The 144179-nt window shown below is 40.0% G+C and overlaps 1 long non-coding RNA gene across 1 annotated transcript; it reads left to right on the top strand.

Moving 5' to 3' along the window:
* The first annotated feature begins 78276 nt into the window (after positions 1 to 78276).
* Positions 78277 to 142003, top strand: LOC140493146 (uncharacterized). The gene is made up of 3 exons (XR_011963636.1): positions 78277 to 78367; positions 111974 to 112050; positions 141833 to 142003. It is a non-coding gene; the product is annotated as an uncharacterized lncRNA (long non-coding RNA).
* Positions 142004 to 144179: the final 2176 nt, after the last annotated feature.

Here is a 144179-nt window from a genome sequence, read left to right as displayed (position 1 = left end):
AATGGATTTGTCAAGTTTCAGTCTCATTAATTTCACTGGCACATTGCCTTTACTGATCTTAATTGCTTTATTTCATCATTCTCATTAGATCCTTGGTTCGTTGTTAAGTTCTTAGTGTCTTCTACTATGAAGACAGACAGAAAATATTTATTTAACATCTCTGCCATTTCCTTACTCCCGATTCTAATTTCTCTTGTTTAACCTTCTGAGGACTTAATTTTTATTATTGCTGAAATCTTCTTTGATACTTTTAAAAGTCCTTCAAAATTTTTAACATTTCCTGTTAGTTTGCTGTCATATTCTACATAATTCCTTCTTGTCAATTTCTTGATAAACCAGTGCAGATATTTAAAACCCTTCCAAATCCTCAAAATTATATATATAGTTTTAGCAACTTTGCAAGCCTGTTCTTTTAATGTAACACTATTTTAATTTCTTTAGAGAGACTGATCTGTGTCACACATATAGTGGAAATTGTATTTCTCAAGAGAACGTAGATTGTTGAGAAATATGAATTATTTTGTTAAATGTGTACCATTGCTTCTCTTCTATATTATCTCTTAACCTAACCTCTTAACTTATCTGAACCAATATGCTATTCATTCTTCTGTGGTTGACATGGTTTAAATTTAAGACCTTAGTTTTGCACTCAACCACATCACTGTCAATGGAATCAAGGGAACAAGGGATATCTCTTGTTGACAAGATAATTTCAGAAAAGATATAAGGGAATTTAGTTACAAAGAGGGAGAGAAATGTGGCATCAAATTTTAGGCTTGAGGATCTGGGGAAATTGGTAACTTTGACTTGAACTGGAGCAGGGGAGGTGAGGGGGAAAGGCAGTCATTGCTGAATAAACAAAAAGAATTTTAATGACAAAAAATATTGATGACTTCCTTGCACTTGTTGGTCAGCATTTAATGGAAATAATGCAGACCTACCAACTGTAGAAGGCAATCAGATCCAAGTGTTTTTTTCAAGGAAGGCTCCAGCACAAAGTGACAATCAAACATTTAAGTCAACAGTAGTGATCCTTCCCATGGTTCAAAGATCCCAGGGGTGAATATCTCACCTCAGAAAACTATTGGGCAATCAGAGTTTGGCAGCTGGAGATCACAACAATGGAGGATCATTGGATCCTGCTGACATTGAACTCAGGGAATAGTTGAGGACTGCGGAGGGACCTTGCCCACAAGTGAGTGAGGATGGAAGGTGAGTTGTAGTGTTGCAGTATTGGTAGTGATGATGGGATCATTGGCAGAAGGATGACTTAGATCTCCCTTACTCAAAGCCCACAAGTAGGCTTTCCAAATGGCAACTGCTCCATCCGTAGCTGCTTAAATATAAGTGGTAGTGGTTAAGTCCCTTAACATTGCATTAATTAGCGAGTTTTGAGAAGATTTGTAGCTCAGGTTGAGGTTCTGGATGTAACTTTGCTCGCTGAGCTGGAAGGTTCATTTTCAGATGTTTCGTCACCTTACTAAGTAACATCATCAGTGAGCCTCCAGTGAAGGGATGGTGTTAGTGACTTCCTTTCTATTTACATGTTTAGGATTCCTTGGGTTCATGACATCATTTCCTGACATCAATTCAGCTCAGTATAAATCTTTATTTGGTTTGCTTTTCTGTATTTAACCTTGCAGTCTTTATAAATGGTATTGATCCAATTATAACACGTGGAAGTGATTTACATAACCTTTGATGATCTGTGCCTGATATTTTTAGGTCCCAGATAATTTCCTACTCTGACTGTTGCACTTCTTACTTATGCAGTCTTGGAGAGTTCTGTTTGAACTGTAGATTTCTAAGGCTTTTATTTGGTGAGACATTTATCTATCGGTAAAATTAAAATATTATATTTTGTCCTTCAGTTAGTTGAGTGATACATTTCTTCAGTAAAGTTACTATATTACAAAAAGGAGAAACTTCAAAGACACTTAGGTTTCAATGAAATGGTCAGACGTTCCAATCCACATGCAATTTGATTGGTCTAACTACTTAACTTTAATCAAAACACTGTTTAATTTTATACTACAGTTAAAATACAATCAAATCAAAGCTAAAATAATAGAATTGACTTAACTGTAACTCTGGATTGGTGGTGCTGGAAGAGCACAGCAGTTCAGGCAGCATCCAACAAGCAGCGAAATCGACGTTTCGGGCAAAAGCCCTTCATCAGGAATATGGGCTTTTGCCCGAAACGTCGCTTTTGCTGCTCGTTGGATGCTGCCTGAACTGCTGTGCTCTTCCAGCACCACTAATCCAGTATTTGCTTTCCAGCATCTGCAGTCATTGTTTTTACCTACTTAACTGTAACTCTATTAAATTGATGAATAAAAAAATAAAACTACTACTACTAGATGGTTCCAACATAGTAACATCCCATAAACACACTCTTGGCAAAGGCAAACTCAGTAAAATAGATTGTCTCACATCTGATTCTAGCAGCAGGAAGAGAACCCAGACTTTAGCTGTAACAGAGAGAGGAATAAGAGCTTAAAAATCCAGCTTCATGACCGTAGCAACTGGTGAAATCTGAAACTGAACAGTTTGGTTGTGTGGGAGCTTGATGTCACCCATTCAAGCTGCTTCTATTGTTCCAAATTAAAGAAAAACCCAAGGACTCACAAGTTGTTCACTTTATTGGCCGTGAACAGATCGCTCTTCACCATATCTCAACCTTTCTTCATTAAAAAAAGGACAAAATATACCTCCTCAAGCCATAGTATTATCACACACACCCCTAAAAAAATGAAACCATATTGTACAGAGATGGCTTCATTTAAAAAAAAAGTCTGTAGTCTTACACTATTAGCACTTTGTAATACATATACATTCCATTGACTCTAAGCATGTAAACATATACTGCTACAGTCCATTTAAGTCCATTTTTCCCCATCACGGAATGCCTCTGTCTTCATTCATCAAAGTCATGACAACATGTTGGCAATTAAATTCTCTCATTCTGCCATATGTATAATTTTAAAATTAAATGCCTGTAATGATAAGCTCCATCTAAACAGTCTGGAAATGTTATCCGTAAATTTTTAAGGATCCGTCTATTCAATTGTCTCAGACACATTACTGGCGATATACATTTTGAAATGTTACAACACCAACACTAAACTCAAGACTTTCTTCTCAAGTGTGGAATATTTCTGTTGATGATTATTCAATTTTCTGGAAAAATACCCCATAGGTCTTTCTATCCTCTCATCTTCTTGCAAGAGTACAGCACTGACACCCACATCACTTGCATTGACAGCTAATTTGAATGGTTTTGCATAATTGGGTGTGGATAACACTGGGGCAGTAGTTAACACTGTTTTCAGGCTGTCTTTTGATGTTGCTCCATTCACTGTGATTTTCTGCCTTCTTCAACAGATCAGTCAGTGGAGCAACCACACTACTAAAATTTGGTATGAACTTACAAAAAAAAACAACTTAATACCAGAAATCATAGTACTTCCCTTGGCATTATTCCTTTATGGGAAACTCCTCAATAATCTTTGTTTTCACATCCTGTGGGGCCATCTGTCCATGTCCTATAATATAGAATGGAACAGGATTGAGCTTTAACGAATTCTTAGCCAGATGTACCACTAAGTCCATCTTCTGAAGTTGATGGAACAACTCCTTTAGATGCTCCAAATGTTCCTCCCATGTGTGATTAAAAATCACCAGATTGTCACTGTACACCATGCACATGGTAATCCCAAAATGACTTTATTGGTTAGTCTTTGAAATGTGGCTGGTGCATTTTTCATACTGAATGATATGACATTAAACTGGTACAGTCCATTCAGTATCAAGAAAGCCAAAATTTCCTTCATTCTTTTGGATAAAGGAACCTTCCAGTATCCTCTATGTAATTCCAACTTAGAAATATCAGTTGCTTGTCCCACCTACTCAATACAATCTTCCAACTGTGGAACAGGATATGAATTGAACTTTGTAACTGAATTGATTTTGCAATAGCCCACACATAACCATTGAGTGCCATCTGGTTTTGGCATTATGAGTGAGCTCCATTCACTGCAACTTACTTCCATTATATTGTCTTTGGACATGCATTTAATATCTTTTTGAACCTATGCCAACTTTAGAGGGTTAAGTCTTAATTGAAACAACATTCTCCATTTCTATATCATACATAATCAGGTTATGCTTCCCAGCTTATTCCCACATATCTTCCCATGTGGTTGTAATAACTCTTGCAGGACATTTCAATTTTCCTCTGGAAGATAACATTCATTTATCTCAATTTTTTGAGAATTTCCTCATTGTCCAATTTAATTTGAGGAATGTCTAATTCATACTCATTTGAACTTGGTTCTTCATGCTGTGTTGTAAACAGTAACATATTTCCCTTTTGCTTTCCTTCCTGATCAAATGATGTTGAACATATTCACATGACGGTCTCCAACTGAACCAATCTGGAACCAGTGTTCCAGCAAAAAGGATAAATAGGGTGATCAGTAGGACTTCAAACTTCTAAGTCGGGAGGAAGGGAAAGTGAAAACGACTGGGAGCATGGAGTTAAATGGAAAGATAAACATCAGGATAGCATGTGTGCAGGTGGGTTTAAGGTCAAGGCAGACTAGGAATGTAGCAAAAACAAAGGATATTTAGGATATCTTATGACTTCCAATATCTGTAATAATGATAAGAAAGTTAGCATTAAGGCACTTTACCTGAATACTTTTAGTATTCGTAGCAAAGTAGATGAATTAACAAAACAAACATCGTGAATGACTATGATGTAGTAGGCATCACAGAGATGTGGTTGTAGGGGGTTCAGGACTGGCAGTTAAACATTCAAGGATTTACAACTTATTAAAAAGACAGGAAGGTGGGCAGAGGGGGCAGGGTTGTCTTGTTAGTTAAGAATGAAATTAAATCTATGGCACTGAATGACATAGGGTCAGATGGTGTGGTGTATGTGTGGGTAGAGTTGAGGAACCACAAATGCAAAAGAGCCTTAATGGAGGTTATATACAGTGGTCAGGATCAGGGGCACAAGATGTATCAGGAAATAGATAAGGCATGTCAGAAAGGCAAGATCATGGTGATCATGGGGGACTTCAATATGCAAGTGGACTGGGTGAATAATGTTGCCAGTGGATCCAAAGAAAAAGGAATTCATGGAATGCTTACAGGATGGCTTTTTGGAACAGCTTGTGATGGAGCCCACAAGGGAGCAGTCTACTCTGGACTTCGTGCTATGTAATGAGCCAGACTTTCTAAAAGATCTTAAATTAAGGAAACACTTAGGAGGTAGCAATCATAATATGGTAGAGTTCAGTCTGCAGTTTGAAAGAGAGAAGGCAAAGTCAGATGAATTGGCGTTACAGTTAAATAAAGGTAATTACAAGGGCATGACAGAGGAACTGATGAAAATTGACTGGAAGCAGAGCCTTCCAGGGAAGACAGTGAAGTAACAATGGCAGGAGTTTCTGGGTGTAATTGAGGTTCATCCCAAATAAAAGAAAGATTATTCGAGGGTGGGGGGGGTGGATTAGACAGCCATAGCTGACAAATTAAGTCAGGAAATGTATCAAAGAAGAAGAGAGAGCCTATAAAGTGGCCGAGAGCATTGGGAAAGATTGGAAGGCTACAAAAACAAACAGAAGATGACAAAGAGAGAAATAAGGAAGAAGAGGATCAAATATGAAGGTAAGCTAAACTAACCAGTAATATTAGAAATGATAGTAAAAGTTTCTTTCAATACGTAAGAAATGAACAAGAGGCAAAAGTAGACAGTGGGCCATTCCAAATTGATGCTGGAAGGCTAGTGATGGGAGATAAGGAAATAGCTGAAGAACTTAATAAGTACTTTGCGTCAATCTACACAGTGGAAGACATGAGTAATATCCCAACAATTGAGGAGAGTCAGGGGGCAGAGTTGTGTATGGTAACCATTACAAAAGAGAAAGTGCTAGAAAAGCTAAAAGCTCTAAAAATTGATTAATCTTCTGGCCCCAATGGGCTACATCCTCGAGTTCTGAGGGAGGTGGCTGAGGAAATAGCAGAGGCGTTGGTTGTGATCTTTCAAAAATCACTAGAGTCAGGGAAAGTCCCAGATGATTGGAACATGACTGTTGTAACCCTCTTGTTCAAGAAAGGATCAAGACAAAAGATGGAAAATTATAGGCTGCTTAGCCTAAACTCGATTGTTGGTAAAATTCTAGAATCCAACGTTAAGGATGAGATTTCTAAATTCTTGGACGTTTAGGGTCAGATTAGAACAAGTCAGCATGGATTTAGTAAGAAGAGGTTGTGCCTGACAAACCTGTTAGAATTCTTTGAATAAGTAACAAGTCAGTTAGACCAGGGAAACCCAGTGGATGTTATCCATCTCAACTTGCAAAAGGCCTTTGACAAGGTGCCTCATGGGAGGCTGCTAAGTAAGATGAGGGCCCATGGTGTTTGAGGTGAGCTACTGGCACGGATTGAGGATTGGGTATCTGACAGAAGACAGAAAGTTGGGATAAAAGGTTCTGTTTTGAATTGTCAGCCAGTGACAAGTGGTGTCCTGCAGGGTTCAGTGTTGGGGCCGCAGCTGTTCACTTAATATATTAATGATCTGGATGAGGGGACTGGGGGCATTCTAGTGAAGTTTGCCGATGATACGAAGTTAGGTGGGCAGGCGGGTAGTACTGAGGAGGTGGGGAGGCTGCAGAAAGATTAAGACAGTTTAAGAAAGTGGTCCAGGAAATGGCTGATGAAATTCGATGTGAGCAAATGCGAGCTCTTGCACTTTTGAAAAAAGAATACAGGCATGGCCTATTTTCTAAATGGTGAAAAAATTCATAAAGCCAAAGTACAAAGGGATCAGGATAGTGCTAGTCCAGGATTCTCTAAAGATTAACTTGCAAGTTGTGTCCATGATTAAGAGAGCGAAAGTAATGTTGTCATTTATCTCAAGAGGGTTGGAATATAAAAGCAGTGATGTGCTCCTGCGATTTATAAAGCCCTAGTTAGGCCCCATTTGGAATACTGTGTCCAAATTTTGGCCCTACACCTCAGGAAGGATATACTGGCACTGGAGTGTGTCAAGCGGAGATTCACACGGATAATCCCTGGAATGGTAGGCCTAATGTACAATGAATGGCTGAGGATCTTGGGATTGTATTCATTAGCGTTTGGAAAGTTGAGTGGAGATCTAATCCAAACTTACAAGATAATGCATGGTTTAGAAAGGGTGGATGCTGGGAGTTGTTTCCATTAGGCGGGAGACTTGGACCCATGGGCACAGCCTTAGAATTAGAGAGGATCAATTTAGAATGGAAATGAGGAGGCAGTGAAGGCTGGGATATTAAATGTCTTCAAGGCAGAGATTGATAAATTCTGGATCTGGCAAATAATTAAGGGAAATGGGGAGAGTGCGGGTAAGTGGAGTTGAAGTGCCCATCAGCCATGATTAAATGGTGGAGTGGACTAAATGGGCCAAATGGCCTTACTTCCACTCCTATGTCTTATGATTTTATGGTCTTATGACACACTGTGTGAGATGTCCTCCTATCTGGCATTATTATTAAATAATTCACCTCAGTAAATTTCCGTTAGATTTGATAAGGCCCACTAAACATTCGCTTTAAAAGGAAAAATTTTTCCCATTAGGAAAAATATTTCTTTAACAAAATTCTGAAGTTTTGATTTCTTGTCTGTTTCCTGTTTCATCACATGCTGTGCAATGTTTAAAAGCTGTCTAGCCAACTCACCCACTCTATTTAATGTTTCCTGCAAATTTGATGCATAGTCCAAATATATGGTTTTAAAACTGTGACTCACCAATTTCTCCTTAATTAATTTCAGTGATCCTCTCATCTCACACCTACACTATGACTAACCAATTTCTCCTTAATTAATGTCAGTGATTCTTTCATCTTACACCTAGAGTTTAATTCAATTGGACTGAATTTAGTTGATTCATTAAGTGCATCCCTAATTGCAAAAAGTACAAATAAAATTTCTTTATCCCAATCCTCTGGATAGTCTTGACTATAATCCCTCAGCAGGACTTCCAAGTTTGATATTCTAATATTCTCTATGATTCTGGATGGCATACAGTGGATTTGAATGTTTTAATATGCTATGCCATCCATAACCTCCTTGAATAACTTAGACGTATAATTTGACCCTTGATCTGGTTGTATTTCTATGGGTTGTCTATATCTTAAAGAATTGAATAACTCTTCTACAATATTTTTTGCCATGATATTGCATAATGGAATGGCTTCTGGAAATCTAGTAGACACATTCATTATGGTCAACAAATACTGAGTCCCACTTTTTGTATTAGTTTGGGGTCCTATGCAAACAATTAAGAATCTTGTAAAAGGCTCTTTAAATGGGTATTAATGGTACTGAATTTATCACTGCCTGAGGTTTTCCAATTACCTGACATGTCCAACAAAATTCAACCACATCCATATACAGTCTAGCAAAATAAAAAAAGTTTTTTTTTATTTTGGCTTGAAGTTTTTATCACTCCCAAATGATTTCATAATGTAATCCATGTGAAATCTTGGCAAAGGCAAATTCAGTAAAATAGTTTGTTTCAAATCCAATTCCAGCAGCAGGAAGAGAACCATAGCTCTTGCTGTAACAGAGAGAGGCATAAGAGCTCTTACATCCAGCAACTGTTGAAAGCTAAAACTAAAACTCCTGGTTATGTGGGAGCTTGACCCCACCCATTCAGGCTGCTTTTTTTGTTCCAACTTCTAAAAAAAGGCTTCACAATTTGTTTACTTTATTGGCTTTGAGCAGCCCACTTGTCATCTCTATCTTAACCTTTCTTCATGAAAATAAACAGGACAAAATACGCCTCTTAAAACCATTGTGTCTTCACATACTTCAAGCGATGGCAGTGGGAAGGCAATGGCAAACATTCAAATAGACCATGGGTGAAGTGCAACAAATTGTTTGGCACAAAAGTGGGAAAGGTGGCCAAATCATAGTTTACAAGGGAAAAATGAGATAGATTTAGGTTCAAGAAGAGGCATATGAATTGGCTAGAAAAAACCCAACTGACCTAAGAAGTGAGAGCAGTTTAGTATTCAACAAAGGAAGACTAAGGGATTAATTAAGAAAAGGAGAATAGAGTATGAAACGGGACTTACAGGAAACATAAAACCTGACTGTAGAAGATTGGTAATGTCAAGTATAGTCACTTGCATTCAGAAATATGAGAATTTATAATGGAGAACAAAGAAGAGTCTGACAAGTAGATACTTTGGTTTTGTGTTCACAAATGAGGGCATAAATAGCATAAATAGCATTGGTTTACTGAGAGGGAAATATTGTAGGAAACCAGCATTAGTAAGGAAATGATGTTGGGGAATTGATGAGATTGAAGGTTAATAGATCCAACGCTTGATAATCTACATTGCAGACAACTTAATAAAAGGCCCAGCAAATTTTGGTCATCTACTAAGATTCCACAGATTCTGGAACAATTTCTACAGATTGGAAGGTAACTAATTAGACTTGCTAACTTTAAGGGTATTTGAATCGTCATTGGATAAACATATGGATGATAATGGAATAGTGCAGGTTAAGTGGGCTTCAGATAGATTTCATAGGCTGGCGCAACATCGAGAGCCAAGGGCCTGCACTGCACTGTAATGTTCTATGTTCTAATGTAACCCTCTATTTAAGAAGGGAGGCAGAGAGAAAACCAAGAATTATAGTCCAGCTAGCCGTTCGTTGGTAATGGGGAAAATGTAGAGTTAATTGTAAAAAGATTAATACCAGAGCACTTGGAATACAGTCAGTATGGATTTATGAAAGCTAATTGCATTCTTTGAGGTATAATTCTGAGAGTTGATGAGGGGGAGCCAGTGAATGTGACTTATTTAGACCTTCAGTAGGCTTCTGACAAAGTCCCATATCAGAGATTAATGTATAAAATTAAATTGGAGATGATATACAGAAATGGATAGAAAACTGGTTGGCAGACTGTAAATAAAGAGCAGATATAAATGGATCTTTTTTTCCGAAAGGCAGGCAGAAGGCAGTAGATCCACGATGGGGCACCAGCTATTTATACTATGTATTAATGCTTTGGATGTGAGAACTAAATGTAATATCTCTGAATTTGTATTTGACATAAAGCTTGTGGAAGAGTTAACTTTGAGGATAATGCTCCAGTGTGCTTTGAACAGGCTGAGTAGGTAATTGCATGCCAGATGTAGTGTAACATTGAAGTTATCCACTGGTAGCAAAAACAGGAAGGCAGATTATTATCTGAATGACTTCAAATTGAGAGTGGGGAATGCACAATGAACTGTGGGGTGTCCTTGTCCATCAGCCACTGAAGGTAAGCATATCGGCATAGCAGGTAATGAAGAAGGTAAATGGTACATTAGCCTTCATAGTGAGAGGATTTGAGTATAGGATCACAGATGTCTTGCTGCAATTATACCTTGTTGAGACCAAACCTGGAGAAAAGTTTGCAATTTTAGTCTCCTTATCTGAGGAAGGATATTTTTACTATTGAGGGAGTGCAGTCGATGTTTACCAGACTGATTCCTGGGATGGTGGAACTGATGTATGAAGGGAGGTTCAATCAGTTAGAATTATATTTGTGGAATTCAGAAGAATTAGGTGGATCTCACAGAAACCTATAAAATTCTAACAGGGCTAGGCAGATGAGATACAAGAAGGATGTTCCAGATTGCCATGGAGTCCAGAATCAAGTGTCACAGTTAAATGATATGGGGTAAACCGATTAGGACTAAGATGAGGATAAATTTCTTCACCCACAGAGTGGAATTCAGAAAGCAGTTGAGGCCAAAACATTATATGATTTGAAGAATGAATTGGATCTAAAGGGATCAAAGGATATGGGGAAAAGGAGAAACAGGCTCTTTAGCTGGATGGCAAAAGTGAGAATTGCAGATGCTGGAAATCAGAGTCTAGATTAGAGTGGTGCTGGAAAAGTACAGCAGGTCAGGCAGCATCCGAAGAGCAGGAAAATCGAAGTTTCGGGCAAAAGGCCTTCATCAGGACTTTTGCAGGGCTTTTGCCCGAAATATAGAACATAGAACATAGAACATAGAAAAGTACAGCACAGAACAGGCCCCTTGGCCCATGATGTTGTGCCGAGGTTTAATCCTAATGTAAAATATAATAACTTAACCTATGCACCCCTCAACTCACTGCTATCGATGTGGTTGTTCAGCAGTCGCTTAAATGTCCCCAGTGACTCTGCTTCCACTACCATGCTGGCAATGCACTCCATGCATTCACAACTCTCTGCGTAAAGAACCTACCTCTGACATCACTTTTATACCTTTTCCCTAATTTCTTAAAACTATGACCCCTCGTACCAGTCAATCCTGCCCTGGGGAAAAGTCTCTGGCTATTGACTCTGTCTATTCCTCTCATTCTCTTGTACACCTCAATCAGGTCTCCTCTCTTCCTCCTTCTCTCCAGAGGGAAAAGTCCAAGCTTTTTCAATCTTTCTTCATAAGGCAAGCCCTCCAGTCCAGGCAGCATCCTGGTAAACCTTCTTTGTACCCTCTCCAAAGCCTCTGTATCTTTCCTATAGTAGGGCAATCTGAACTGGACACAATATTCCAAGTGTGGTCTCACCAGGGACTTGTAGAGCTGCAGCAAAACCTCCCGGCTCTTAAACTCGATCCCCCTATTAATGAAAGCCAAAACACCATATGCTTTCTTAACAACCCTATTCATTTGGGTGGCAACTTTGAGGGATCTATGTACTTGCACACCCAGATCCCTCTTTTCCTCCACACTACCAAGAAACCTGTCTTTAATCCGATATTCAGCATTCGAGTTCAACCTTCCAAAATGCATCACTTTGCATTTATCCAGGTTGAACTCCATCTGCCATTTCTCAGCCCAGATATGCATCCTGTCTATGTCACACTGCAGCCTGCAATAGCCCTCGAAACTATCGATGACGCCTTCAACTTTTGTGTCATCTGCTAACCCACCCCTCAACCTCCTCGTCCAAGTCATTTATAAAAACTACAAAGAGCAGAGGCCCAAGAACAGAGCCCTGTGGAGCCCCACTCAACACTGACCTCCAGGCAGAATACTTTCCATCTACAACCACTCTCTGCCTTCTGTCAGCCAACCAATTCTGAATCCAGATAGTCAAATCTCCCTGCATCCCATACTTCCTGACTTTTTGAATGAGCCTACCATGGTGAACCTTATCAAATGCCTTGCTGAAGTCCATATACACCACATCCACTGCTTGACCTTCGTCGACCTGTCTTGTCACCTCCTCAAAGAACTCAATAAGATTTGTGAGGCATGACCTGCCCCTCACAAAGCCATGCTGGGGCCTTTAATCATGCTATGCTTTGCCAAATAGTAATAGATCCTATCCCTCAGAATTCATTCCAAATCCTTGCTGACCACAGATGTAAGACTAACTCTTTTGTAATTGCCAGGGATCTCCCTATTATCCTTCTTGAAAAGAGAAACAACATTTGCCTCCTTCCAATCCTCTGGTACGATTCCCGTGGAGAGTGAGGAGGCAAAAATCTTCACCAATGGCTTAGCAACCTCCTTTCTCACTTCCCAGAGCAGCCTAGGATAAATCTAGTCTGGCTGTGGGGACTTACAAATCTTAATGTTTTCCAAAATTTCCAGCACATCAACTTCATCAATCTTGATCTGGTCAAGCCTGTATCCCAGCTCCTCAAAGTTCTCATTCACAATAAGGTCCCTTTCCTTAGAGAAAACTGAAGCAAAATACTCACTTAGGGTTTCCCCTATCTGCTCAGACTCCAGGCACAAGTTCCCTATGCTATCCCTGATTGGCCCTACCTTCTCCCTGATCATTCTCTTATTCGTCATGTATGAGTAAAATACCTTTGGGTTCTCCCTAATCCTATTTGTCAAGCCTTTCTCGTGCCCCCTCCTGGCTCTTCCCAATCCATTTCTGAGCTCCTTTCTAGCAAGCCTGTAATCCTCTAAAGCTGTGCTAGATCCTTGCTTCTTCCACCTTACATAAGCAGCCTTCTTCCTTTTGACGAGAAGCTCCTCTGTTCTCGTCATCCAAGGTTCCTTAATCTTACCTCTTCTTACCTGTCTTAGAGGAATAAATTCATGCATCACTCACAACAACTGCTCCTTAAGATGTCTCCACATGTCTGCTGTGCCCTTTCTGTGGAATAATTGCTCCCAGTCTGTACTTCCCAACTCCTGTCTGATAGCTTCTTAATTTGCTTTTCCCCAGTTAAATATCTTCCCTCGGTACCTGCTCCTTTCCCTTTCTAAGGCTATATTAAATGTTAGGCAATTGTGATGACTGTCACCAAATTGTTCTCCCACCGTAAGATCTGACACCCATTCTGGCTCATTGTTGAGCAATAAATCCAAAATGGCCTCTCCTCTCATCGGCCTGTTGACATACTGAGTAAAGAAATCCTCCTGAACGCACCTGACAAAAATGGCTCCATCCAAGCCATCTGCGGTTAGGAGGTTCCAGTCGATATTGGGAAAGTTGAAATCACCCATAACTACAACCCTGCTACCTCTACCTTTTTCCAGAATCTGCCCACCTGTGCGTTCTTCAATCTCTCTACTGCTATTAGGTGGTCTGTAGAAAACCCCAATAAGGTGACTGCTCCCTTGCTGTTCCTGACTTCCACCCAGACTGATTCAGTCTTATCTCCCATGTATTGTTGAATGGAATTTCAGTCAGTCTAACAATATATGAATCCGTTATGAAAGTATTTCCAAATTTTAAGGAGGTTGCACTTTTTGAAGTTGAGCCTGTACCTACCTTCTTGCCAGTCCTCTAATTTTGACAACCGACAAGTACAATTAATTCCTTCCACCTTTAGTGATTGCAAAAAAGCTCCATTTCTTGTTTTGCTCCTATAAATATTTACATCTAAGATAATGGCATATCTCCTACATGCTAATCTTTGGTAGAACTAAACTTGGAATGTGATTTCTGATGTCAGAGAAACATGGAACATTGGAGCAGGAGTAGGCCATTCAGCCTTTCGAGTCTGCTTCGCAATTCATTGCGGTCAAAGCTGATCATCCAGCTCAAGAGTAGGTCAGGCAGCATCCGAGGAGTAGGAAAATCGACTTCAGACATCGGGGCCTCCATTTGCCGAGAGGTGCGAGGGAGGAACGAAGGACTGCTAGGAAGGTTTTAAGTGGGTGAGACCTAAACCTGAGACCCTACAGCATACAGCCTCCCTCCTACCCACCTCCTCTAATCTTAAAGAGTCTGTAAACTCCATCAGTTTTCAGGTTTCTTTTTTTCTTCTCTTCCTTTGTTTGGTCCTGTGCGGGCTTTCAGAGTAGTGGGATATGGATGTTAGGGCAGTTGCATGTTCGTCCTGCAGAATGTGGCAGGTGAGAGACACTTCACATGTCTCTGCTGACTACATCTGCGGGAAGTGCACCCAACTCCAACTCCTCGAAAACTGAGTTAAGGAACTGGAACTGGAGTTGGGTGCACTTCGGATCACCCGGGAAGCTGAGGGAGAAATTGAGAGGAAGTACAGGGAGGTGGTCACTCCCCAGACTCAGGATAAGGACAGCTGGGTTATAGTCAGGGGGAGGAAAGGGAACTGACGATTAGAGCAGGAATCCCCTGTAGCCATTCCCCTCAGCAATAAGTATACCATTTTGGATACTGCTGGTGGGGACAGCCAACCAGGTGAAAGCCATAGTTGTCAGCTCTCTGGCACTGAGCCTGGCAATGAGGCTCAGAAGGGAAGGGGGGAGAATAGAAGAGTGCTAGTGGTAGGGGTCTCAATAGTTAGACGGATTGACAGGAGATTTTGTGGTCAGGAATGGGACTCCCGGAAGGTATGTTGCCTCCCTGGTGCCAGGATCCAGGATGTCGTTGATCGGGTTTACAGGATTCTGAAGGGGGAGGGTGAGCAGCCAGAAATCGTGGTACATATTGGCACCAATGATATAGCCAGGAAAGAGATTGAGGATCTGAAAAGTGCTGACAGAGAGTTAGGTTGGAAGCTGAAGAGCAGGGCGAGTAGAATATTGATCTCAGGTTTGCTTCCAGTGCCATGAGGTAGTGAGATGAGGAACAGTCAGTGAATGCAGCTTAACGCGTGGCTGCGAGGCTGGTGCGGGAGGGAGGGCTTCAGATACCTACACAATTGGGATACCTTCTGGGGAAGGTGGGACCTGGTACATGAAGGACGGGTTGCACCTGAACTGGAGATGCACAAAAGTCCTGGGTGGGAGATTTGCTCGTGTATTTCGGGAGGGTTTAAACTAGATTGGCAGGGGGGTGGGAATCAGAGCCACATATCTGAGAGGGGGACATTTGCAAATGGGGCAGTAACAGGATGTAGTGAATCTATTGGGAAGGTTTCTCAATGTGATGAAGTCCATTCAACAATACATGAGTTTCCTTCTCAAGAGCATTACTGATATAATTCTCAATTCACCTATTATTGTACTTCTATTCTACTGGAATTTGGCCATACCATATTTTGATTAACCATTATCCTACATGTAGCACTGCACAAAACAAATGCACTGAAATCCAACAAAATGAAATGGCTCTGATACCGTGTGGAAATGCATAGCTAACCAAATGAGAATAAAGTATTACCACAAAGTGAATATGGTGCCATATTATCCTCCTTTGCCCATCCTTCACTCCCAGTATTCTATTCCCAATGTTCTCTGCTATGTTGAGGATTCTATACTTGAGAGTTTTCTGGAATGAAAGTGTGAATTTTGGCAACAATGCAATAGGTATACATTTAGTTTCATAATACATCCAAAACGTATCTAATTATTGAAAACACATGCATGCAAAATTAAACCATCAAATGAATCATTGTATACACTTGACGCCAGTTAATGGGAATGTGGTTAATGAGGGCATTCTTTTATAGAGGAAAGTTTTTCAGGCACCAGTGGATTGTTATTATGCAAAGTCTTTTGTCTAACAGGGACAATCTGATTAGCGGGACAATCTGATTTCCATTTGGGTACATCAAGCTCTTTTTTAACAAGATCCAATAATAATGTGTGAAAATTTAATACATAATAAGCAGACTTTGTAATAAGTGAAGTTACAGTTTTGTAGGCCAATTCAAGTTCTTGCTTTTAAGTTCGTCAGATCATAATTCAATATAATACAAGTCAAAGATACACTGACTAATACATAATGACTGCAGTGTCCAAACAGAAAGTCCATGTGAACAGAAAATTCCTAATTTGAATTGAAACTGAATTAACAGCTGAGTTGAATCAAAACACTTCATATAAGCTGTGCAAAGTAGCATAGATTGGCATAAATCCAAATGTAAAATGAATGTTTCCAGATTTTGATTTTAAATTAATTAGAAACAAAAGTTTTCCACAGTGGAACTCGTTTACATAACCCTTGATGCTCTGTGCTTGATGCTTTGTGTAATAACATCCAGCTCCATGATGCAGCAGCTGTGTAAACTACGACGCAGACTGCACATGCAAAGTTTCCTCCTTTGAAATTAATCCCGTATAAATGGCACTGCTCTATTTCTAACATCAGTTTAACTGTGCAACTGCTGATCAGCTAAGGATGAGCTATTTTTAACCCAACGGTATTCCATAATTGTTTCTCCTCAGTTTTCAATATTTTAGCTGGTGTTTGAATTTTGTGCTGATCTGTCTGACCACATTTCTCTTTTTTCCACTAAAAACAAAATCATGAGGGGCATGAGTAGGGTGAATAGTTAAGGTATTTTCCTAAGGGTGGGGAAATCCAAAACTAGAGACAGTAGGTTTAGGGTGGTAGGGGAAAGATTTAAAAGGGACTTAAGGGGCAACTTTTCACGCAGATGGTGGTGTGTGCAAGGAATGAGCTACCAGAGGAAGTGGTGGAGACTGGTACAATTACAATGTTTAAAAGACATCTGGATGGGTACATGAAAAGGAAGTGTTTAGAGGGACATGGGCCAAAAACTGGCTGATAAGACTACGTTGATTTAGGATATCTGGTTGGCATGGACAAGTTGGACCGAAGGGTCTGTTTCCATGCTGTACAACTCTGAGTCTATGACTTCAAATGCAGATAATTTTAACTTGGTTTTAACAATTGTAAACAGCCCCAAAATGGAGTGACCAGCTTTACTACTTTATTTAATTTGATTTTATTGTCATATATACTCAAGTACGGAAGTACTGTGAAAAGTGTATAATGACGCCATAAAGGCAACATCTTAGGTACAAGTACCTAGGAACAGAATCTTAAGAACAAGGTGGAAGGAAAGACTAAACTTAAAAATTAAAGATTGCAGTAATTATAGTATAGCACAAAACACAGAAAGTAAGGGTAAAAGTTACATATTTCACACCATCTTAGGTTTAAACATAAAATAAAGAAATAAAGCTAAAAGCTTGTCATGGTGGGACCGCACTTGGAGGAAAAGCCTTGAGACTGGAAGTGCTTGCTGAGGCCATACTAGGCCAAGAGACCACCAAGCTGGGCTGACTGTCTGCCACACTGGGCGTAGAGATCGCTATGCCAGTCCGAAAGTTCGCCATGCTGCGCCAGAAGGCCACCATGCCAGACAGGAAGGTTGCCGCGCAGGGCTGACAGACTGCTGGGCTCAAACTCTACCTTGCCAGGCCAGGAACCACCACATAAGGTCAAGTCTATGCTGATTCCGGGGGCTGGGAGTCAATGGCTAGGAGAAGAAAAAAGAGAGGAGATGGAAGAAACAACACAAAAGAGAAGGATAAAGAGAGAAAAAAAGAAAAGGTCTGAAGTGTCCTACTCCGCCACTACATTGGATCCAAAAAAACCCCAATATGGCACCATTTTGATAGGAGTGTTGCCTGTTGTGCCACCTTGAATTGGTAAACCTCTAATTGAGAGTTGAAACTCCTTAAAGCGTTCTTCAACCAGCCCGAGGCTGGACAAGTGGAATTGGCACTGTAGAGGCAAGTTTGAAATTATCTTTGATGGCCAGAGCAACAGGAGTGCTGAGCTGCTCTCCCAAATACATAATCTGAGTGGTTTACAGAATGAGGCTTACCTGTACAGTCATGAGCACCACACCTTACCCTTCATCTAACCTCCACCACACTACTCTGTATTTTGGGACTGTCGATCAATGTGGTCTGCTGAAATTTTATATATTTCAATAAGATCCCCTCTCATTCTTTTAAACTCTAGTGAATGCAGGCCCAGTCAAATCTCGTGCTGCTCTTATGACAGTCCCGCTATCCCCAACATCAGAGTAGAGAACCTTTGCTCAACTCTCTCTATGGCAAGGACAAACTGCACGCAATATTCCAAGTGTGGTCTCATTGAGGTACTGTATAACAGCAGTAAGATATCCCTACTCCTGAACTTGAAACCTCTTGCATAAAGGCCAATGTACCATTTGTCTTTCTGATTGGTAACTGTCTATTTTAATTGACTGGTGTATAAGGACATCCAAATCTCTTTGTGAACCTACTCTTGTCATTTAAATGGTTCTGTTCCTTCATACTTTTCACACCTAAGTGCATAACTTTACATTTAGCCACATTATATTGTATCTGCCATGTGTTGCCCTCTCACTCAATTTGTCTAACTCGTCTGGAAGTCTCCTTGTTTCTTTCTCACAACACACAATTCTGTCCAGTTTTTGTATTCAGTAACTTGAAAATGCTGCATTTGGTTCCCTCATTCAGGTCCCCTCACATATGTACAGGAATACCTGGGAGCCAAGCACTGCTCTTTGCAGTACCCTACATGTCACTGCCTGTCACTCAGAAAAAAAGACTGATTTATTTCCACTTTTCTTGTCTGTAAACCAATTCTCAGTCCATGCCAAAATATTAACCTCTATACCATGTGCTTTAACTTTTTCTACTTATCTCTTTGAAGAAACCTTGTCAATAGCCTTCCTGAAATCCAAATACATCACATTTACTGGTTCTTCCTCATTTATTCTATATCCTCAAAAAGCTCCAGGAGATTAGTTTAGCACAATTTCACTTTCATAAGCCATCCTGACTTTGTCTTATCCCATTAATGCTTTCCATGTGTTCTCTGTTCATCCTGTAGTCTAAAGCTTTCCTCCTCACATTTTATCACACCATTTTCTTGTCATTTGCTGACTAACTGATGATATCTCCTACATTCATACCTAGATAATTAATGTGCAGTAAAATCAGCAAGGGACCCAGCACTGAATCCTTTAGTGCATCACTAGACATGAAAACAACCTTTAACTATCATCTTCTGCTCCCTGCCACAAAACTAATTTTAGGTCCAATTTGTCAAATTGCTCTTGATCTCATGCGAGCACCTTACTGAAGTTCATGTAGACTAAATCAGCTCCCCTACCTTTATCTGCACACTTCACCACCTACTCAAAAAAAAACTTTCCGTCACTATGCAGTAAAATAGGTGGCCACTCACACTCTGATTGAAGGGGCAACATTTTGATTGAGTTAAAACAAAGCAGGAGGAGTTATCTTGCATGGCTAGAGGGAGAGTTTGCGTGAAAAAATATCAAAAATGTTTCATATCAAAAATGACATTATTTATTGAAAGGGCCAAAACTCAAAGATAAGTCTAAAAATATTTCCAAAAGCATTTTAAATGATCCTGACCAGTAGCTTTTGAGACTGAATATTTACATAGTATTTATACATGGTGTTTAATCCAGGCTATGCAACCAATTTTTAAACAGAGATTTAGATTAGATTAGATTACTTACAGTATGGAAACAGGCCTTTCAGCCCAACAAGTCCACACCGACTCTCTGAAGAGCAACCCACCCAGACCCATTCCCCTACATTTACCCCTTCAGCTAACACTGTGTGCAATTTTGCATAACCAATTCACCTAACCTGCACACCTTTGGATTGTGGGAGGAAACTGGAGCACCCAGAGGAACCCACGCAGACACGGGGAGAATGTGCAAATTCCACACAGACAGCTCATGGAATAAAATGGATATTTGTTACGACAAGACCTTGGGTGATGTTGACCAATTCGTAATGGTTCCAGATGGGATATCCTAAACTTGACCAGCTTGCTTAGAGCTGAACTGGTGCCCTTCTTTATTTTTCTACATCCTTGCTTCGTTGCGACAAGATTAATTTTAAAATGATCCCTTCCCTTGTGGATACCTTTCTCCCAGAACTGAAAGAGTTTACAGTTTAAAAGGAGATGAACTAACAAGGTTTTCTTTAATTAATTAATTTTTAAAAGTGAGTTTATGAAGTACTAAAAGCTAGAAGATTTGGTAACACAAATACATACACTCAGGGTAGTATTAAGAAGTGAATCCAAATGACAAAAGTCCAGTAAAAGTAGATTGATATGGATTAATCTCTGAATGTTTGTTAAGAGTGAATAGTTGAACATTGAGGCTGTTGCAGTAAATAGTCGTAGTATTAACATTGATATTTGAACAGTTTTTTTTGAGATTCTTAGGCTGACTGAAGTTCCAGCATTCAGGGTGAGAGACTGTCCCTTGTTATTTTGTTTCTTGCAGCACTCAGAGTTAAATCACATGTTTAACTACAACATAGGAAACTCAGATGTATCAAATAATTAAACATATGATCTATCAAGCTAGGCTTTTTTGCCAATCACAGAAATATTCCCAGACTAATCTCTGACTGGGAGAAATGAGTGGAAACGAGTTCAACTGGTTATTGTCTCTTACTGTTGCTACCTTTCTCATGCAGTTTTGCTCTCAAATTCTGCTTAATGGTGATGACGATTTGCTGCACACTCATCCTAGTTTAATTCACAATGATGCTGTCTAGTCCTACATTTCTCACAGTCTGCTTCACAGTGCTGTGGATCTATCACTCACTCCTCCCAGTTTACTTCACAATGTTGCTGACCTGCTTCCAGTTTTGCATTCCAAAATGTCTCAGCCAGCTTTCAAAGGCAATTGACTAGATTGTATTATCTCATGTGTGATGTACCCAGTCTATTATCTTAGTGTACTACAACAGTTAGAGCACCTTCTTGAAAATATAATGGCTTGGAAAGGGTGGACACTAGGAAATTGTTTCCATTAGGTGAGGAGACTAGGACCCATGGACACAGCCTTAGAATTAGAGGGGGTAAATTCAGAACAGAAATGTGGAGACATTTCTTCAGCCAGAGAGTGGTGACCCTGTGGAATTCATTGCCGCAGAGTGCAGTGGAGGCCGGGACGCTAAATGTCTTTAAGGCAGAGATTGATAAATTCTTGATGCCACAAGGAATTAAAGGCTACGGGGAGAATGCGGGTAAGTGGAGTTGAAATGCCCATCAGCCATGATTGAATGGCGGAGTGGACTCGATGGGCTGAATGGCCTTACTTCCACTCCTATGTCTTATGGTCTTATAATCAGATGACCTTGTGGTCAATGTCACAAACAGTGAATTCACTCAGGCCCAAGTAAACTACCTATGTCAAGGATAACTACTGTCCAGGAATGCAAATGTCCACATTCCCACAACAAAATGGGAAATCGCGAGCTCCTTAGGAAAATGTGGTTTCATCTGAACTTCAGACTTCAGTAAAGTAGCTGTATTGTGACAGACCTACCACAGAAAATGTTTTAGGTCTGAAATAACTTTTCTTCTCATTCTGAAGAATCACATCAGACCCAAAATGTTGAATCTGCTTTCTCTCTAATGCTGCTAGACCTGCTCAGTTCCTTCAGCACATTTTGTTTTCATTTCAGAACTTAAGAATTGCAAAAGATAATATCAACCTAGGATAAGAGAATAAATTTGTGCAAAATAGTATTTGTTGCTTTATATATTCAATGTTTTTTCACCTTTTGCAATGAAACGAGAGAGGATCTCATTTCATTCATCTTACAGGGGAAGTATTAAGATGATGGAGCAGAATCTTAAAGTATTGATAGATTTTTTTTACTTTAATTTCCAAATGTGTTGCTTTTAAACAAAAGGCTGCTACAGAAAAAAAAACGCAGATTTAAATTTTGTGGGCTGCACGGTGGCACAGTGGTTAGCACTGCTGCCTCACAGTGCCAGAGACCCGGGTTCAATTCCCGCCTTAGGCGACTGACTGTGTGGAGTTTGCACGTTCTCCCCGTGTCTGCGTGGGTTTCCTCCGGGTGCTCTGGTTTCCTCCTGCAGTCCAAAAATGTGCAAGTCAGGTGAATTGGCCATCCTAAATTGTCCGTAGTGTAGGTAAGGTGTAGACGTAGGGGTATGGGTGGGTTGCGCTTCGGCGGGGCAGTGTGGACTTGTTGGGCCCGAAGGGCCAGTTTCCACACTGTAAGTAATCTAATCTAATTCTGACTGGCAAAAGACTGTATAAAGGATATATTGCACATGTCACACAATTATCAGGGAAACTTCAAACTGGGAGAGACTTATCATGGGGTGATAACTAGAGGGAGATTGACTAATTCTCCCCTCTCTGCAGAAAGCCATCTCTTACAGACATTCCTGTATTATATCTAGGAATACACAAGAATAAAGGTTAAAACGTTGTTTCAATGCGACTGGAGTGGACTAGTGAGCTTGAATGCACTTATGTGAGCTCGCCTGGCTTTGAATATTGTCATTGTCATGAAGGTCACAGTTGAATAATCACCAGTTACCCCTGTGATGCAGGTAAAGACCTTCTCTAACTCTGCTGAAAAAGAAAACAGTTAAGAAGGAAACAGAGCAACAATGAATTATTTTTAACCCCGAATAATGATATTCAATTATAGTCAAGAGGCATTAGAACTGCAACCAGTCTAGAAACTAAGAATCTCAAAAGAATGTGTCCATCTACTAATATCAGATCTACTGTTAATCTCCATCGTTAGAGCCTCTACATTCAACTGTCGACTCTTAGTGAACAATTTAGAGGCTGATCTGTATGTATGTCTCTTTATTTTAACTTGTATTTTTTCAAACTCATCTCTTAGTTCTAATACGCGAGTTGTATTACTAATTCTTACTGTGTTACGTAATTAACAAACTCACACTGTTTATTAATTCAAGAAAGCCTAGTTAAAGTTTGTCTTTTTAAAGCATGATTACATTTTATGGGAGAAAAGTAGCCACAGGCGATTCTTGTACAAATCCTTTTAAAATTAACCTAGTTGTAACCAATTGAGGAGGTGGGTGAATTACGAAAGGTAGCTAGTTCATTCCTCCTCACGGACAGTTTGGGGTATCCTGTCTGGGACCAGAACAAATTTTCTGGGGCCTGGTTCTAACACACTTTTCAAAAGCTTTCCATTGGTTGCAATATAGTCACTGGTACTGTGAAACATGGGTTATTTGTGATTTGAGAACTCCCAGAAACTTAATTGAAACAAATGATCATCTAATTTATTTGACATGTTGATTGAGCAACAAGTGATGGTGCAAATCAAAATGTCATGGGAGCTTTTATGTCCATCTAGAAGCAGACTGGGACTTGGTTTAATGTTCCATTCAAAGTGTGACATCTTAATACTGAACTGAAGTTCAATTTAGATTATATATTTTAGTCTCTGGAATGGAACACAAAGCCACGATCTTCTGATTCAGAAGGGCGAGTTCCACCACTAAACATTTGTAGAAAATACACAGGCTTGAACTTTGGCACAATGGTTAGCACTGCTGCCTCATAGCGCCAGAGACCCGGGTTCAATTCCCGCCTCAGGCGACTGACTGTGTGGAGTTTGCACGTTCTCCCCGTGTCTGCGTGGGTTTCCTCCGGGTGCTCCGGTTTCCTCCCACAGTCCAAAGATGTGTAGGTCAGGTGAATTGGCCATGCTAAATTGCCCGTAGTGTTAGGTAAGGGGTAGATGCAGGGGTAGGGGTATGGGTGGGTTACGCTTCGGCGGGGCGGTGTGGACTTGTTGGGCCGAAGGGCCTGTTTCCACACTGTAAGTAATCTAATCTAAAAAGTAATCTAATCTAATCTAAAAACAATTAGCATCATTTGTCAGAGTATAGATCTATAGAATTGAATCTTGACATGAGCGGTAAGTAAGATGTTCCTATTCGGAAACCTGAAGCTTTGGATTTCTCCACAATCTGTGGATTTATTTTTAATGCGTGGAGTTTTGACTTAACAGGTCCTTCTCTTAGAATTCAGTCTGCTACTGCTAGTCAGAATGCTTAAGAGTTGGAGGGCATGTGGCACCGGGATTGAATAAGGAAAGAACTTAGGAGACTTACCTTAACCTTGAAACTAATATCACTCTTTAGCTTTTGGCCTTCTTAAGGTGTCAGATATTTGATTAATAAGAGATAGATCTGCAAAGCCTGTTAGATCATTGGCTGCCAGTCTCATTGAAATGCTCAGAAGGTCAACCTGTGTTCTGAAAATAGATTGGCTTTCTACCTTTAAAAAACAGAAGTGACTGAGTTGGATGTGCATGGGGTCAGGATTGAAATTTTGAAAGCTTTAGCATCTGCCCTTTCATTTTTCATTTACAGAGTATGGACATCGCTGGCTAGGCCAGCATTTCTTGCCCATCCCTAATTTCTCAGAGGGCAGTTGACAGTCAATCTGAATCACTGAATTGCTGAGTGTCTGAATAACATGGAGGCCAGACCAGATAAGGACAGCAGATTTCCTTCCCAAAAGAAAGTGAATCAGATAGGATTTTACTGCAATAGTATATGGTTTTGTATTGGGTTACCATTAGGCTAGCATTTTATTGAATTCAAGTTTCACCATCTGCCATGCTGGAATTTGAACCCATGTCCCCAAAATATTGACTTACTACTCAAGCGACAGCACCATGACACCATGACCTCCTGTAACTTGACCTCAGCTACCTCATTTTTGACAGTTAATTTTAGCCAACTATGGCAGATGAATGTATAGAGAAAGTGTATGAAGGTGACATTGTGCAAACACTTTAGCTCTGCAACTAACCACTGATAATTGTATAAGGGAAGCCTCAGATGACTCAATTTACAATGAATCTTTGACAAACGAGGGAAACATCTGGCCTCAGGGCAGTCAACCTTTCAAGTTTAAAGTTCAAAACGAGTGATTTGTGCAGAGAGATAAAGATCTATAAGATTTAGACATCATTAGCTGATCTCCTGCCCCAGTTGTCTAGAGTCTAGTGGTCAGTTGGAATGGTCAGCTGAAAACCTGTCTTATTCTTTTAAAAAAATTGGATATGCTTTCCCTGCGGGGACGTGGCCTAAACCAGCCCTGAGATTAATTAAATGCTAATTATTACTTCTGTTGTTGAAAGCTTATCTAGACTGGCAGCAATTTGCTTTTTATTGTTTTCTCAAATGTTCCTTCAGATCATCTCAAGGTCAGAGAATGCAGCAAGAATTAATTAAGTTTATTTTGGCTTGTCTGAATTGTTTCAAAGGTGCTTCAACTGTGATTTGGAGTTTCACATAAAGAATTAAATTTGAATTAAGTTTGATGCTCTCTCAATTTTCATGTTAAATTGATATCAGGTAACTTTTAAAATTTACTCATGGGGTACTGGCATCGCTCACTGGCCAGCATTTATTATTCATTCCTAGTTACATAGAAATGTAGAAGTATTGAAGACAGGAGCAGGAGGAGGCCATTCGGCCCTTCAAGCCTGCTCCGTGACTCATCATGATCATGGCTGATCATCCAAATCAATAACTGGATTAGTGCTGCTGGAAGAGCACAGCAGTTCAGGCAGCTTCCAAGGAGCTTCGAAATCAACGTTTCGGGCAAAAGCCCTTCATCAGGAATAAAGGCAGTGAGCCTGAAGCATGGATAGATAAGCTGGAGGAGGGTGGGGGTGGGGAGATTACCTCATTGATTTTAACCCTACTGCGAATCCTCTTGCAAGGATGCCTGCCTTGAAGAAGTTTTCCTCCTCTCTCTACAAGAATCTCAGGGAGTCCCTCTCCCACTGCAACTCCCAGGTTATTTCCTCTGCCCTGAAGCTCTTCAACCATATCGTGAAACAAACTCGCTACCACAGCCACATTTGCTTCCTCAGTGCCTGCCTCCGTAACCAACTCATCCCACACGGACTCCGGACCACCTTTAGACCAGCAGAGTTTGGACCCGAACAGGACAGACAGTACAGACTACAGATTCAAAATCACCAGCAACAGTTCTCCTTCAAGATCCTCCGCTCCACGCTTGCAGCAATGTGCCGGCACCTAACCTCTCTACAATCAGCCCTGCCCCAGCTGAGGGCCACACCCTCTCAGAATTGCAAAGGACCCACTCTGTACTACATCCTCAGGAGAATTCATACTCTCAACAAACAGTATTTCAATTCCATCTCAAACATCAAAAGCTGTAAGTACAACAAACTTTTATCCACTCACCTCCATAACCAGCGCTCCTCAAACATTCCAGAAGATTCCCCTGGCCTCGGAATCTATTCCGTCATTAGCCATGTGGCTGATGTAGCTGCCACCCCCACGCTGATTGATTATGTCACTTCTGCCCCCATCATGGCCACTCCCACAACCACTTCCACCCCTCACAATTTCTCATGCATCACACATGACATCACTTCCGCCCTTCACATCATCGCTGATGCCACATGCTCAGTGACTTCCGCCACCCATACTGCCATGGTCACCACCACTTCTACCCCCACCAGCGCCACTCACCTGCATTCTGCTGACATGCCCCCCACAGACCCCACTGTCACTATCCCCACCCCCCCAGAACCCCAAGGGGAACACTACCCCTGCTCATGACTCCACCCCCATTTCCCCCACCATCACACCCACTCCAATTGCAGGTTCCGCCCCCACTCCCAGCTCTACACCCACACCAGATCCCAGCTCCCAGCCCTGCCGAGTTTTCACCATCCCCCCAGACCTCTACCTCACTGAGGACAAACGATCAGTCCTCAGCAAAGGACTCACCTTCATTCCCCCTCTGTCCACGCATCAATGAATTTAATACACACCGTGACGTCGAACAATTCTTCCGTCGCCTCCGCCTCTGAGCTTACTTTCACAATCAGGACTCCCGCCCACCTTCCGAGGACCCCTTCGCCCACCTCCAACACACTGCATCCACCTGGACACCCCGCACTGGCATATTACCTGCCCTCGACCTCTTCATTTCCAACTGCCGCCGGGACATTAACCGCCTCAACCTGTCGTCCTCCCTCCCCCACTACAACCTCTCACCCTCACAACGCGCAGCCCTCCAATCCCTCTGCTCCAATCCCAACCTCACCATCAAGCTAGCGGATAAAGGGGGCACAGTGGTAGTCTGGCGCACTGATCTCTACACCGCTGAAGCCAAATGTCAATTCGAGGACACCTCTTCCTACTGCCCCCTCGACCATGACCCCACCTCCCCATCACCAAACCATCATCTCCCAGACCATACAGAACCTCATCACCTCAGGAGATCTCCCACCCACAGCTTCCAACCTCATAGTCCGGCAATCCCGCACTGCCCGGTTCTCCCTCCTTCCCAAGATCCACAAGCCTGACCACCCTGGCCAACCCATTGTCTCAGCATGCTCCTGCCCCACTGAACTCATCTCTACGTCCCTCGACACTGTCCTATCCCCCCAGTCCAGGAACTCCCCACCCACACCCTCCACCTCCTCCAAGACTTCCATTTCCCCGGCCCCCAACGCTTCATCTTCACCATGAATATCCAGACCAAAGGGGTAGCCATGGGCACACGTATGGGCCCCAGCTATGCCTGTCTCTTTGTTGGCGACATAGAGCAGTTGATCTTCCGTAATTACACCGGCACCACTCCCCACTTCTTCCTCCGCTACATCGATGACTGCATTGGCGCCACCTCATGCTCCCGTGAGGAGGTTGAGCAATTCATCAACTTCACCAACACATTCCACCCTGACCTTAAATTTACCTGGACCATCTCTGACACCTCCCTCCCCTTCCTGGATCTCTCCATCTCCATTAATGACGACCGACTTGACACTGACATTTTTTCCAAACCCACCGACTCCCACAGCTACCTGGATTACACCTCTTCCCACCCTACCTCTTGCAAAAATGCCATCCCGTATTCCCAATTCCTCCGCCTCCGCCGGATCTGCTCCCAGGAGGACCAGTTCCACCACAGAACACACCAGATGGCCTCCTTCTTTAGAGACCGCAATTTCCCTTCCCACATGGTTAAAAATTCCCTCCAACGCATCTCGTCCACATCCTGCACCTCCGCCCTCAGACCCCACCCCTCCAACCGTAACAAGGACAGAACGCCCCTGGTGCTCACCTTCCACCCTACCAACCTTCGCATAAACCAAATCAACCGCCGACATTTCTGCCACCTCCAAACAGACCCCACCACCAGGGATATATTTCCCTCCCCACCCCTTTCCACCTTCTGCAAAGACCGTTCCCTCCGTGACTACCTGGCCAGGTCCACGCCCCCCCCCCTACAACCCACTCTCCCATCCTGGCACTTTCCCCTGCCACCGCAGGAACTGTAAAACCTGTGCCCACACCTCCTCCCTCACCTCTATCCAAGGCCCTAAAGTAGCCTTCCACATCCATCAAAGTTTTACTTGCACATCCACTAATATCATTTATTGTATCTGTTGCTCCCGATGTGGTCTCCTCTACATTGGGGAAACTGGGCGCCTCCTAGCAGAATGCTTTAGGGAACGTCTCTGGGACACCTGCACCAATCAACCACACCACCCCGTGGCCCAACATTTCAACTCCCCCTTCCACTCTGCTGAGGACATGGAGGTCCTGGGCCTCCTTCACCGCCTCTCCCTCACCACCAGACGCCTGGAGGAAGAACGCCTCATCTTCCGCCTCGGAACACTTCAACCCCAGGGCATCAATGTGGACTTCAACAGTTTCCTCATTTCCCCTTCCCCCACCTCACCCTAGTTCTAAACTTCCAGCTCAGCACTGTCCCCATGACTTGTCCGGACTTGTCCTATCTGCCTATCTCCTTTTCCACCTATCCACTCCACCCTCTCCTCCCTGACCTATCACCTTCATCCCCTCCCCCACTCACCCATTGTATTCTATGCTACTTTCTCCCTACCCTCACCCTCCTCTAGCTTATCTCTCCACTGTGAGAGCTTCAGGCTCACTGCTTTTATTCCTGATGAAGGGCTTTTGCCCGAAACATCGATTTCGAAGCTCCTTGGATGCTGCCTCAACTGCTGTGCTCTTCCAACATCACTAATCCAGAATCCATCCAAATCAATAGTCTAACTCTGCTTTCTCTCCAAAACCTTTGATCCCATTTTTACCAAGTGCTAAATCTAGTCATCTCTTAAATACATTCAATGTTTTGGCATCAACTACTTACTGTGGTAATGAATTCCACAGCATCACCACTCTTTGGGTGAAGGAATGTTTCCTCATTTTTGTCCTAAATGGTCTACCCTGAACCTTCAGTTTTTTTTAGATTAGATTAGATTAGATTAGATTATTTACAGTGTGGAAACAGGCCCTTCAGCCCAACAAGTCCACACCGCCCCGCCGAAGCGCAACCCACCCATACCCCTACATTTACCCCTTACCTAACACTACGGGCAATTTAGCATGGTCAATTCACCTGACCTGCACATCTTTGGACTGTGGGAGGAAACCGGAGCACCCGGAGGAAACCCACGCAGACAGGGGAAGAGCGTGCAAACTCCACACAATCAGTCGCCTGAGGCGGGAATTGAACCCAGGTCTCTGGCGCTGTGAGGCAGCAGTGCTAACACACTCACCACCGAGACCATCCGCCCTCTATCTACCCTGTCTAGTCTTGTTAGAACTTTATAAGTCTCTATGAGATTCCCGCTCATCTGTCTGAACTCCACCGAAGATAATCCTAACCTAGTCAATCTCTCCTCGTATATCTGTTGCCCTTGATAGGGTGTCATTGAGCTGCCTTCTTGAACAGCTACAGACCACCTGCTATGGGTTGACCTACATTGCCGGTAGGGAGTGAATTCCAGAATTTTGACCGAGTGACACTGAAGGAATGACGATGTATTTCCAAGTCAGGCTGGTGAGTGGCTTGGAGGAGAACTTGAAGGTGATAGTGTTCCTATGGAACATTCTAGTGTTCCTTGCTGCCCTTGTCCTTCTAAATGAAAATGGTCTTATGCTTGCAAAATGCTGTATCGTGATCATTGATGAATTTCTGTGATCTGATTGTCATGTATATTATTGCAAGACACCTCAGTCATCAATGACCTTTGGCAAACTTCTATTATAATGACAATAATAACATTTATATATTAATGTTATTTTATTGAAAGATTCCAAAGTGCCTCATATGAGCATTATATAACAAAATGTTGTGATCATTTAGCTGAAGCATGGAATTGGTCACACACCACCTAATCTCTTTCTCTGTGCCATGCATATTATTTGCTATCTCTTATTCTGTCTTCTTCATCTCTCCCTTTGTCTCATTTGGCATGGCAGTAATATCACTGAACCATTAATCTAGTACTCCAGCCTAATGTTCTGAAGGCATGGATTCAAGTCTTATCATAGCAAATGGTGAACTTTGAATTCCATGAACATCTAGCATCATATCACAACTGTTTTAGATTAGATTACATTTTAGGTTACTTACAGTGTGGAAACAGGCCCTTTGGCCCAACAAGTCCACACTGACCCTCCGAAGAGTAACCTAGCCAGACCCATTTCCCTCTGACTAATGCACCTAACACTATGAGCAATTTAGCATGGCCAATTCACCTGACCTGCACATGTTTTGGACTGTGGGAGGAAACCGGAGCACCCGGAGGAATCCCACGCAGACACGGGGAGAATGTGCAAACTCCACACAGTCACCCGAGGCTGGAAAAGAACCTGGGACCCTGGTGCTGTGAGGCAGCAGTGCTAACCACTGAGTTACCTTTCTGCCCACTGTGCTGTTGATGGTTGTGAACATAAATCTGGTTCACTAATTCCTGTCGAGGGAGGAAGATCTTCCATCCTAACCTGGTCTGGCCTACAGGTGACTCCAAACCCACAGCAATGTGATTCACTCTTAACTGTCTTCTGAAATGGCCAAGCAAGCCACCCATATCCAGGCCAGTTAGAGACTGACAATGAATACTAACTTAGCCAGTGATGCCCATGTTCCATGAATGATTTTTTTAAAAATCGTTTTACCTCATACATTCATGCTTTCTTCATCTGTCTCCTTTTCCCAGTTTCCCACTCTTGGATTATTGGCTCCTGCTCTCTGCATCTCCTTAATTCCATTAACTCCCTTTGTAATTTCATTCTTTTTCCTCCCTGCTTTTTCTAACTTCTCCACCTCCTATTCCTTCTTTCTGATCTCACTCATAATTCCTTTTTGTTCCCTTTTTTATCATTGCCTCTATCTTTTTCTCTTAACTTCTATCTTTCTATCCTTTCTCACACTGTCTCTCACAGACACTCATAACCTGCGCCCCCTTCTCCCCCCCACACCCCCCCCCACACACAAACACATGCACACATACACATATAAGTTTGTGGGGTGAATTAGTACTTGCAGAATTACATTTTACTTTGCTCAAAAACTGCATGATTCCATGTAAGATTCTGTGAATGCATTTTTTAGATTAGAATCAGTCTGACCATTGTGGCACAGACAGCCTCATACAGGGCAGCTCACACCTTCAATGCATTACCTGGGTCGACATGGTACCTATTGTTAAAGTTCCCTTGAGAATATAACTTTTAAATGTTCTGTGATTTACATATGAAAGAACTGAAACTAACACGTTCATTCTAAATGATGAGACTTAATAAACAATCCATGTCTTTTTCAGTATATAATTTCAGTTACATCACACTGTAAACTTCTGCTATAAATTCTGTGTCTTACAATCTTATATTCCACACCCACCTGATGTAGGAGCAGCGCTCTGAAAGCTAATGCTTCTAAGCAAACCTGTTGAACTATAACCTGGTGTTGTGTGATTTTTAGTGCTGAAAATGTGTTGCTGGAAAAGCGCAGCAGGTCAGGCAGCATCCAAGCAGCAGGAGAATCGATGTTTCGGGCATGAGCCCTTCTTCAGGAATTCCTGAAGAAGGGCTCATGCCCGAAACGTTGATTCTCCTGCTCCTTGAATGCTGCCTGACCTGCTGCGCTTTTCCAGCAGCACATTTTCTGCTCTGATCTCCAGCATCTGCAGTCCTCATTTTCTTCTTGTGTGATTTTTAACTTTCTACACCCCAGTCCAACACTGGCATCTCCAAGTCATTTTTCCCCTTTGCATTCCCTCTTTTTTTTTAATCTAATTCCTTGTATCTCACCAATGTCTCACAAATTATATAGGTGGATCCAGAAACCTAAATTGTACCTTTACTTCAGAAACATAATTAAACTTTCTTTCTGCTGCAGTGACCAGTGTTTTTATCTCTTTCTGTGCAACAGTCGAATTTCTAGTTTGCTTTTCTGCTCAAATGAGTGCATGAATGGTTGATATTGAGCAAAGAAGTCATTTTGACCACAAAAATGTTTCATGAGTTTCTGGTTGGCCACTGTTGTATTAACCTCTATACTGCTTCCCTCCCCTGCTCTCACCTCCATAGTATGATGAGAATATGAATTTATCACAAAGAAATCAAAGAAATCACATAAGTAAAACTGCCTTAAATCACTGTATAATAGAATATGGTCAATAATACAGTTGTAGTGCTTGTGCTAATGGGGCCACTGCTCCCTTGTCCCTTGTGCATGTGCTTTGAAATGACTTGACTATAGATGACAATACAGGGTCAGTAGATTTGAACATTTTAGTTGCACCTTGCTGTGAAACACAGACATCACAAATATTTCAGACCATGAATACTGTTACAATTGAAGAATTGGTTAGTGCTAGTCAGGGAAATGGCTGGACAAGGGAAGGGTGGTCCAATAATAAAGTAATGGCCACCCTGAATGAAAATTCTCCCTATGGCCCTCCCTGCAGCACAACGTCTATCAATACTGTGGGTCTGGAACTTTGCTCCATGAAATCTGAATAGGAAACTGGTTGCATTATTTTCAATAGTTTCTGTAGAGGGCTCAATGAGTCTTTAACCCATCCCTTCCACTTGCTGTTTATGCAGCAGTCACTAGCTGACCGTATTGAGGTTTATTTTTGTAAAACATGTCTCCACAGCCATTATATAGAGAACCCTTCATTTAATTGTTTCAACAACTTTTGGTGTTGCCTCACTATGCTAGCTGAATTAAATATCCTGGATTTCCATATTCTATTCTTGATACATTTATCTGATATTATTATTCAAAACAAGTCATAATTCAAATCTTTATTTGTTTTTTTCAAGAAATGTGTGATTCGTTGGTAAAGTCAGTATTTGTTGCCCATTCCTAATTGTCCTTAGGAGTCAACCACATTGCTGTGGGTCTGCAGCCATATGTAAGCCAGACCAAGTAGGAATGACAGATTTTATCCCTAAAGGACATTAGTAAACCAGATGGGTTTTTAATAACAATCAACAAAGGTTACATAGCCACAATTGCTGAGTTTCAGTTTTCCACTTTCAGACTTGTTGACTGAATTTAAATTCAGAGTTGAGAGTGTGTGGTTGGAAAAGCACAGCAGGTCAGGCAGCATCCGAGGAGGAGGAAAATCGATGTTTCAGGCTGGAGCCCTTCATCAGGATTTTCCAGCTCTTCAGATGCTGCCTGACCTGCTGTGGCTTTCCAGCAACACACTCTCAACTCTGATCTCCATACCTCACTGTCTCCTAACTGAATTTAAATTCAGCCTGATGCTCGGGTGAGTTTTGAAACCACATTGTCAGCCTCAGGTTGTGGATCACACTCCCATTGACGTAACCACTATGACACCATCTTCTGGAGTGATCTGCTGTTATTGTGGATGTTATGCAAAAGGTATGTTGTATATTGGAAGCTGAACCTTTCACTAGTGAAAAGCATTCCACAACTGATACAAAATTAGCACTGTTGATAACATTTTGCTGTGCTTTTACATTTGGAGGTTATTCCCCCACCAAAGATGTTCTTGCTTTGCATCATATGAAAATTAACAGTTTTATTATTAAATTGGGACTGTCTCACTTGACTGCAGCTTTCATCATACCATCCACTGCTGTATTAAAAAAAAAGGTCCTGAAAGAGATGCCAGTTACTTGGATTTAAGTTAATTGAGAAACACTGAGGGAAACCATTGTGATTGGCTGCTGAACTTTCATTAAGGCAGTAAAATTACTTTTTCAGCAATTGCAGCTTGTGCTTTGTAAATGGTTGTTACTTATGCTGAAAAGCAGGAATTTTCATATATGATGGTAAAAGAGGAATGTCTGGACAATATGGGAATGGGAGTGTATATGAACTCAATATTTCAACAATCATGTTTAATCTCATCAATAGTGATTTATCATGGACAAAGAATGATTAATGGGCAATAAGATAAGATTAGGGACAAATAAGACTTTTCAAGTTGGAAGAATGTGATTAGTGACTTAGCTTTTTATAATCCATAGCAATGACTTTGATGAGGACACCAAGAGTGACATATCTAAGTCTTCTAATATGGTATTTTCCCAGGTGAACATTGCTAGAAAATTGTGATATTAGCCACCAGTACTAGAATATAGTCTTTCTGCTTCTTCATTCTTAATAATTGGAATGATAAGACTGTGCCCTGATCCCAGCTGATGTTATTACTGGGCAATTCTGATTCCAGTCTGAAATCTAGTTTGATAGGTCATATTTTGTTCTTCTTTCTCCAATGAATTTTAATTTTAAGGCTCAATATTCACAGCTTTTCACTAATTTTTAAAGTGTATAACAAAAATTGTCTTGTGATTCTCTTGGAATCACCTATTAAATCTTCCTCATTCAAAAATGTTATTTGTTCTCAAATTGAATAATTATTAAAAGCTTTTCAAACAAATTCAAAGATGATAGTACTTTTTGATGTTTTGCCTGCTGATAACATCATCTACAATTGAATCATCTGAAGGTGATAGCATGTTCATTTGCTCAATTTCAGTTTCAGTGTTTCAATTTGAGACAATGCTGTGTTTAAGAATTATTGCCTCCATCAAGATCGATCTAGTTCTATGTGGTCCATTGCTGACTTTGAATCTGTTGATAAGTATTATGCCTTGTTCTATGTCTTTTTATTTTGCTTACTAATATGTGAGGGCCCTTTAAATCTATATGATTACAATGCTGTGAGAAATTTGCTTTTCTAATTAAGACTGTATTTTTGCATTCAGCAATGCTGTATAAACTTGAATGACTGTAGATCATGCTTGACTCTGTACCTCAACAAAGTTGCAGCTTTCCATTATTTATCAGTCCTTTATCTCTGTATTTCTGTAAAAATACATTGAATTCTTCCATAAAGCTTTAAATTCTATTTCTGGCTGATGTAAAAGTTTTAGAACATCTTCAACAATGCTTGCTAACAACATAATTGACAATTGCATTCACTGAATGCGATAGCAAGTTCTTTGCTCAGTTTCAGTGTTTCATTTTGCGACAATGCTGTTAAACTTTTTTTTGTCCTCTTTCTGGATTTTCCTGCTTTTATTTTATGATTTAAGTGGTAGCTACCTGCCTCTTCCAGGGGTTTCCAGCTCCCTGAAGCCCAGATGGAGATTTCCCACTTCTTCTCAGGTATGATGGACAGTTTCTCACTGTTCATGATCTAAAATATAGGCATTTTATTCTTCACAATTTTTAAAATGAGATTCTCTTGTGGTTTTTAAAAATCGTTCTGATGAAATCGTGGTTCAATCCTGGTTCCTTTTTTCAAACTTATCTTTTTCTGCTGAACTCTTTCATAGATTTCTTTAAATTTGCTTGCCATTAACTGAAAGAAATTCTGAAGCTTTCAAATCCTTCTTGGTTCTATAACCGGAGTCTAAATTTCATTTCTGACCCTTTCACTGTTCTTTATTGCTCTGCCCCATGGAACCTAATACTAATCGTGATGATGCTCATTGTGAAAAGTGAAAACTCTTTTTTGCACTGCCTTGGTTTCTGTTTCTGGTCTTTGAATGATGTGAAACTATCCATCATACTTGAGAAGAAGTGGAAAATCTCCACAAGGGCTTCAGAAAGTTGGAAAACTCTTGAAGAGGCAGGCAGTCACCATTTGCTATATATTTTCCTGACAAATTTCTAACCTTACCTCCTGCTGCCTTCACTTGTTCCTTACCAGCCTCCTTCACCAAGGCCTTTGTATTTTCTAAGTGTGGCCAATCTTTTTCTCTTTTCCCAGCCTGCACTCCAGCCCAAGTGCTTCTGACCCGCTTTTAGATTAACTTTTGCCTTTTTAGTGCTGAGCTGACCTTATTGCTGTATTCAGGGCTGTGGGTCCCTCTCTGTGTCTATATTTGTATGAAAGCTGCTGCTTGATTATCTGTGCCTTTTTTTGTAAATATTTCTACTGAGAAAAAGATTTTGAATTTTTTACAAAATTATAAAATTACCACAAAATAGCATAACAATCTTATAACAACAATAACAGTAAACAAACTACTACTCTACTCCACAAACAATTTAAAAAGAAAAATAGAAATCCCTACGAACTACAGTTCAATAAATAAATTAAACAAAATAAAATCTAAATTAAATTTAATTGAACCAAGGCAAATTAAACTAAATTAAATTACAACATTCAGCACAACCCCACCAAAGCTCCCCATCACCGGGAGCTCCAGTTGGCATGCCCGTATTTATTCAGAATTCTTCCTCCCCAGGACCCCCAGACCACCAGACACAGCCCTCACCAATATAGCTGACAAATCTGCATCTATGCAGTTCAAAAAGGGCTACCATGTCCTATACAAAAGTTTGGTTTCCTGGTGCATCATACTTGTAAGCAAGTCCAGGAGGATGTGCTCCATAACTAATGTACACCACCCCGAGAGTCCTGGGGGATTCTGCGATACCCAGCTCATTAGAATGTGCTTCCTTGCCTAGGATGAAAGAATATAAAACCGTTCCTTCCCATGCGCGTCCAAAGATGGGAGATTTGGCAAACCGAAGAGGAGGGACACTGGATCTACCTTGACCTCGATTTCCAAGATCCCTTCCAACATACTCGCTATAACGCCCCAATACCTACGAAGCTTGTAGCATGACCACAAGCAATGAGTAAGAGTGCCAACATCTGTTTTACAGTTGGGGCACACTGGAGACACTCCTGTCTTAAATTTCGCAAGCCGCTCTGGTGATAAATAAGCCCTGTAGAGTACCTTCAGTTGCATAGCCTGCATCCTATTACAAATCAAAATCTTCCTTACATTCTCCTAAATATCCTCCCATGCCTCTGATGAGATCTCCGCCCCCAATAGGATAATGGGAGGAGAGAAAGAAGGGAGAAGAGAGAGAAAGAGAAAAAAGTCTCCCACATATAAAAATAACAAAACCAGGTAAACTTGGCAAACCACAGAGAAAGGCGAAAGTGAGGACTGCAGATGCTGGAGATTAGAGTCGAGATTAGAGCGGTGCTGGAAAAGTACAGCAGGTCAGGCAGCATCCGAAGAGCAGGAAAATTGAGGTTTCGAATAGGAGCCCTTCATCAGGAACAGAAAAAAACAAAGTAAACACTATGGTCCATATTATTTGAGCCAGCCAATCTATTTTAAGGTGTCCTTTGCCTTTTCTGAAGAGTCAAAATTAAACACAGACCTCTGTGGCTGAAACCTAATATTGCCACAGTTTTGGAAGCCATGATCTACTGCTCCACCTCCACAATGTGCCACCTGAGATGCTGGATCTCCTGGTCATGCTTCTGCAGCATGGCTGAGATCGGCTCAAGCCTGGCCCGGGTCTCCTCCATCACTGAATCGATTTTCTCTTGGAGTTTCACAAACTCCGAGACCAGGCTCTGCTCCACAGGTAAGTCTCCTGAGACATTCTCAGAGGCCTACCCTATGCCTGTGCGCGTGTCCATAGCCACAGGGGAATGCCCTGTATGTTGCAATCCTCACTGTCCTTTTCCCTTGGTCATCTTCCTTACTCAATTAAACTATCACACAGCAATTCCAGGGATCTAAAACTACCACTGTTTATCACAATTGTTAAGAAAGGAAGGGTGAATGTACTACTTTGCCTGGGTTCTACTAGGGTAGACCTACTGGATTGCCATCATTTTGGATCTCTATCTGGGTCTTCTTAAAGCGGTCATGCTTTTAAAGGGAGAGATGCTTTTCTAGATTTCTTTTCCTCATGCAGAGGGTCAGAACTGCACCATTTTAACCACATTGTATTTTCCCAGATGGTACAGGTACCTTGTGGAGTGCAATGGTTCAAGAAGGAAACTCATTGCCACATTCTCCAGGACAATTAGGAATAGCTAGCAATACTCACACCTCATGAATGAATGAATGAGGTTGCAGTAAGTTGCTGCCACAAATTTTCCTTTCTCTTTGCTTTGTCTTGGATCTGTCTAGGGATTAGAAGAGGCTGCAACATTGGTGAGTATCTTAGAAGGGGATAATTTTCTTGGATAATGTAAAGGTTTATTTCATGATTGTGATACTTACAACCAAATTAGGTGAGGCATAATTACTAGGACATCAGGGCGTTGTTACATATGTATCGTTCCCTCAGAAAGCAAGAGTAGACCTGTTGTGGGTAACTTAATTTGGCTACTTATTAAGATATCTGTTTCTTCCTCTCCCACCACCCCAATCAGTACTCCTCCACTGAAACACTCATTCGATTGGCGGAACTGGTCCTCACCTTCAATAACTTCTCCTGCAAATCCTCGCACTTCCTTCAGACCAAAGGTTAGCTATGGCCACCTACATGGGCACCAGCTATGTTTACCTCTTTGTAGAATACATGGAACAGTCCACCTTTCGCAGTTACACTGGCAGTGCCTCCCACCTTTTCCTCCACCTCATTGATGAAGTATTGGCGCCACTTCGTGCTCCCATGTGGAGGTTGAACAGTCCATCAACTTCACAAATGCCTTCCACCCTGACCTCAGGTTCACCTGGACCATATTGGACACCTCCATCACTTTCTTGGACCTCTCTGTCTCCATCTCTGGCGACCGTTTCAACATGGACATCCATTTCAAACCGACTGACTCCCACAGTTACTGGACTACACCTCCCTCCACCTCCTCCACTCCTGTAAAAACAGAATCCCTTACTCCCAGTTTCTCTGCATCTGCTGTATCTTCTCCCAGGAGCAGCAATTCCACTCCAGGACATCCCAGATGGCCTCCTATTTCAAGGACCGCAATTTCCCCTCCCATGTGATCAACAATGGCCTCCACTGCATCTCCTCCACATCCTGCACCTCTGCCTCTGAACCCCACCCCTCTAACTGCAACAAGGATAGAATCCCTGGTCCTCACCTTTCACCCCTCTAATCTCTGAATACAGTGCATTATCCTCTGCTATTTCTGCCACCTACAATCAAACCTTACTACCAAAGATATATTTCTCTCCACACCCCTATCTGCATTCTACAGAAAAACATTCCCTCTGTGATTCCCTTGTTAGGTCCATGCCCCACCACCAACCCACCCTCCACACCTGACACCTTTCCTTGCCTCTGTAATTGGCGTAAAACCTGCGCCCACACCTCCTCCCTCACCTCCGTCTAAGGTCTCTAAGGATCTTTTCACATCCATCAGAGATTTTTCTGCACATCCAAACACCTCACCTACTGTGCCCGTTGCTCTCGATGTGGTCTCGTTTACATCAGGAAGACAGGATGGTAACTCATGGACTAGTTCAGGGAACATCTCTGAGGCACACATACCAAACAACCCTATTGCCCTGTGGCCAACCGCTTCAACTCCCCCTCCCACTCCATCAAGGACATGCAAATCCTGGCCTCCTCCATCTCCAATTCCTAGCCACCCCCCACCTGGAGGAAGAGCACCTCACCTTCTATCTTGGGACCCTCCAACTACACAGCATCAACATTGATTTCACCAGTTTTCAAACCTCCCCTCTCACACCTCATCTCAGATCCAATCCTCCAACTTGGCACCACCCTCTTGAACTGTCCTACCTGTCCATCTTCCTTCCTACCTATCTGCTCCACGCTCCTCACCGACCTATCACAATCACTCCCCACCAGCATCTACCTATCGCCTTCCCAGTTACCATCCTTCCAGCACTACCCTCACCCTTCTATTTATCTCTCAGCCCCCATCACCCCCTCCACATTCCTGATGAAGGACTTATGCCCGAAACATCGATTCTCCTGCTCCTCAGGTGCTACCTGACCTGCTGTGCTTTTCCAGTGCCCCACTTTTCAACTCTGACTCTCTAGCATCTGCAGTCCTCACTTTCTCCATGATATCTCTCTGACAATCAAATACTGAAACAATGCTTTAAACTTTATTGTGTGACGCAACAAAAGTAAAACCCCTCAAGTAAGCAAGTTAAGATTTACAACCCAACTTGGCTATAACCCGATTAATGATGGAATTTGGAGTATCACAGAACTCCTTATCTCTACTCACAGACTGTGGCATTATTGGAGTAGATGCAACTCAGTAACCCAGCTCTCAGAGTTTAAAGGTCCATAAATCACAGCCTGCACCTTTTTACATTCCCTCCCCCTTACACATCTCATGACATCCAATGTCCCCCAGATAGCCCATTTCACCCTAATGAACCTATAGATCCTCCATACCAACTCAGATTTCCCCACACCAGCTTTGTATGTCCCCCTTGTATCATCGATGTCTCCTCAGGTCACCCATGCCAGCATTTTGCAACTTCCATAACTACTCATTTTGAATGCACTCAGATTCCATGCAATAACAATGGACAATACCTTAAAAAATGAACTGCTCACTATCCAATATTATTAATACCAAATACATCTTCCAGTGAAAGGTTATCGATTATGTACTATTTTGCTTGTGTCCAAATGGGTCCTTCCAAAATGACACTTATGACAACATAGCCCACACCCAGTGGAGTGTTGATCTACATTGGACCCACAAACTTTTGCCCAAGATGTATGACTGTTACCAACAATTTGAAATTGGCAACCACAAATAGACAGTGTAAACATACTGTATTTTCTTGCTTTGGGACTTCTAGATAAAACTTCACCACCTCAAAAACATCAATCTTCATTTACTAGTTAATAAATCAAATCTTTTAGATATAAGGTCATGTTGAACTGGAAAATGCCTTTAGAGGCAATATAGTTTGCCCTTATGAACTGAGCATAACCCCATTCAATTGCATAAACAAGGTGACAAGAATGTATAATCTCCAGAAAAATACCATTCTGTGAAATTATCCTAGTCATCCAAAGATAATGAATGTAATCTTTACAAAACATCTTTATTAAATGCTGACTAGCTTGGTTCAATAAATAGCACCATCACAGATAATCGCAACAGAAATCAAATGTCGACCTCTAACGATCTAATCCCATGATTAACTTCAGAAGTCATTGTATATTGGGGCCTATTCTGTAAATACTCCTTATGAAAGAAAAAAAGTCTCTTATCTAAACGCGCTAATTTTATGTACTTGTTGAATACTTTTGCAAGTGTGACTTTACTTGAGAAATCAGGGATTTTATTTTCTTTTCTCTAATCAAACAGAGGGTGCTGGATTCTCCCTACAATTCTCCCAGAATATTTTTGATTGTGTTGATTTTGAGTTCTAATAAGTGTGCAATGTTATAAACATATCCTAACCATTTGTTGATCTAGCATCAAAACATTGATTTATTATGAAGTGTCTTTGAGCTGCTTGTCAGTGCTTGATCAGCTTTGCTGTTGATGTCTTCATACTGATTAGATACTAAGTGAATTGTCAATAATGCATACAAATGTTTTCCTTCCCTGCTTTAATAACAAGTGTTGTATGCCAATGTTTCCTGCTTTCTGTATCTGAGTACATTATGGTTATGTAGATTTTTGACTCAGTTGCTAACATTGTTCCAGTTGGTTTAGTTCATTAAAATCTCTTTAATCTCTCTTTCACAGTCTACTTTGCTCAATGGAATCACAATGATCTTGGTTTATTGAAACAATATGAAAATAAAACAATATCATGATGGTTAGAGTTTATACACATTGTGTTTTGAGAGGTAAGCAAGTACAAACAGTTAGACCTTTTTTTTATTACCAAAGAAAATTCATGAGTGTTTAGTCTTAAATTAGGCAATTTTAAAATATTATTCAACTGTAGCAACTACATAACAATGAGGACTTTAATGTTTATATATCCTCACTGGAGTTTTCAAGAACAAATCTTCTGAAGTCATCCGAGATGGAGAAGTGTAATGCATTCAGCTCGATATGAATTAGAAAGAAGTGCTTTGTCTTGTTTTTATTCTGGCATACTCAGTCTTTTTCCTCATTTCTATGTTTATGCTAATATGACGACTCTAGAGAAAAGTACATCAAGATGATTAATGTAAGTGTTTTTAAAGTAAAGCACATTGAATGATTACAGTATTGGTGCTCCAACTGAGGTTGGCTTACCTAGTATTTGTTTCTGCCTCATGGGATTGATTGTAATGTAAAGAACCTGGAAATAAACACATTCTAACTTAGAGATCCCATAGGTTCCACCCTCAGAGGCCTGTATCAACATTCTTCACATTGCCATTGCAATAGCCAGCCATTTTTATTTCATTTGTAATGCAACAAATATGTAGTTGGCTCTCAATGTGCTATTAAACTCACAACATTATTTGTGTATACAGCAGTGCTATTCTAGGCAATGTGGCAAACATTCATGTTATATTTCCCTTAGAGAACTTAGAAAATGTCATTGAACTAGATGATCATCCAACATATGAAAATACAATTCAGCTGCATGCCGAAAGTGTGACTTTGAGCAGATGATGTACATTACTTTGAATTATAACATAGTACGGCGATGGTAAAATAATAACAATGTAATTTACCCCAGTATTCTGGTGGTAGCGAATGGTCAGAGGTTTCATCTCTGGCTCATGCCATGCTGAGTGAGTCTCAGCTGAAGAGGCAGGTGTGATGTAATAATTGGCCAGAGTCCAGTGATCCCTGGTGGGAAGCTTATGTATTTTGAAGCTTTGTGAGGAGCCTAGTACCATTTATTGCCTAGTACCAAGTTTAAATAGACCGAGAGCATGTTCTTGGGTGATAATGAGGTGAATATTGTGCTTTTCTTTGTTGTGTGTTTACTTAGCAGATAATCATCATGGTGCCAACCTGAACATGATGAATTAGTCAACATGCAAGTACATTTATGAAGAATTTGAGCAGTTAATTATGTTATTGCACAATTGGAGAATTTGTATATATGTCAGAATTGGTCACTTACTCACAACAAAACTCAGATTAAATTTTAATCGCATGATTTATTGCATCATTTCTCCTTAGTGATGTGGACAGAAAGCATACCTATTTAAAGTGAATCACAACAGTGGCAGTACCTGTGGAAATCTATCCCACTATGAAACAGAGCATTCAGAAAAGGGAGTCAAATGAACATGCTGCCAAAAGAGTTACATACATATGAACATATGAATAGGATCAGAAATAAACCATTTGGTCCTTTAAGCCTTCTCCCTCATTTGATAAGGTTATGGCTGATCTGTTTGTGTTTTAAATTCCACAATCCCATTTATCTCTTATAACCCTTAATTCCCTGCTAAACAAGATTCTACTCACCTCTGCCCAAAAATATTGAATGATTCTACTTCCACTGCCTTCTCTATGCAGTATTTGAGATGTGATCTCAGTAATGCCCTGTGTAACTGATGTATCATATCCTTATTTTATGTTCAATTCCTCTAACAATAAAGGCTAGCATCCCATTAGTCCTTATGAGTAAATGCCTGCATCTTAACCTTTTGTGACTCATAAAACAGGACACCGAAAACCCATGGAAGCTCAGAATTCAGTAGTTGTTCTCCATTTAAGCAATATTCTGCATTTATATTCTTACTGTTTAAGTGAACAAATTTGCATTTTCCCACATTATACCTGTCTGCCAAGTTTGAGCCAACTTAGTCAACATATCTATATCAATCTACAATATCCTTCTTCTTCTTCGCAATATACTTTTCTACTCTGTCCTTCTTCAATTGCCTGTGAAGTTCGCCATCATGCCTCCACTTCCTTCATCTTAGTCATTGATGTAAATTTTAAAATATTGAAGCCCAAGCACAGCATTTACGGAACCCCATTTGTTACATTCTGCCAATCAGACAAAGGACCACTTATGCACATCCTAATTTTTCTGCCACCTAGCCAAATTTCTATCCCTGCAAATATGATTCCCTCTACAATATGAGTTTTTGATTTCTGCAATGGCCATAGATGTGAAATATTATCAAATGTGTAAATACCAGATCATTTTATTTTCTGTACCTTTGATTGTTGACTAAAATTGAAAATGGATTGCTATTAAACCAAGGATTATGGGAGGAATTGCTGCACTTTTAAAAACTAGTCACTGAAACACATTGTATGTGGTGTTTACACTGTTGCTTTGTTCGTGCACTGGGGGAAGCAGTTTGTAAATGGATAGGCACCAGATGGTATATGTGGAGTGAGGTTGGACCAGCAACAATTAGTTGACTGATTTGTTCAATTGTACCACTCATGAATGGCAGAACTCATAAGTCTTGTGACAGCTCTTAATTAGTTCCTGGGTAGTTGGACATCTTGTGGCTGTGAACAATATAAGTGAAAGCCTTCAAATCTAAAAGGACAGGGGGTTTGTTTCTCTCCCTTCCATAAAAAGACCTAAAATCTGAGGGAAGCCAGTTATTTAATTGTTGTAAGCTGTTGCCCTTGTGAGTAACTGATAGAATATTCAGAGAACGGCAATCACTCTGCCTCCTATGAAGAAATGAAGGAACCTGCAGCAAAGAGATTGAAGAATAGAAAGTTCTGGCCAGCTGAAAGGATCATCTCAGTGAACTATGGACTGGTGCTACTTAACTGTGGTTCCCAGTTTAATTTTCCCTCCACCCATAATACCACTTTCTTTTCATTTTTCTTTGTGTTTAGGAGATTTAAAAGAGGTTGGAGTTTTAATGGAGTCATAATTGATAGTCCATAGCTGTTTATTTGTGATTAAAAATAGCTAAGTTGTAACAGATAAAAACTTTTTTAAGTACGGGAACATTATATATATTTTCTGTTCATTTAGTTCTATCAGACAAGCATATCAAGGATTGTTCATACTTTGATTAACTCTTTAACATTATGGTGATGCTGCGAATAATGGGACTTGGGAATCTGCACATGTTCCAAAGTGGGTTATAACATATGCCTTTCGAAATGCTAGTACTGCTGCAGCTCCTCTTTATTCACAGAACATGTTACTGTTTGAAAGAGTTTCAATAAAGTGGTTAAACATGATTTCTCTTTGATAAAACCGTACTGTCTCTTCCCAATTATCTTGTATTTTTCTAAGTGTGTAGTTATAATCTCTTTAGTGATTGATTCTAACACTTGCTTTGTGAAGCTAATGGGCCTATAGTTCCCTGTTTGTTGTGTCCTTCTCTTATTGAGTGGTTTTCGGAAATTTTGGAAAATTAGCATAATTAGCCGCCTCTAAGGATGAAATCCATCTTGATCTGATGACTAGTCAATTCACTAGTTACCTCTCTTCCTTCCACCTCCTAATTTTCAACTGTTGCTGGAGTGTTTTTTGTATCCTTTACCATGAAACCAGAAGAAATTATTTGTTGATTTTATTTCACCATTTCCTAATTATTTATGATTAACTCCCAATTCTCACTCTCCAGAGGACCAACACTCACTTAATCTTTCTCCCTTTAAATACTTGTAGAATTTCTTACTATCCATTATCACAACTCTACTTTAATTTCTTTCTTCTGATTATTTGTTTTGGCATTTCCTGCTGTTCATTATATTCTGACTAACCATCTGACTTGTAAGTTATCTTTGCACAGTTACATGCCATTTCCTTAAGTTTGATGCTGGCCCTAACTAGTTAGTTCACCATGGTCCTCTTTTTAGAACATTTTATTATAGTAGGAATATATTCATTCTGCACATTCTGAAATATCCCTGAAATATCTGACCACTGTGTCTCTACTGACCTATCCCCTAGCCCAGTATGTCAACTCACAGCTCAGCTTTCAAGCCCATGTAGGTTCCCATATTTGGGGTTAAAATTTACTAGCATCAGTTCCAATCTTCTCCCTTTCAAACTAGATAGAAAATTCAATCATACTATGGTCATTGTTACCTAGTGGTTCTTGGCCACTAACTTATCCTGTCACTTTACACAATACCAATTCTAATATAACCTGCTGTCGAGTTGTTTCTAAAATGTGTTCAGGAGGTTCTCAATATAGATTGGACTTTGTACCAGAAGAGTGCAGCTTATATCAAAATTCCTTATAATGAGAATTTTTTCCTTATAATAATGTGAATTAAGGAAGATAGGGACCATAAAATTATAAAGATCAGCTATGTAACTCATATCAGTGCAATTTATCCCATAGGAATTACATGTTAATCTTTCCTACTATGATTTATTATTTTTAATTTAAGAATTAGTGTAATACTATTGCATTTTTTGTTATGCTCACCACTTCCATTAGCATCATAATCACTGCTTATTGTTGAAGGGTTGCAATGATAACTTCTGATAAAGTTCATGTCAATTGTGGTGAGCATGCACTATAAACAACATGCGAGAACATAAGGTGGCTCACAGGCATCAGATAGGATGGTGGGAGTACACGTTAGTGGCCTGAATACAAAAAAAACATACACAAGGTGACATATCATGGACTCCCTGTATTTTATGAAGCTATCTTGAAAACATTCCATGCAGTCCTCGCCCGTCTATTACTGCCAATCTTATTTTTCTAGTTTATATGGCGATGAAAGTCGTCCATGTTTATTGCCATCCCTTATCACAACACCCAATATTTCTTCTCGTATATTTTGTTCCACATTGTGGTTAGGATTCGGAGGCCTGTATGTCACTTTCACTTGTGAACTATTTCCTCTATTATTCCTTGTCTCCAGACAAACTGATTCTCCTTCCTGATCTTTTGAACCAGCTATTGCAGTAATGGCATCCTTGATTAACCGGCTATACTCCTATCTTTCTCTAACTTCCTGTTTTCCTGCAAATCTCATTATTCAGGACCCAATCCTTGTCGTCCTGATGTCATGTCTTTCATATTGTACTTGCTTAATTCTATGTGCATTATCAATTCATTTTGTTGCTATGAGTCGTATGTACATTCAGATTCAAAGCCTTTAGTTTTGTTACCTTTATAGCATCAAGTCTTGATCGTTGGTATATTCCTAGTTTTTTTTTCTCTGCCATTTCCTGCCATTCTATGACCCTCATTTTCCATACTCCCATTTTTCTCTCCTTCCTTACCCCACCGCACCTTTCCATATTTGATCCCGTGCCCCCCTCTATTTGATTTAAAATTTTCTCTAATTCCACAGTTATACAGTTTGCAAGAACACTGAACCCACCACAGTTCAGGTGTAGCCTGGATCAGTACTGGTGCCAGGTGCTCACTAATCAGAACCCATGTCTCTCAGACAGCGTTTAACTCATGTAATCATTTCTCTAATTTTACACACCTACTCTGTTTTGTGTGTTGTATTCCAGTTAGGACTTCTGAGAGGAGTCGAGATGTCTCTTCCTGAAGCGCATTCAAATATTTCTGCGAAGCATGATTGAATTTAACAAAAAAAGCTATCTATTCATTTGATGTTTTGCATTTGAATAAAATGCCTCAGCAATCACTTAATTCTGTAAAATCAAATGTATTGGATTTTACTCTATTTAATTGATATAATGATATAATCTATTCACTTCTTACCCCATGAAAGGAAAACGTACAATCATAAAAGATGCACCAAACTAAGGTATTTTGAGAAAATGGTTCAATTGAAGTCATTGCTGAAATCACACTGTAAGTGCCTATTTGGCTTCATCACCAACAATGAATATTTTAATACATTTTCATGAAGAAAATGCAACAAACCTTATTTTCTATGTTGAAGCTGAAATTGTTGCATTCCCTTGTGTAAGGCAAACAATGTCTCATTATCATATATTATAACTGGTAGTTCTTGGAAATGTTCAAAAAAGCTTCTCGAATTTGCTTAGTGTTTTTACTCTAGTTGTAATGGGTGAGTTATGCAATACAATATGTTTAGTCAAATAATTGTGAAGTAAAGATTAGCCCGATGTTACGTTCTAATTAGCTGAATAGGTCTCCAGTTGATTGTTAGAAGCTGCAACACATAATAAGACTACAAATAATTCATATTCCTAGAAAGACCAATAATAAGCATATGAATTAGACCTATGTAGTATGTTTATTTGAATTAGGATGTGCTGGTTGATGTGTTATTTCATTCTAAAAATACTGTGACTCTTATTTTGTTGATATGTAGCACGGACTATTTTTTCTGAAGAAATATATTTTGATGCTTCATTTTCATGGAGAATTCTACCAAAAGTGCTTCATTTGCATTAGGACTGACATTGATATGCGAAAGTATTGCAACTATGTGTCTCAGATTCATAAATCTGAATCTACCATCAATAAGCAGTCTTGCTCAATTATCCCTAATTGCAAAGTTACTTCAAATTTCCAGCATCACAGTATTTTGTGTTTGTCATCTTATTCATCTATTTGTCCAAGAGTACAGTGGCATTGTGGTTATGTTATAATACTAGTAATCCAAGAGAATGGACTAATGACACTCTGGGGAATTTAAATTCCGTTAATATAATAAGTCTGGAATTAAAAAAAAACTACCATCTGGATCACTTTATGCAAGGAAATCTGACAGATTTATCTGGCATGGCTTGTGTGTGAACCAGACCGACAAGATTCTTGACTCTTAACTGAATCGGAAATAATTTAATAAACCATACAGTTATATCAAAAGTGCTACATGATCACAGCAAATCCAGCCTTGTCAGTCCGACATAGTGCTCCTCAGTAATATTTGAAGATGCTGCTTATAATTTAGAGCACTGTTCCACAGACTAGTTAAGCAGCAGCCTTTTCCAGTTATATGCAGGAAATCACATCTTTCAATGAGTATTCCAGACTCCTTCATTGCCATCTGTTAGTATGCCCTGTCAAAATGGACAAGGCAGACCAGCAGAGTTTATATAGCACAGTCAGAAAATTGTTGACCTGTAAGCCATCAACAGATTCTCATGATGTCCTTTGTCATCAGGTCAAACATGGATGAGGGAACCCTTTGCAGATTGTAATTTGAATCCCTACAGTGTGGAAACAGGCCCTTTGGCCCAACAAGTCCACACCTACTCTCTGAAGAGTAACCCACCCAAACCCATTCCCCTATCTGATATTTGCCCCTGACTAATGCACTTAACCTACATGTCCCTAAGGGCAATTTAGCATGGCCAATTGAACTAATCTTCACATCTTTGGACTGTGGGAGGAAAACGGAGCACCCAAAGGAAACCCACACAGACAAGGGGAGAACGTGCAAACTCCACACAGGTGGTCACTCGAGGTTGGAATCAAACCCAGGTCCCTGGCGTGCGAGGCAGCAGTGCTAACCATTGAGCCACCGTGCTGCCCCATAATGTGCTGCTCTCTCTTAACTAATGCATCAGCAATGTTCCAATTTGGACAATACTGAAAAAAGCAATTGCAGTAGCAAAGGTAAAGTTTGCATGCCAGTTTGGATTCAATATCTATTGCCAAGAGTGGCTTTAGATTTAGACAGAGGAAACTAGGAAAGCATGAAAGTCAAAATGGTTTTCGAAGATTGGGAAGCAATATCAAGATGTAGGATAATAGACAGGCAATCATCAGTGGTTAAAGAATTAGTACAACGAATGTGCATTGCTTTAAAACACAAAAACCCAACTGGAAAAATTATTCAATTATGACCACAAAATTGTAATTAATTAAAGGGTGAAGCTTATAAAGTTGTCAAGAAAGCATTGTAAATGCAAGTATTGAGGGTTACTGAATTCAGCAAGAAGACTGAGAACTTCATAGAGGGAAAATAGAGTATGAAGATAAACTAGGGAAAATGCAAAAATGGACTCTAAAAGCTTCTATAGATATTAAAAAGGAACCAATAAGCAAAGATAAATGTGGTTTCATAATAAGAAAAGATAATTTATTAGGAGGAATAAGGAAATGGCAGGTAAATAACAAATATGTTGAGTCTGACTTCGCAGAGAAACACATAAAAATCTTTCAGGAATGATAGAAAATCAAGGAACCAGCAAGAAGGAGGACAGGTAATATTTGTAGAAGTAGCACTGGAGAAAGTAATGGGAATTAACAGTGATAAGTCACTAAGATCTAATGATTTATATCATGGAGTACTGAGAGAGAGAACTGTATAGATAATGGATGGTTGGCTTCCAAAATTTCATAAACTCTGGACTGGGTAATGTTGATTAGAAAGTAAGAAAAGTAATGCAGTTATTTAAGAAATGGGAGACAAAACAAGGAAATACAGACTGTTGGCCTGACATTATTCATAGATAAAATGCTAGAATATAATCTGAAGGATTTGCTAAAAGGATGCTAAGAAAGTAATGATAGGATTGAGGAGAGTCAACATGGATATATGACAAGAGAAATCACATTTGACAGAATTTTAATTTTTTTGAGGATATAACTAGCATAATAAGTACAGTAGGACAAGTGGATGCAGTGTATTTGTATTTTAGGAAAGGTTTTAATAATGTCTCAAATAGGAGTTTAGTAAACTAAATTAGACCCCATGGGATTGGGTGTATTATATTGGCATGGAAAATTAATTACTTGATAAAACGCATTATGAATAGCAGGTCATTCTCAAGCTGGCAAGCTGTGACTAATTGGTTCGATGAAGATTGGTGTTTGGATCCAACTGTCTATAATCTATGGATTTAGATTATGGAACCAAGTTTGCTGAGGACTCAGCACTAGCTGGGAGTATGTGTTGTGAAGAGGGTAAATAGATATTTCAATCGAATTTAGACAGGCTAAGTGATATAATGCACATGACAGATGGAATGTAACATGGAAAATGTGAAGTTATTCTCTTAAGTAGGAAAAATAGAGATGCAGAGTATTTCTTAAATGATGAGAGATTGGAAGTGTTGGTGTCCAAAGCGACCTGCACATTCATGTTCCTAAGTCTCCAAAGGTTATCATGCAGGTTCAGCAGTAATGAGAAAGGCAAATGATATATTGAGTTTTAGTGAGAAGATACAACCTTAATGAGAACATACCTGGAGTATTACGTATGGATTGGACTTCTTACATAAGGAAGGATAACCTTATCTAAGAGGATGTTGAATGAAGATTCACCAGGCTGATCCTTGGGATGAAGGATTGTCCAATGAAGTCAGTCTGAGGAGACTCAGCCTATATTTCAAGACTTTAGATGAATAAAAGGTGATCTTTTCAAAAAGTACACAACTCTTATAGGACTCAATAGATTCAGAAAGGATGATTCCCCTGGCTAGGTAGGGTGTGTTCAAGAGAAAAGGGGCACAATCTCAGAATAAGTGGTAGGCCATTTAGGACTGCGATAAGGAAAAACTTCTTCATTAATGTGGTGAATATTTTGAGTTCTGTATATCTGAGGTCTGTGGAAGCTTAGTCATTAAGTATATTCTAACAAGGATTGGTAGTTTTCTATCCATTAAAAATATCAAAAGGAGATGGAGATGGTGCAGGCAAATGGTGTTGAGGTAGATCAGCTATGATCTGGTTAAATGGTGTTTAATTGGCCAAATGGCCTATGGTTGTCCTGCTGTTTATGGTGCACTGTGTAGTACCGCCACCATATTAAAGGTGATAGATTCTTCTGCTCGATGTGAACAAACTGAAGCTTCCACTTTGTTCAATCAACTCTTCAAATTCTTTCTGTCAGCATGTTATGTGTCATGGACAGGGGTAGAGGTGAATTGATTTGTTTTTTACTGTTTTCTTTTCCTGTCTTCAACAGAGGTGCTTGAAACAAAGTAGGCGGTGCTGACTTGGGGCCTCCATGTTCAATTACGCCTGTATCATTAGGGTCCACATGCCTTGTGCTCATTGTAACTCTCCTATACTTGTTTAAAAGTAAATGTAGAAATGGTCATAGTGTATGTAAAAACCTTGGTGCTTGGTTTTGGGATAAGGAGATTGAGCCTGCTAATGGATAGAGAGGAATCATTTACAGTTTCCATTTATCTAAGCCTTCAACATCATTTCCAATGTCTAGAGCTGGAAATCTCTTTGCTTTTCTCCCTTTGTTTCTCACCTTTTCCCCTATTTAACTCTCTTATTTTCTTCTTCCCCTAAGTTATAGCTACATCCTGAGTTTCACAAATTCCATTTTGGCCGATGGGGATGGGTCAGCTTCAGGAGTTAATTCCTCATCTACCTGCTCCAGATTGGGATGGTGTTCCATTACTCAGCCAGAACTTTTAATATTTAATTTAATTTAATTTTACCTTGCTGGACAGTTTAACTTGTACTTCCATCCTCACATCTTTAATATATTTGTGCTTGGGCTGTCTAAAGTTTCAATGAATTGACAATATTGTTTTCTGAACATCTTTGATTCAGAGTGTGCCATTTTCTGATTTTAGATTAAGAGAATTTGTCTTGAAGCTAACTTCAATCATTGAATATTTGCCTCCTCAAGCTCATTTATTAAATTTAGTCAGCTTTTATGTGCACTTTGATCAAATTTGACTTATTTGCAATGTTCAATTGTGGATGTCACGCCCCGAGTACTGTCACTGACAAGATAGAGAGGTTAATTGAATTATTTTTACTGTCCTCATCTCCTGTCCATTGCAGAGGTAATTTTTAATTTTCTAAACATATTTCTCCTACTCTTTCAAGAACATAGATGGTTGTGTGCATCCCAAAACCCAGTTTATAAATTCTAATTTAAAATGATTCTCACCACTTTTGTTAGTGTTAAAATAAAGTAAGGGTTACTATTGCATTTAAACAGCAGGAGAATGGCTCATGGTATACATTCGAGCATACAATTCATAAAGTCCCTACAGTATGGAAGCAGACCACTTGGCCTATCAAGTCCATACTGACTCTCTGAAGAACATCTTCCAGACCCACATCTCTACCCTATCCTATCCCTGCAATCCTACATTTACGATGACTTAGCAACCTAACCTACGGATCCCTTGACGCATGGGCAATTTAGCATTGCCAATCCACCTAACCTGCACATCTTCACACTGTGGGAGAAATCTGGAGCACTTGACAGAAATCCATGCAGACAGTGGGGGGGGGGGGGGGGAGAATGTGCCACCCAACATCGCAAAAAGAAAGAAAAGGCAAAGAAAGATATTACAAATTACAAATTATGTTAAAATCAAATATGTCAGAATTCATTCATGTGAATTGGAGAGTCCAATAAGTCAACGTCAATTTGAGATTCTTTCTGTAACTCTGCAAAGGAGTCACTGGGAGGAACTTGGAACTCTCAATGTTTTGCTAAAGGTGTAGTAGTTGTGAGCTGTGAATTGATTTCTTTGCAAGAGAGACACAGCTTTCTTTTCAGGAATAGATCTTTGAGAGGTGTTGAGAACAAAGGTAGTAACTTTGTTAAGTCTGAAGCTGCTTACAGTTCAGCCGTTATAAATAGACTTATGGACAACAGAAAGTTGTAGAGTAAAATATGATTGAAACCAACCAATAGTTTCATCTTATAACTGGAACATACAGTGACAGACTCAGCAACAGGTGATTTTTGATATCATTTTGATATCATTGGGCGGCACGGTGGCACAGTGGTTAGCACTGCTGCCTCACAGCGCCAGAGACCCGGGTTCAATTCCCGCCTCAGGCGACTGACTGTGTGGAGTTTGCACATTCTCCCCGTGTCTGCGTGGGTTTCCTCCGGGTGCTCCGGTTTCCTCCCACAGTCCAAAAGATGTGCAGGTCTGGTGAATTGGCCATGCTAAATTGCCCGTAGTGTTAGGTAAGGGGTAGATGTAGATGTTGGGGTATGGGTGGGTTACGCTTCGGCGGGGCGGTGTGGACTTGTTGGGCCGAAGGGCCTGTTTCCACACTGTAAGTAATCTAATCTAATCTAATCTTGTCAGAAATCATTGTGTTTTAGTTTGTGGAGAATAACTGTGGAGTCATTTGCACCAAGGCCAGTAACAATGGGTGTTCATTGCCTCCTTTCTTCAGAAATAGTTGATAAGCCTACACTCTTCATAAGTCATGAGGGATCCCATTTCCTCAATTTCTTTTTAGTTTGTGACCATTAGAATGTGATCATGCATGTCTGTATTAGATATCCAGGTAGTCGCAATGATTCATTCTATCCAAACAAGCACATCTCTCAAAGGTTCCTCCACCTAGCCAGTAAAGCCCACATGGTATGGATAAATAAAATAAAGATCTCACAGCCTCAGCATTCAGCTCCTGCTTGTCAAAGATTAACCTTTGATGCTCTGGTTGATGACTAGCAATTCACTCTGATAAAACAGGACACAAATGAATGCAAGTGCAATAATAGAACTTTGGTTATCCAGCTGCATTTCAGATGCTTTGGTAGGTGTGAAAGTTCTCTTCTGAATACTCCAACAAGGGTCTCCAGCATGGTTGTGGTATTCTGGCCCTACACAACAACATGTTGTATGGACAAGTGGAGCTATAGGAAGAAGAGAGTGCAGAGGGACATTTTTGCAGACAGAATGTCAGTGTTCTGCGAAGTGATCACCCAGTCTGTGCTTCATTTCCCTATTGTAGAAGAGACCACATTGTGAGCAGCGAATGGAGTCGACTAGCTTGTGTGAAGAGTGGGTAAAGCACTGTTTCACCTGGAAGCGGCCTTGGATACTGAAGAGGGAAGACATAAATAGGCAAAGGTTACACCTTCCGTGGTTGCACTAGAAGGTGCTGTGGGGCTGTGGAGACATGTTGGAGTGAAGGAGGAGTAGAACAGGTTGTCCTGGAGGGAATGGTCCTTGTGGAAGACTGACAGTGGAGGGGACTATGTGTCTAGTGGTGGTATCCCACTGGAGATGGTAGAAATGGCGACTAATGATCCTCTGGATGTGGATGCTAGAGGGATGAGAGGTGAAGATAAGGGGCGTCCTGTCACAGCTGTGGGAGGGAATAGAGGGGGTGAGGGCCAAAGTGGGGGAGCTGAGGACCCTGCCAATTACAGTGCTGAGGAATCCTCAATTCAGGAAGAAAATGGATATTTCACAGACCCCATTATCAAAGTTGGTGTCATCAGAACAGAGATGATGGAGAACGAAGAACTGGTAGATTTTACATAAGGCAGTGTGTGTATGTATAGTCAAGGTAACTGTGGGAGTCAGGGGCTTGTAGTGGATATTGGTGGCCAGCCTATCCTAGGAATGACAACAGAGATGTTGAGGAAGAGAAGGGATGAATCAGAGATGGATCAGGTGAGGATGAGAGTGGAATGGAAATTGGAAGTGAAATTGATAAACGTTTGCAATGCCAGATAGGAAAGGAAGCAGCAATATTGATGCTATCAATGCACCACAGAAAGAGTTGTGGATGGAGGCTGGAGTAGGACTGGAACAAGGAATGTTCCACATAGCCCACAACGAAACAGGCATCATGGGGGCCCGTATGAGTACCCATGGCCACCCCTCTGACCTGAAGAAAGTGAGAGTAGTTAAAGAAGAAGTTGCTCAAAGTGAGGACAAGCTCGACCAGGGAAGCAAAATGCTGGTGGAAGGGAGTACAGGCCTTTTATTCAGGAAGAATCAGGGAGCCCTGAGACCGTTCTGACTGGGGATAGATGTGTAAAAGGATGTCCATGGTAAAGAGGAGGAGGCTGGATCCTGTGAACTGGAAATTCTGAAAATTACTTTAAATGTCAGAGGAATCATGGAGAGAAGTGGGAAGGGGCTGGACAAGGGGAGAAACAAATCAAGTTGAGGTATGAAGAGATGAGTTCTGTGGGGCAGGAACAGGCAGGAACAGGCAGAAATGATGGATCTGTTCAGGGGTAGCCCTGATTGTGGATTTTGGGAAGGAGGTAGAAACAGGTTGTGTGGAGATGGGAGACTAGGAGCTTGCTAACAGTCAGAGGGATTTCACCAGGTGAAATAAGGACTGTGGTAAGCACAATGGCCTGATGTTCCATGATGGGGTCATGGTACATATTAGTAATTTACCAAAGATCCTTGGAAGCACTTTCCAAACCACAACTGCTTCCATCTAGAAGGGCAAGGGCAGCAGATACATGGGAACTCCACCATCTGCATGTTTCCCTCCAAGCTATTCACCATCCTGAATTGGAAATAGAACACTGTTCCTTCAGTGTTGCTGGGTAAAAATTCTGGAATTTCATTCTCTAAGGGCATTGTAGGTTAGCACACAGCGTGCAGACTCAGTGGTTCGAGAAGGTAGTTCACCACCACATTCTCAAGGGCAACTAGGGATGGATAATAAATGCTGGCCAGCCAGCGACACCCATATCCCATGAGTGAGTTGAAAAAAGTGAGGCTTCACTCCCTCCTGTGTTAAAGTGGCAATCAGGATATGCAGGCCACTGGGCTGGGCCAGCATACATAGAGTCTGCTGTCATGGATGTTCCCATCAGGTTGCTATTGTTTCTATGGGCATCAATTCAAATACCTGAGACATCATGAGATTTATGCTCGAGGTGGACTTATCAAATCTGACTGCCAGCATCTTTGTTGCCAGTCAAACTGACAGTAGCCATCTCTCATCACTTCCCTGGAACTTTCTACCTTTATATCTCCCTTTCATTTCCCAACATCTGCATTGGCCCCTAAAACAAGAACATTCCTTAACCATGCCTTCAAAATCCCAGTTGTCTTGGCTTGGCAGAGTTAAAGAGCCACAACAAAGCCTAACCCATTGCCAGTATTCCTGCTGGGTGTCAGTTTGTTGTTTAAAGTGTGATACCCCTAACACAGAAAGTATCCTTTCCAATGACACCTCAACAGTGGTAAGAGCTGCAGAGACTTGTGGATTTTCTTGAAATGTGTGCAGCACCTGTCAAATTTAGCAATAAGTAAATAGAGCAAGTCTTATTGTGCACATCAATCATCCTTCCCCAGGTGTTACCCACCAGATGCTTAAGTTACAACATTAAACTTTCTAATAAAAATGCATATTGGAGCCTGAAATGTTCTAGCAGGTTTTTGTTGTTGTTACAATTAACTGGATTTTCTTATTTAAGAAGCAGTGATGTTAAAGGGACCTGGCATGTCAGCAACCAAACACTGCATCAAAATATTGTGGACTCCAGACTACCTGCGAGCAATACTCGGTGAGATTTTATGGTAATCGCAATGCATTTCAAACATACTAGAAAGTTATTGATATGATCCGTATTCAATTTATTAGATTCTATGAAATTACATTCAGTGCAGCCAAATACTTTTGTTTTTTCTTTCCCAAGATATGTCAATGGCTTTCAGAGGTGTTTTTTTTAAAATATAGGAAGGTTGAGACAGAGGTAGAAAGCAGTCTTCTCAATGCAAATAGAGTAAATAGCTTGAGAAGGCTTGGTTGTTTTTTCAAAGTTAGAAGCAGCCTGAATGGGTGGGGTCAAGCTCCCATAGAGTCAGGATTTTTGCATTTAGCTTTCTGCAGTTCCTGGGGTATGAAATTGGATGTGGAAGCTCTTATTTTTCTTGTCTCTGCAACAGCTAAAAGCTGGGGTTCTCTTCCTGTTGCTAGAATTGCATGTGATACAATCTATTTTACTGAATTTGACTTTACCAAAGGTGTGTTTATGGAATGTTAGTAGTAGTTCATTAGTGGTAGTTAATATATGTTATATTGTTAAGCATTTTGATAGAGTTACAGTTATACCAATTCTATTGTTTTGTTTATATTGTAACTATTGTATAAAATAAAGTATGTTTTGCTTAAAGTTGATAATTTGACCAATTGACTTGCAGCTGGAACACAGTGCCTTACACTTATCTTTAAAATAAGAAAAGGTTGCAGTCTAGACTATCTTCTTAATATATTTTGAGTGGGTTTGGACTGATTCATAACAATGACTAATTGCTACCCCTGGATGAACATATAGAGAGAGGCACAGATGTAAACAGAAAAAATTGTTTTGGCCTCAATAATTGCATGTAAAAATAATGCTAATGCTTGAATGTAACCATTGTATTCTGAACGGAATATCCTCGAGTAAAACAATATGTTTGGTTATCTGCTTCTACTTTAATAAGCTCAATGTCTCTATTTCAGCTTCAGTCATTAGTGTTGATATACCATCGTCATAATTAAATCCTCTGGAGTGGTTGGCAGTATGGGGTTAAGGTATCATTATCCAATTACTTTGCATTGTGCTTTCCTGTCTGATTAATGAAGGGTAAAATATTCAAATAAATATAGTATCATTATTCTGACCATACAAGTAGAGCTGATTCAACAGACAATGAATAAACACAAATGTTGCCATAGAAACACCATCACTGTTTGACCCTTCAAGTGCTTCGCTCATATTATTATATAGCATTCCCATAGAGAATTAAATATTATTTTAAGATTTGTCTCCATACTTGGGGCTAAATATAATTGTCAAAACTGAAAGTAAAGTTGTTGGTTTTGGGGAAGCATATTTCTACACACATTATGTGAACAGTGAAAGCTTAAAGATGCAATTGCCTTTGTTTCTTTTCATTAAACAAAATGCAATCTAACTATACAAATCAGATGCAATGCATCATTGCATCATTTGCTAATCAAAGGGATTATTTTCTTTCTTCTCCACAAAATTAAATCCAAAACCTTTACATTGTGTGTTACAACTATAGTGATTGTAATGAGGTCAGCCACATTGACCTCATAGAATATGAGTTCCGTGATTGGGGTTGTTAATCTGGTCCAATTATGGAGCCCTGGTTCGCAGATAGGAACAGGAGTGTCAGACATCCCTTTCACTCTGAGAGCTGGCTCTGAGGGAGCTGGATCAGAGTCAAGGACTTTCCACGTGTAAGTAAAGGCTGACTTGGGAATGAGAACCTAGACAATGTGGAGTTATTTCAACAACCAGGTGAGGAAGAGTGATTTGGCTCTGCTCTTTTCAATTCCCTTACTGTTGATTGCAGCAAGTACCTTTATTTCTTTTACTATGCAGTCAGCAGTCTTAAATTGAAAAATAGTACTAGTAAAAATCAAGGAGACAAATACAAGGTTTTCTTGATGAAAAGAGAGAGGTGTTTCTTGGCTAACCACTAGAAGGCATGGATCTAGGACAGGAGGCTTTGTTAGTATGGACTGATGGAATGTCACAGAGAACAGTGCTGGAGCCGTGATTATTTGCAATATATATTAGTGACTTGGATGAGGAAAATGAATGTACTGTAGCCAATTTGCAGATGACGTAAAATAGGTGGGAAGTCAAGTGGCGAGAATGACTCAAAGAGTGTGCAATGGGATATAGTAATATTAAGTGAGTGGGCAAAACTTGGCAGATGGAATATAATGTAGGAAAATGTGATGTTACACATTTGAGAAATGTGATTAGAGGAGCTGAATTTTATTTAACTAATGAAAACTGCAGAAAGGTGTAGCACAGAGGTATTTGGGAGTCCTCACACATAAATCCCCCCAAAAAACTAGCATACAATTTCAGCAGATAATAGGGAAGGCAACTGGAATATTGGTCTTTATTTCAAGAGGAATGGAGTATAAAAATAAGGAGGTCTTTCCAACATTATACAAGGCAGTAGCCAGACCACAGCAGGACCACTGTGAAGAGTTTTAGGTCCTTTGAAGGACGATGTACTGGGGGTATTCCATGGAGTCCAGTGTATCTTCATTAGGCTGATTCTGGATTTGGAGTGGCTGTTGTATGAGGTGAGGTTGAGTAGGTTGGGCCTGTACTCATTGGAGATTAAAAGAATGAGAGGTGACTTTACATTAAACACAAAACATAGAACAATACAGCATAGGAACGGGCCCATTGGCTCATTTGTTCTGCCGAACATGACAGCAACTTGATTCCTTCTGTCTGCCCTGGGTCCTTCTCCCTTATTAAAACATACAAGATTCTTAGGGGACTTGACAGGCTAGACGTGGAAAGGTAATTTCTCCTTTGAGTGGGAGTCTAGGACCAGAGGGTGTAATATCAGAGTCAGCGGTTGCACATTCAAGACAGAGATGAAGAGAAATTTCTTCTCTCAAGAGTAGTGAATCTGTGGAATTCTTCACAACAAAGCACATTAGAGGTTGGGTCATTAAGTGTATTCAAGGCTGAGATAGACAAAATTTTAATCAGTAAAGGAATCAAGGAGTTTAGGGAAAATGCTGTAAAGTGGAGTTGAAGATTATCTATTCAGGCATGGTCTCATTGAATGACACAGCAGACTCAATGTGCTGAATGGTCTACTTCTGCTCCTATGTCATATAATGTTATGGAAAGAGTTTATGCAGCCCATTTGCCTATTGCTGGCTGAATAAACTGCTCATTTTAAACCCACTTACTAGCACCTGGTCTGCAGCCTTGAAAGTTGCAGAATTCCAGGTGCATATCCAGATTCTTTCTACTTCAATCGCCTACTGAAGAATGAATTCCAGAGACACAACACCCATGTTGTGTCCAATCTTTCCTCATGTTCCCTTCAATTCTTCCAGCAATCACCTTAAATTTTTGGCTTTTGGTAACTGAAATCTCTGCTAAAGCAAACAGGTCTTCCCTATCCAATCTATCCAAGCCTCTATCTGTTTTGTGCTCAACCTCCTCTGTTTCAAGAAAAATAATCTTAACCCATCCAATCTTTCCAAAAGCCATGGTAACATTCTTGAAAATCACAGCGACACTCTTTCTACAGCAATTATGTCCTTCCTTTAATGTAGTGGCCAGGAATATACTCCAACTGTGGTCAAACATGTATCTTATATAGGTAAAAACAATGACTGCAGATGCTGGAAACCAGATTCTGGATTAGTGGTGCTGGAAGAGCACAGCAGTTCAGGCAGCATCCGAGGAGCAGTAAAATCGACGTTTCAGGCAAAAGCCCTTCATCAGGAATAAAGGCAAGGTGCCTGAAGTGTGGAGAGATAAGCTAGAGGAGGGTGGGGGTGGGGAGAAAGTAGCATAGAGTACAATAGGTGAGTGGGGGAGGGGATGAAGGTGATAGGTCAGGAAGGAGGGTGGAGTGGATCGGTGGAAAAGAAGATAGGCAGGTAGGAGAAGTCATGGGGACAGTGCTGAGCTGGAAGTTTGGAAGTAGGGTGAGGTGGGGGAAGGGGAAATGAGGAAACTGTTGAAGTCCACATTGATGCCCTGGGGTTGAAGTGTTCCGAGGCGGAAGATGAGGCGTTCTTCCTCCAGGCGTCTGGTGGTGAGGGAGCAGCGGTGAAGGAGGCCCAGGACCTCCATGTCCTCGGCAGAGTGGGAGAGGGAGTTGAAATGTTGGGCCACAGAGCGGTGTGGTTGATTGGTGCAGGTGTCCCGGAGATGTTCCCTAAAGCGCTCTGCTAGGAGTCGTCCAGTCTCCCTAATGTAGAGGAGACCGCATCGGGAGCAACGGATACAATAAATGATATTAGTGGACGTGCAGGTAAAACTTTGATCTGGAAGGCTCCTTTAGGGCCTTGGATGGAGGTGAGGGAGGAGGTGTGGCCGCACGTTTTGCAGTTCCTGCAGTGGCAGGGGAAGGTGCCAGGTTGGGAGGGTGGGTTGTAGGGAGGCGTGGTCCTGACCAGGTAGTCACGGAGGGAACAGTCTTTGCGGAAGGCGGAAAGGGGTGGGGAGGGAAATATATCCTTGGTGGTGGGGTCTTTTTGGAGGTGACGGAAATGTCGGCGGATGATTTGGTTTATGTGAAGGTTGGTAGGGTGGAAGGTGAGCACCAGGGGCGTTCTGTCCTTGTTACGGTTGGAGGGGTGGGGTCTGAGGGCGGAGGTGCGGGATGTGGACGAGATGCATTGGAGGGTATCTTTAACCACGTGGGAAGGGAAATTGCGGTCTCTAAAGAAGGAGGCCATCTGGTGTGTTCTGTGGTGGAACTGGTCCTCCTGGGAGCAGATACGGCGGAGGTGGAGGAATTGGGAATATGGGATGAAATGTCGATTTTACTGCTCCTCGGATGCTGCCTGAACTGCTGTGCTATTCCAGCACCATGTCTCTTATATAGTTTCATCATGACATCTCTGCTCTTGTTCAATAAAGAAAACAATTTCATTTGCCTTCTTTACCATCTTGTCAACCTATCCTGTACCTTCAAGAACCTGTGGACATGTACTCCTAGTCTTCTCACATTTTCTACTCCTCTTAAAACCTTTACGTTGTTGTATATTCACTTGCTTTGTTGCTCTCTCCAAAGACATAACCTTACACTTCTCCACTTGCCAGTCTTCAATCTATTAATCCAAACTATTGAAATAATTCTGCATTTTTGACAGCGAATTTTTCTGTAACCTTGTGTAATTTTTTTCAATCATGTCTCCCCACATAAAAATGTCATTAGAATATACCACAAACAGCAAAGACTTAAAACTGTTTCCTGTGAAAGATCACTGAAAACAGTGTTCCATTCACAAAAACATCAGGCAACTAGTACTCTTTGTTTCCTGTCACGAAGCCAATTTTGAATCCAATTTTGTTTCCCAGCATCTCATGAGCAAGCAATTTTTATTAACAGTTTGTCTGGTGTGGTAACTTGTTAAATATCTGACTGAAATCTCTGCAGATAGCATTTACTGCACTACTTCCATCAATCCTCCTTGTTACTTTCTCAAAAGATTCATTGAAGTTAGTAAGACATGACTTTCTCTTAACACATCCATGGTGACTATCCACATCTTCTGCATCGACACACAAGTTTCCTTGTGCTTCTTTGATGGGCCCAACCCTTTCCTCTGTTATCCTCTTGCTTTCAATGCACTGATAATACCTCATAATGTGTGAACACTTCATACATGTGTGAATTGAAACAGGAAATGCAAATTTCTTGGCACTGACTCAGTTGTCTACTTTTGATGTTTATGCTTATTCCTCATGTCACTTTTGAACTTGCCTGAAACTTTTGGCAGGTGTGTAGAGTAGCCATTTTTGTTCAGTATTTGTCCTTTTTCTAACTTTTTTTGGCTATATCATATCTTCAGTATAAGAATCGCAACAACTTCTTTCTTGACACTTGTCCCAAAGTGCCCCATTGGGCAGCATGGTGACTCAGTAGTTAGCACTGTTGCCTCACAGTACCAGGGATTCCTCCCTCAGGTGACTGTCTATATGGAGTTTGCACATTCTCCCTGTGTCTGTATGGCTTTCTTCTGGGTTCTCTGGTTTCCTCTTGGTTCAAAAATGTGCAGATTAGGTGGATTGGCCATGCTAAATTGCTCATAATGTCCAGGGATGTGGATTAGCCATGGAAAATTCACTGTTACATGGATATGAGGCCGGGATCTGGGTGGGATGCTCTTTGGAGGGTTTGATGTGAACTTGATGCAAGAAATGGCCTGTTTCCACTGTGTAAGAATTCTACGATTCTAAGAATGCACTTTACAGCCAACAGTCATAGTTTTACTGAAGCACATGTAACATTCAGATTATACACACGTACAACAATGTAACAATGAATTGATATTCTATTGCTTTACTGATTTGATTGATGAATGAAATCTGGCCATGTTGCCAAGGAGAATTTCCATGTTTTCATTTGAAATTGAGCCATGAGATTGTCTAAATCCACTAGAGAAAAAGCAGCAGCAATCTTAGTTAAACATTCCATATGAAACATTAGACATAAGCCTGAATGGTAATGCAAATCAATTGGAAAGAGTATTATTTTGAAATGTATAATAGAGCATTAACTCTGAACAGAGTAACTTCATTAAGTGCCCCACCATCTTCATTTTTAGGTCACCATTTGTCAGCCATAAAAATACAGTAGCTGTAGACACAGAGATCTCCTTACAGAAAGCCTGCCCCCTGGCTACAAGCCACAAGACCAGAATGTGAATACTTTCCATTGCCTAGATGATTGAAGCTCCAATACGAAAGAAACTTGACAACATCCATAACAAAGTTATGTTTGGCAACCCATACACCACCTTCACTCTTCCACTACTAATACACAGTAAGAGCAGTGTGTACCATTTACAACCTGCATTGCAGCAATTCTCCAAGGGCCCTTTCAACAACACCTTCACAATCTACAACCAATGCCATCTACAAGGACAAGGGCAACAGGTACACGGAACACCACCACCTGCAAATTCCTGTCTGAATACCTCACCATTCTGCCCAAAAGTATATTGCGATTTATTCAGTGTTGCTGGGTCAAATCCTGGAATTTCTCCTGAACCACATTGGAGAGGTCTAAACCAAATGGACTACAGCAGGTCAAGGAGACAACTCAGCACCACCTTCTTTAGGGAATTTAGAGATGGACAATAAATGTTGACCCAGACGGGCCAGTGCAGGTAGCATGAATTAATAATTTTTAAAAATTGTTATCAAACATTCTCCACTGGTCGCGTGAAGATCAAACAATACTGAAGAAACTAGAGATCATTCAGGAAAATGAATGTCACTGGATTGTCAAGCTATCCGGCACCTTAAGCATTCCCTGCCTTCTCCTCAACCAAGTCAGATGTCGCACGACACTAGATTACATTCCAACAGGTTTATTTGAAATCACAAGCTTTTGGAGTGCTGCTCCTTCATCAGGTGAAGTGGACCACTGTGACAACATGTACAAGATACATGGCAGCAATATGAAAAGCCTCCTTCCAAACCCATGTTTTCTACCACTTTCTACAAGTTGCCCTATAAGCTACACGCCATCTTGACTTGAAATTATACTACCGTCTCTTCACGGTTGCTGGATCAACACTTTAAAGTCCATTGCCACCGCTCTTTAGCACACCCGCTTTGACAAGCTCTCCTTTTTGGCAATGTCTCCCCTATTGCCCTATAAGAGCTCCTTGCACAGCAAACTCTAGACAAGGCTGGCCGCATCCCTGGCTATGTGTAGATCTGCAACTGATGACATGCGATTCCATTGACTCTTGGAAGACTGTCCACTCTCCAAACAGATCTGAACAGACTCTCTTGATGGAGAGTGGCCAAACACAATACTGATTGTATCCAAGCCATCTGGCTGAGGTAATGTTATGCTAACAGGCATGGCATGGGCAAGCAAGGTCTGGATGGTGGAATTAAGCAGGCAGGCATTAAGTGATCAAGCACAAAGAGAGCAAGTGAGCAGTCCAGAGATGTAATCTGGTCCAATCTGTGAGCTGGAAGCTTGACTCTACTGTTTTTCTGCAACCTTTCGATGCTAGCTGCTGGTGGACTTTGTGGTGAAGGTCTGTGTTTCCTGAGCAACCTGCAAGTGGGTCGAAAATGCCACGATACTCATGTGAATTTGACAATCGTTGAATGCAAGTGTCTGTGGATGAAGGGTGCATGCAGCCGGCGGCCATGGATTGTGCCCTGAGATACTGTTTGGTACTGAGCATAGATTACGGTGAGCTGAAGTCACTAGGTACCCAACTGACTTCAAAGTCAAGAATTTGCCATTTAACTTCTGACATTCTGGTAAAATAGGAAGTTGAATACTAATGAGATGAATTATAGCATTAAAAAGCAATTCAAAAAACTCTAATCTCCTTTAATGAGCGACTCACCACCACCTTGTGCTTGGCAAACCCTTTAAAGACGCAATACGTTATTCCCAACATTGAGATGGGCATCGACAAACTTCTCACATGACTCTGTTATATGTTACTACACCATATTATATTTATGTTAATGTATCTCTTCCAGAAAATGAATCTGCTGACCAGATTTAAGAACAAAGTTTGATTTATTCAATAAGACTGCAAAGCTTATTAACACAGTCTGACATATAACTAGAAATATGTGTCCTTCTATTGAATATGGAAGTGCCCCAACAGTTAAAGAAAAAAGGAAAATCTTTCTCTACCTGGGTCAACTTTACAAAAAACTGACTTCTGACAAATAATTTTAGGTTATGAATAAAATAGGTGTTCTAGATGGCCTTTGGTCTGGCTTCCTGACATGTAGATGGATGTCACTAAACACATGTAGGTATCACTTGGATCTGTTCAAAAGTTGTTTGTTCAAGAGATGTCAAAAGGATGTCTTCCAGAAGCTTTCCAGAAAAGATATATCATTTTCTTTAGCCCTCATACTGGATTTTCAGAAAAGTTTTCAAACAGGTGACTGCTCTTAGCTGCCTACAATTGAACTCCAATCAATATCAAATATCCACAACTCCTGAGAGCCATAGAGTCAGACATGCAACTCCAGAAACAAGTCCAAGCACTTAGCTTAAGAACCATGACTTGTGCTGAAAATGTGTTGCTGGAAAAGCGCAGCAGGTCAGGCAGCATCCAAGGAGCAGGAGAATCGATGTTTCGGGCATGAGCCCTCCTTCAGGAACCATGACTTGTAGTACACATCCTTTGAAAAAAAAATGTTCAAAGTGCATCTTTGGTGACATGTCAAAAAAAAAGAATCAATTTTCAAAATCCTTCAAACATGAGTCCTCAAAAGAATTAATAGAGTCATAGAGATGTTCAGCATGTAAACAGACTCTTTAGTCCAACTCATCCATGCTGACCAGATATCTTAAATTAGCCCACTCCCATTTGCCAGCATTTGGCCCATATCCCCCAAACCCTTCCTATTCACATACCCCTCTGGATGCCTTTTAAATACTGTAATTGTATCTGTCTCCATTATCTCCTCTGGCAGCACATTCCAGTCACGTACCACCTTCTACATGAAAATGTTGCTCCTTAGTCTCTTTTAAATCTTTCCACTCTCACTTAAACCTTTGCCCTCTCGTTTTGAACTCCCCTACCATGGGAAAAAGAACTTGTCTATTACTCTATCTATGCCCCTCATAATTTTATAAACCTCTATAAGGTCACCTCTCAGCCTCCAACACTCCAGGAAAACAGCCCCAGCCTATTCAGCTCCTTCCAAAGCTCAAACCCTCCAGCCCTGGCAACAACCTTGTAAATCTTTTCTGCACCCTTGCAAGTTTCACAACATCCTTCCTATTAGCAGAGAGACGGTATTCAAAACATGGCCTAACCAATGTTACAACTGCAACACGACCTCCCATCTTTTATGCACATGAACTGACCAATAAAGGCCATTTTTCATTAAATGCCTTCTTCATTACCCTGTCTACCTGGGGCTCCATTTTCAAGGAGCTATGAACCTGCAGTCCAAGTTCCCGTTGTTTGGCAACGCTCCCCAGGACCCTACCATTAAGTGTTTAAGTCCAGTCCTGACTTGCACTAACAAAATGCAACACTTCCTTCACCTTTATCTAATTTAAACACCATCTGCCACTCGTCTGCTCATTTGCCCACCTGATTAAGAACCTGTTGTCCACTGGGAATACTGTTAGTCCACTACACCACCAATTTTGGTGTCATCTCCAACCTTACCAACCATACTTTCTATATTCACATGTAAATCTTTATATAAATGACAAAAAGCAGTGGACCCACACCATTGGTCACAGGCCTGCAGCCCAAACAGCAATCCTCCACCACCCTCTGTCTTCTACCTCGTACCAATTTTGTATCCAAATGGCTAGCTCTTCCCATGTTCCATGTGATCTAACCTTGCTAACCAGTCTACTATGTGAAACCTTGTTGAAAGCCTTACTGAAGTCCATGTAGATAGTCCATCGCTCTGCCTTAATCAATCTTTTGTTCCCATACTAAACTAGTCCCACCTGTCTGCATTTGGCACTTATCCCTCCAAACCTTTCCTATTCGTGTATTTATCCAAAGGTCTTTTAAACCATGTAACTGTATCTTTTTCCACAATTTCCTCTGGCAGTTCATTTCACATATGAACCACTCTCTGTGTAAAAAAGATGTTCCTCATGTCCTTTAAAATCTTCCTCCTCTCACCTTAAAAATATGCCCCAGAAGTTTGAACTCCCCTATTTTAATGAAATGATCTTTGCTATTCACATTATCTATGCCCCTCATGATTTCATAACCTCTGCAAGATCACCACTCAACTTCCTATGCTCCAGTGAAAAAACTCCCAGCCTATCCAGTCTCTTTTTGTAACTTAATCCTTTCATTCCGAGTGAAACTCATGGAAGAGTCTTCAAACAGAAGTAGAGTTTAGTTAATTTGTTTAAAACTGAGAATGTTTTAGATTTATTCTCTTAGTCAGTACTTGAGATCTTAAGCTTGATATTTTTTAAGCAAGAAATGTTACTGGTCCCTAACTAGGTCATAACATATATTTTACAGTTATTTGCATATCTAAATGAAGAGTGAGTGCTTGTGTAAGGTGCTGAGAGCTTCGATCATCTGGGAATCATTGTGTAAGTAAACACCGGGGAAGGAATTCACAGGCAATAGTCAAAGTCATATGTAGATGCTTTGAAGAAGAGGGAAATAGACTGAAGCTGTGAGTAATCATGTTACTTTTCGTTGTTGAAAAAAGGACAACAACATATTTCCATCCTCACTAGTTTTGACAGTAGTTTTCAAAAATCATTATTTGTTCACATGATGTGGCTGTCGCTGGCTAGGTTAGTATTTACAATTTATACCTAATTGCTATTGGGAAGGTGATGATGCCTTCTTTAACTACTGCAGACCTTCGGGTCCAGTGGGAACCCACCATGCTGTTAGGAAAGAATGTCCATGATTTTGATCCAGTAACAGTGAAGGTATGGTGCTACAGTTCCAAATCAGGATGGCATATGACTTGCAGTGGAAATTTCAAGTCATTGTGTTCACATAGTTTTGCGTACTGTCAAGGAAGCCGAGGTGAGTTATAGGCAGTGCATCTTTTAGCTGGTATGCACTCCACAGTGGTGGAGGGAATGAATATTGAAGGTGATGTATGGGGTGCCAATCAATAAGGTTGTTTCTTTGTGGATATTGATTTTTGTAAGTATTGTTGGAGCTGCACCCACCCAGTTAGGTGGAGAGTATTCTAGCAAAGTTTTGATTTATGCTTTGTAGGTATATAAGCATTGGGGAGAAAAGAAATGAGTTAGCCACCACAGAATTCTGAACGTCTGAACTGTTTTTGTAGCCACAGTACTTATATGGCTGATCTAGTTCAGTTTCTGGCCCATGGTAATGCCCAGGATGTTGATAATGGGGCATTAAGCAATAGCAATGCTGTTGAACATTAAGGGGCAATGACTTGATTCTCTCTTGTTAGTGATGGTCATTTGCTGGTACTGCCATGGCATGAGTGTTACTTGCCACTTATCAGCACAAGACTGGATGTTGTCAGGGCCTTCCTGCATATTATTTACCGATCAAACATATTTTCACATTTACATCACTGTTATATTCAATCTAAGTATGTGCTCATATCAGCTATAGTCTGAAAAATAATTTACAGCAGGGTTTTGTGTCACTATAAACCAAAAAATGTCTCCAAAAATTGAAGATCTAATCCAAATAAATATGAATGGTTTAAAACTTAACAAAGAATAAAAGGAAGGCTCTTGTAGTTGTGAGTGACAGGAGTTTTCTGCATGAAGGTTGCTTACTTTTCAACATACATAACCAAATAAAAGATTTGATGTTTTTGTATTAAACAGGATAATCCTCAAAGCATAAATGGTGTTTGGCTCAAAGCATCTTAAAAATTGTTCAAGGCATTGGTTTAAATATACATCCACACCATGAACAGTTGGAAATAATGAAAAAAATAAAGGTTTTGCCTCATTTGAGCAATGTTATCTGTCTTGGAATAGAGCTTGAAATTTAGGAAATGTACTTTGTTACATTTGTAAAGAAATGTCAATAAATCATGTCAAATAAGTATTGCACAGTGTAATATTTTCATTTCTGCATAGCATTCAGTTATCCAGCACATACATAAATTTTGAAATGAGTAATATAATTTCTTGGAGAAGGTGAAAAATGCAATGTTTGCTTTATACTCTTGAAGCAGATTGGCTTCTTTTATCATATATGCAATGGAGCAAAAATTGATTTTCCAGCAAAATTTATTTTCTTCCCATCCCCATTTACAAAAGGATTTCATGGTTTTCTCAGATGAGTACAGATGAGGGATCGAGGATGGCAGCTAAGACTTATGAGACCACAAGATATACAAGCAGAATTAGGCCACTTGGCCCATTGAATCCGCTCTGCCATTCGATCATGGCGGATATGTTTCTCAACCCTATTTCTGCCTGTAACCTTTCATCCCCTTACAGGTCAAGAGCAAATCTATCTCTATCTTAAATATACTTAATGATATGGTCTCCACAGGCCTCTGCAACAATGAATTCTACAGATTAACCACCCTCTGGCTGAAGAAATTCCTCCTCATCTCATTTCTAAAGGGTCTTCCACACACTCTGATGTTGTGCCCTTGAGTTCTATGATCTTCTGCTCGTGGAAACATCTTCTCCATGTTCACCTTATCCAAGCCTTTCTGTGTTCTGTAAGTTTCAATGAGAATCCCACCCTCTTTCTTCTCAACTCCATCGAATACAGATGCAGAGGACTCATATGACAAGCCCTTCATCCCCAGGATCATTTTTGTAAACCTCCTTTGGTCCCCTTCCAATGCCAGCACATTCCTCCTTAGGTATGGCGTCCAAAACTGCTCACAATATTCCAAATGTGGTTTGAGCAGAGCCATATACAGCTCAGTAGCACATACCTGCTCTTATATCCTAGCCCTCTTGAAATGAATGATAACATTGCGTTTGCCTTCCTAACTGCCAACTGAACCTACATGTTAACCTTAAGAGAATCCTTAACTGGGACTCATAAGTTCTTTCATGATTTCCAAAGCCTTCCCCATTTAGAAAATAGTCAATGCCTCTATTCTTTCACCAATGTGCATAGCCTCACATTTTTCCACATTGTACTTCCCCATGACTTCTTTGTGCACTCTCCTAGCCTGTCCAAGTCCGTCTGCAATCTCTAGACTTCCTCAACACCACCTGTTCCTTCACCAATATTTGTGTGTTCTGCAAACTTAGCAACAATGATCTCAGTTCCTTTTTCCAGATCATTAGTGCATCATTTGAATAGCAGCAGTCCCAACACCAACCCCTGTGGGTGTCTATTATTCTGAAACACCCCATTATCCCTATTCTCTGCCTTCTGCCAGTCAGCCAATCCTCTATCCATACCAGTACCCTGTCTCTAACATAGAACATAGAACATAGAAAAATACAGCACTGTACAGGCCCTTCGGCCCTCGATGTTGCACCGACCGAAGCCTACCTAACCTACACTAGCTCAATAACCTCCATATGCTTGTCCAATGCCCGCTTAAATGACATAAAGAGGGAGAGTCCACCACTGCTACTGGCAGGGCATTCCATGAACTCACAACCCGCTGAGTAAAAAATCTACCCCTAACATCTGTCATCTACCTACCACCCCTTAATTTAAAGCTGTGTCCCCTAGTAACAGCTGACTCCATACGCGGAAAAAGGTTCTCACTGTCAACCCTATCTAAACCCCTAATCATCTTGTACACCTCTATCAAATCTCCCCTAAACCTTCTTTTCTCCAATGAGAAAAGTCCCAAGTGCCTCAGCCTTTCCTCATACGATCTTCCTACCATGCCAGGCAACATCCTGGTAAACCTCCTCTGCACTTGTTCCAATGCCTCCACATCCTTCCTATAGTATGGCGACCAAAACTGCACACAATACTCCAGATGAGGCCACACCAGAGTCTTATACAACTGCAACATGACCTCAGGACTCCGGAACTCAATTCCTCTACCGATAAAGCCCAGTACACCATATGCCTTCTTCACAGCACTATTTACCTGGGTGGCAACTTTCAAAGATCTGTGTACATGGACACCAAGATCCCTCTGCTCATCCACACTACCAAGTAGTCTACCATTAGCCCAGTAATCCATCTTCTTGTTACTCCTACCAAAGTGAATGACTTCACACTTAGCTACATTGAATTCCATTTGCCACCTTACTGCCCAGCTCTGCAACTTATCTATATCGCGCTGTAACCTGCCACATCCTTCTTCGCTGTCCACAACTCCACCAACTTTCGTGTCATCCGCAAACTTGCTCACTCAGCCTTCAAGCCCCTCCTCCAGGTCATTTATAAAAATGACAAACAGCAATGGTCCCAAAACAGATCCTTGTGGAACACCGCTAGTAACTGCACTCCAAGATGAACCTATACCATCAACTACTACCCTCTGTCTCCTACCAGCCAGCCAATTCCTAATCCAAACCTCTAATGCACCCTCAATGCCATACCTCCGTAGTTTTTGCATTAGCCTGCCATGGGGAACCTTATCGAACACCTTGCTAAAATCCATCTACACCACATCTACTGCTTTACCCTTGTCCACTTCCTTGGTCACCTTCTCAAAGAATTCAATAAGGTTTGTGAAGCACGACCTGCCCTTCACAAAACCATGCTGACTATCCTTGATCACATTATTCCTATCCAGATGTTCATAAATCCTATCCCTTACAATTCTCTCTAAGACTTTGCCCACAACAGAAGTGAGACTCACTGGCCTATAGTTACTCGGGCTATCCCTGCTCCCCTTCTTGAACAAGGGGACCACATTCGCTATCCTCCAGTCTTCTGGCACTATTCCCATAGACAACGACGACATAAAAATCAAGGCCAATGGCTCCGCTATCTCCTCCCTAGCTTCCCAGAGGACCCTAGGATAAATGCCATCAGGCCCAGGGGACTTATCTATTTTCATCCTTTCCAGTATTCCCCAGACCTCGTCCCTACGTACCTCAAGGCCATCCATTCTAATCACTTGTGACTCAATATTCACATCAGCAACAGTGTCCTGTTCCTGAGTGAATACTGACGAAAAGTATTGATTTAGTGTCTCACCAATCTCCTCCGCCTCCACACACAACTTCCCACTACTATCCTTGACTGTACCAATACCTACCCTAGTCATCCTTTTATTCCTGACATACCTGTAGAAAGCCTTTGGGTTTTCCCTAATCCTACCAACTAAGGACTTTTCATGTCCCCTTCTCGCTGCTCTTAGCTCTCTCTTCAGGTCCTTCCTGGCTACCTTATAACTCTCAATCGCCCCAACTGAACCTTCACGCCTCATCTTTACATAGGCCGCCCTCTTCCCTTTCACAAGGGATTCCAATTCCTTGTTAAACCACGGCTCCCTCACAAGACCCTTTACTCCCTGCCTGACTGGTACATACTTATCAAGGACACCGATTAGCTGTTCCTTGAACAATCTCTACATATCATTTGTGTTCTTCCCTTGAAGCCTATTTTTCCCAATCCACGCATCCTAAGTCATGCCTCACCGCATCATAATTTCCCTGCCCCCAGCTCTAACTGTTGCCTGCAGTGCACACTTATCCCTCTCCATCACTAGAATAAAAGTCACCGAGTTGTGGTCACTGCCCCTGAAGTGCTCACCTACCTCCAAGTCTAACACCTGGCCTGGTTCATTACCTCGAACCAAATCCAGTATAGCCTCACCTCTTGTTGGCCTGTCTACATATTGTGTCAGGAAACCCTCCTGCACACATTGGACAAACACCGACCCATCTAACGAACTCGAGCTATAGCTTTCCCAGTCAATATCTGGGAAGTTAAAGACCCCCATAACAACCACCCTGCTACTTTCACTCTTCTCCTGAATCATCCTCACAATACTTTCCTCTACTTCTCTCGGAGTATTAGGAGGCCTGTAGAAAACTCCTAACAGGGTGACCTCACCTTTCCTATTTCTAACCTTCGCCCACACTACCTCAGATGGCAAGTCTTCCTCCATCACCCTTTCTACTGCTGTAATACTATCATGGGCTCTTAACGTATTTACCATCTTGTCTTCCACCTTGTCAAGACACTTCTGGAAATCCAAATCAATCATCTTCACTGGCTCGCCTTTAGCTAATTTGTTTGTAATCTCCTCAAAGAATTCTAACAGATTTGTCAGGTAGAACCTCCCCTTGATGAAGCTGTGCTGACTCAGCCCTATTTTACCATGCACTTCCAAGTACTCCTCCTCTCTCACCAAGTCCTGGAGAGCAGCTCTCACTTTGGTAGACAGATGTACAGTGTTCATTTAAAACCTCAGACAAGCCCCCTGCCTCAAGTGCACATAACCTTTTTGGTCCCTAATCAACCACGGACTTCCTTTAACCACCCTTTTACTATTTCTATTGCCATAGATAATTTATCTTACCTCTTTATGTTGGTTGCCAATCTTCTCTCAATTCCTCTTTGCCTCTCATATGCTTTTCCACCTCTCCTCAGAACCTTCAATATTCCTTTGGTTTTCAATCTTATTTTCTATCTCAGACTTTTCATAAGTCGAGTTTTCTTCTTTTTCTTCATTTCTGTCTCATTTGTCATCCAAGGACCTCTGAACTTAGTTTGTTATCCTTTTCCCATTTAATGGACTGTACCTTGAATTGTTCTAACTAGAGAGGCAGTTAGATCTCTTAGCAAGCCTTACTTCAATGTCAGTGGCCATGCTGTTCAGCACAATTTATGGGCCAGATACTGTATTGGTTCAAATGCATAAAGACGACACACCCATAATACTTCTTTATGGAAAAGACAAAATGATCGATGCTTCATACGATACCATGCTAGTTATTTCCAGGATAATTTAGCTCTTGGCTTTTATTTTTCTTCCCATTTTCTCACATTGTTTGCCTACATCCATTTTCTCTGTTTGTTGATTCAGCGTCACGAAACCTTGTATAGATAGTCAGGAGTGCAGGCTGCTTCAAACCACAAAGGTATTCATAACTGCTATCACTAATCGGTCAGAAAAAGTAACTCAATGGTTGAAAATTATGAGAAGGAAAAATTAATGTGATACAAGTTGGTAACCTCTCTCCACTTAGTTTTACGAGATTTATTTTATGTGTGTTTAATTACCAATGATAGTGTTGTTTATGCATATAAATTGAATCTATCCTATGATAATGAATAAAAATGCAAAAGATTGAGAGAATAGAGACAGACACATCATTAATCAGCATTTTATTCACTATTTTTTAAATTCAGACTATTTTATGTATCCCCCATCAAGGCCTTTATAACAACTTTCCTGCAAAACATGGAAAATAATATTTGACAAGATTCATTCAGCCCACATCACAATTATATTTTGGAAGGAGGTTTATTAAAATTGTATGTGTTAAGCTCAGTATTCAGCGCTGATAGTTGGCTTTATGCTGCTGGTTTGAGCTGGAACCATACAAAGGAAGACTAAGGACTGGAAATATAAGTTGTATTGTATTTGTACATTAAGATTGTGTGACTGACCATTATTATTTTTTACATTTATGTGGAACATTATCTTATTTTTTGTCTTTCTTCCTTTATCAGGCTTCCTGATCGCTGGAATCCTTTTTTCTTTTCTCCTTTGATTTTGTTTTGATAAAGCATTCTTATTTTAATTAGTGTTGATTTGAGATGCCTTTATTATCAGTATGGCTGACAACTAAATTAATGTAGTGGAGCATAAAAATCAGTGTTTTAAATCTCACACCAGCAGACGTCAGCACCATTAAATATTGGACACCAAATGCCATTAAGCCATCAAGCAACAATAAATTTTAAGCTTTATAAATATTAAAGAAAAGATCTGTCTTAATAATATGATGAAGGCCACATCATTTTTTCCCTGCAACCTCACTATTCTTCCCTTTTAAAGAGTTAAATGTTAGAGATACAGATATGCTAGATGAGATCTAATCAAGCAATAAACCAGGGCTGAAATTGTTTTTTGCCTCTTTATTCTTTCGAAATTTGCCAGCCTCACTAATCCCTGATGTAAAATCAAAGGATAAATCAGCATTAATCTTATTAACTTGCTTTACGTTTTGCTGAGTTTTTTTCATGAAAAATGGTTACGGTGACAGGAGATTGCATTTAAGGAGAAAACTTATTAATGTTTGGGTAATACCATTTTCTCACATTTATGGTATTTGAGATGTCCTTATCAAAGTCATAGCTACATTCTCATTGGTTGTAATCATGAAGAACCATCCCTCCTTATTTTTCTAGACCTGCTTGCTGTTATTTATGTGTTTGATCACATCATTTTCCTCCATGACCTCACCTCCATTGTCCAATTGTGTTGAACTCTTCTTAGTTGGATCCGTCCCCACACATCCAGATACAGCTAGAAAATCACCTGAAAACTCATCTCATCTCACTACCGTGATCTCCGGAATCTCTCAAAAATGTAATTTCAGTCTGTCCAATTTATCACCTATATGTTGTCTCTCAGTGATAATATAGATAATTACAGTGCCAATTTGATTGAGGGATTAATATTTGTTATGGCATTAGGGACAGCTCCCCTGCTCTTTCTCATGTCACACAGGACATTTTACATTGAAATGAGAAGGTAGATGGGGCCTCTGTTTATCTTATCTAAAACATGACTCCTCAAGTGTGTCAAACATTATTTCAACAGAAGATGCTGGAGAAACTGACAGAACATGCAGACAGAAAAATAAACTTAACATTTTGAGTCCAGTTACCCTTTGTTAGAAGAGGAAAGTGCCTAGGCACACTTTACCACATAAAAGACACGATAAAAGCTTGCTGTTTTTGTTTTTTAAGCCAAGATGAAGAGATGCTGGAGTTGGACTGGGGTGGACAAAGTTTAAAATCACACAACACCAGGTTATAGTCCAACAGGTTTATTTGGAAGTATTAGCTTTCGGACCGCTGCTCCACAGCTCCACAGCTCCACAACTACCTGATGAAGGCACAGTGCTTCGAAAACTAGTACTTCCAAATAAACCTGTTGGACTATAACCTGGTGTTGTGTGAGTTTTAACTTTGTTTTTAAAGCATTATTTAGGATAAGTAAAATAAGAAGGTCTGAAGTAACCTGTCACCAGATCGTAGAGATGAAGTTTTTTTAGAAATCTTTTTCACCTAAAACTTTCTCATAAATAAACCAAATCAGGTTGTTACATAGTATGTTGATTTTACAGGAAAACATCAAAGGAAATGAGAGAGCTTTCAGCTTCAGCTGAAAAGAGCAAATTGCCTGCTTTCTATACCTGTATAATCCATCTGACTTTAGCTTCATTGATCTTAACAGGGTAAACATTGTAGGGGATTCTGCAACATGCAGATTGGCAATCCTCTGCACCATCATTAACTGGTACTGCTTGTATGCATAGTTTTAGAAAATATTACTGCTTGGTGAAGGATATTCCTGTAAGTGGCAAATGCAATGTTTAAATCTAATGCTGATAATAGCGATCTTTAATGGTGTCGGTTAATTACCATATTCATATTTACAGTAAATGTAAAAACAACACAGAAAAAATACCATACATGAGCTGTATCATGAATCTTTAAAGCTGTTCTATGCAACATTTTTGCCATTTCTTAGTTTTCTTGAGCCACAAGTCTACTTTGCATAGGAAAGCAAATAATTAATCTCGTAGGGAGTCTTAATCAATACTGGTCTTCGTTGATTTTGTGGAGAATTGCTGAGCAACTTAGTGATGACATGCTTATTGCCCTGTAACAAGACACACAAATACATCACAAAATAAACAATGCTACACCATTTCCTTAAATGAACGGATCTAACCTAAGTATTGCCAGAAACATTGCGCTCATGACTACCATTTTAGAACAGGAATGTGACCAAGAGTTGATGCATGTTTAAGTTCCTGCCATTTTCTGGTAGCAACTTTTCTTGACTTTCGTTTTAAGATTTGAAGTCTGTGAATCTTATTCTGAATTAAAAACTCTTATTTATCCATGCAGACATCATAAAACCTTTAAAGAAACATACAAGAATAGTGTGCACAAATACCAAGAAACTTGGTTTTCACAAACTAATTAATTGACCAGATTATCAGTTACAGAAGAATCTGGACCAAATTTCATCAAAAATTAATCATGCTTTCTTTATCCCCATAATATACATGTAACTTTAAGCAATTAAAGCACAGCATGGAAATCTCGAAAGGTAACCCAATCTCTCTTACCTTCTACTCTTGAATAATTTCAGATGAGGTCGAGCTGATCCTATGAAAATAATTCAATATTTTGCAGTAATCATTGCTATATATCTTAATTAATTTATAAGCAAGAGACATTAACTATGAAGCTATCATTTTGATGGGCAGGTTGAATTTTTATGATCCATTACTTTTTTATTATAAGCAAGAGACTGATCACTGACTGCAATGGCTAACAAGGGACTTCTAAAACTCAACTGTATTTGTTCCTCAACCAAAAGGGAGAGCCCCATTAACTAGGTGACAGTTGAGAATTTCAAATTCCCTGCAGACCTGTTTTTGAATACAGGCAGCCACCCCTTACTGCACTTGTGACTAACGAATGTGTAAGTACTGAGGAAATCAATGTCCAAGGTACAGTACCGAGATACAAATTGAAGTGCACACTAATTACACAGTGTTGTTAAAAAAAAGGTGGAAGAGTGCACCAAGTCCATGTCAGTGAGCTGCCACAATATGCTGAAAGTCTCTCAACAGCTGTTTCAGTACTGTAAGAGAATGTCGCCATGAAATGAATCAGCATAAGCAAATAAATCCATCTAATGCATTCTGCAAAAATGGCCTTGACTGAAAAGGAATGTGCCCTACTGGAAAGAAAAGGTGAGAATTGTATCATTGTTTAAATTCCAATTTTAAATTAATTTATATTTCATCAGTGGAATGGACGTGCAGCGATCAGTTGTTATGAGGCTTACAATAATGACATTTTAACTGAGATAAGGAAATTACCTACTGTGCAATAATACTAAACTAACATTAAAGTAAATTGATATCTAAATAACAAGAAAATTAGGTATTACAGTGGCAATTTTCCTGCATAAAGGTTAGAAAATATATAACATAACAAAAGACTTAAAGAGCATTTCATGCATAATTAACTTTCTGCATATGATAGTGTGTAATGACAGATTCCTTAAAACAGAAAATATTGTGCATTCAAAGCTGAATGTTAATTTTAAGTTTTCTGTCTTAACACAAGAAGCAGCATTGTCAAAAACGAGTTTGATGCATTAATATTAGTTGTAATATCACATTGTATTTTGAAATGTATTCACTTGCAAGGTGTATTTCTAAGTATAAAAGACTGAGGGCAGAATTGGCTGGCATGGACTTTGAAAGGAGTCTAGCAAAAAAGATGGTTGATGGAAAAGAATAGACTTTTAAGAAAATAATTAATGACACACAGTAAAGATGTTTCCCAGAGAGGAAGAAGGATTCTAGAAAGTGAATAAAACAGTCATCCTCAATCAACGAGATTAAGGGTGATATTGAATTGGAAAGAAAGAAAAAAACACAATGTAGCAAAGATGAGTGATAAAACAAAGGATTGGGAAAGCCAACAACATATGCCCAAAAACAAAATAATAAAGATAAACTTCAAGGGTAAACCTGTGAGTACAATAAAATAAACAGTAAGAGCTTCTTTAAATATTGAACTGAACTGAATTGAATAATTTATTGTCACTTGTATTTAGGGGACAATACAGTGAAAAGCTTCAACTGCCATGCTTTAGCACCATTTTGAAAAAGGAAAAAAGAATAAAAGATTTAACTGAAAGAAAGTCCACCTTTGTTGGTTATCCACAATTCAATTTCAAGGTTTGAATCCTCCACTGCCACAATGAGTCCTGAGCCAGCTCACATCAACATCTGCACCATAACTACTTCTCTAACACCTCCTTGCCGCAAATGCCAGACCCACCAAAGTTGGAGTTGCCACTCTTAAGTCACCATTTCTTGCTGCTTGGCCTACCTAACTCATGCCACCATGAATGCCAATACCCCTCTGCCAATTCCATTCCTCTGCCAGCACCAGACCCACCAATGTCAGATACACCACTGGACCCATACTCGCCCATCCACCAATGAAAGGTAAGAAGGAAGAGCAAAATAAAGAAAGAGTGGACAGAAAAAGGAGCTGATGAACCCTGGGCTCAGGAGCCCATATTCTGCCTACTCTTTCACTGCCATCTCAAAGACCATAAAATATGAGTAGGAAGAGAGAGGCTGAAGTGGACATAGGCCTCTTAGAAAATGAGACTGGGAAAATAATACAGAACCAGAAAGTGGCAAAGGAATTGAATAAATAACTGGAATCCATCTTCATAATAGAAGACATGAATAGTATTCCAAAAAAGCTAAACAATCAAGCAGCAAAAAAGTTGAGAGGAAATAAAAACAACAACTATCACGAGAGGAAAGGAGCTAAAGACCAATAAGTTCAGGTGGTGACTTGCATCGTAGGATACTAAAGAAAGTAAATATTGAGTTAATGGATGTACTAGTAGTAACCTTCCTTGAACCATTTGTTCTGGTAAAAGTCCCAGAGTTTGCAAAACTGCCAATGTAAAATCATTATTCAAAAAGGAAAGGAAACAAAAGCATGTAAAAACAGACTAGCTAGCTTAATATCTGTCATTGGGAAAATGTTCAAGTCTATTAAAAATAGTACAATAACAAACTGTTTAGAAGTTCACAATACCATCGTGTAGAGTCAGCATAGCATCATGAAGAGGAAATTATGCCATGCAAATTTATTGCAGTTTTTTGAGGAATTAACAAGGAAGTTTGATAAAGATGAACCATTAGTTGCAATATATTTGGATTTCTAAATGACGATTAATGAGGTCCACACATAAAGCTACTTAATAAAGTAAGAGAGATATATTAGCATGGATAGAGGAACATCTAAATAATAGAAGACAGAAAATTGGGATGAATCAAGCATTTTCAAGCAATGTGTAACTAGTGAAATGCCACAGGGATTTGTGTTTGGCCCAGAAATATTTACAGTTGTATATTTGTGACTTGGAGGATGGATGTGAATGCACTTTTGTTTAGATCAGAGCGGTGCTAGAAAAGCACAGCAGGTCAGGCAGCACCTGAGGAGCAGGAAAATTGACATTTCAGGCAAAAGTCCTTCATCAGGAATAGAGGCAGGAAGCCTCCAGGGTGGAGAGATAAATGTGGGGGCGTTGCTGGGGAGAAGGTGGCGAAGAGTACAATAGGTGAATGGGAGTGGGGATGGAGGTGATAGGTCAGAGAGGAGGGTGGGGGAAGATAGCAAAGAGTACAATAGGTGAATGGGGATGAGGATGGAGGTGTTATGGAAGAGTTGAAGATCAGACAGCATAATCTCAGAGTATGGAGTCACCAATTTAAGACAGAAATAAAGAGGAACATTTTCTTTCAGATGGTAGCCACCCATTTAATGCAGGAGAAAGTGAGAACTGGGCAGATGCTGGAGATCAGAGTCAAAACATTCTGATGACGGGCTTATGCCTGAATCATTGATTCTCCTGCTCCTTGGATAGGGCCTGACCTGCTGTGCTTTTCCAGCACCACACTCTAGACTCTAATCTCCAGCATCTGCAGTCCTCACTTTCACCTAGTTGAATAAGTGCCAAGAGAGATTAATATTATAAAAGTACCAAGATAATCTTCATGAAGATTTTAATCTAATCACTTTTCCTTGTTAATCAATAGCATTACCATCATTGAATTTATCACTATCAGCATTCTAGAGACTCACTATTAACCAAATGTTAACAGGAACAGCCTTGTAAGTGCACTGGGTGCAAAAGGGAAGGGACTGGGATTTCCATGATGAGTAACTAATTTATTGACTGCACAAAGCTTTTATACCATTTATAAGATGAGTCAGAAGTGCAATGGATTACTTTCCAATGGCGTAGATGAAAATCTTCATTGGTATTCAAGCCACTCAATCAATTTCAGAGAAAATGAGGGAAAATGGTTTCTGTCTGTAAAAGGATTGAGAACCAAAAGCACAGATTTCATAAATTTTGCAAAAGAAGCAAGTAGAAGGTGGTAACAAACTTTTTCACGCAGCGAATAGTTGGGGGAAATGCATTGCCTGGAACTGGGATGGAGGTGGCTTCAACTGAGGTATTTAAGAGGCTATTAGATGATTTATTAAATACAAACAATGTGTATGGTTAAGGGAAAAAGACAAGAGATGGACAATAAGTCAAAATGCTCAAAGACCAGTGGAGGTCAAATGGCTTCTTTCTGCATCACAACAATTCTGAAATTCTTTGAATAAATAACAAGGCAGCCTGATTGATTGGCATGCATTCACACTCTGTCACTCATTCCACATTGTGGCAGGAGTGTGTGCCATCTACAAATTACACCATAACAACCCATTGAAATCCATGACCTCTCACTGAAACAACAAGGTCGCTGCCCCTACTAACCTCACAGTATCTTGTCTTGGACATACATTGCCATTCTATCATCATGGCTGATTCAAATCCTGGAACTCCTTGCTTAATACATCTTTGGGAGTATCTTGGCCCAGACCCTGGACTCTTGCTGGTGGCAGTGACTGCAGCAGTAGGCACAGACCCTGGTCACTTGGGCGGTGGCAGTGAGGCGGTGGCAGCTGCAGCAACAGCAGCAAAGCTAGGGTCTCCTGGTGCATTTGGGTTGGTGCTGCTGTTTCCGCCATTGACAACACCTTGCAGGGGCCTTGCAGATGATCTGAAGATGGGCTTGAGACCTCACTTTGAACAGAAGATGAATTCTTATGGAAGCAATTTCTTTTACCCTTTTTTGTAACTCAAAATGGTGCTGGATTGTGGTGACAAAACACTTTTTACTGTAACTTCAAGATATATGTGGCAATAAATCATTCATTCCTTCCTCCATCTTCACCACAAAGCCTGCAGAGATTCAAGACAGTGATTCACCATCATGTTCTCAATGACAATTTGAAATCGAGGGAAAGTTCTGGCCAGTGATACCAACATTCCATCAATGAATTTTTAAAAATTATTAATTAACAACATCTTCATTAATTGTTTATGATTTTATATGACTAAATATTGATCAAGCATATTTTTACATTGGAACTGCATGTAGCATTGCGCATACTGTCATCCATGTTTATTTCACTTAGATGACAAAATAATGAATTATAAGTGGCACTGTGAACATGACTGCAAAATATTAAAGTGAGCTGAAAATGATCTAACCTATAGGCCACAAGTTTTCTGTTTCAGTATGCTTGAAGATAGACAGAATATGTCAGCATAATTTCTCAATTTAAGGTGTGATAATTTTAGACCCCATAGAATCATTATAGAAACATAGACTGTTACTGCACAGTGCAGGCAACATTGTGTCTGTACCAGCCAATTTAAAGCTATTAAAACTAATCTCACATGGCAGTTCCTGATCTGTGGCCTTGTAGTTAATGGCATTTGAAATGTCTTAGTATTTCTTAGGTAAGGTTTCAGTCTCTACCACAGAGATGTATTGACAGTGCCCATTATGTACAATAAGTCAAAGTTATAACTTCTTTCAATAATATTACAGGTTGTTGTCTCCTCCATACTCAAGATAATATGCAGAGGTTTGAACTTTTGCAGAAGTGCTCCTCATTGATTGTCTCATATTCAATAGAAAACACATAGAAATACTGAAAAGATTGCACAGATAACATTTACACTATCTCTCAGTGAGGTACAAAGCTTCTGGTTGTGTTTGAGTGATTGTTAGTGGAGCTCCATGAAACTCAGGAGAAAATGCATTCCTCCTGTAAATTAGTTAACTATAAAAGCTCACAAAACAAAGCTCACATAAGATATGGGAGCAGAATTAGGCCATTCAGCCCATCAAATCTGTTCTACCATTCAATCATGGCTGATACGTTTCTCAGCTCGATTCTCCTGCCTTCTTCCCATAACCTTTGATCCCTTTCTAATCAAGAACTGATCTAGCTCTGTGTTAAATACACTCAATGACTTGGCCTCCATAGTCTTCTGCAGCAATGAGTTTCACAGATTAACCACCCTCTGTCTGAAGAAATTCCTCCTCATCCCAGTTCTAAAGAGTTATCCTTTCACTCTGAGCCTGTGCCCCCGGGTCCTAGTCTCTCCTAACGGTGGAAACATTTTTTCCATATCCACTCTATCCAGGCCTTTCAGTTTTCTGTACATTTCAATGAAATTTCCTCTCTGTCCTTCTATACTCCATTGAGTACATAGCCAGAACTGTTCACCATATGGTGAGCCCTTCACCCCAGGATCATTCTTATCCACCTCCTCTGGACTCCCTCTATTGCTAGCACATCCTTCCTTAGATGCAGAGCCCAAGATTGCTCAAAATATTCCAAATACGGTCTGACAAAAGCCTCTTCAAGCCTCAGCAGTATATCTTTGTAAGTTCATAAGTTCATAAGATATAGGAGAAAAATTAGGCCATTTGGCCCATCGAGCCTGCTCTGCCATGTGAACATGGCTGATGCATGCTCCTCACTCCCATTTTTTTGTCTTCTCCCCATAATCCTTCAACCCATTGCTCACTAAAAGTCTGTCTAACTCATCCTTACATTTATGCAGCATCCACTGTACTTTGGGGTAGTGAATTCCACCCTTTGGGAGAAGTTGTTTCTCCTTAACTCTGTTTTAAATTTGCTACCCCTTATCCTAAGACTATGCCCTCTTGACCTAGAATGCCCCACAAGAAGATGCATCAGCTCCACATCTATTTTGTCCACACCTTTTATCATCTTGAATACCTTACTTTGATCTCCCCATCATTCTTCTAGATCCCAGACAGTATAGGCCAAATCTCTCTTCATACAACAAACCCTCATCTCTGGGAGAAAACTAGTGAACATTCTCTGAACTGCCTCCGATACCATTACATCTTTCCTCAAATAAGGGGACCTAAACTGTGCACAATACTCCAGGTGTGATCACACCAATGCCTTGTACAGTTGCAACAATACTTCCTTACCTTTATATTCTATTCCCTTAGTTATAAAAGCCAATATTCAATTCACTTTCTTTATTATCTGCTATACTTGCATGCTAGTTTTCTGTGACTCATGAACAAAGACACCCAGAACCCTCTGCACAAGAGCATCCTGAAATCTCTCACCATCAAGATAATAGGTCACCTTCCCATTTTTTCACTCCAAAAACCTCACATTTATCCACATTAAAATCCATCTGTCACATTTTGGCTCACCCTCCTAATCAATCTATATCCTTTTGTAACATTCTTATTTCCTCATTGCAACTTACTGGCCTGCCTATTTTTGTGTCTTCCACAAATTTGGTGATAGAACCTTCTATCCTTGTATCCAAGTCATTAACATAGATTGTAAACAGCTGGAGTCCAAGGACTGAACCTGTCACACCCCACTAGTTGCATCTTGCCATCCAGAAAAAAGAGGCAGAGACTATTTTCAACTTTCCAACTATTCCAACTTTCTGTCTTCTGTCCATCATTCAGTCATTTATCTAGGCTAATAAAGTACCCCTCATCCCATATGATCCAACCTTGTGAATTAACCTTTTGCATGGCACCTTATCGAATCCAGAGAACTTACATCGACAGAATCCCCATTATCGATTTTGCTTGTTACTTCTTCGAAGAACTCTAGCAAATTAGTCAAGCATGTTTTACCCTTCATAAAACTATGCTGACTCTGATGAATAGTGTTTGACTTTCCAAGTGTCCTGATATTGCTTCCTTGATAATTGATTCTTACGCTTTCCCAACAATAGAAGTAATTTCCCACATTTTGCTCCCTGCCTTTTTGAATAAGGGTGTTATATTAGCCATTTTCCAATCCACTTGAACCTTTTTGGAATAGTGAATTGAATGCTGACAGTACATTTGCCCTTCTAACTGCCAACTCAACCTGCATGTTAACTTTAGGAGAATCCTGAACTAGGACTCCTAAGTACCGTGTACATCAAATTTCCAATAGTTTTCCCCATTTAGAAAATAGTCTCTGCCTCTATTCTTCAAACCAAAGTGTGGAACCTCACATTTCCCACATTATAGTCCATCTGCCACTTCTTTACCACTCTCCTAATGTCTCTCAGACCTTCGACAGTATCCCCACTTCCTCAACACTATCTGCTTCCCCTTTTTTTGTGGCGTCTGCAAACTTAGCAACAATGCCCTCAGTTCCTTCATGTAGATCATTAATATATAATGTGAATAGTTGTGGTCCCAATACCGAACCCTCCACTAGTCTTTGGCTGCAAGCCCCTTTATCTTCACTCTCTGTCTCCTGCCAGTCAGCTAATCTTCTATCCGTGCCAGTATTTTGCCCCTAATACCTTGGGTGTTGTATTGTTTCACAGCCTCTTGTGTGGCATCTTGTCAAAGGCCTTCAGGAAATCAAGTCCACTGCCTCTCCTTTGTTTAACTTGATCATTATTTCTTCAAAGAACTCTAACAGATTTTTCAGATATGACCTTGCCTTGATTATGCCAAGCTGACTCAGCCCTATTTTACCACACACTTCTAAGTATCTGCAATCTCATCCTTAATAATAGATTCTAAAATCGTACCTATGACTCAGGTCAGGCTATCTGGCCCATATTTTCCTCTCTTCTGCCTCCTTTCCTTCTTAAACAGGGGTGTTACACTCGCTATTTTTCAGTCCTTCAGAATGAACTTAAAATGAATATGCATGAAGGCATTTGACAAGATACATCACAAAAGGTTAAGTCATAAGACAGGAGCCCACAGTGTTAGAAGTAGTATATTGGCATGGATAGAGAATTGGTTAATGTGCAGGAATTAGCAAGCAGGGATAAAGGGTTCTTTTTCAGGTCGATGATCTGTGACCAGTGGGGTTCCACAGGAATCCGTTGTGGGACCATGACTGTTCACAATCTATATTATTGACTTAGAGGAAGAAAGTTAATGTGCTTTCGCCAAGTTTTCAGACAACACAAAATAGGTAGAAAAGCAGGTTGTGAGAGGGATATAAATAGTTTACAGAGAGATACTGATAGGCTAAGTAAGTGGGCAAGAAGTTGGCAAATGGAGTATAATATGGGAAAATGTCAGGCTGTTAAGTTTGGAAGAGAGAACAAAAGGACAGAGTATTATTTAAATGGAGAAAAACTGCAGCAAGCTGCAACACAGGGTACCTATGGTACTTGTTCATGAAACACAGAAAGCTAGCACACACTGTAATGGGTAATCAGGAAGGCTGATGGAATGTTGGCCCTTATTTCACGAAGGTTGAAGTATTAAAATAGGGAAGTCTTACTGCAACTGTACAAGGTGCTGGTGAGACCACATTTGAAGTGCTGTGAACAGTTTTGTTCCCCTTATTTGAGGATGATAATCATTTCATTGGAGGCAGTTCAGAGAAAGTTCACTAGGATGATACACTAGTTTAGTGAGATTATCTTATGAGCAAAGGCAAATGGGATGGGACTGTATTTACTGGAATTTAGAAGAATGTGAGCTAATCTCTTCGAAACAGATAAGAATCTTAAGGGGCTTGACAGGGTAACTGCTGAGAGGATGCTTCTCTTTTTAGGAGAGTCTAGTACCAGAGGGCACGGACTCAGAATAAAGGGTGTCAATTTAAAACAGAGATGAGGAGGAATTCCTTCTTTCAGAGAGTTGATAGTCTTTGGAACTCCTTGCCTCAGAAAGCAGTGGGGCAGAGAACTTGTGGATATTTAAAGCAAAGGTGGATAGATTCTTAATCAGGAGTGGTATCAAGGATTATTGGGCAAAGTGCAGGAAGGTGAAATTGAGGAATATTGGATCAGCCATAATGCCATTGAATGGCAGAGCAAGCTTGAGGGCCTACCAGCCTACTCCTGTTCCTATTCTTATTGGTATTATACAAGTTAAGAGCCAGAGTAGACCATTTTGCCCTTGTTCTGCCATTTAATAAGATTATGGCTGAACTCTTTGTAACATCAACTCCACATTCTCACTTACCCCCATAAAGTTTCACCCCTTACTTGCCAAGAATTTATTCACCTTTGTCTTAAAAGTACTCAAAGACTCAGCGCCCACTGTTTTTTCAGGAAGACTATTCCAAAGACTCAGGATTTTTGAAAAGGAAACAATCTGTCATAAATCCTTATTTTTAAGTGGTACCTCCTTTCCACATCTTTCTATCAAGACTCTTAAATATTTCAGTCAAGTTGCCTCTATTTCTTCTTAATTCCAGAGGATGTAAACTTAAGTCTGTCCAACATTTATCATAGGGCAACTAATTCATTCTACGTTTTAGTCGAATAAGTCTTCTCTGAACGTCTTCCAATGAACTTACATCTTTTCTTAAATAAGGAGAATAATATTATGTGCAGTATTCCGAATGTGGTCTGAATAATGCCCTTCATAACTGAGGCACAACCTCCCTACTTTTATATTCAAATTCTCTCACGGTAAACAATGACATTTTGTTAGTTTTCTTAATTACTTGCTGCACCTATATTCTGGCCTTCTGCACTTCAGGCAGTAGCAAACATAGATCCCTCTGCATCGCAGACCTCTGCAATCTGTCACCATTTAGATAATATGCTTTTTATTTGCCTGTTGGAATGAAAACATTCACATTTTCCCACATTATACTCACATTATACCACATTTGCTGGATCTGTAAGCACTCACTTAACATATCTATATCTAATGTAGCCTTCTTATCTCCTCTTTATCCAAGTCATTTATATGAATTGTGAAAAGTTAAGTTGCCAGCACTGATCCCTGTAGCAGACTATATGTCAATCTTGCCAACTAGAAAAAGATCTATTTATGCCTACCCTTTATTTGTTAACTAATCTATCTTCTAACCATGCCAGTTTAACTTTTTCTGTAAAATTATCACTCTCGAAAACTATGTCCCATTTTAAAAGACCTTAACTTCTTTAAAAGAATACTTCCTTCTGTTTTATAATGCTGTGCTTATAAATGATGCATTTTACAATTGAGCTACATTTTAAATTGTCTCCTTAAACTCAAAGTGAGACAGAGCATTCCAGAAGCAACCCAGCTAAGAGATATGGCAATATGATTTGGTTGCTATGATGGAGAAACTCAAACACTTTTGGGACAGTGGAGAAGGGGCCCAAGTCTGAGAGAGATGGGCCCAAGGGTATTGGGGGACAGGTTAAAGCAGGAATGTCTCTTTTTGGTCCATGCAGCCCAATCTGGCAGACATCCTTGATGATATTGACCTCCCCACCACTGCCAAAATACATGTGCCAGTAAAAACAACATTCTGTGACTATCATTTGTCTTTACAAGACTTCCATCAGATTAGACCATCGAATTTATAGAATCCCTATTGCGTGGAAGCAGGCTATTTGGGCCATCAAGTCCACATTGAACCCCCGAACAGCATCCCACCCAGACTCATGCCCCAACCCTATCCCTGTAACCCTGCATGGCTAACTCACCAAACCTACACATCTTTGGACTATGGGAGGAAACCGGAATACCTGGATGAAACCCACGCAGACATGGGGAGAATGTGCAACCTCCACACAGTTGCCCAAGGATGTAATCAATCTCGGGACCCTGGTGGTATGAGGCAGCAGTGCTAGCCACTGAGCCACCCCACCACCCACTAGAATGCCCTCCACCTCAGATTTGGGCACTGAGAGGTAAGCGTTTCATTTTTGCTGATTCAGGGATGTGGGAATCACTGGTTAAGACATCATTTATTGCACATCCTTATTTGCCCAGAGTGCAGTTAAGAGTCAATCACATTTTGATGAGTTAAATGTCACATGTAGGCCACACAAGTAAGGATGACAGATTTCCTTCCCTATTGGTGAACCATTTGGGTTTTAATGATAAGCTTTAGTTACATGGTCACCATTGGGCTAGCTTTCTCAATTGCAGATTTTTATGAAATTCAAATCTCATCATCTGCCTCAATGGAATTTGAACTCATGTCCCCAGGACATTAGCCTGGTGTTCTGGATTAGTAGTCCAGTGACACGACTACCATGAAACTGCCTTCTCTTCACTGACAGCAGAAAGGCCATCTACTCTATTTAAAATACCACTGGCAGGATGTTTTGTGTTGACAGTTAGCGACAAACACTGTAGATGTTGGAATTCAAAGTAGACAAGCAGGAGGCTGGAAGAACACAGCAAGCCAGGCAACATCAAGAGGTGGAGAATTCGATATTTTGGGTATAACCCTTTTTCAGGAATGGGGGTGGGGGTAAGGGGACCTACAGATAAAGTGGGGGGACAGGGTTATAGGTTGGGAGAGGGGCAGAGTGGTGAGGTAGTGATAGGTGAATACAAGTGTAGGTGCGACCTGGTTGGTCAATAGGAGGAATGAATCTAGTTGGTAGTTAAAGAGAAGGGTTGCTTGGAGGGATGGGCAATGTTGACAATTAAGCAGGATGCTGATGACTGTTTTGGTTTTCAATTCAAAAGAAAGCAAACAGAGCAAATGGTAATTTTTGACATTTAAATAACAAAGAATCATTTAAGTAGACCAGCTTGGTGGAAGACTCAGGCTGAAAGAAACAATTTTCGATTAACACTCGAAATTTCAACTTCAGGTGGCAGGGAGAAGTACTCTGTGCTCCACAAAAAAGTGGTGTAAGACATTTCTCAATTGTGTGTGTTAGTATAATAAATCATGGCACAACTGAAGTTTGAAGCCTCTAAAGATCCTTCCAAAAATGGGAGCTTACTTATGCATTGAATATAATGATCAAACTGTCCATGTGGGTTATGATGGGTGCTATATTCAAATGTGAAAAACTGGCAATTCATATTAATAAAGCATATTCAATTGAATTAATTGGTTGTACAAAGATACCTATAACCATAATGAAATTATTTTGAAACCATCCAATTCATTGCCTTTGACATCCCCAATGCAAAGAGTTCATAAATTCATTCTGAGACACATTGCCTATGTTTTCATTGTAAGGATCACATTCTGATACGATATAATATTTTTGCTTTCAAAATCATGCCACTTCAAGAAATCAGGTTAATTTCTATCCATTGAATTGCATATATTTTATTTCTTGAGAGATCTGTTGATATTTGGTGCATGAACAACATTGCATAAGTTGATAACAAAACCATAAAAAACATCAAGTGAGACAGCATGCCCATTTCCACTCTGTGCAAAAGATTTCCCTCTGTCGACCATCCACTTGTTCCATTCAGCATAAGAAAGATCTTTGAACAGCTTGTTGAGACATGCATCCAAAGAATGAACAACAGATTTTAGACACTGATATAACTGCACTTTAGATGTTACTTTGATGCAGGCATCTTTTGATGTCATTAGCTTTATGGGATTTAAACATGTCCCATACTAATAAACTGCATTCTTAATAAAGGGTCCCCAGGACATCTAAAATGCTTGTTATTGATTCATAACTTTATTCATATTCATCCATCCAGCTCTTTCAAGAAACCTAATGCTCAGCATTATCTCACATTTGGAAATTACCACTGGGTTTAATTCCATTTGATTGACCATTCAGGCTTACGTCATTGTGAATCATGTATTCTCATGTCCTGATTAGAGTGGTGCTGGAAAAGCACAGCAGGTTAGGCAGCATCCAAAGAGCAGGAAAATCGACATTTCAGGCAAAAGCCCTTCATCAGGATATTGCCAGCTTAATCCCATGAACTGATGCACAGAGTAGGCAAGGCTTTGTACATGTACAGCATTTTGTAGGTACCATCTCATGTCCTGTCATTTTCATAAGAACTGGTTTTGGAATGTTTCACTCCTCAGTTTGGTTGTTTGGTATATTGAAATTTGCTGGGTGTTTTGTTCATGTTGCTAACATGAATTAATGGTTACACATGATTTTTTGCTGTTGTTTTATGATGAATCACTGAATGCTGGTAATTTTGGCATTGAGGTTTTTTTGATGGTCTCTGAGAAATTTTCATCTTCTAACAAGAGACAGTTTTTTTTTCCATTTAACAGCTACAGAATAAACTTTTGGTCCTAAATCGTTGCTGGACTCAGTTTGATTTGGCCAGCTTGTGTATATATGCATTACTTTGCTGATGAAGATGTCACCGTTCCAAGTATTTTTGAGGACCAACTCCATTGTATGCTTTTCCACATCAGACCAGTAGCTGGTCCTGATCCTGGTGGCATGTTTGATCCTTGGGCATGTTTGATCCTTTGATCTTCAGAGTGGATTCCTTCTTAATCTCACATTTTCACACCAGTTTTCACTATTGACTAATTTCCTCACTGCAGCAAATGATTTGACTTTGAAAGCTCTTTTGTAACTTCAGATTTTTTAGCTGCAAGACATAATTTCTGGCTGTCACACTCCATGTGTGGTCTCCTTTAATTGAGTATGTCTTAAAAACTAACACATCATCTTTGTAATATTGCCAATATTGCCAGCTTGATCCCGTGAACTGACTCACAGAGTCAGCAAGGCTTTGTACATGTACAGCATTTTGTAGATACCTGCAAATGCATGATTTTTGAGGCTGGGAAAATGAGTTGTCTTATATCCAATGTTAATGTATACTTTGCTATCTACGACAATGAAATATAATTTATTTTCTTCAGTTTGATTTATTCATTGATGATTAAATAATGTTTGATCTAGGTTTATTTTAATTTAATTGTTACTTCAAAGATTTCAAAAGTAAAATTTTTCCCTTAAGTAATTTCTATTGGTCTTGGGGGAAATTAATATTTTGTTAGCTTTGTAACCCAGATAAATATTTTGGGGACCTGGGATCAAAGCACATGACAGCAGAAGGTGGAATTGGAATTCAAAATAAAAAAAATCTGAAATGAAGAGTTATTGGTCTGTACAAAGTTTTTCATGTTAGCAGTTCTTGAAATGAAGGATGTTTTCCTGATCTCCTTATTTGATCTATTAGTGACCAACTTACAATTGTTGCATCTCATTTTTGTCTCCTCAAAGAGGGAGGATAGACATCTTGTTTTAGGGGATACTGTGCACCACTTTTCTTTAGACTGAATATAAAGATGTCAACTTGTCTCTGCACTTTTGGGCCATTTGAATGACATTTGCATGATAATTTGTTTCCTTGCACAAATCCAATTGTGATGGTGAGGTATCACAACCCATTTTGGAAAGTGCATTGACACGTGAGTTGCACTATTATTGGGGTTCTAACAAAAGTTGAAGATTTAATCAAAGCAAGCGAAGTCCCAGTTTAACTGTCTGATGGGATTAGAGTGGTGCTGGAAAAGCACAGCAGGTCAGGCAGCATCCGAGGAGCAGGAAAATCAACCTTTCGCTCCTGTCTGAAATGTTGATTTTCCTGCTCCTCAGGTGTTGCCTGACCAGCTGTACTTTTAAAGCACCATTCTAATTTTGACTCTGATCTCCAGCATCTGCAGTCCTCACTTTCGCCTAACTGTCTGATGGATCAAGTTAATGGAAAACACTAATTAGGTTCTGACATTAAAATAATTAACCAAAACTAACCAAAGATAAAACAAAATTATGAATTGGCAAAATTTAACTCTCTGATTTAAAAGTCTAACTCATTTTTAAAACCCCAAAATTCATGTTCTTGGAGGAAGAAACAAATATTATGGAGGCATGGTTCAATAGCACGAGCTCGGAGGATTTTATGAGATGGTCCTTTTACTTCCCAAAACGCTTTGTTCACTGGTCTCCTTTCCAGGTTGTTTCACTGCAGGGGAGGTGTTGGCCTAGTGTTATTAATGCTGAACTGTTAGTTTAGTGACCCAGATAAATATTTTGGGGACCCGGGATCAAATCACACGACAGCAGAAGGTGGAATTGGAATTCAATATAAAATAATCTGAAATTAAGAGTTTAATGGTGACCATGCTGATCATTAAAAAAACTCATCTGGTTCATTAATGTCCTTTAGGGAAGGAAACTGCCATCCTTACCTGGTCTCTACATGTGTCTCTGGACCTACAGCAATGTAGTTGACTCTTAACTGCCATCTTGGCAATAAGGGATGGGCAATAAATGTGCCTAATCAGTAACACCATCATCCCATGAATTAATAATTTTTTTAAAAACCTCTTCGCAGAAGGCACAAATGGTTGAGACTTTAAGTTACTGTTAAAAACAATAGCTTACAGCAACAGACAGGAGAAAATAACTGGTTTTCTTCAGTTAATAGTTGCTTTTGCTGTAGAGAGAGAAAGACACAGAGTGTACTTCTTCAACAGTCCAGAAGTCTCTTTCCTTCTATTGTTAACAACTCGGAGAAAGTGAGGACTGCAGATGCTGGCGATCAGAGTTGAAGCAACTGTGCTTTTCCAGCACCAAATATTCTATTGTAAACGTCCAAGCTGTTCTCATGCCCAGGAGCCAATCAGAAAGCTGTTGTCAGGCTGATGATTTGCAGCATCCCTAACTAGTCACATTTGCCCAAACCAACCAGTAATCTGTCACTGGATGAATCTCACACAATACACGCGCCCAGGTGCCATGGCAACTCATACCTTCACTCCACCTGCTTATAAAGCAACAGTGCAAACCCAACTCACAATGAGTTCCAGTAACTTGTTTTCAAAAGTACAACAATTTCTTCCACAGTCCTTGGGCTAAAACAGCCCTTTTTCTTTTTAGTTCACAATCAAAAAACTATATACTTTTAGTAGAAGACAAAGATAGCAGGGGGGTCAGGTAGTGGTGAGGCTGCAGAAGGATTTAGACAGGCCAGGAAATTGGGCAAAGAAGTAGCAGATAGAGCACAACATGGGAAAATGTGAGGAAGAATAACCATTAGATTATTTTCTAAATGGGGAAAAGCTTCAGAAATGTGAAAAACAAAGGATTCTCTTAAGATTAAAATGTAGGTTCAGTGTAGGTTCAGTTATTACAACAGAAGGTAAATGCAATGTTGGCATACATTTCATGAGGAAGAGAACACAAAACCAGAGATGCACTGCTCAGGCTCTATTGGGCTTTGGTCAGACCGTATTTGGAATATTGTGAGCAGTTTTGGTCCCCATGTCTAAGGAAAGATGGGCGAGCTTTGGAGGAAGTCCAGAGGGATGATCAGAGGGAAGGACGAGGAGGGATCTCATTGAAACTTACAGAATACTGAGAAGCCTGGAAAGAGTGGATATGGAGAAGATGTTTCCACTAGGATGAGAGACTAGAACCCAAGGGCACAGCATCAGAATAAAGGAAAGAACTGAGATGTGGAGGAACTTCTTCAGCCAAACGGTAGTTAAGCTGTGGAACTCATTTCTGCAGAAGACTGTGGATGTCAGGTCATTGAGTGTATTTAAGACAGATGTAGATGGGTAAGGGTTGATTAGTAAGGGGATCAGGGGTTACATTGGAGAAGGCAGGAGAATGGAGTTGTGAAACATATCAGCCACGATTGAGTGGCAGATCTGACTTGATGGGCTGAATAGCCTAATTCTGTCCCTATACTTCATGGTTTTATATATGTATAGAGGATAGGTGCATTGTTTGGCCATCATATTATGAGATATCACCACGAAAAAGCAGTGTCCCATCACAGCTTATATAAATGTTTGATTCCTATTCATTCCTGGTTACTCAACAGTATTCTACACCAATGGAAAGCAGCAATGATTGATGTTAAGAAAGCAAAAGTTTAACAAGAGCATTAGAAAATGCTTTACAAATCATGTCCTCCTAAAAGATTAATCAGGTCTCTTTAATATTTAGAGGTCATAACTCAAATTGAGCCCAGCTGCAAATGTTTCTAAAGTGGAATGAGTTGTTAGTCTTCATTTATCCAGCAAAAGCAAATAAATAATACAAATTATTCAGCTCAAATTGTCTAGCATGGTGCATGGATTGTGGTATTCAGTCATAATAAGAATGCTACAGAATTGTATCAACTAAATCCATAGCTTCACTACATTTGTGAAATTTGTTCTTTGATGTATTTTGTATTGAGTTTGTCAAATTTATATTGTTTTCTGCCTGTCTGTGAGGACATTCAAGGTCTCTGTGAGATTTGATTTCCTCCAACGAAAATGAACCAAATCTAATTTGCTCCATGGAATCCAGTTTCAGGTAATACTCCATAAAACCAAGCAAAAAAAAGAAGAAATGGTTTCTCCAGAAATCATCAGTGAATTCTTAAAATTGCTCAGCAGTTAACTTTTTTCGATTTTGTCAAAAGACATGCATGTTTATTATGGGTATTTAAATAATGTGTGAACTGTCAGCAAAGTATCAGCTGATTATTTTTGTCATGTTTTCTTCTTGGTGGGATCTGGTATGTCTTTCTTCTTCCACTGATAACACAGTTCCCCTACCTATTTGAATAATTTCTCATGCAAATCCATCATTAAGGGTTAAATTGTTTAATTCATGGGCTGCTCCTCTCAGTTTCTACACAGTGCTTCAGGCCAGGTGGTGTTTGATATCTTTGTTTCATTTTGTTGCTAGTGGTAAGCACGAAAGCAATTAGTACAGTCATTCTTGCATCAATACTTTGGGAATCCTTCCTCCTCTTTTCCACTCAGATGTGAAGAAACTGATCCTACAGTGTTAGAATGCAATTTAAGATCAGACTTCATGAACTGGAAGGTCATAAATATAAAGGTGCTATTCCTTAAAAGTGAGAGAAAGAAAATAGGAAACTATAGATTGTTAGCTTAATACCAGTAGTACGTTAAACACTAGAATCTATGATTAGGGATCATAGAATTGCTGAGGCTCTTGTAGCATAGAGAGCTACTGAGCCAGCAGTTCTTGTGGGTACAAGTCTCACTCTTGAATTATTTGGCCAAGAAAGTCACATTCAGAATTTAGCCAAGCAGGTTAAATATCTATCTGTAAATCCTTCCAAGGCATGCCAACTGACAGGAGATAATGATGGGAGAAATTCCTTGTCAGCCATGAGATGAAAAAACAATTGGAGCCTCCACCATAGTTCTGTACTACAACATGCATGTACAAATGCAAGTTACCACAGTAAGCAGGCTTTCTTGGGGGCTCTCTTGGCTGGATTGTTGAAGTGAATCTGAGTAGTACAGCATGGATTTCCAGTCCTCATTCAGGCTGGAATGGCTTTAGGTTCTCCTTCTGTCATGTTCTGGTTTGGCCACCACCAATCCTATTTTCCGTTATGCTGAACATAAGGTCTGTCTAATTATCTGTGACTGAGAATAAACCACCAGTGAGTCTAAACAAAAAGAGCAATTGTCTTACATAATAAAATAGTTTAATGCGTGATAGAAATGCTGGTGCAGCCAGCAGCAGTAAATTAGAAAAAAAGTGCACTTTAACTTGCTGAACAAAATTACTTAGGACGATCAGGAGCTTTGCAGAACACATCTGTCCGTTTGGGAATCAGGTTATATTGCAACAAGTTTATTAGGAAGTACAAGCTTTTGAAGTGCTTCTCCTTCATCAGGTAGCTAATGGGGCAGGATCAGAGGGTGTAGAATTTACACTAAAAGATCAAACATTAACAGTGACTTATTCACTACTGTTACTTTGTAAAATTATCTCCTTACCCAACCCATGGTGGATATTGCAGTGCTGTAGGTTTTTGTGCAGAGAACTGAAGAAAATGAAGACAACCCTGTTATGATTAGCCAGCTTCATTGCAGATGTGGGGTTCTTGAATCGGAGATTATATATTAATTTGGAATTTACTAATGGATTAAAAAACAGAGAATAGAAATCAAGTGGCCATTTTCAGATTCACAGTTTGTAACTGTCAGGTAGTGTAAGGGTTAATAGAATTAGAGTTAGGTTTATTGTCACATGTACATTTCCGGTGCCATCTTAGGTACAAAGTTATCAAGGTACAAAATCTTATGTATGAATTAGAAAAGTAAAGAAATATAGGAAAAGGTTCAGCACTACAGTATTTCTAAAGCAGGAAGTTCCTGCTGGACTTCACCTCTATGCTGGGAGTCTATGTTGGGTTTTGGCTGTTTACATTCATTATCAATTAATTAGGTTAGTTGCTGATGGTTAAAATTAGCTGCAAATGTAAGCAGTGAGAGGACACACAGACTCTTGAGATAGCGATAGTTAAATAGAATGGGCTAAGAATAAAGACAAAATAGAATAACATGAAAAAGTGTGGAATTCTATATTTTATTAGAAAAGTAGAAAATTGAATATGTTTTAATTGTTTCAGGGACTGGAATATGTCAGTATTTCTAAGGATATCCTTGTATATGCAGCACATCAAGTTAAAGTGAGAGTCTTGAATGTAGTTGGGAAGGCAAATAGTGTATTAGTTTCCATCACAAAAGGATTGGAGCATAATTCTATGTTTGGCTTTGGTGAGGTGTACCTGTTGTACTGTTTACAGTTTGGTTTTCTCACCATTGGGAAGATATATCTGCCATAGAGGCAATGAAGAAATTTTCACTGGGTGTTGTTCTTTGATGGGCGATTGAGTGGGGAAGACCAATATTTCCTAGAGTTTAGAAGAGCAAGAAGCAATCTAATTGAAACATGCAAAATGCATGAAGGGTTTGACATGGCAGATACTGTGGGGATTATTCCTCAGCTGTGGAGTCCAAAACTTGAGATTAAGGAATGTGGATGATAGATATGTTTTGACTCAAATAGTTGTGAATCGTTGGAATTCTTTACATCAAACTGTGTGTGGCATGGTGGTTCAGTGGTTAGCACCACTGCGTCACAATACCAGGAACCCAGGTTTGATTCCTGCCTTGGGTGACTGTGTGGAGTTTGTCCATGTCTGTGTGGGTTTCCTCTGGGTGCTCTGGTTTCCTCCCACAATCCAATGATGTGCAGCTTAGGTGGATTGGCCATGTTAAATTGCCCATAGTCTGGGGTAAATATAGGGTAGGGGAATGGGTTACTCTTCGGAGGGTTGGTGTGGACTTTTTGGGCTGAAGGGCCTTTTTCCACACTGTAGAGATTTGAAGATTGTCATAACAGTAATGCAAAGGCCATTGTCATCACCATGAAATGATGTGATGTCTGGTGCCTAACACTGCTGGCTTGTGGTTGAAGTAAAGTGTTAGCATCAATCCTCCCTTTTATGCTAATCTAAGGGGCTGTTTAGGAGACTGCGCTGGAAGGTGAACCATGGATAAGTCTTAGCAAAGATACTGTTGTCTCAGATAACAGGATGAAGTTTATTATATTTGATTAACTACATACACATCATATTAACTCTTCGGCATAATAACTATCATAAACAAGAGTTAGGTAATACAATTGTACCTCTGTCAGTAGATTGTACAAAAAGCCAACTAACTATCTGCTTGAATTGCTTTCAACTGCCCAACTAGTAGCTGTGGTATATGTTAGAGAGGATGAGTCTTGAATTTAGCTTGGATTAGCCCTTACTTATGTAGTACCATGTACAAAACAGAAACTTAATGTTTAATGTAATAAAGATAGAAATCATTGGATATTTGGTTAAAAGAGATTGAAAGGATATGGCAATGCTATGGTGAAACAGAGGCTAGTCATAACTGTATGATGCAAAGCACCTGATGTCATACCCTTGCTTCAGTTTTTAACAGATCGGTAATAAGTCCACTTTTGTTTGTCATTTATATAAATAATTTAGATGAGACTATAGAAGGCATGGTTAGTAAGTATGCAGATAACACCAAAAATAGTGGTATAGTAGTCAGTGAAGAAGGTTATCTAAGATTACAAAGGGATCTTGATCAATTGGGTCAGTGGGCTGAGGAATGGCAGATGGAGTTTAATTTGGATAAATGCAAGGTATTGCAGTTTGGTAAAACAAACAAGGGTATGACTTATACAACAAAAAGTAGGACCTTGGTAGTGTTGTAAAACAGACAGACCTAGGGGTTCAGGTACATAATTCTTTGAAGTTTACATTACATTTCAAAAGGGTGGTTAAAAAGGCAATAACACACTTGCCTTCATTGCTCAGACCTTTGCATAAAGGAATTGGGACACGTGTTGAAGTTGGACAGGATATAGGTGGAGCCTCTTCTAGAGTGCAGTGGACAGTTCTGGTTGCCCTGTTATTGGAAGGATATTATTAAGCCTCAGAGGGTTCAGATAAGAGCTACCAGGATGTAACCTGGAATGGATGGTTTGACTTACTAAAATAGGCTGGGACATTTTTCATTGGAGTGTAGGAGGTTGAGGGGTTACCTTATACAGATATATAAAATCATGAGATGTATAGATAAGGTGAATGGCAAGTGTCTTTTTCCAAAGGGTGGGGAATTTCAAAACTACGAGATATTTTTAAGGTGAAAAGCGTAACATTTAAAAAGACATGAAGGGCAACTATTTTAAACAGAGAGTAGTTCATGGGAAGAATGAACTTCCAGAGGAAGTAATGGATGCAGGTACAGCTACTATGTCTAAAAGACATTTGGATAAGTACATGAATAAGAAATGTTTGGAGAGATATGGGTCAAGCACAGGCAGAGGGACTAGATTAGTTTGGGAACATGGTCTGCATGGACTAGTTGAGCTGAGGGTCTATTTCTGTGCTCTATAACTGTTTGATTCTATGGCTCTAAATAATTGACAAATGTTAATGTTACATAGCCCTGTGTTAATATTTAGAAAATTTTAGAAAGAATTTCCCTACATGCACAAAATTATGCAATTACCAGTGCGATTCTCCTGAATTAAGACCAGGATTCTAATTTTATATCTTGTAATGTATTGTCATGTACTATTTCCCTATGAAATTGTGTTTTCACATTTTTGCATCATTGGAATCTCGTCTGGGGTACAAGTGACCTGTACAAGAAGGATGGATTGCACCTGAATTGGAAAGGGACTAATACACTGGCAGGGAGATTTGCTAGAGCTGCTTGGGAGAAATTAAACTAGTAAGTTGGGTTGATGGGATCCAGGGAAATATTGACAAAAGAGATTAATCTGAGACTGGTACAGTTGAGAAAAGAAGCGATTCAAATCATCAGGGCAGGCAGGGACAAAGTGGAGAACAAGGTAGAACCGATAAATGAAACTGCATTTATTTCAATGCAAGAGGCCTAACAGGAAAAGCAGATGATTTCAGGGCATGGTTAGGAACATGGGACTGGGATATCACAGCAATTACAGAAACATGGCTCGGGGATGGACAGGACTGGCAGCTTAATGTTCCGGGATACAAATGCTACATGAAGGATTGAAAGGGAAACAAGAGAAGAGGGGAGTTTTTGATAAGGGATAGCATTACAGCTGTACTGAGGGAGGATATTCCCGGAAGTACATTCAGGGAAGCTATTTGGTGGAACTAAGAAATAAAAAAGGGATGATCACCTTATTGGGATTGTATTATAGACCCCTGATAGTCAGCGGGGAAATTGAAAAACAAATTTGGAAGGAGATTTCAATTATATGTAAGAATAATAGGGTGGTTATGGTAGGGGATTTTAACTTTCCAAACATAAACTGGGACAGCCATGGTGTGAAGGGTTTAGATAGAGAGGAATTTGTTAAGCATTTACAAAACATTTTCTGGTTCAGTTATGTGGATGCAAAAGAGAAGGTGCAAAACTTGACCTCCTCTTGGGAAATGAGGCAAGGCAGGTGACTGAGGTATTAGTGAGGGAGCACTTTGGGGCGAACGACCATAATTCTATTAGATTTAAAATAATGATGGAAAAGGATAGACCAGATCTAAAAGTTGAAGTTCTAAATTGGAGAAAGGCCAATTTTGATGGTATTAGGCAAGAATTTTGAACGCTGATTGGGGGCAGATGTTCGCACGTAAAGGGACGACTGGAAAATGGGAAGCCTCCAGACATGAGATAGTAAGGAATCCAGAGCAAGTATATTCTGTTCGGGTGAAAGGAAAGGCTGCTAGGTGTAGGGAATGCTGGATGACGAGAGAAATTGAGGGTGCGGTTAAGAAAAAGAAGGAAACATATGTCAGGTATAGACAGGATAGATTGAGTGAATCCTTAGAAGAATATAAAGACAGTAGGAGTATACTTGGGAGGGAAATCAGGAGGGCAAAAAGGGAACATGAGATAGCTTTGGCAAATAGAGTTAAGGAGAATCCAAAGGGTTTTTACAAATACATTAAGAACAAAAGGGTAACTAGGGAGAGAATAGGGCCCCTCCAAGATCAGCACAGTGGCCTTTGTGTGGAACCACGGGAGCTGGGGGAGATACTAAATGAGTATTTTGCATCAGTATTTACTGTGGAAAAGGATATGGAAGATATAGAATGTAGGGAAATAGATGGTTACATCTTGAAAATGTCCATACTACAGAGGAGGAAGTGCTGAATGTCTTGAAATGCATAAAAGTGTATAAATCCCCAGGACATGATAAGATGTACCATAGAACTCTGTGGGAAGCTAAGGAAGTGATTGCTGGGCCTTTCGCTGAGATAGTTGGATCATCAATAGTCACAGGTGACGTGCTGGAAGACTGGAGGCTGTCTAATGCGGTGCCATATTTAAGAAAGGTGGTAAGGACAAGCCAGGGAACTATAGAATGGTAAGCCTGACATCAGTGATGGGAAAGTTGTTGGAGGGAATCATGAGGGACAGGATGTCCATATATTTGGAAAGGCAAGGACTGATTAGGGATAATCAACATGGCTTTGTGCATGGGAACTCATATCTCACAAACTTGATTGAGTTTTTGAAGAAGTAACAAAGAGGATTAATGAGGGCAGAATGGTAGACTGATTTATATGGACTTCAGTAAGGCGTTGGACAAGGTTCCCCATGGGAGACTGGTTAGCAAGGTTAGATCTCATGGAATACAGGAATAACTAGCCATATGGATACAAAACTGGCTTAAAGGTAGAAGACAGAAGGTAGTGGAGGAGGTTTTTTTTTAGAATGGAGGCCTGTAACCAGTGGAGTGCCACAAGGATCAATGCTGGGTCCACTAGTTTTCATCATTTATATAAATGATGTAGATGTGAACATAAGAGGTATAGTTAGTAAGCTTGCAGATGACACCAAAATTGGAGGTGTAGTGGACAGCAAAGAATGTTACCTCAGCTTACAAAGGGATCTTGATCAGATGGGCCAATAGGCTGAGCAGTGGCAGATGGAGTTTAATTCAGATAAATGTGAGGTGCTGCATTTTGGGAAAGCAAATCTTAGCAGGACCTATACACTTACTAGTAAGGTCCTAGGGAGTGTTGCTGAACAAAGCGACCTTGGAGTGCAGGTTCATAGCTCCTTGAAAGTAGAGTCGCGGGTAGATAGGATAGTGAAGAAGGCATTTGGTATGCTTTCCTTTATTGGTCAGGGTATTGAGTATAGGAGTTGGGAGGTCATGTTGCAGCTGTACAGGACATTGGTTAGGCCACTTTTGGAATATTGCATGCAATTCTGGTCTCCTTCCTATCGGAAGGATGTTGTGAAATTTGAAATGATTCAGAAAAGACTTACAAGGATGTTGCCAGGGTTGAAGCATTTGAGTTAAAGGGAGAGATTGAATTGGCTGGGGCTGTTTTCCCTGGAGCATCAGAGGCTGAGGGGTGACCTTATAGAGATTTATAAAATCATGAGAGGCATGAATAGGGTAAATAGACAAGGTCTTTTCCCTGAGGTGGGGTAGATTAGAACTAGACAGCATAGGTTTAGGGTGAGAGGGGAAGTTTTAAAAGGGATCTAAAAGACAACTTTTTCACGCAGTGGGTGGGATGTGTATGGAATGAGCTGCCAGAAGAAGTGGTGGAGGCTGGTAAAATTACAACATTTAAAAGACATCTGAATGGGTACATGAATAGGAAGGGTTTGAAGGGATATGGGCCGGGTGCTGGCAGGTGGGACTAGATTGGGTTGGGATATTTGGTCAGCATGGATGTGTTGAACTGAAGGGTCTGTTTCCATGCTGTACACCTCTATGATTCTTTGACTCTATGAGCAGTGTTACAAATACTGCAACTATTAGATGACTCTGTTTTTGCATGTGAAACAAGAACTGTTGCTGTATTACCATACTATTCTGTAAAATCAAACATATTAGATTTATATAGCACCTTTAACACAGTGAAATGTCTATGATGATTGTAGAATCAGTTCTGAGGCAGTTAAAAGAGATGATATCTGTGAAGATATAATATTATCTTTCCAACATGGATCCCTGCTGAAACAAAACTTCAATGCCTTCAAATCAGATGGTGTGAGGAAGAAATTGTTCCACCAGGCCAGTTTCATTATATCTTAACTTTGCATCTGAATCATGTTTGATTTGGAACATTTGCAGTTTTAAATGAGCAGGTTCTTGCAGGCTAAATGGTATATCAAGATTTTTCGTTGTGATTCTAGTTCTATATCTGACAGTTTAAGGTCTTTGGTTTCAATTATAGCTTCACGAGGCCTGCTGATTCATTTGTTGCATGCTTGTGTCTCTGTCAATAGAATTGTTGTAGTTTGAGAAGTCTGTATAATTTATGGATGGCTTGCTGTCTGCTGCTCTCTGTAATAGTATCCTGTTCATCTCTAGTCACTGTGTGAGAGAAAACATTCCCTGTAAGTATTGTTATTCATTCTGGTTTATTGCAAAATTACTGTAAGATGAAAACATAATTGTTTATTAATCAATAAGGTACAGGAATAGGAAACAGTAATATAAATTTAACAGAAAGCTTTTTATTTAAGGTGTGCTTACACAAAACCAGCTGGGACTCATTAAGCTTTGTTTGATTGCATTATTGTTAATAGAAATGCAAGATAAAAAAAATTAAGGTAGATTAGATTAGATTCCTTATAGTGTGGAAACAGGCCCTTCGGCCCAACCAGTCCACACCTACCATCCGAAGAGTAACCCACCCAGACCCATTTCCCTCTGACTAATGCACCTAACACTATGGGCAATTTAGCATGGCCAATTCACCTGACCTGCACATCTTTGGACTGTGGGCAGAAACTGGAGCACCCGGAGAAAACCCACGCAGACACGGGGAGAATGTGCAAACTCCACACAGTCGCCCGAGGCTGGAATCGAACCTGGGACCCTGGTGCTGTGAGGCAGCAGTGCTAACCACTGAGCCACCATGAGTAAAAAATGAAAATGATAAAATATTTATTCAGTGGAATTGGGAGAGTGAGTCCAAGGATGGCTTTAAGGTTATTGAAAGATTATTGAGGGCCTTTAATTTTGTAGGGTGAAATTTCAACTAACATGGACAAACCTCACTGTTGAGGATAGGTAGGATAAAGTAGCCTCAATTCAATGCAAAAATGTTCCTTTATTTAACTTACAAATGCTTCAATCTGGGTATATGTTGAAAAGATCACATATTGAAAGATAAAAGAAACATATAATATAGAAATGCAGTACAGGTTAATGACCAGTTGAAAGAAAATATTAGGGAACTTAATTTCACTTTCTAATGTAGACCAAGCTCCTTGTATACTTCACATTTTGAGCTTTTACCTTAGAGGGATAACTTTTTCTTTGAAAAATTATGTTTCAGCAATCTATCTCTTTGACATTTAAGCAACCCTATTCCATATACATGCACCATGGACTACAACTGGGAATTTCCCTACTAGTAGGGAATCTTCCCTGATCGACTGAGGAATCCCTCGCTGTCCTGTTGTGAGGACCAAAGAGTCAGAGTAATAGTCAAATTGGAGGGTAGGAAGGTTTGTAGTGGATATTCTTCTCCTTTGGGGCATTATTGATTGCCCAGGCCATTTAAAAGAAAAGTGTTTTGTTTTCGTGGGATATAGATATTACTGGCATATCCAGCCTTTGTTACCATCTCCAATTACCCTTGAATTGAATGTGTGCTCAGCTAGTTCAGAGGATAATCAAGTGCTCACCATATTATTGTAGGCCACATCAAATGAAGATGCCAGATTTCCTTCCGAAAGAGCATTAGTAAATCATAGTTATTTTTATTGACAATAGTATTGTCGTAACCATTACTGAGATTGTCCTGAATGTATTAATTTAAATTCCACCAGCTACCATGATGAGATTCAAACAGCCTGGGCCACTGGGTGAGTGGAACAGTGTCAGAGATCGTACGATACTAAGTTATAGATCAACAGGTTTATTTGAAGTCACAAGCTTTTGGAGCATGTCCCCTTTGTCTGAAAGTTTGTGATTTCAAATAAACCTGTTGTACTATAATCTGGTGTTGTGTGATTTCAGACTTTGTTCACCCCGTCTAACACTGGCAACTTGACATCATGAGTAGAACAGTGACATTGCAACTTTGCCATTCTCTCTACTACCTTCCTCTAGATGTTGCATGAAGAACAGTAATAATTGCTGCAGGTGGATTACGTTTCGGAGACCATAAGCAAAGGGACAAAAATTGAGGTCAGGAAAGGGGCATGGCATTCAGCCTCATTGTCCAATTTTCCCACCATCTGCCATATCCAATTTCAGACAGGATAACAAGAGATGTTTTACATCACTGTTTGCCTCTTTATCTTTGCATTCTGAAAGCATGTGGAAAATATTTTGTGAATCTGGTTTGTAAAAAAAACATATGAAAATTAAAGCACATCTGATAATCAGAGTCTGCCTCCTATAATTGGTTCTCCATTAATGTTATTTTCCCTGTATTTTGCCAGAAAATTGGCACCAAGTTTATTGTTTCTGATGAGATTGTGCCTGCAGTTCCAGGTCATTACAGTCATACTTTCCCAAGGGAGCAGGACTGGAATTGTTGAGTGTTTATTTTTAAATAAATTCTCACAGTTCTATAACTTTTCCTTAACTTGCTGGGATGTTTTTAGTTCATCGCAGGGCACCAAGGCATTCTCAGAGGTACCACCAGTATGTATTCCCAAAAATGGCAATTTCCCACATCATTATAATTTACGAGAAAATTACAGCAAGAGGATGGGCTGAGACATTAATAAAGCAAATGCTGACATATATTTTAAAATTAAGTTTAAAATATAATTTCTTGAATCAAGATCATAGCACCAAAATCTAGCACCACCAATTCTGTTTACATGTTAAACCTTTGTTTGCTTCTTTTTATGTTCCTGCTCCTTGTCTTAGTTTTGTGTTTTCAATGGAATTTTAAGTGTTGAAACGGGCCAGGCTAGACTGTGAACATCTTCACAATGTGTGGAAAACCACATTCTGTAAACTTTTTCCACAGATTAACCAATAGGAGTCCTGCCCTCAGAAGATGAGGAATGAGTGTGCTGTACTTTGTTAGCAAAATATTATTCATGGCATCACAGTTGAAGCTGAGCTTCCACAGACATTCTGAATACCTAGATATTTGGATGGCAAAAGCAAATCTTTTCTAAGTGTAATATTTCAACCAGTCTGTAACATAGAGTTTCTCTTAATACTGAATTAATAGACACTTGCAAACATGTTCTATAAATATAGAGGCTGAAGACATTTGCTGTAATTTTATACTGTATTGAATATATTACTAGTAGAAAATGGTTGTACTAGTTAAACTTGGAGCCTGATATCACTGAAATGATGACTGCCTCAAGATTAGTCAGCAACTTTTCAGCCTTTTTACACCTTTGATCTGTTCAGCTCCATTTTGAGATAAATTTACTGTTTGGTGTCCAACAAACCAGCCTGTTTTCAGGTGACAGGGTCTATATGATATTTTGAATTGAAGATGGTAGGACACTGAGTAGTTTAGGGGAACAGAGGGTTTTGAGGTAATCACAGATTCAGTTGGCAGAGCACATGAATAGGATAGCTAAGGTGGCATGTGGGACAAATTGCTTTCATCAATCGTGGCATAGGGTATAAGAACAATGCAGTAATGTTGGAGGTGTAGAGAGCATTGTTTAGGCTACAGCTGAAGTACTGTGTGTAGTTCTGGTCACCTCACTACAGGAAGAATGTTATAGCATTAGAGGGTGTACAGAGGAGGTTCACCAGGAATGAATAGATAACAATCACTGTAACAGGAAGATGACTTTACAGTTTCAAGATGGATCAAATTGTCAGTGATTTGGAACAATGGATTGCTTTTAGTATCAAAAAGACTACATTGAGGTTTGAGGAAGATGAGGTAAGAGTGAAAAAGGTGCACTTTTTACATTGTATTTAGCTTCCACATGATAATTAAGTGTTCAAGGCCTTAATTAGGTGACAAAGAAGGTGATTACTTGCTGACTTTTTAAGGTTTAATCCCTCTTACAAGACCACAATATTACCTGGTTTAATGTGTGTTGAACTAATGTTTGGGGATCTCTAGATTACTCTCGCCAGAGACTTCTGTCACTTTTTATTTCCTATTTCTACACAGAATGATTCCTTGTCTTGATCTTTAGTACCTATATCATTTCTCACTATAGCACTAATCTCTTCCTTTACCAAGAAAGCTACACCACCCCCTTCGACCGTGAAGACGAATGAAATTTATTTATTCAAACCCTTTGCTATTTCCTTGTTCCACATGCTTACTTCCATAGCCTCATTTCCTAAGTACCTAAGTTAACTTTGGCCTCTCTCTACCTTTCTTTACATGTTTAAAGAATCTCTAACTATTCATTTTTATATTACTTGCTCATTTACCCTTACTTATTTCCTCTGTCTTTATTAACATTAGTCATATCTTGTTGGTTTTTAAAACTTGTCTAAGCTTCTGGCTAACCACTAATCTTTGCCAAATTGCTTGTTTTTCTATTTAATTTGATACTATCCTTACCTTACTTGGTTCACTATGCTTGGGTTTTCCCTTTCTTAGAATCAGTCTTCCTCACTTGGATATATCTTTGTTAAAAGTCATGAACTGTGTTCCTATATGTCTGCTATTGTTTATCATCCTCCTCTTCCACTAAACTCCTTTCCCAGTTCATTCCAGACGATTTTGTCCCCCTTCCTTCCAAATTACAATTATTTATTTTTAGCACAATTGTTTTTGACCTAAGTTTCTCATCAAACTCAGAATCCCAATTATGGTCATTGTTTCTATGGGATATTTTATTCTGAGATCATTCATTAAACATACTGTATTATATGTTACCAGATTCAAAATAGCCTGATCCCTGGTTGAATCTGTAACATATTGTTTTACAATTCTGTCCCAAATATAATCTATCAATTATTTGGTTCTGCTTAGTTACTTCAGCTAACTTACATGAATCCCAATCTACATAAAGGTTAAATTCATGATTAACATATCAGATCTAAAGAACAGCCATATCAGGTTCAGATTTCCAGCTTCCACATATTTTGCATTTATATAATAATGTAATCATATCTTTTGTATATGTGCTCATTATGTCCTGATTTATTCTCTGCCTTACAGTATAGTTTCTACTAGGCATTTAATAATTTGACCAATATCTTCTTTCCTTGTCATTTCTTACTTCCACCCATATGAATTCTGCATCTTCTGATCCATGGTAACTTCTTGCTTTTGTGCTTAATCTATTTCACACTAACAAAGGTATCCCACTACCGTTTCCTCCCTGCTTATCCTTTTAAAATATCACATTCACATTCCCAGCATTGTTCTCCTATGAATTGTGTCTCCTCCATGGCCATAAAATCGCATGCAGACAGTGAAGACGATTATCTCAGAGTACAATGGGACCTTGATCAGATGGGTTGGTGGGCGGAGGAGTGGTAGATGGAGTTTAATTTAGATAACTGTGAGGTGTTGCACTGGGTAAGGAAAATAAGGGCAGAATTAATACACTTAATGACAGGGTCTGGCAGTGTTGCTGAACAAAGAGACCTTGGAGTACAGATTCACAATTCCTTGAATGTGGAGTCACAAATAAAACAAGCAGTGAATAACGCGCTTGGTATAATTGCCTTTATTGGTCAGTGCATGGAGTATAGGAGTTGGGATGTCATGTTGCAGCTGTACAGGACATTAGTTAGGCTAGTTTTGGAATACTGTGCTCAGTTCTAGTTTCCTGATAGGAAAGATGTTGTGAAACATGAAAGGGTTCAGAAAAGATTTACAAGAATGTTACTAGTGTTGGAGGGTTTGACCCATAAGGAGAGGCTAAATAGGATGGGGCCATTTTCCCTGGTGGACTAGAGTTTGAGGGGTGACTTTATAAAGGTTTATAAAATCATGAGGGGCATGGATAGGGTGAATTGTCAAAGTCTTCTTCCCAGGTTAGGGGAGTCCAAACCTCTAGTGCATAGGTTTAAGGTGAGAGGGCAAAGATTTAAAAGGGATCTAAAGGGCAAGTTTTTCATGCAGAGACTGGTGCATGAATGGAATGAGCTGCCAAGGAGTTAGTGGAGGCGGGTATAATTACAGCATTTAAAAAGGCATCTGGATGTGTACATGAAAAGGAAGAGTTTAGAGGGAAATGAGCCAAATGCTGGTTAATGGGACTAGATTAATTTAGGATATCTGGTTGGCATGGGTGAGTTGGACTGAAGCATCTGTTTCCATGCTGTACAGCTCTATGATTCTATTACTTGATTATCTGTATGCATGATGTTAGTTCATTTATTTTGTGCCAAATTCTACATACATTTCATTAGAGAGCGATTAATTTTGTTTCCCCCCCACCCACCCCATTTTCTCCCTTTTGACTTATTTGCTGCTTTTTTTATTATTTCTGTGCACTCTGTTTTTTTCTGGTCACAATTTGTTAAAGTTTTGTAAATAGTTACCCTGCAATGCTGCCATATCATTTTATCTTGTAAACCCATGCATTCCCTCTCCAGAACTCTTTCTCCTGAAAGCAAAATACTGTGGATGCTGGAAATCTGAAATAAGAACATGAAGTGCTGAATAAACTCATTGGATCTGGAAGTATCTGTGGAGAGAGAATCAGAGTTATTGTTTCAAGTTCAACATGGCTCTTATTCAGAAATGAATAGTCCACAATCTCTTCCACACAGAGTGTGCGAGCCTGCAGACTATTGGACCATTGCAGGGCTGAGGTTCTCCTAACCTGAGTCCCGGGTCCTGGGTGCCGGTGCCTGCATCATCTGCAGTCACCCTCTCCTGTTCCTAATCAGAGATCAAATTTGAATGACTTAATCTGATGGATGTGACCACCTAATAGAACAAAGTATCCAGGCAACTTTGCCCCTCCCTGATGTAGTACAACAGCTGAAGCTCAGATTCCATCTTTTCAACTTAGATCCAAAGTTCCTCAGGCTGAAAACTCATACTAGTTGAGTTTGCCCTGGATCACTTTAGTATCCAGCAACTCCCATGTGCTGCAGCAACAACACATCACCTACCGTCCCTTTGTTATCATACTTTATACAGTTTGTAAATTAATTACTGTCGTATCCATTCTCTCTACTCTTGAATTTTTTTACACTTTATTGTAATTTTTTTAATACCAGCATGAATCTTAAAGTTAGCAAGACATTTTTAAGAAAAAAAAGCGAGAAAAGAACTTGAGTACTCATTTAAAGACCTGAAATTCTCATCAATGCTACGCACTGATCAGTGGCTTTCCCAGTATTCAGATAATGCTGTGGTTTGTGATGTTACTCTGCTATCAGTCGCATTAATTGGGTTGGGATATCTAGTCGGCATGGACAGGTTGGACCAAAGGGTCTGTTTCCATGCTGTACATCTCTATGACGCTATGACTCTATATCCTGATTCATGCTTTTCATCGTACCACAATCACATCTCAGTCTGAAGACTTTATTTCTTGCCGTACATATTCCACAAAACACACCTTTACCCCGTCCCTGTCTGAAACAAATTCTCACTTTAAGCCAAATTCTGAAATGTTCTCAAGACCTCTGTCTCCCTCAGGCAAAGTCACCCACACACTTACTGTGCTTTTTACTGACCATGGAGTTGAAAAAGTCCCTTTGTTATGCAGAGCTTTCATAAGTCACCTTTTAGCTTTATTCTCTGCCATAGTGATCAATACTTGATTCAGACAAGGGATTTCAGGCATTTGATAGATAATTGCCACTCTTAGACAGCCTATTACTTCTAGGTCTGAATTGGACTTCTGTGCTGACATTAAACTAAATAGAGATTTAGAGTTAAATTCCTACTTGAACTAAATTCCCAGACATACTCATTCAGTCTCTGACTCTCTCAGGCAATGACTTCTCACATTAACATCACTGGCATCCCATGTCAACATTTAATCCTGACTCAAATTCACTGAATTGCTTATTTTAACAGAAGGTGAGACCACAGCTGAAGACGGGGAAGATCTGATATGTTTTCTCAATGTCAGATTTTAGGAGATGTAAGAATTATTGGAGCATAAATTAATTCTGAAAATGATCATTTATGATACATCTAAAATTTGATCTTTCTAAAAATATACAAAATGGTACTTTCATGTAAAATATAATTTATGCAGTTCTGTTTGCTCCTTGTGGAATTTTGTTCTCTTCTTTTATTGCACAATGATGTCGAATATTTCCATGAACAGATGCAGCTCCACTCCCAAATCTAACATTAATGCTGGCATGGAAGAGTCTGCAAAGTACTGACTTCCTGTCTTAACTGTTTAGAACTGTGTAAGCACAGAAATGAAACAGCTTAATTAAGTTAAATGAAATTTTGAAACTAATTTTAGGATTCAGGAGAAATAATTACAAAAGAAGGCTAATCCTTGTCTGCTTATTGTCTGGTTTCATTTTTGTTATGTAGGTACAAAGTGAATAATTTACCGTTGCAGTTTCTGGACAACTCTCAATGATTATAAACTCATCCCGTAATTATGGAAGGTAAATTTAATCTAATTTTGTTGATTAAGATCAGGATCAGTGGAAGTATTGTTTTTATGCTGTGCCTAATGTTAACAAGTTTGATATGTCCGACTGGCCTAGGAAATGATGATATCTGTGATGCTGACTTTATATCTCACCCCATTTTATCTCCTATTGAAATCTATAAGTAATATAATTAATATAAGTGTTCTTGTGGGTTTCCGACAAGCAAGTTGGGTAAAGTGGCCCCCAAGTACTGTCACTTTCCATTCAATTTAACAACTATACATTTGGAAAATGCTTTGTATCAATCTATACAAAAAAAAACTGCACATGCTGTATTCTAAAGTAGACAGGTAGGAGGCTGGAAGAACACAGCAAGCCAGGCAGCATCAGGAGGTGCAGAAGTCAGTGTTTCGGATGTAACCCTTCTTCAGAGCTGGGGGTGGGTTTGGGGGGAGCTACAGATAAAGGGGGTGGCAGGGACTGGGTGGTGAAGTGGGGATAGGTGAAGACAAATAGAGGGTATGACCTGGTTGGTCAGTGTGAGGAATGAATTCAGTTGGTGGCAGGGAGCAGTGGAAGGGTGGGGGAGGGACTGGGAAGAGAGTCAGTGGATGGAAACGGAGGTTATTTGAAATTGGAGAACTCAATGTTGAGTCCTCCAGGCTGATAGGATGCCCAGGTGGAAGATAAAATTTTGTTGCTCCAATTTGCACTGTGGTTGGTTTATCAATGGAGGAGGCCAAGGATGGTAATGTCGGAAAGGGAGTGGTTGGGGAAGTTAAAATGGGCGATGACTGGGAGGTCAGTTCAGCCCCTGTGGTCCTGGCTGCAATGCTTGGTGAACCATTCCCTAAGTTTACTTTTGGTCTCCCCGATGTAGAGAAGACCACATCGGGAGCACCTGATGCAGTAAAGTAGGTTGAAAGAGAGGCAGGTGAACCTCTGTGTCACCTGGAAGGACTGTTTGGGGCCCTGGATGGTGGTGAGGAGGGTGGTATACTGGCAGGTTTTACACTTTTCCTGGTTGCAGGGGAAGGTACCTTTCGGGTTCGGTAGCAGGGGACTGTCAGAGGGAATGGTCCTTGCAGAATCTATATCCTGCATTTGCTTCTCCTTTGCTGGTTGCCTTTTTGTGTGATACAAATAAAGTGAATGGATTCCTACTCACCATATTACAAATGGATATAATGCCATTTTTTTGTTTTAATTAATACATTTAATAACATTTGAATGTTCATTTTTTTGATGATGTGACCAACTCAAAATTAACCGAATTCCAAAATATTGCTGCAAACTTTAGCCCTCCAGAGAATGAGTCTGGGGAATCAATTGTTAGAATTCTCATTGATTTTCCATTTTTAAAATAAATTTTGAACTACAAATTAATGGTGGACTTCAGGGCAGCTTGTTTGTTTGGTTAAAAAGAGCTGTGGAAACTGGAAATCAGAAACAAAAACAGAAATTGCTGGGAAAGCTCAGCAGATCTGTGGAGACAAAGCAGGGTTAACGTTTTGGTTCCTGTAATCCTTCTTCAAAATACGTCCCGCAAAAATGACCCTGCCATTTCAACACAGCACTGTGCTCGCTGGCCAACATCCCTGTCTCAGGCTTGCTGCAGTGCTCCAGCAAAGCTCAGCACAACCTGGAAGAACAGCACCTCATTTTCCACTTGGGAAACCTGCAGCCTTCAAGACTTAATATCAAGTGCACTAAGTTTACATTCTGAGCACCTTCTCCCATGTCCTTACTCTAATCCCCACACACCAGGTCTTGTCATCCATTCCTGATGAAGGGCTTTTGCCCGAAACGTCGATTTCGCTGCTCGTTGGATGCTGCCTGAACTGCTGTGCTCTTCCAGCACCATTAATCCAGTATTTGGTTTTCAGCATCTGCAGTCATTGTTTTTACCTTGTCATCACATAGGCTGCCACTGCAAACAACCACCTGATTGTCAACTACTAATGATCCCAATTAGTAGCAATTGATTTCCCCAGGCTGACCATCACTCCTTCCTTTGTCTGTCTAATGGCTGTTCTCTCTCTATGGGCTTCATCTCCACCTATCATTTAATCCTCCCCTCACCTCATAACCTCGTCTTCAGAATATCTACCTTTTCCTTGCTACAATCAGTTCTGCCGAAGGGTCAGTGGACCTGAAATGTTAACCCTACTTTCTCTTCATAAATACTGACAGATTTGCTGAGCTTTCTCAGCAAGCTTTGCTTGTCTGCGGGACCAGGTCTGGAGGCTAATTGCAGGCTGAGCAATGAAAAGGTTCTAACAGTGAGCCTGAGAAGAGCATTGTTTTTAAACAGTCAGCAAAAGTTAGCTATCCATGATGTCAGTACCTGGGAATTTGTTCCATTCAGTCTGAAGGAGACCTTATGTTCAAGAGATGACTGTTATTGAATGGTAATTGACGCCTTAGAGGAATTTATCAGTCTATCAGAAGCAGAATCAAAGTTGTTTCTTCAAACTATGTTTTCTGAGAAAGCATGAAGGTTTGAAAGCTCCCTGCTTAATCTGATACATTGGCTTCTGAAGCCCGCAGAGGGAAAAGCTGAGTTAAAAGTATTGCTGCCTTTAACTGAGTTAAAAATCACAAAACATCAGGTGTAGTCCAACAGGTTTGAACCTATTGGACTCTAACCTGGTGTTGTGTGATTTTTAACTTTGTCCACCCCAGTCCAACACTGGCTCCTCCACATCATGCCTTTAACTGGGTGAACTGAGGAGGTGACCTTGATCAACATTTCAGAAAAACAGCCAAGGAATCCATATTTATGCCTCTGGCCACCACATAGTGAAGGACATTTAAGTAATCTGGCCACTTTTGTTACCTTCTTTTATTTATCACTTAATTGTGCTTGTGCTGTTTGTCTTTTGTTTGAGTTGGGGCTGTTGTTCAAGTTTCTCTTTGCTAAAATGCATAGTTAGTAAACAGTTAAGTCTTTTGTTTAAAACACAAAACTGGTATCTGGAAATTAATTATTCACCAAGTCTGGGACTAGTTATTCAAAAATGTGTATTGGAATCATTGGAGTGACTATTTGGGAGTCTTCAGTTTTATTTCACTGTGTTGGGAATACAGAGGTGGAAAGGATGAATTGGTTTGGCTGTCTGTCTCTGTGTCATAACATAACAATAGAAAACAAGGATTTGTCAGAAGTGTTGATCAGGTATTTTGGGTTGAATTTTACTGCTTCAGGTAGGCGTTTTGATAGGTGTGATTTATATCTGAAAAATGTGTTCCTGGAAAAGCGCAGCAGGTCAGGCAGCATCCAAGAAGCAGGAGAATCGACGTTTCAGGCATAAGCCCTTCTTCAGGAATGCTTATACCCGAAACGTCGATTTTCCAGCTCCTTGGATGCTGCCTGACTTGCTGTGCTTTTCCAGCAATACATTTTTCAGCTCTGATCTCCAGCATCTGCAGTCCTCACGTTTTCCCCGGTTTGATTTATATGCCTGGTTTGCAATGGTGTATGCTGACCTTTCTCATGCAGTCTTCTGCTCTTCATCTAATTAATTATACAACCAACCCTTATGGTGTACTTGTCCTGGAATTGTATGGTTGCTGAGGTGGATGTACTCACTGCTATCAGGACTTTGCAAGACATTCATAACTGCAATTGTCATTCTACCAGTGCCATCTTTAAGCCTCTGCTCCACCAGACTTCAGCTGGTGCAAGCTAGGAACTGTTTTCCAAAATATACTGTTTGACTATTGTCACTGAGGCCATGATGCAAACGATGACCTGGAGGTGCTGATGGATGGGATGATGGAGAGAAAGATAATCCTGTTTTTTACAGATCAGCAAAGGAATGATGTAATGATGGAGATGTCATCAACAGTGCTATCAAGCAGTATCTGCTCTCCAATAACCTGCTCAGTGATACCCAGTTTGGGTACTGCAAGGACTACTTAGCTCCTGATCTTATTACAGCCTTGCGTCTAGCATGGACAAAAGCACTGAATTCCAGAGGTGAGGTGAAAGTGACAGCCCTTGACATAAAGCATGCATTCAACTGAGTGTGGCATCAAGAGCTGTAGCAAAGTTGGAATCAGTGGGTATCGAGGGACAACTTTCCATTAATTAGTCATATCTGGTGCACATGAAGTTTGAAGTTGGTTGTGGTTGATGGAAAACAATCAGCTCCGTTCTAGGACATGAGTGCAAGAGTTCCTCAGGGTACTGTTCTAGGCCCAACCATCTTCAGTTGCTACATCAATGACCTTCCAAACCATAGCATGTGGTCTCAAAGACAGATCAATGACATTCAAAAGAAGTGAAGTAATGAGAAGAAAAAAGAAAAAGAAAAGGAGAAGAGCTGGACCTGTGCTTATTACTTGTCATTGCTAGTTATATAACAGAAGTAAAGAGCATACTATAATTGTTATAAACTCAGATTAAACTCAATGTATCCAACATATTAGTTCCATGCAATCTGATTTGACTGATTAAAAAGAACAATTCTGATTAATGTACAATGTAAGCCAATAGGCACGCTTAAAAAACTAACAGGTTTGCTCTGTGATCCAGAGACATGATTTGGAACAAGGATTTCTTCTAACAAGATTTCTTCTAAATGTCTTAATACATTTATGAGGAAAACGTAAAAGGAAGATCATTTGCACTGGCGTTCTTCTAAGTTCTGCATAGAAAGAATTAATTTGGCCAATCCATGCCATTGTATAGAAATCATAATCATATTATTTTGACAGACCACTAGCAGCATAACTTTTCATTCTCCACTCCACAATGTGGTCTGTTTATCATGTTTTAATCCCACTTCACTTTCAAGTCTCAATTCTACTTTGGTTTCCTTCCAGAATATAAATGGAATCAAATTGTGCTGTTGCAAATATAAAAAGTATAATGGGTTAATCTATTTTTCCATTTAAAATGAATGTTTTAAAATAAAACAAAATTGCAGGTAGAAGTGACAGTATTGTATTATATTTTTCAATTCAGTAAATAAATATATTACATCAGTATTCTATTAATAAAGCTCATGAGGTATTTTGCACAAAGAATATTTCAAATGTTCTGATAGCTCCAGATTTCTGTGCTTTGCATTTTATATCATACCTTTTTAAAAACACATCAACCAAATTATAATTTTAGACCAACCAAACAGATGGGGAAATTGTGTGGTTGGTAAGTGCATTGTCAATTCATTTCTGTAAATTGAGTCTCCTGAAGCACAAAGGATTAAAAAGAACCCTCAGTTGTTAACTCATTCCCACCAAAGATTCAGCCTGAGAGATCACAGAGAACCTGGGGAGATGTTCTTTAATTAAAAAAAAGTTCTTCACCATTTTAGCTTAGTTCTCATTGAACACAAAGCAGTGCACCAGAACTCAGATTTTCATTAGCATTGTGATAGAGTTAATATTATATTCATCTCATATTAAGTTTTACAATGTGTTTTTACTGTTTAGTTGTGTCATAATCACAGTCTACCATCTGTACCCTGTCAATATTTATAGGAGGAGAGGTAGCTAAACCAGACGTCACCTGCTGGAATGGCAGACCTGATGATGCAAACCATTAAGTAATTTTCTTAGCATCCCATTGGGGCTGTCACTGACTCTGACAGAATCAAGCAGAGAACCTAACTAAACTATCCATTTGGTACATACATAGAGTGGGGCAGAAATGGACTTAGGTCTTGGGCTCAGAATCAGCACTATACAAGTAGAACACATCAAATTGTAAACCCAATGCTGGCTAAAAAAATAAAATTAGCATCTAATATACCCTTAAATTAACCTTTCATGATTTTCAGCTCACTTGCTTCTTGGGCAGTGAGCTTCACATTGCAGGATGGAGAGAATGGCCAGGCGGACTTGCCAGCAGCCATCAAGTCAGCAAGCATCCTCCGGTTCATGTACATCTAAGTAATAAAACACAATCCTGTCTTTCCAATGAGAATGCTTTCTTGGCTGCATTGCTGTGAGGATAATCTGTACAGGACAGGCCAAACGACTGCTGCATTCAGGACAGCTTGGTTTCTGAGGGTATGCCCATCAATGCAAGATAAATGTAATGCTGGCAGGTGGGACAAGGTTGGGTTGGGATATCTGGTCAGCATGGAAGGGTTGGACTGAAAGGTCTGTTTCCATGCTGTACATCTCTATGACTCTATGATTCCAGGTGCTGGTTTTCAGCAGCATTCCAGAACTCAGGTCAATTTGGTATTGAATGTTTTCAGATATCTTTGTAACGCATGCCAAAGTCTTGTGAAATTAGAGATGTTTCTATCCATTTTTCTTTGAGAAAACACAGCTAAATATATTATTTGTCATTATGGTTTGAACCAAATGATATTATTTATTATAGTTAATATCTCCTTTATATTAGTCACACATCCCCCAACAATCATTGTCTGTATCTGTTCTCTGTTCCTAAATCTTCCATCAGTTTAAAAGTTATGGCATTTGCCTTTTTTTTAGTCCATTTTCAGCATGGCTTGAAAGAATTTGAGAAACAATTTGAAGACCGTTATGAATAGGAATAGACTGGGAGTATCAGAAGGGACCAAACAAGTCACAGTAACTCTGGTCTCTACATGTGGAGGTACAGGACATCTAGGGCATGGGAGTTTTCAAAATCATAGGTTTTAGGAGTAAAGAGGGCAAATTATTAGTTAAGTAAAGGAGCTCAGCTGAAATTGGGGGAGGTGAAAGGCCATAGAGGCTGCAGGATCAGCAATGCAAAAGGGACATGGAGATGAATTGGCCAACTGAGCATTGACTGCACAAAATAGCTGATATCACATGCTGAATGGGCAGAGTAAGTTGTTGCTTCTTCCTTGATGGGTGGAAGAAATCTATTGGAACTGAGTAAACACAAAGAACTGCAGATGCCGGAAATCTGAAACAAAAACCGAGACTGCTTGAGAAACACAGCAGATCTGTCCACATCTGTTGAAAGAAAAGCAGGGTAATTGTTGCAAGTCCAATGAGTCTTCTTCAGAACAATGAAGGATCATTGGACTTGAAGCACTAACTCCGTTCTTACTTATGCCTTGACTGATTCAGTAATGATATCCAGCAGCCTTCAATTTAGACTTCATTGGCAGGCCATTCATAATCCAAGAATATGCATTAGGAATTCTGGCCTCAAGAAATTATTGTCACCACATTGTGCATGCTCATTACCAGCTTGGCACATCAGCTAAGCAAATGTAATCAGAACAACGGATTTAAAAATAGCCCCATAAGTTTGTGTTTCACAGACACTTTCCATATCTAGCACTTGAAGGCAATGCTTCACAAGTGTCACATTCCCACACTGAACTGAAAGTATGTGAAGACATGGTCTGAGATGTAGAAGGAAGCCTTTCCTTTGGTGAAGAAGGTACTATCATAATGGCTTACTGGCAGAATTCTACTCTTTCATGTATTGTAAAAGACATTGCTTGCACAACGTACAATTAAATAAGGTGGTATGCCTCATCCAGACAGCCATGACGTGGAGGTGATGATGTTGGACTGGGGTGGACAAAATTAAAAATCACACGATACCAGATTATAATCCAACAGGTTTATTTGGAAGTACCTGATGAAGGAGCAGCGCTCTGAAAGCTAGTACTCCCAAATAAACCTGCTTGACTATAACCTGGTGTTGTGTGATTTTTAACTTCATCAAGGCATTCCCAATTCTCCTTGGGAATTCTCTAAACCACATTGTGTGAGGGAATAATGAGGTGTCATGAAGATGGATGTGAAGACTCAGGAGAACTTTCAATATAGTCATAGAGCCATAGAGATGTACAGCATGGAAACAGATCCTTTGGTTCAACCCGTCCATGCTGACCAGATATCCCAATCTAATCTAGTCCCGCCTGCCAGCACCCGGCCCATATCCCTCCAAACCCTTCCTATTCATATACCCATCCAAATGCCTTTTAAATGTTGCAACTGTACCAGCTTCCATTACTTCCTCTGGCAGCTCATTCTATACATGTACCACCCTCTATGTGAAAAGGTTGCCCCTTAGGTCTCTTTTATATCTTTTCCCTCGCATCCTAAATCTAGTTCCCTCTAGTTCCCTCCCCGACCCCAGGGAAAAGTCTTTGTCTATTTAGCCTAACCCTGCCCCTCTAAGTTTCCATTTACAACAAGGTCCCTTTCCTTGGTGAAAACTGAAGCAAAAAACTCATTTAGGGCTTCCCCTACCTGCTCAGATTCCACATGCAAGTTCCCTACTCTATCCCTGTATGGCCCTACCTTTTCCCTGATCATTCTCTTATTCCTCACGTGTGAGTAAAATGCCTTTGGGTTCTCCCTAATCCTTCTTGCCAAGCCTTTTTTGTGCCCCCTCCTGGCTCTCCTCAGTCTATTTCTGAGCTCCTTTCTAGCAAGCCTGTAATCCTCTAAAGCTGTGCTAGATCCTTGCTTCCTCCACCTTATGTAAGCTGCCTTCTTCCTTTTGATGAGAAGTTCCACTGTTCTCGCCATCCAAGGTTCCTTAATCTTATCCCTTCTAAACTAAAATGCTTTTGCCTCTTCTGTACCAATGATTGGTCATGACAAATTTCATCCTTGGAATGCAAAAGGTGTCTGATCATCTCTCATATGTGATTTAACCAAATCTGACTGTGAAAGTTCTACCAGAACTCAACAATGTAAGTGAAGACAAATGTGCAAAAGGGTGAGAGTTACTTCCAATGATGTTCACTCATACCACCTACATGTTTTTAATCTTTTTAAAAAATATCTCTTCCTCCCATTGTGTCTAAGCATAGTCCAGAATTTTGCAGTTCAAGTGGCGGAAGCTTGCTCAGGAGCTGGCCTTGTTGGCTTGGAAGATTTGGCTGTCAAGAGTGTGGTGCTGGAAAAGCAGAGCAGGTCAGGCAGCATTCCTGATGAAGGACTTTTGACCGAAACATCGGTTTTTCTGCTCCTTGGATGCTGCCTGACTTGCTGTGCTTTTCCAGCACCACACTCTTGACTCTAATCTCCAGCATCTGCAGTACTCACTTTCGCCTTGAAAGACTTGACTGGTCACCTCCTGTTACCTTTAGTCTTACACTGCCCAGCTTTGCTGAGTCTGTTGCCCAGCTGCAGGGTCACCTTCCTCAGATTTTCGATCAAAGGCAGGGGGAATGTAGAGAGGCTAGGTTGGCTTCTCCTCCATATGGGAGCCTGGAGTCAGGGGAAATATCAGACTCATTACTGTCTCATTATCCATGTCCTTACAGTCTGGGAGTAAGAGAGTGGGTATGGTTAACATATCCTGTAATGAGATACCGAGAGGGACTGAGTATAATGGGATTGGATGGAAGATCAGTTAATCATGATGAAAAAGCAAGAGAGGTAGTGAAGTGTCACTAGAGAGTAAGGAGCAAGTTCAGAGAACACAAAGGCTTTAATAGTTGTGAAGGATTAGGTGAGTGAGAGCCGTAAAGTGCATATGGTGCATGAAATGTTGCAAGTTATAATTAATAAGCCTTGGTGAGATGTTTGTGTCATGGCAGAGTTAGAAAGAGTGGTTGTCACATGAGTAGCAGAGAGAAAATGGTGGCGCTTACCCTTTCAGACCACCGAAGATCATCGACCTTTTCTCTGCACTGATGGACATACCACTTCACCCAGGATGCAGCTCTAACCCAGGTTACATCTTGGGTCCAGGCTGGCTTGATTTAAACAAGGTGTCCTGTGGTGGTCCACAGAAGAAAAGGAATGCTTTCCTCTTCTCAATCCTGTCCACCAACAAATCCAGATCCTTTTTATTCCTCCAGGCCTGTATTTTCATTAATAATGGTCAAGGCCCAGCTCATTTCTTGGAACTTCTGAAGTAGTGTTTATCTGGTCTTTATTCAGAAGATCCCAACAGTGATAAGCACTTGTGCCTCAATGGCCATGCTATTAGCTCTGACAGGCACCCAAACCTCGGCTTCATTATTAATGAGGTAAAGAGCAGAACACTGCATAGGAAGAGTCACCGCGAGCCATTGAGGATTGTGCAACATGTCTCTCACTGAGCAAAACACCTTTACTGAAAATGGGATAGTTCCACCCACAGTATAGCTGTCAAAGTTCCACTGTGTGGGCATTGTGGTATTTTTCTTACAGAACAATATTACCTGAATTTAAATTACTCTAAGTCGGCACAAAAATATCTGAATCTTCTCAAACACTGATGATCACATTGGTATACTGCTTGAGTTGTCCTGACACACTGGACCCTGCCATCCATCCTTGGAACAAAGTCATTCCTCTTTGTGTTTTCTTCTATTTTGATCAGCAGAAATGCCTAATAAAATATCATGAAAGAAAATGCCTTATTTTCATTTTGAAGTTTAATCAACTTAGTAACATGATTTGCCTACGTAAAAAAGTAGCATTTACAATTATATTTTACTGATTTGTTCATGTACCATAGGCCACAAATTAATTGCTGAGAAGACCTAGCCTACAGTTGCAGATAATATCATGCATGCAGTATAAATTGTGACACTATATTTTTCGCAAATATTTAATTCCCAGTGTCTCTTGTTTTCGCATGTCATCTCCAAGCTCTTGGGGCTGCATTGCAGTGACGGGTAGCGCTTACATCCTACCATTCCCTGCCTTAGTGATGAATGCTCTGAGCCAGTGTGGAAACTCTGCAAAGGAAGTGCCATAAATTTACTGCTGAATCAGCTTGAAAACTAGAGCAGGGTTACAGGATCACAGCTGTCAGTCGGCTGTGGGAAACAGTTCAGGGATCGTTAGCTCTGGCCATTCCCATGAACTTGAGATTTTGGTTGCATTACTATGGGCACTGATTGAGGTAACATTTCTGAAAGTGCATATCTTTAACCCCCTCCAGGATGGAAGCTATGACATATATATTGCATGCTCATCTGAACTTTATTAACCATTTTTTCACAATTTTGAACTCACTTAACCAGAATAATCCATAAAAAATCAGAAACGTTAAGCAAATCATATTTAAAGCAGGGACTGCTGAAAATACACAGTAGGTCAGCCAGCATCTGGAAACAAAAAGAAAGGCAAAATGTTAAAATATTAATCTGGTTTCCTCTCTCAGATTCTAATTAACCTCTGCTGTAAATTGAGTAATTTTATTTAATTGCCAACAATCATGGTTTCACTTTTACTTTGTGCTATCAAACTTAGAGTCACCGAGGGAACTTTACACCTATCATATGAAATATGTATATCATAATGAGATGCTACAATTCATTTTAGCCTGCCATGTGTTTCCTGAACAACAGACAGAATGTACTTGTAAGGATGAACATTTAAAGCATTAACCCAGTGCTGATGTTATACACAGGTCATGGAAAAGATGCATAAAGAACAGCTTCTATCACAGCCCGTGCCATGAGTCATTGTGTCTGTGTCATAGTAGATGAAGTCTGCTTCATACTGATACTTTCCAAAATCATATTAGCTGAAAAGAACTGAAATAAATGTATTGAATAAAGTAATTCCAACGTACACAATACATGATGTACTGCCATTGTCACATACAAACATTAATATAATTGGGTTATGTACAAGTTTGAAAACTTTGCGAGTCAGATAATTAAAGGAAAAGGTCTCCATAGAAACAAAGAAGGGTGGGGTGAGAGTTAGCTGTTTTAAACCTGCACTTTAACAGTCTATATAGGCTTTCAGTAAATTTATACCAGATAATTTAAAAGGTCTTACATTTAGATGAAGCTTTTTTTTTGCTGAGAAGTGATATTTGTGTCAGCCATATCTGATCTCCTTGCTTAATATACCATTATATGCCAAAAAAACAAATAGTTTCTTTTAACCATTCTCCATGTTATTTTTGTGTTACATTCAACAATTAGGCAGACATGCATTTTCTCAAAGTTATGAATCTGTCCTGCACTTTGCACAGCATATGCTGAGCCATTTTTTTCTTTTAAGTCTCATTCAGAGCTTTGGCCTTGAATGACAAGAAAAGCAATATCTGCTTGCTTTTCAGTGAATAGATAGTTCAGAGTTCAAATTTCAAAAGTCTATTCTTTTCATCATTGGCACAAGTCAATATCCTTTAAATCAAGTCAGAAAGGACTAGCTACAGTTCCCTGAATGCAATTGCTCCTTGCTGAGTCAATGGAAAAACTATCTTTTGCTCTCTGAAAATCTTTCGATGTTCCGGCCATTTCTCAGCCCTGCAGGGTAAGAGGTACAAGGCAGGTGGAATCTTCTGGGAGGCAGACAATTAAGAGGCTGCCTTTCTATTCACCATCCATTAAGCATTGTTGGTACAGAGAAGAGGAATACTTGTGAACCATTTCACTAATACATTTTAGATTGAAGACACACAGTGCATTCTCCTGATGCTTTGGTCAATAATTGGCCACAGTAGCAGACAAACTTGTTTTTTATCTGAATTGTTATCTGTCAGATCTTGTGGTCAAACAGGTACTGACTTTGGCAACAAAATATTAATGATAACATTTCGAAAACATTTCATTGTTTTGCATCACTTTGGGATACCTCAGGATTTGAAAAGCATGGGAAATACAATATACTTATTTATTCCTGGAGAAAAAAAATGATGTTATTCTGATTCCTGATGGTTCAAGTGTTCTAAATGTAATTTTGATTTTAAGATTCTTTCCTTTTTAGTAGAGGAATTGACACCTGAGTTTGTGATTCACTGTTTGAGGCTACCATCTCCACTGGAAAGTGATTGAAATGATCTCATGAGGAAGTAAGAGCTATGGAATTGTAATTTGCATCTTGGAATAAAATGAATAAAGCATTGCAAGTAGGAATTGTGGCACATATTATGTGTGGGGCTGGGGGTACTGGATTACAATTAAGGAACAAATTCAGCATAAAGTGGTCCTAGGTACGGCAAACAGTCATTATACCGGTATGAACGCCTTCCTAGTCAAGTATCATTAATTTTCTAGATTGGAATCTGGGAAGCTTCTTTCATTTTTTAGGAACTTAGTCTGTATACATGGGTTTATCCTAACCTAACAATTACTGAGGCTCAATTGTTAAGGGCCAACAAAACCCACAAGAAAAACTAGAACCAATGCTAGTGTAGAAAGACAACCTCCCAAGAATGGCAGTGCATTGACAAAGTTCACGGGGATAGGAAGAGATGACTCAACTGCATAGCTGCGCAAAAACCACTTGAGCACATCTCTGACAACAAGCAAGAGGGATGAATCAAGGATGTGACAGATGATCCTAAAACTTGTTATAGAAATAAACATATAGAAATGCCATTTATAAAAAGAGTTTGAAAGTTTCCAAGTAATTTGTTTTTTTCAAAACCCTCAGCTACAATTAAGGCTAGAAACTTCCTCAGCCTCTGTGGATTGTACTCCACCATTTGGTGATCCAGCAAGTGATGATACTATGCCTTTAAGAGGTGTATTTTGTCCTTTTTTATGAAGAGAAGTTGAGGCAGAGGTACTGAGTAGTCTCTTCCAAGCCTGTAAAGTAAACGACTTGTGATGCCTTGTTAAAGATGAAACAATAGAAGTAACATGAAGGAATAGAATCAAACTCACACAGAACCAGGACTTTTGTTTTAGATTTCAGCAATTGCTGGAGTCTTGATGCTGGATGTGGAAGCTGTTATTCTTCTCTCTGTTACAGCTAAAACTTGAGGTTCTCTTCCTGCTGCTAGAATTGCATATGAAACTATTTATTTTACTGCATTTGCCTTTGCCACTGGTGTTTTTATGTGATGCTATACATCTCTATGATTCTATGACTCTATGGCTATGATGAAAGAAAACAAAAGTGTTCAGTGGCAGAAGAAATGGATTGAAATAGATGGTAGGATTGAATGTTTGCATAGTTAGAGTCAATGTAATGTATATCTATTGTAGTGTTTCAAAAGTGTAAGACAAAATGTTTTTCAAAATGATGCCATCTTTGTATATTGATGGTTCATTTTATAAAGGAGAGTGGTGTAACGAGACTATAAGTTTAAGAGGTCTTTCTTGTCCCTTTTTTATGAAGCGAGAATGCTATAGAGGAGACAAGCAACTGCTCTAAGTCCATAAAGTAAACAGATTGTAAGGCTTCAGTTTCGTTTTAAAGTTGGAACAAGAGAAGCAGCATGAAGAGATGGGGTGAAGGTTCCACAGAACCAGGACTTTTAGTTTTAGCTTTCAGCAGTTGCTGCTGTTTTGAGGCTGGATGTCAAAGCTATTATTCCTCTGTTACAGCTAAATGCTGGGGTTCTCTCCATGCTGCTAGAATTGAATGTGAAACAGTCTATTTTCCTGAACTTAACTTTGCCAAGGGTGTGTTTATGGGATGTTACTATATTGGAGCAGTTGCTGTATCATAGTTAAATTACCTGTTATACTATTATGTTTTTCAATGGAGTTAAGTTATTCCAATTCTTTTTTCTTTTATTTGTATTTTAGCTATAGTATAAGAATAAAGTGTATTTTGCTTGGGAACACAACACCATACACTTGCCTTTAAAAATAAGAAAAAGTTGGAGTCTGGGCTAACTTCTTAATATATTTTGACGAGGTTTGTTTGGTCCATAACAAGTATGGTTGTGCCCTTCAGCTTAATAGTCCAAAGTATTTATACCTAGAAAAGTCATGGCCTTGGGATTCCTGACTCCAACTACTTTCCTTCTTCCTTGCTGTGGGCTGAGATTCCTTCTTTTATAACTTATTCAGGAACTTTGGCAATAGCTTGCAACTTGAAGAGAATGAAAAGGAAATTGGATGGGATGCATAATGGGTTACTGATCTGCAATAATTCTGTAATCTGACAATAGATTAATTGTTCATCCACTCCACTCTTCTCCAATTTCCCCTTCATTTTCATTCAGAAACTCTTGACTAAGTTAAAAGAATGCGCACATTTTCATATGTAAATACCTTAAGATTTTTTTAAAAGTTGTAATATTATTCGTGGTTTTACTATACAGACAGATAATTGAATTTGTTGTATTGTGTTGGTGTCAACCTTGTTGCCTGCATTGAGAAAGATTTGGATTTTAAGCCTGTTGAATGCTGCTGCTTTTCTTCTTTTATGGCAGTATTAAGTTTCAAAACTTACGGCTGTGAAAAATCTTATTATCTAATAATTTAAATTAGAAATGGTCTCCTTGCTGAAAGTACATAGAATTTCAACTTACTGTAGTTTTCTAGGTAGATAATTGCTTGCATTATAGTTGCCTATTAGTTGTTTTTCTCCTTATTGAAATATCCTATTTTGTACAGATGTTGGACTTTCATGCCTCTTGTTCTCACTGCATGTGAATGGTGGAAGTCATCATAAGTTCAGTGAATGGCTGAAAGGATAAGTTTGAGTTATTTATCAACTTATAATTAAATTACAACTTGTTCAATATAATACAGATATTGTATTTATTTTAAAAGTCAGTTGGTAAGTTGATCTGGCTTTCTGTTCATTTATATTTTGTAATTATTAATCAGTTAAAATTTATTTCAGAATTTATTTCTTGTGAGTAAACCATTGACCAACTCAAGCTGTAACACACATCTCTGGAAGGCCTGTATTAAATAATGTACATACAGCCCTATGTGAACTTCCTCTGTCTCAATCCTCCACTCATTGTACATTCTCCATTTCAGGCACAATCCCGAATAATCAGAGGCATAAATCGAGTTCCTTGTGCTTTGAACATAATACATTTGCACTTTACATTTTAATCAACTGAGTTCAAAACTTTACCATTGAGAATTAATTATAATGGTCACACAAATTATAAGATCATTACAAGATTTGTAACTAATTACTAAGAAACTGTTATGCTGAAGTTTCATGTAGAGCCTCAGTTCATTATTAGTAGTACAGTTGTAAATGTGTTCTTTACACATCCGGTTATGACTTTGCTGTAAATAAGCAACAAAGGAATGCATTACCATGAGAATTATTGATTCACTTTCGAATCTAAGCAGCCTTGATTCTACCCAGTCTATAGTTTTGGTATACTTGTTCCTTATTTTTAAATATGATGTTTAATAATTATATCTAAACATACAATCTTAATTCGCAGTTTTCAACTGTGAACAATGCTAAAGCACATTCAGTAAGAAAGGTGGGGAAAAATGGAAAAGGTGTTCAATGGAGAGAATAGAATTGGTTACAGAGCTGTTTATTTATGCAGGAGTTTGATTGGCTAACTGTTACATTCTCACTTCATATGATCTTGTTCAACTCTTAAAAACTGTTTGAAAACTGACAATGCCAAGTACAAGAGACTGCCCCAATAATGATTGTGTGGGCATTGGGTAGAGCGAGAGAGACGATAAACGACAGCATAAAGGGGGCTGACATTTTAAAAACGTTTTGGAAGTCTTTTGTGGATTCAGAATGATTTTAGTTGCAATGTAGACAGCAGCTCTGTTTTGTTTATGGCTGAAACTCTCTCTAATAGTGCTACATGTGTACTTACATCACATTCACCACAGTGATTCAAGAAGGCACCTTACCATTACCATCACAAGGGCACTTGTGTATGCATAATAAATGCTATAACCAGCTGATGTGCATCTTGCCTCCAGTAGGTTATTTGTAGCTGATGTGATGATTTTTCTATGATCTACTGTAACATAAGCAATAGACATAGGTAATGTGGCATGAAAGATCCAACTTAAGTTCATTACAGGTTACTAACGCATATACAAATACTACATTTACAACCACATCTGTGTCTGCACTAACATTGAACTAGCCAATTGCAAGGGTAGCATGCTTCTATCAGCACATCATGCCCCGAGTTAAGATGAATTCTGAGATCTTTATATCCTCAATTCACAGGCTTTGATATAGTGATGGCATTTTTTAAAGATATGCTGACATATTGTGTGTAAGACATTGTACAACAGGCAGGAGAAAGTGAGGACTGAAGATGCTGGAGATCAGAGTCGAGAGTGTGGTGCTGGAAAAGCACAGCAGGTCAGGCAGCATCCGAGGAGCAGGAGAATCGATGTTTTGGGCATAAGCTCTTCATCAGGAATGTATGTAAGGATACGAGTGAGAATGGGTCATGTCTTTTTGTGGCTAGTTGATGTTCATGTATTCTGGTGGCTTGTGTTCTGCCTGTTTGTCCAATGTCATGTTTATTACAGTTCTTGCAAGGTATTTTGTAAATGACATTAATTTTGCTTGTTGTCTGTTTCGGGTCTTTCAAGTTCATTAGCTGCTGTTTTTGTGCGTTCTATTTTAACAATATTAAAACACCTTCCATATTAGGTGAAGACTGATAAGCAGGACAAAGACTATTTTTAGAAAGTGGCTAAGTTACCTGGTGTGGAAGGCTTAATGCCTAGTTTCTAAGGAAGGGAGCAAAATAAACAATGGGTCCTGTCATAATCTTATTTACAGGAGTAGTGTAGGAGGATTGTAAAGTGACATTCTTCCAGAAGAATGTAATGGCATTTGAAGTAACTATAGTCAGCTTATATCAATGGTGGGTAAATTTTTAAAAATTGTAATAATGGAAAGAATCACTCGAAATATATTTATCTAATTAAGGAGACCCAGAGTGGAGTCGTAAAAGGCAGATTGTGTTTGACACAAAATGAATATGAACAGAGTCATAAGTCATGGAACTGAAAAGCATAGAAACAGACCCTTCGGTCCAATTCATTCATATCGACCAGATATTCTAAATTAATCTAGTCTTATTTGTCAGCACTTGGCCAATATCCCTCTCAATCCTACCTATTCATATACCAATTCAGATGCGTTTAAATGTTGCTATTGTACTCACCTCCACCAACTCATCTGGCAGTTTATTGCATAAATACATGAAAATTTTGCCCTTTAGTTCCTTTGAAATCTTTCCCATCTCACCTTAAATCTATGCCCTCTAGTCTTGGACTCCCCTACCTTGAGGAAAAAGAGAAAATCATGCCCCTCATGATTTTATAAACTTCTGGATGGTTGCCCCTAAGCCTCCGACTCTACAGGGTAAATATCACGAGACTATTCAGCTTCTCCCTATAGCTCAAATCCTCCAGCCCTGGCAACACCCTTGTACATCTTTTCTGAACCCGTTCAAGTTTCACAACATCTTTCCTACAGCAGTAAGACTAGAACTGAATACAATATTCCCAACACCTATGCTTAATGCACTGACCAATAAAGGCAAGCATACCAAATGCCTTCTTCACTACCCTGTTTACCTGCAATTCGACTTTCAAAGAGCTATGAACCTGCAGCCCAAGGTCTCTTTATACGATAACATTCTCCAGGATCTTATCATTAAGTGTGTAAGTCCTGCCCAGATATGCTCTAACAAAATGTAGCACTCACATTTATCTAAATTAAACTCCATCTGCCACTCCTTGAGCCATTTGTCCATTTGATCAATTGTACTCTGAGGTAACATTCTTGGCTGTTCACTACACCTCAAATGTTGGTGTCCTCTGCAAACTTACTAACCATACTTCCTATATTCACATGCAAATCATTTACATAAATGACAAAAAGCAGTGGAGCCAGCACTGATCTTTGCGGCACACCATTGGCCACAGGCCTCCAACTGAAAAGCAACCACTCGCAGTCTCCTATCTTCAAGCCAGTTCTGTATCCAGATGGCTATGTCTCCTTGTATTTCACGTGATCTAACCTTGCTAACCAGTCTACCATGTGGAACCTTGTTGAATACCTTACTGAAGTTCATATAGACAACATCCACCGTTCTTCCTTTATCGATCTTTTTTGTCACTTCTTCAAAATCAGATATTGGAATGCAGAATAAAATTTATAAATTTGCCAATGATACTGAACTTTAACAGAATTGACGACAATGAGACATAAATATGCTAACAGAATTCAGAGATAAGTATCAGATGAAGGGATGAATTTCTGTTCTTGGGTCAGGAGCCCATGAGGCCAATTCTCAACTCCCCAAACCAAACCCAAGAAAGTGATCTGGAAGACCAGGTTTTCATTTTGATGTGGTTCCTTGGCAGCCAAATCTAGTGACAGTAGAGGCAACTGGGGGAAAAAGTCTGGCCCCAAGCAGCAACACTATATTGGAATAATTTTAAAAAATGACCAAGACAGAAAACAGTCCTTCATCCCTAATCTTTTCAGGCTATAAAGAGAAGAGTAATGTGTTGCATTTTGGCAGAAAGGAATGGGAGAGGCAATGTAGATCTCATGGCACAATTCTGAATAGTGTATAAGGGCAAAGGATCAATGTGTTCATGTGCATCGGTCTTTGAAAATGGCAGGCCATATTGAGAGAGTAATTAGCACAGAACGTGGGATGTTTGATTTCATAAACAGAAGCATTGGTTGCAAAAACAAGGAAGTGATATTGAACTGTTAGTAGAACCTAACTCTAGTTAAGTTACCTCTGGAGTGTTGCATTTAGTTCTAGTCACCGCAGTTTAGTGAGGATGCAAGGGTCCTTGAGGAGGTGCAGAGGAAGTTTAACAGAATAGCTGCAGGCATGAGTGATTTTAGCTGCAGGGATACATTAAGGGAATTGGGGTTGCTCTTCTTGCAGCAAACAATATTGAGAGGAGATTTTATAAAGGAGTAAAATAATATGACAGATTTGGTGAATAAAGAAAAGCTGTTCTTATTAATCAATATGGACTAGAGAAAACAGATTTCATATTTTAAGCAAGAGATAATAGTTGGATTTGGATGATTGGATGTACAGGGGAACCATTTTACTCAGTGAATGTAATGACCTGGAATTTGTTGCCTATAAGAAAAGTGAAAGTAGAGAAGATGAATGAAAACAAGAAGAAATTGAGAGAAATATTCTTGCAGGGCTTTGGAGAAAGAGAGGGAATGAAATTGAGTAGATAGTTCCAAAAATGTCAGATCAATTAAATAAATCAAATGACTTCCCTCTTGTTTTGTTATGATTCTCTTTAATCAGTCCATTCGTATTGAGGATGACCTGCTTCCAATCCACTGAGTTGGATGAAAAGTCCAATGCAGCATCTGCAGATTCTGCCACATGCAGGGCAGCTGGTGCTTGATGTTTGGGGAACATACGGTGTTTAGGCTTTGTTCATCATTTCAATGCCTCAACTTTGACTCTACATGCTGAGGAAGTCTTTTGAGATGTTTAGTATCTTTTCAATATTTAAACATTTTCCATAAAGCAGGAACTGTTATATGCTGATGAGATTGTTTGATCTTCTCTGGCGTCTGGCTTCAAATTCCTGGATCTCCAGAGCATGTTACTGCACTGAACCAGACTGAAAAAAATGAAAGAGTGTACTGTGGTCCAGGCTCATCTATTACATTTTTCTTTGATTGACTTTTAAGCTAGGCCATGAATTCCTAGACTCATTTTGGCATCAAGGAGATGTTCTGCTTTGGACTGCATTTGGAGTGTTTCTCAACTTGGAGAGAAGGTTCATAGCTCCTTGAGAGTAGAGTCGCAAGTAGATAGGATAGTGAAGAAGGTATTCAATATGCCTTCCTTTTTTGTTCAGAGTATTGAGTCCAGGAGTTGGGAGGTCATGTTGAGGCTCCAGGACATTGGTTAGGCCACTTTTGGAATATTGCGTGCAATTCTGGTCTCCTTCCTATCAGAAGGATGATGTGAAACTTGAAAAGGTTCAGAAAAGATTTACAAGGATGTTGCCAGGGTTGGAGGTTTTGAGCTGCAGGGAAAGGTTAAATAGGCTGGGGCTGTTTTCCCTGGAGCGTCGGAGGCTGAGGGGTAACCTTCCAGAGGGGCGTGAATAGGATAAATAGATGAGGTCTTTTCCCCAGGGGGTGGAGTTCAGAACTTGAGGGGTATAGGTTTATGGTGAGAGGGGAAAGATATGAAAGAGACCTAATGGAGAACCTTTTCACGCAGAGGGTGGTACATGTATGGAATGAGCTGCCAGAGGATGTGGAGGAGGCTAGTACAATTTAAACATTTAACAGGCATCAGGGTAGTTATATGAATAAGAAAAGTTTAGAGGGATATGGGCCAAGTGCTGGTAAGTGGGATTAGATTAGGTTGGAATATCTGGTCGGCATGGATGAGTTTGATGGAATGGTCTGTTTCCATGCTGCACATCTCTATGACTCTATGACTATCAGGTCCAATTTCTTCCTCTGGCTTACGATGTTTCATGACATTTGAAATATCTATTGCTCTTAGACTAGCACTGTAAGGATTGAGAGACCACTATACTCACAAAAGGTTAAGTCATAAGATAATAGCCCTTGGCGTTGAAAGTAATATAATGGTGTGGATAGGGAATTGGCTGATGAGGGAATGGGAATAAAGGATCATTTTTCAGGTTGGGGATTTGTAACCAGTGAGATTACGCAGGGAACAGTTTATACTAATGACTTAGAAGAAAGAAGTAAATATATTGTCACCAAAGTTGTAGATGGCACAGTTGGTGGAAAGACAGGTTGCAAGAGAGATACAAATTGTCAAATTGTTTGCAGAGAGATATTGATAGGTCAAGTAAGTGGGCAGAAAGTTGGCAAATGGAGTATAGTGTGGGAAAATGTGAAGTTGTTCATTTTGAATGGAGAACAAAAGAATGGAATATTACTTGAATGGAGAAAAGCTGCAGAAAGCTGCAAAACACACAAGTACAGCAGGAAATCAGGAACACTAACAGAATGTTGGTGTTTGAGACTAAATCTGGAATATTCTGAGCAGTTTTGGTCCCATTATTTAGAGAAAGATTTCACTTCATTTGAGATAGTTCAGTGAAAATTCACTTGGATGACCCCTGGTATAGAAGGATCATCTTATGATCAAAAATTAAATAGGTTGGGACTCTACTCATTGTAATTTTGAAGAATGGGAAGTGATCTAATTGGAACATATATGGGATTAAGGGGTTTGACAGGGTAAATGCTGAGAGGATATTTCCCCTCATGGGAATGTTCTAGCACCTGAGGGCAAGGTCTCAGAATTAAGGGATACCAATTTAAGACTGAGATGAGGAGGAGTTTCTTCTGTAAGAAGGTTGTGAGTCTTTGGAACCCCTTGCCACAGAAAGCTGTGGGGCCAGAGTATTGTATATATTTAAGGCTGAGTTTGTTAGATTCTTGATCAGTAGGGGAATCATAGGTTATAGGGAAGAAAGCAGAAAAGTAGATGCAAGGAATGTCGGATCAGCAGTGGCCCTATTGGAAGCAGAGAAAGTTCGCAGTGGTGAATGGCCTACTCCTGTTCTTATTTCTTATGGTTTTATGACATTTAGCAGCAAAGGCATAGACTTGATTGCCTGTTCCACAAACAGGTCATGGCCCTTCTGTGTCTTAACTCTAGTTATCCATCTTGGTCTCCATACCCTTGCCTTCTTCATAAACTTGCCAATCAAAAATTTATTTATCAATTTATTTGCTTTACTTCTATATATCAGTATGTCTGTCTGTCTGCTTGCTTCATGACAACATGGAATATATTTTGCTGTAGCCTTACTTTTGTGTGCTAGCACATCTCTTTGAGTCTGGAAGCTTAGCAACAAGCTTTGCACAATATGTTCAGATCAAACCTTTGAAATGTCTATTTGTAGCATGCACCATAGTAACAGTTTTTTTAACCACTTAATAAGTTAATCCTCTCAGAGTTGAGCATGCAGCCTAGCAACATGCTATTGCCTAATTTAAAACATTAATTTTATAAAATCTCAGCATGATCATTATGAAACAGAGCAAGAATATGGAGGAAAATAGAATTGTCTCATACTTCAGTATGACTGTATTTTTCTAATTATCAGATCCTCTTGATTCTACAGTCTAAAGAATAAGACATAACCTTCTGTCGAAGATCGTTTACATGCAATTAACCATTTCAGGATCACAATTATAGGGCAGAATCTTCTCAGCCACTGAATGACATGGGCATTGATGAGAATGTTATGAAAATAGGGTGAAGTTATCTTAAGTTTCTTGACATTGAGAGCCAAGAGTCACAGTCTCCAACTAAGTCTGAACAGCGAGATGAGATTCTCACTAATGAGTATTGAGAGGCTTATTTGTATGCATTAGCAACTTATTAGTACTTAATCTTGCCAATGTGAGGCTCCGTAAAGGACATTAACACTAAACAGAAGTCCATACAGTACAGTTGAAAGCTATCTGAGAAGACTAAATACAGTAAGAAGATGTTAAGTACGGATCTACTGCGTGGTGTACAAATCTTGGCCCAAAGCATTCGTGACCACACCGTGCAACATCACAAATCAATCCTACTAACGGTTGTAATGCACAAGTAACATATTGTGGTCATGCAAGGTTCATCATAGTTGCCGAAATGGCAATCACCTTCCAAATTTCCACAGCTTGCATTTAGCTCCATTGAGCTGCTCCCTTCATCCCTTTGAGCTATAACAGTTGTGTAACACTAAAAGTGGTGAGGCTCTGTCCCTTCACTCTTCTCACTGCAGCTAGAATGACATTCACTCACATGGCTGTTGAGAACATTTTTACAATGAAATGACAGACATAATACCTATGTAATGTCAGAAGGTCTCATTCGTTTCACTCCAATTGCATCTTAGTGCAGTTCTTGCAGCTTGGGTGGAGTGAGCCGGCCCTACAGTCGAGTGAGTTGATCTTGGGTGACTACAGGGTGTCCAGGAATCAGTGGCGTCTTCCACAGAGATAGAGGAGAAGCTGTTGAAAGGCTGCCATCTTGACAGGAGAAACCATGCAAATTCCATTGCTGCCTGCAGGAGGTAAAGGAGAGAATATGTTGTGAAAAAGGGTATAGGTTTGAGCATGTTACATTGAACATATTCACAGTGGCAGTATTGGGAAAGCTGCATGGCAATGGACAATGATTCTTATTGTTTGTTGGAGTTTGAAAGTTTTGCTATTACTATAGGAACAGTTTACAATCCTCACTGGGTCAGCCAATGATCTTGTCCTCATAGGAGATGAGAAGCTGGGTAATGGACACCACACTACCTGTCTTGGCTTTATTAATTTTACTGTGGGCCATTTTGTCCTGGAATGTGAGAAAGGGAGAGATTAATTGAGATGAAAGTGGCTGGTACAGCTGTTAATGATGATGAAAGTGGGTCAAAGATTGGGAAGCATCCCAAGTGAGTCAGTATGCAATGCAGAGGTCATGCTAGGTTTGTAACTGGGGGCCTGGGTAGGAAGAGCGAGTGAGGGAAGATGCTACATGTGATAACGAGAGTGGTGGACATGAGCCTTGTTGGAAGTCAGTTGAGTGGCAGAGTTCGAGTGAGTGTGAGGTAGCAGAGAGAAGATTGTGGCTTACTATAATGGAGTGCAAAAAGGTAATTGACCCTTTTGCAGAGTTGCTGCGTGTTCTTCTAGAAGGTGGAAATGGCACTGACCCAGTGATGGTGACCTTAAATCAGACTGGCAGGATCTGACGGTATGATCTCCTCTGCTAGTCCTGAGGAAACAGAGAGCTCCCTATCTGTCGACCAAGAATTCCAGGTCCCTGTCAGCAAAATGGACTGCCAATTTCTCTCTGTTTGTTGTGTTTGGGGCAGTACTTCAGACAAAGGAGCCATGCAGGACTGACAATGCTTCTTGACCTCGTGCACAACTGCATTTTAAGGATGTGGTGCATAGCTAATGAGGCAAAATTCAGGAGGACCTGAGAAATCTCATCAGGTCTCACAGAGAGATCACCTTCATGAAACTCCAAAACTGACACAGCCAATTTCTGTTAGATTCCAGCCTATAGTTCTGTTCAAAGAAATAAATCAAACAAGCTTCTTTATTTGATTATTCAGAGTACTTGACGAGAGAGAATGTCCTGTGGTTAAAATTCAGCTGTATGACATTTGCACAGAGCTGATGAACACTTTCATGTCGCACTTCTATTTCCAATTATTCTAATGAAGTTATTACCCCTACTATTCTTTACTTAGATTTGAATAAAGTTATTGCATTTCATAAATCTATACAAGTACTGTGCAATAGCCCCTAAATACAGTGAGTGAACTTTTTTATTCTTTGGTTTCTGGGCAGTAAGACAGAGTGAGGGTTAGGTGTTTGCTGAGGAGAACGTAGGGAAACTTTGTCACCTGTGGGTTTCGAATACATTGGGTGAGTTGCTGGAGAGTATGATTGGAAAAATTCAAAACTAGTTGCTCACCTCTATTTGACTAGGGATGGTGCAGAATGAGGAGTGCTTAAAATGGGAAACAAATCCACCTGGTTCATGAAACAAATCACCACGTACTGCAATGTGAAAATTGTATTGTTGGTCTTCTGGAAGGCTGAAATTATATGTAAATCTTTCTGTCTTTGAACCCATGTTTTGAATGCTATTTAAAATCACACTGTTTCACTTATTTTCTAATTTCCTGAAGTTAATAATGTACATTTTTTAAAAAATGACACTTTAAAGCAAGATTGTTACAACAAAAGAACATATATCCTCAAACAACATTACTGCATGTCATTTTTTAGTGAATGAAATTCTGTAGGGCACCTAAAAAAAATTAAACTCTTCTGATGCTACACAACATTAACAGACTTAGCCTTTCAACCAGATAACTAGAGATCTAAGAGTCACAAAGATTTCCAAACTGAAATGTACCTGCAGCTGCTGATGATTTCTACTGTTCCTGGGCAGACTACGAGATTTGTTGCTCTATTTTAAAAAACAAATGATTGAGAAACCTAACCGAAGGGTCAAGTCCCTGTGTGTAAGACTCCAAAAATGCTGAAGGAGTACAAATGATAACAAAATAAATCAAAGAGCTGCAATTTGTTAAATTGGGTCAAATGAATCCATAGACTCCATAAGAAAGGAAGCAAGGACCTGCTGACATCACTTTCAAGATCTTGAGATATAAATGAGTTAGAATAGAAGAGTGAGATGAATTTTGATTACAATACAGGGAGGACCTGGAGAAGCAGAAGAAGTTTAGGCCTGGATTAAGAGAGGCACAGATAGCTATGGCATAGAGGGAGACTATTTAGCCCATTGTGTCTGTGATGACTCTCTAAATGTTAAATGATATTTCCCAACTTTCTCCCCATAACTCAGCATATTCTTCCATTTCAAATGAAAATCCATTCCCTCTTAAATGACTCAGTTGAGTCTATATCCATGACACTGTGCACCATCATACCTTAATCACTTGTTCAGTGAAAATATTTCTCCTCGTTTCTCCATTGTTTCTTTTGCCAGTTACCTGAAATCTGTGTCTTCCCATTCTTGGTTTGTTTAACAGCAAGAACAGCTTTTCTCTCTCTAATGTCCATCCGGAGTATTGACATTGCAAACCATTGTGAAAGGGGAAACAGACTCTAGACCAATTTATTTGCTACTGCACAAATTGAATAGAGTGATTTGCTGCATCAAATTGGTTCTTAGAGTCATTATTGCTGGAACATTTTTTATCAGGAACTCTTTCAGTCATTCATGTTTATGTCTAATTACAACTAGTAAACTTCATAGCTGTTATTGCAAGATACCCAGATATTGTTATGTCTTGCCCCTGTCCAATGCCTTAAAAATGGGTAGAACAAGTACCTACTTGTACTGCAGAAATGCAGGAGAAATAGAAATGACTACATTGGCGGGCAAGTCAATTCACTTTGCTGCAAGTGGTGCATCAAGATTTTCCATTTAATATGAAACTCCTGTACTATTTTTATGACGATGTTAACCTGCTTAAAGAAACTGTGCAACATTTTACCTATAACAGCAGGCAATACACTTGATAAAAATTTCACAGCATGATCTCAAACAATTAGAGTTTTCTAACCACTTATTAAGTTAATTTTTTCACTGGGTTTAGAAAGGATGCTGCGAATCTTTTACTGACCAATTCATTTAATTTCAGACATTTCACACATGACATAATGTTGGGCCATTGAAGTATTTTGACTTATTTTTACTTTTAACACTCAGACCAAGGTGATATTTTAAAAGGTATCCAGAAATATCATAAGAAAAGGCATATGATTTTAAAATATGTTTTTTATAACCCATCTTATACTTCTAATGGTGAATTATGGCATAATTTGGAGGAAGTCTAATTTGCACAAAGAAATGCTGTTGACCATCAAAATCCCCACAGTTAGACAGAAGAAACTCCAGGTATTTATTTCTGGCAGATGAGCCGTGATACCTAACTTTTGGCAACTTTACTCAGAACACTCCATGGATGTATCCAAGAGACATAACTTTAAAATTGGAGCTAAACCACTGATTAGAGAAATTCAAGAATGCACAATTACACAAAGTTGAGATCTGAGATGCTTGGTGCAAAAAGCTGTGGATGCTGGGTCAACTGGAAGTTTCAAGGTTAAAATCAAAGCTTTTTTGTCATGTATTGGTATCAAAGGATATGGGTCAAAGGCAGACAAATGAAACTGAGGTACATTCCGAGAATGTTTGACTACATATTGAAAAACTAAACATCCTACTCATGCTCCAAGCATAAACATGCCCAAGGATATTTCTTCAGATCTGTGGCCTGGCAAATGAAATCTGTTGAGGGAATGCAACTGAATTCACTGTCCAGAATATGTAGAGAATGAGAGTGATATATTCTGCTCCTAAGTTGCCAAAACTCTGGGCTGCATCCCCCAATAGCATTGTGGGTGTACAAGCAGCAAATGGATTGCAGTGGTTCAAGAAGACAGCTCACCACCACATTCTCAAGGGCAGCTAGGGAAAGGCAATAAATGCTTGTCCAGTCAGCAGCATCCACATCCTGTGAGATTGCTTGTTTAGGTAATAGCAATGAGAGGGCGTACATGAAACAAGTAATCGCTTTAGCACAAGGTTAAGTTGAATAACATAGTCAAATCTCTCCTAAAAATTCTTTCTTTTCATTTACTATTAAAATATATATTGATTATACTCTACAATTTCTCAGGGTGAGTGGATTTTCTACTGTCTTGCACAGTTGGCGATACTTCATATGTTATACTTAACAATATTAGGCTATTGTTGTGGTTCTGTTCGCCGAGCTGGGAATTTGTCTTGCAAACGTTTCGTCCCCTGTCTAGGTGACATCGTCAGTGCTTGGGAGCCTCCTGTGAAGCACTTCTGTGCTGTTTCCTCCGGCATTTATAGTGGCCTGTCTCTGCCGCTTCCGGTTGTCAGTTTGAGCTGTCCACTGTAGTGGCCGGTATATTGGGTCCAGGTCGATGTGTTTGTTGATAGAGTCTGTGGATGAGTGCCATGCCTCTAGGAATTCCCTGGCTGTTCTCTGTTTGGCTTGCCCTATAATGGTACTGTTGTTCCAGTCGAATTCATGTTGCTTGTCATGGGACAGGGGACGAAACGTTTGCAAGACAAATTCCCAGCTCGGCGAACAGAACCACAACAACGAGCACCGAGCTACAAATCTTCTACCAAACTTTGAAAATATTAGGGTATTCCTAAATACAAAAATATTACAAATGCAGGAACACACCTGATGGCTACCTAATAAATGTGCAAACCTGGGAAAAGACATGCTTCGTCTTAATAATGTAGTCTTGTATCTCAAGCCCAAGCTCCCCTCCATTCCCAAACCACCGGGGCAGCACGGTGACTCAGTGGTTAGCATTGCTGCCTCATAGCGCCAGAGACCTAGGTTTGATTCCCACCTTGGGCGACTGTCTGTGTGGAGTTTGCACATTTTACCCGTGTCTGCGTGGGTTTCCTCTGGGTGCTCCAAATTCATCCCACAATCCAAAGATGTGCGGGTCAGGTGAATTGGCCATGCTAAATTGCCCTAGTATTAGGTGCATTCGTCAGGGTTAAATATAGGGTAGGGTAATGGGTCTGGGTGGGTTACTGTTTGGAGGGTTGGTGTGGACTTGTTGGGCTGAAGAGCCTGTTTCTATACTGTAGGGAACCTAATCTAATCTAAAACCACTGTCTTCAAAAAAGGAGGGGAAGGAGAGAGCATTTAAAGAGAAAGCACACTTGTTTGGATGCTTTTTGGCAAACTACAGATCTATTACCAAACATTAGCAGGTTTGCATGCCTCCGTGTGACTGAGTGACTATAACACCTGTAATCAATTCATCAGTTATAGGGACGGTAAAGGCAGCTGATGGTGGAGGTAGGTTAGATTATGCGTGTTAAGACAGAGTGATTATTCAGCCATCAGTGCTGTGAAGATCGAAGGAACTGACACTTAAATGTTGTTATTTAGATTCAACTGACAAACTATTCATGTCACATATATTTTAGATTCAGATCAAGAAACTTTCTAAATTGGACTCTAGGGTTTCCAACATGCAGCATGTGTGTTTTGTAAGGTTAAATGTTAAACTCAGAACATGAATGCTATAGCACCTATTTCCCTTAGCCTGTGAATTGTGTAATACTTCAGCAAATGGTGCACTTGGTGGTTTGGGGTTTAAAATTTGTGGTATACTGGCTATAATGTGTGGAAGCAGCTGTGTCCTAAGGCCATCTTCACATATATTGTACACGTGCAAGTGCACACACTCATGCACACTGAATAATTCAGATTCATTATTATAGGTTACTCATAGTCTGTGAACCAAACATTTCAGAGAAAATCTTACAAAGCAGCTGTCGTTTTCTTAGTCAGGTAACAGTAAGGTAGAAATTCAAGAACATTTGTGGCCCACTGCATTTATCTGCCTTCTGTATCACTTGTTTCAAGTTAAGATCAGCTATGGACTAACTGAATGACAGAGCAACTTAATGGGTCAAATGGACTACTGCTGCTCCCACACTGACGGTTTATTATTTGTTGCTAGATTGGGAGTACATATTTATTTGTTTTCTTCATTTATCGTGTTTTATCTCCCCTCTAAATTTCTTTGTTCTTCTCAGTCAGGAAATATGCAGTAGAGGCTGAGAGGAAAGAGAAGAGAGGAAATCCTGAACCAGCAACTTGCCCAAAACTCAATCATCTGTGTTGTTCTGTCTTATTTTCAGCACAATCTTCCATGTGCAGACTGACCTTAGCAATCATCCATGTACCCACTGGAAATCTACCAAACACCCTGGATGATGGACGTAGTTATTTCGCCTCGACAGACAAACAAGAGAGGATGTGCTTCTATTTCACAAATTTACTCACTTTGCATACAGAGACACAAAGTTCAAGATCAGGTGAACAAAACTGAAAAATCTTCTCCCTGAAGCAAAATGCTATTCAAAATTTGGAATTTTAATATGGGTCAACCAGTTATCAGTCTTTTATTCTGTGCACACATCTATTGTGCTGTTATATTAAATGTAATGCTCTGACACTTGTTTAAACCTGAATTAACTCCACAGAGGCCGATATCCCATGACTAAGTCACCAAGTTATGCGTTATACATGACATGGACTCTTGCTAGCTCAGAGCCGGCTTCTAAAGTCAGCAGAATCCCTGACACTTGTGTTTTTTTAATCTTTATTCAAATTTCCACCACCAGGAAGAAAGGAAACACCCAAGTAGCCAGTGACAAGCAGTGCCCTTGATATCAAAGGGCAATGCTGTGTGATCAAACAGTGAAGGGGAGGGCAGGGATTAAATCAAAATAGAGTTGGAGAGGGAAATAATACACTTCACTCCCTGCGGTGCCCACCTCTCCCTGAACAACTCCAGGGTGTTGGTGGACACCGCGTGCTCCTTTTCCAGAGATACCCAGGCTCTAACGTAACATTCATGTTTGTATTTTTGATTTTTTTTCTTTTCTTCTTTCCCCACACCACCGCCCAACTGTGGTAGTGCTTATTTTTTCCCCAGCACCCATGTTGTGTGTGTGCAGGTGTGAGACACAGTGAAAGACACAAGGTGAATGAATCTTTATTCAAATTTCCACCACCAGGAAGAAAGGAAACACCCGAGTGGCCAGTGACAAGCAGTGCCCTTCACAAAAGACAATGCTTTGTGATCAAACAGTGAAGGGGAGGGTACGGACTAAATCAAAATAGAGTTGGAGGAGGAAATAATGCACTCCACTCCCTGTGGCACCCACCTCTCCCTGAACAACTCCAGGGTGTTGGTGGACACCGCGTGCTCCTTCTCCAGAGACACCCGGGCTCTATCGTAACCGCGGAAGAGGGGCAGGCAGTCGGCCCTAACGACCCCCACCACGGCCCGCTGCCTGGACCTGTTTATGGCCAGTTTGGCCAGGCCCAGGAGCAGACCCACGAGGCGGTCTTCAGACCTGCCCTCCCTCCTCCATACCGGGTGCCCGATGATCAGGAGCATGGGACTGAAGTGCAACCAAAATCAGAGAAGGAGTTTTTCAAGAAAATCTAAAAGGGAGTGCAAACGCCCACATCCAATATATACATGGTCCACGGACTCCACAGCACCACAGAACAAGCAGTTGGGCTGGGAGTCTGTGAACCACGCAATCTGCGGTTGTAGGAGACCGCTGCGTGTAGCACCCTCCACCCCACACTTGTGGTTATTTTTTTTCCACAGACACTTCTGGTTTTTTTTCAGAAATCTCCTATATATATTTTTTTCTTTCCCCCACACTACTATCATCTGACTGCGGGAGTGCTTATGTTTCCCCAGCACCCATGTTGTGTGTGTGCAGGTGTGAGACACAGTGAGAGACACAAGGTGCACGAATCTTTATTCAGTTTCCACCACCAGGAAGAAAAGAAACACCCGAGTGGCCAGTGACAAGCAGTGCCCTTCACATCAAAGGGCAATGCTTTGTGATCAAACAGTGAAGGTGAGGGCAGGGACTAAATCAAAGTAAAGTTGGAAGGGGAAATAATGCACTCCACTCCCCGCGGCGCCCACCACTCCCTGAACAACTCCAGGGTGTTGGTGGACACCGCGTGCTCCGTCACCAAGGACACCCGGGCTCTAGCCCTAATGACCCCCTCCATGGCCCGCTGCCTAGACCTGTTTATGGCCAGTTTGGCCAGGCCTAGGAGCAGACCCACGAGGAGGTCTTCAGACCTGCCCTCCCTCCTTCTCCGTATCGGGTTCCCGAAGATCAGGAGCGTGGGACTGAAGTGCAACCAAAAACAGAGGAGAAGGTTTTTGAGAAAATCAAAAAGGGAGTGCAAACGCCCACACCCAATATATACATGGTCCACGGACTCCACGGTGCCACAGAACAAGCAGTTGGGCTGGGAGGCTGTGAACCACTGCAATCTGCGGTTGCAGGGGACTGCTGCGTGCAGCACCCTCCACCCTACACTTCTGTTTATTTTTTTCTTCTTCTTTTTTTCTTTTTCTTTTTTGTTTTCCTTTTTTTTATATATATTAACCCCCACACTACTGCCTAACCGCGGTAGTGCTTATATTTTCCCCAGCCCCCATGT

Source organism: Chiloscyllium punctatum, chromosome 2 (assembly GCF_047496795.1).
Source record: "Chiloscyllium punctatum isolate Juve2018m chromosome 2, sChiPun1.3, whole genome shotgun sequence".
NCBI lineage: Eukaryota > Metazoa > Chordata > Chondrichthyes > Orectolobiformes > Hemiscylliidae > Chiloscyllium > Chiloscyllium punctatum.
Note: the sequence above shows the minus strand (reverse complement) of the source record. Positions and strands in the feature narration are given on the sequence as shown.